General features: G+C 38.6%; 2 protein-coding genes across 2 annotated transcripts; one reads left to right on the top strand and one right to left on the bottom strand.

The window, feature by feature from the left end:
* Nucleotides 1-32,309: 32,309 nt before the first annotated feature.
* On the bottom strand, nt 32,310-36,681 carry CCDC185 (coiled-coil domain containing 185). Its single transcript, XM_026705412.2, has one exon. It carries the CDS (start codon nt 36,310-36,312, stop codon nt 34,234-34,236), a length of 2,079 nt encoding a protein of 692 aa, XP_026561197.2. The 5' UTR covers nt 36,313-36,681; the 3' UTR covers nt 32,310-34,233.
* Nucleotides 36,682-59,100: 22,419 nt separating this feature from the next.
* Nucleotides 59,101-114,791, top strand: CLVS2 (clavesin 2). Its single transcript, XM_026705409.2, has 5 exons — nt 59,101-61,409; nt 72,329-72,503; nt 104,606-104,716; nt 106,261-106,481; nt 108,672-114,791. Exons 1-5 carry the CDS (start codon nt 61,021-61,023, stop codon nt 108,757-108,759), a joined length of 984 nt encoding a protein of 327 aa, XP_026561194.1. The 5' UTR covers nt 59,101-61,020; the 3' UTR covers nt 108,760-114,791.
* Nucleotides 114,792-115,155: the final 364 nt, after the last annotated feature.

The following is a 115,155-nucleotide window of genomic DNA, read 5'->3' as shown; positions in this document are numbered from 1 at the left end:
CAATTCACTTAAACTGCTTCTGAAACAACATGATTCACCGTGGTCCCCAATGAGAATCGCATTTCAGAAAGTTCTATATTTCTGTCCCTGAGAACAACACCCTGTAAAACTGATGAAGTGGTTTAAGAACTACAAAAGTTTATGATATATTACATGTGTTGCTTATTAAGGTATGGCAAGGCTCTTTGTTTCATTATTTTAATGGATGAAACAATAGCTTGAGAGTGCTGCATTGCTAATTTTAATAAACTGATCAATTTTTAACGTTAGCCTATAACTATAGGAAGAGCACTGGGGTTGGCTGGCCAAAATAGCAGCTAGTTGGTGTCATTCTTCATACTGACTAACCTATGTTTGGATGGGAAGGACCAGAGGTGGTATTCAGCAGGTTCTGACCAGTTCTGGAGAACCAGTAGCAGAAATTTTGAGTAGTTTGGAGAACCAGCAAATACCACCTCTGACTGGAGATTTTACAGTATCCTTCCCCTGCCACACCCACCAAGCCATGCCCACAGAACCAGTAGTAAAAAAAAAATTGAACCCCACCACTGGAAGGGACCTTCCTCATGATTATTAGCAAAGGGTTATATACCGGATTCAGAACTGCAACTCTTATATCCACAACATGCTTTTATGTCTATGGCTCTTTTTGCAATGGTTGTTCTTTCAAAATTTATCACCCAGACTTGGTGTGTAGGTTAGGGACAGTGGACGGCAAGGGAACATATGCATTTTTTTGCTGCTATGACTGAATGAATACCTCTTCTGTATTGTTGAACTTGCAGAGTGATTTTAAACCCCAGGAACATTAATTTTCTTCTTGACATGACCAAACCTGTGAATAAAGTTAGCACCCACCCCTCTTAGAAGAATGAAATATTTAGGAAATATTTAAAAGGCAGGATATTTCACCTAAAAGAAATATAAATCTTAAGGGAGACAGAAACTCAGCCTCCTGCAGCTCCCTGCCTCCATCAGATATTTGGTACCCATTGAGGACTGGGCCAGCCTATCTACAAAATGAAAGATCTCCGCTCCAGGGTGATGGGATAAAGACATGACCCTCCAGGACATAAATAGGATTATCTATCAGCAGAGCTCACCCCATGGCACAACCAAGCCCCTTCATTACATCAGCCCAAGGTTCAACCAACCTTAATTCAGACAACCTCAGCTGTGACCCCTGCATAGCCCCCTGGGAATCTAACAGCCAATAGAATACATGCCCTTGCCACAGGAACAGGAAGCTCAAGTTCAAAGCCCAAGAGAGGGTATAAATCAGGGGTGAAATTCAATCATCTCGCACCACCTCAGGAAAGGTAGTAGGGATGATTTGAATCGGCTCAGAGAGGTGGTAGGGCCGATTTGAATTGGTTGGCCCGATCCACACCCACCCATTTTCTTCTTTTTAGAGACTGAGTCCCACCAAGCCACGCCCTCCAAGCCATGCCCACAGAGCCAGTAGAGAAAAATTTTGAACTTCACCCCTGGAAAATAACACTTACTCTCCATTCCATGTGTTCAGGTGCACCAGGACTTCAGGTGGTCCTGCTCATCAACAAACCATCTTTCCAATTGCCCTCCATATTTCCGCTGTCTTTCTTCCCACTTGGAACTGAACACAGATGGATATTTCTTCCAACATCTGCAAAAAGCGTGTGAAGTTTAAGCTCCATAGCCTATTCAGTGGGACAACAGAGTCCCTTGGTGCTGGGGTCTAGGCATAGATTCAACTATGGAAGGGTTTTTTCCTAGCTGTGCAGTGGGGCTAGTAAATTGGGAGTGTTGTGGCATCATTTTATATGTTGTGGGTTGCAAGTTGCTGGAGGCACACCAAGTATTATCCTAAACACCTTGGCTTCTCCCATTTGTCAATGGAAATAATATTGTCTGCCATAGTCTTGGATTAATAACTTTTAGGGTATAGTTTCACGGATGTCTAGTATGTTTTAATTTTATTTATTCAGTCTTCTTGGTTTGTGTTGTCCTCCCTTCTAGTTGAGCTGGCATATAACAGAATATATGACAATATTTCTGCTGATATAATACAATACATTTTCTGTTTAACATAGCTGTGTAGGATTGATCTGTTAATTAAGAAGATAATTAAATTAATTTAAACTTCCTGTTACACAAATAATCTGTACCATACATGGTTAATTGCATAGTGTATGAGTAATTAAGTGTAAATTATTACAGGCCAAAGGAAATGTCACCTCTGTATGATTCTCTTTGTTATCTTTGGAAAGCCATTTAGCTTTATACCTGGAGTACTAAAATAACACACTTGTTTTATGGAGATTTGCTATGAAAAATACTTGACCTTCAGAAGTGAAACATTGAAATGAAGCATTCATGCACTGAGAACAGAGTGAAGAACCTTTTGGAGGATCCATGATTTATTTCTGCAGAAATACCTACATAGATCTAGAATACAATGCAGATATTTTCAAATGGTTCAGCTTCCAAGCTTATGCTAGATCTGTTCCTAGGATACATTAGGTGCAATTTTACTGGTGTAAATGGGAAAGTATAATGAGACCAATGCTAGGATCCCCATGAACTAGCGTTTTTTAAAAACAAACAAACAAACAAACCCAGAACTAATACAGAAAGCTCTGCCAGCACTAGTTCTGAGAAATTGCTGCACTATTCCAAATGCAGAATCTTGATGTATGTGTGTGAATCTTTGCAAGATTCTGGCTCATTTGTGTAACCTTATTATACTCCTCCTCAGTGCTTGTAAGGTTTTGTGCCTATAGTAAAACACATTGTGCTTTTAATCCATTAATACAGCTCACATCAGAGCTGTCTGGGTTGAAGACTCAAAGCAGATGACTGTCTTTCCCAGGACTGCTATTCCCAGGGATGTGAGAAAAAGTTGCTGACTTCATCTCCATGGAAAAAGCCATCATTTGAGTGGTGTTAATTTCCATGGCAACTAATTTATGGAGCGTCCAAATAAAAGCAAAAGACAATCAGGATCAAGATGGGAAAGGAGAAAATAAATGCCCAATACTGACTGATTTAAATGATAACTCTGTGAGAATACATTCTGATATGGTATTCTTCATACATGTTAAACATATACTTGAAATGAAATATTATTTACCCCAATAATGCTAACTATGTTCTTCATTTTGCACACAGCAGCTGTCCAATAAAACTTTATTGATCTGCCAGTTCAAATATGTACAATAAAAATAATGGCAAAATAGTACGGATATTGCTAACCATTTATTAGGATGAATGATTTACGCTTAGACACTAAGTCTATGTAAAACATAGAAGAGACTATAACATGGACATTTATACAAATTATCAAGAAATCTTGAATCATAGCGATCAGAGCATATTTAGGGTATGAATGAACTGAAAATTCCATCAATTTTATCACAACTTTCTCCAACTTCCATTTATCAGCAGGTGTTCTCAAAGCGCATCACCTGGAAGAAATTTAGCAGGTGAAATCTTTTCAGAAACAGAAGTGCCTATGTGTGGAGGTGAAGTGATTGGTATAAAACTGAATTAGCAAGTATTTTTATTTTATTTTAAATGTAGATGTGCTGGCTGGAAAAATTGTAATCTTAGTAGTAATTGAGATAAATAATTCCTTTGAATCTTCAAGAAGTTTCTTTTTATTGACAAATGAAATTGATTCCATTTCTGTAAACCTATGACAAATTTGTAACTTTGAACTGCATGCATGTATGTATAGAGGAGAATAAAAATGTATCAATATTTCACCCTCAAGCTGCCACTATTGTTCTCTGGCCAGGCAGATTTGGTCCTAAATTGTCTTAAGAAAATCTTGTCCAGGCTGAGAAATGTTGGCAAAGCTTACAACATATTCGCTCTGAACAGCAAACTGTTATGACCTTCACCAGGTAATTCCTTTGCTGCTTTTCCTGTCCAACTTTTCATTCATTCCAAATTCCAGGAAATAATTTTAAATTGCTTTTCTTCTGTATTTAGATCTTATCAGATATACGTATATGGATATGGATATAGATATAGATATACACATATTGGAAATTACACAAATGCACACACACACACGGCTGGATAGGGTAGTAGTTAAGGCATTGGCTTTTGATGTAGAAGACCAAGGTAAAATGGCTCCTATTAGTAGAGATCCTTGGACAAAGACCTCCCAATGTTTCACCTGCCTACCTCCAATACAAGATTACACAAACTACAAAAGTCATGCCAGCAGCACAATCAGATGACAAGTTAGGCTACTGTAACAAACCATACATGGACAAGACAAGAGAACTTGGAATTGGTGGGATGCTGCTAAAACAAGCAGACCTAATGAGAGAGGATAAATGAAACATATTAGGAACCTATAGACGACCTATATTCACACGAACAGAAAAATAGCTATTTACCCAAAACTTCAACATAGTAAAAAGGATGCTGCTTTCACAACTTGAGACAGACTCAAGAAGATCCGATGAACAACTGGATGTGCAGCCAGCACTTGAAACTAGAACGTCACTGCCATCTCCTACATTACAAAACACAACAACTGATATGAGGCTTAAGAGCGAGCTACTGTACAGTCAACCCTTAGCATTGATTGCCAAGACTCAATAGACAAGTACCATCAGATAGAATGCTAGAAAATGCCAACTGATTGCTTCATGACAATCCCTACGGTCAGCATAAACTAATGAACCGGCATATGCTGCAGTCACTGTAATCCTGGAAATCATGTGATCCTAGTTACATAATGAAGAATGCACTTACCTGCATCCAAAACGGGCTGTGTGGGGATTCTTGGGAGGGATGGGGTGGATGGGGCAGGCCCAGCCAGGAGTGGGATTTGCAGGTTTTCTGAACTACACAGAATCTTAACTAGGGGCTCTCCTGAACCCCTGTGAACCCCCAGCAACCCACCCCCTTGTCTTAGCCATGAAAATATTGGTGTTTCCTACCCAGTAATTTTGTCTTCTGTGATTATATCTGTGGTGGGTTTAGGAGCAAACCATGAACTTCAGTGTTCTTCTCTCCATGGCACCCTTCTTCTTTTACCCAAGCCAGATACATCACAAGCTTCCCTCTTTTGTTGAATAATAAATTTGTGTGACTCTGATACTTGACTTGGGATTATCTTTATGAGTAGAAGCCCCCCCCCCCCAATACTGGTAAAATGCAAAGAACAGAGCGTTATTTGCCAACGAGTCTTTACACAAGCCATTTTACTCTCCACGTGAGTTCTCCTCATTTCTCCTAATAGCTGTGTATGTTCCTCCACAAGCCTGTGTAAACAAGGCATTACGAACTCTTGCTGATCAAATTATGGAGGCTGAAGCCAAACACCCAGGTTCCCTTCCCATCATTTTAGGATATTTCAATCAAGCAAATTTAAGGAAAGAGCTCCCAAAATATTTCTAGCATGTAAATTGTCCCACCAGAGGAAAAAATACTTTAGACCACTGCTACATAACAGTAAAAGATGCTTATAGGTCTTTACCATGAGCAGCTGTGGGACACTCTGACCACTGCATGATTCACCTTGTACCTGCCTACAGAGACTTAAAACCATTAAACCAACAATTAATTCAGTGAAGACTTGGTCGGATGAGGCAAAGCTGAAACTCCAGGCCTGCCTTGATTGCACTGATTGGAATGTTTTTGAAGATGCCTCTGCAGACCTAGATGAGCTCACAGATACTGTAACATCATATGTTAGCTTCTGTGAAGACTTATGTGTACCAACAAGGAACCTGTAAATATATAGTAACAATAAACCTTGGTTCACAACTAAACTTAAGCAGCTACGTCATTCCAAAGAGGAAGCCTACAGAAAAGGTGACAGAATGCTATACAACCAGGCCAGAAACATATTAACAAGAGAGATCAGAGCAGCAAAAAGAAGCTACTCTGAAAAGTTAAACAATCAATTCTCAACAAATGAACCAGCAAACATATGGAAAACTCTTAAAAACATCACTGGCTTCAGCAAACCTTCTTCCCAGGCAGAAGGAAATCAACAACTAGCAGATGACCTGAATGTGTTTTACTATAGGTTTGAAAAGCAACTACAGCCACCTATCTCCACAACCCACATTTGAAACACACCAACAACAGCCAAGCCTCCTACAACTGGCCCCAATCCATTGGGCTCACAACCTCTGGTGATCACAGAAAAAGAAGTGCAAGATCTATTACATAGACAGAATCCAGGAAAAGCCCCAGGGCCAGACAAGATAAGTCCTTCTTGCTTAAAAGTCTGTGCTGACCAATTGGCCCCCATCTTCACATGAATCTTCAATAGATCACTAGAGATGTGCCATGTTCCTTCCTGCTTCAAAGTTCTACCATCATCCCAGTGCCAAAGAAGCCCTCCATCAAGGAACTGAATGACTACAGACCAGTTGCTCAACATCTGTAGTTATGAAAATCTTTGAAAGGCTTGTGCTGTCCCGGATCCACTGTTAGATCCCATGCAGTTTGCATACCGAGCAAATAGATCAACAGATGATGCTGTTAACATGGCTCTGCATTACATCCTACAACACTGTGAATCTCCAAATACCTACGTAAGGGTCCTCTTTGTAGACTTCAGTTCAGCATTCAATACCATCATTCCAGACACTCATCTAAGTAAATTAAACTAACTAGCAGTACCTGAACACACTTGTAAGTGGATCATTCCTAACAGACAGGAAGCAGCAGGTGAAGCTAGCTGGAATCACATCCAATACCTGTACAATCAGCACAGCCCCCCCCCCCCAAGACTGTGTGCTTTCTCCATTTCTCTTCTCCCTATATACCAATGACTGCATCTCAAATGATCCATCTGTTAAAATACTGAAGTTTTCTGATGACACAACAGAGATTGGTCTCATTTGAGACAATGATGAATCTGCATAGAGATAGGAGGTTATACAAGTTGCCTCGTGGTGTAACCGGAACAATCTGGAACTGAACACACTCAAAACCATAGAAATGGTGGTAGACCTTAGAAGAAACCCTCCTATACTACCACCTCTTACAATACTAGACAACACAGTATCAACAGTAGAGACCTTCAAATTTCTAGGTTCTACTATATCACATGACCTAAAATGGACACCTAACATCAAAAACATCATCAAAAAAGCACAACAAAGAATGTTCTTTCTGTGCCAACTCAGATAGCTCAAACTGCCCAAGGAGCTGCTGATACAGTTCTACAGAGGAATTATTGAGTCTATCATCTGCACCTCTATAGCTGTCTAGACACAAGAACAGTTTTCCCCCGAAAGCCATCACTCTGCTAAACAAATAATTCTCTCAACACTGTTCAATTATTTACAAAGTGTACACTACTATTACTGTTAATCTTCTCACCACTCCTTATCACCCATCCCCTCCCACTTGACTGTTTCCTAGTATGATTTGATTGTTGATTGTAGCCTATGACTATCATTAAGTGTTATACGTTATGATTTTTGATTCTTAACGAATGTCCCTTTTCTTTATGTATACTGAGAGTATTTACCAAGACAAATTCCTTGTGTGTCCAATCACACTTGGCCAATAAAGTATTCTATTCTATTCTATTCTATTCTATTCTATTCTATTCTATTCTATTCTGCATCCTCCAGGGACAGATGTTTGCAGGGGTGGAAGTATAAGCAGCAAAAGATGAAACATATATTGCAATGTTAACCAAATGAGTTATGTATTTGCAGATGATGCTGTAATGTAAGAACAGAAGGCTGAAGTTTGCCTCAAGGTACCACAATGTAAGTGCAATTTTTTTCATCATTGATTTTCATATATTGGCAGTTGGTAATCCAAGATTCCAAGGTAAAAGGGTCTCCTTAGTTAGCAAATTGTTGTTTGAATGCTGGGTCACACTGTTTTTTGGCTAGCAAAGTATGAATCTAATACTACACCACTTGATCTCTGCACATCAAATGGGGAGATAAATGCCTTGTTATCCTTTGCCTGAAGCAGATAATTGGCTAAGGACTGATTTTATGTCATATTAACAGATTCACCTGTGATACAGTCTTGGCATCAGAAAGTTGTCTCAAACATTTCAGCTAAATACTTTGTAGTTCTGCTAGTAGTCTTTGCCTTCTAGTAGCTTTCATTATTTGGATTGTAGTAATTCACATGGTTCCCCCATATCAAGTAAATTATTAATCAAAGTTTAGAATAGGTAAAAACATATTTTATCAATTCCATATCCATGGTGATGTTTCAAGTCTTCAGAATTTAACATAAATTTTTATCCCCCCCCCCCTTATGTTTCCTTCTTTCACAGTTAAACAGTTTTACAATGTCTGGTTTTTCCTTCATTTCCTCATTAGAGTTCATAACTTATTTGTTAGTACATATTTCAGTAAGAATTTCCCCCCCAAATATTTATGAATACACACACACAGAGAGAAAGACATATTTTTAATTGCATGTAAAGTTATTTGTTCCCTGGCCTCTACTTGCTTTGTTGTTTGTCATTAATAACTAAAGTTCAATTTAAAAAAAATATTTTTCTGATCTCTAGCAATTTATAACTTGTGATGTTTATTACAGTAATAATAAATTATACTTTCTTCAGCATTTATCAATTGACATTAAATGATATTAAACTAATAGTTCGCTCACCACTTCATACCTTCTCCTGGTGTCACAACAAATTAATTTTAATGTACATGAAAAATACACAAAAGAATAATACTGGTAATTGCCATCTTCTCTTCACTGCAGTTTACTACACAGCAGCATTCTCATCATTTCCCCACAACTATTAAGGCTTATATGTCATTCCAATCAGTACAGGGAGTCCTCAACTTGCAACAGTTCATTTTGTGACCATTTGAAACAGTGGTGGAATTTAATTTTTTTACTACCGGTTCTGGGCGTGGCTTGGTGGGCGTGGCAGAGGAAGGATACTGTAAAATCTCGAGTCAGAGGTGGTATTTGCTAGTTCTCTGAACCACTCCAAATTTATGCTATCGGTTCTCCAGAACTGGTCAGAACCTGCTGAATACCACCTCTGGTTTCAAGTTACAACAGGACTGAAAAAAGTTATTTATGACTGTTTTTCACATTTATGACCATTGCAGCATCCTCATGGTCATGTGATCAAAATTCAGATGCTAGACAACTGGTTCATATTTATGGAGAGCCGTGGTGGGGCGGTGGTTAGGGTGCAGTACTGCAGGCTACTTGGCAGTTCGAATCTCACAAGGCTCAAGGTTGACTCAGCCTTCCATCCTTCCGAGGTGGGTAAAATGAGCACTGAGATTGTTGGGAGCAGTAGTCTGGCTCTGTAAACTGCTTAGAGAGTGCTGTAAAAGCATTGTAAAGTGGTATATAAGTCTATGTGCTATTGTGCTATTGTGCTATTGCTATTGCTATGATGTCCTGGGATCATGTGATCCCTTTGGCAATCTTCTGACAAGCAAACTCAATGGGGAAGCCAAATTCACTTAACAACCTTGTTACTAGCTTAATAACTGCAGCAATTCACTTAACAACTGTAGCAAGAAAAGTCGAAAATGGAGGGGAATTCACTTAACAAATGTCTCGCTGAACAGAACAACATAAATTTGGGGCTTAATTGTAGTTGTAAGTTGAGGATTACCTGTATAATTCTGAGCAGTGTATATTCTACAGTTTAGTATGTACCATGAATTACCAGGCAAATCCAGTGGTGGGATTCAAAACAGTTTACTAATGGTTCTGTGGGCGTGAGTTGGTTGGCGTGGCAGGGGAAGGTTACTGCAAAATCCCCATTCCCTCCCCACCTCATTAACCTGCTTTCCAGCTCCGTTCTCCTATGCAGGGCAGCAAAAGGAGACCCAGCCAATCAGCTGGGACTCGGGAGGCAGAGAATAGATGGGGGCAGGGCCAGTCAGAGGTTGTATTTGCCGGTTCTCCGAACTACTCAAAATTTCCATTAAGGGTTCTCTAGAATTAGTCAGAACTTGTTGAATACCACTTCTGGGTAAATCGTGATGAAATTTGAGCCATATTATCCTGCGTTCTAGGGTTTCTCAAAAGTTTTGGTGAAGTTTTTTTTTTATAGCAAGAATATTACTGATGCATTTTATTTTTCCAAAATTTTGCAAAAACAAAAACAAACATATCTGGCATCTAGAAACAAGAATTAAACCAGTTTGTTATGTTGCATAAATTTATAAAATTTAAGACCCCAGACAATAAACATATAACAAAATTTATTATAAAATTCTACTTGATGATCTCTAATTTCTTCAAAACCTTTCAACCAAAACGACTAATTAGCTTTTGCCACCACCAATAACTAATTTTAACAATTTGCTTAAAATCTATGGCACAATTCCAATGAAGCATATTGCCACCTACCAACTTCCTTCATGGTCAAATTTTTTAATTACTTGCTGAAATACATTGAAAAGGAATGGTATGTCATAGTTCCAACAAAAATGGAAAACAAACCCTGGTATCTATTTAAAAGTTGTTTCAGTGGACTTAGCTGCAGTTGACATGATAAAAGCCTCAATTAAAGTAATTAGTTGTGGAAAGATGCACAGTGTTGAATATTTTGGATGCCTTTAATGGCAGGCATGAATATTTAGTAGATGAATTTAAAGTTATGTTAAAGAAATTAATTTCAAGAATAGAGTGATCTAATCAGAGGTGGTATTCAGCAGGTTCTGACCACTTCTAGAGAACCTGTAACGGAAATTTTGAGTAATTCGGAGAACCAGCAAATACCACCTCTGACTGGCTCTGCCGCCATCTATTCTTTGCCTCCCGAGTCCCAGCTGATCGGCTGGGTCTTCTTTTGTTGCCTTGCACAGGAAAATGGAGCTGGAAAGCAGGTTAATGGGGTGGGGGGGGAATGGGTATTTTGCAGTAACCTTTCCCCAAGAGTGGGATGGGAATGGAGATTTTACAGTATCCTTCCCCTGCCATGTCCACCAAGCCATGCCCACAGAACCCGTAGTAAAAAAAATTGAATCCTACCACTGGATCTAATACATTTAATCTGCTGTATATTCAAAAATTATCATTCTATTGACAACTCTCTACTAGAATGTATTTAACAAGTGATCTGGCAATGCTTTATTTGCAGAAGCAGGAAGGGCTTTTTGTAAACTTTGCAATTATCACTAAAAAAACATACAAGGCTATCAGAATCTCCAGTCTTTTTTCCTACATTTTAGTGACAACAGTAAACTACACTGGTGGTTCTTATTGTCTAATGTGTCAAAGGGAATGTTCTCAAGCCAGCGAAACATATTCTATTTTTATCTTTGCTTTTTGCATCATTATGGGGCTTCTGTACTGAATCCCCCCCTGTTCAGTGTTAATTAAGGAGGACAAGGCTAGTGGAAGAGGGAAGAAACCTCTTAATGGCTATGTCTCATACCAAGTGGGGAATATTACAGCATACAGCTTTCAAGATGACATGTTGTTCTCCTCCGTTGTTCCACACAAAGGGCGAAGCTTGACAATACAATATCTAAAAAATGTCTACAGGCTTGTTTCTCCCAAGACTACCCAAATTAATCTGTCCTTTAAAAAGCCTATCCAAGTGTACAGTGGTGAAGCATGAGAAATTTAATAAGAAACTAATTGGCACAAAGGAAGAGAAGCTATTATTCTGCTTTTCCCCTTCTTTAGCTCCTTTCCCCGGCTTGCCACATAATTAAGAAAAAAAAAAGTATTTGAAATACATCTTTCCACACACCCGCACACATTTATAAAACTCTCACACAGAATGTTGGGTTTATATCTGGGGCAGTCAACTTTAATAGTCCATTTTATTTGAAGGTCATGGAGTGACTTCATATTCTGCCTCTACTAATATAGTAGATGTGGAGTGTTGAAGATAATACTTCCTTTCAAAAAGATAACTATAAACTAATTTTTTTTTAGAAATACTAAGTTTTTCTAGTAGCTTTTTTCTTAAGCCATTTCATATCAAGCCTTTAAACACAGACCAACTGTCTGAACATTTCATCAGATGGGAATCATGACTTGAAATGTAGCTAATTAAGGTAGAATCCATATTCTAAACACTAGGGATATTTTAAAAATGTCAACAGGCTATATCACAAATTATTTGAAAACTACCCAAGGTACAGCTCTCAGTGAAATAAATAATAAACCTAAGCTGTTTATACAATGATGTTCAAATATTTTCACTGATTAATTAGTAGTGCAAGTTTAATAAATATTCAGAGATTGAGGGAAACATTTGGGCAGTATATTTGTACTTACTAACCAACAATTCTAATCAGAGCTTATACATGAAATAAGTTTTTACTTGTATAATGAAATCAGTATGAGTGGGAAAAAGAGAGATAAATGTACTCTTTATTTAAAGATACATTTACTGTCTCTTTTCTTCCTATCTTTTCTTTTTTCCCCATATTAGAATAAGACCTGAATTGATTTGCAAGACCCTGTCTTGTTCAAGGACTTGCCCCCTTGTCTTCAGTTGTGACTAACAGGCACTAATGACTTCTTAATCAGTATATCATTCATGAAACTTAATGTTCAACCATTCCTCCTCCTCCTCCTCCTCCTCCTCCTCCTCCTCCTCCTCCTCCTCCTCCTCCTCCTTTAATTCTGAGATCTTCAGCAGTTAAATCCCCTTAAATTTCATAGGAGAAATGAAGGAATCCAGAAACTTCCGTGCATTATTGCCAATGCTTATGGGATTCAAGCCTTAATAGCAGGAGGAAGTTTATTTGAATGATACTGTAAATCAATTCAGTGTTCACAGTTTATTATTGCGACTTCTATTTGTGAGTTGGGATGATCCAAGTTTATTTTATGAAGACAATTATGTAATCAACCAGTACAACCCAATATTTCTTCTACAGAGATTGTATTGAGTATATAGCCTAATCATATAATGTGTATGCTGCCTGGCTCTTTAGAACTCAGCTAATATCAAACATTTTGGTATTTAAAAAGAAAACCAATATTATGACTATCAAATGCTCCTGTATTTTCTTCCCCTCTGTAGTACTATGATGATATTATTGCAATCTTCAAGATGATTCTGGTTTCATCTCCTGTTTGAAAAACCAAGATTAAGTTACAATATTCTAGTTAGGAAGGAGAGGAGTGGAACATGAAAGTGCAGCATTTATTGTTAATATAGCAACCTGGAATTTATTAAATTGAAATCATTAAATCTGACGTGACCCTAGATCTTGCATTTAAATAATAATCATAATACTGTAGTTACTCTGTGGCCTGGAAAATTGTAAAATGGATGCTGTTAAGGCAAAACAAATTCCCTAAAGCCATGTTGTGAAGTTAGTCATGCAGCATCCAGAAGAAGAAAAATGCTTTTCTAAAATGAAAACATGTAGTTTTTCTATTTCACTCACAGGCTTATGAATCCCTTCAAATACTGAGATATAACTGCAGTTCAGAGGTTCTGTATTAAACACATTGAAACCCAGATATCAATGTAGCCAGCACAATTCCACACCTGTAGAACTATCTAAGATACCAATTGTGGCCAAAAACTGTTGATATGAAAACACATCTGCATTTTCTGTCTAAACTTTAGACATTTGTAATTTTCCTCAAAAGCAGCCACATATGGTCACAAAATAATAATAATTTTTAACAAAGCATTGCAGAGTTCTTTTGTTTATTTTTAGCCACAGATTTCTATATTAAAAATGTCCTTTCATGCACCATCTGCTGTTTCACACCTTTTTTTTTTTGCAGGCTTACTTTAAAGACATTTATTTTTCCTTGTACCAATTTCATGAAAATCTGATTTGTAATCCTCAATTATTTTTCTCTTCCTCTAAGAAGGCATTTCCATCTCTTCCCATTGCAACCTCTTCTCTCATATCCCATACTTATCCAAAAAGGATTGAGCCACAGAGAGGTAGGGTCTGAAAAGTCAAAGTGATTTATGTCTTTTGTGTAAGATGAAAGATAGGATTTGGGGACTGTACCTCTTTTTATGAAATAGTTTTTGTTCCTGTACCCCAGAACGAATAATACTGTTTGAGCAATACTAGGAATGGTAGTAATTTAGCATAACTGGAGTACTAAATCAAATGGATGAAGGGAAGAGAAGTTTCTCCATTTATTTTTATGCAAATGTTCTTCATGTTTGATCTCTTGATTTTTCTTGAAGGTATGCACATTTTAAAGTGCAATGTTCTTTTTCTTGTTTTAATTTGTTCACAAAGAACAGAACTGTCTTGTCACTGTGTTCTAGATATGGGAGACTTCACAGCAGGCTCACTTATCTCTGTCATATTTATCTTCTGTATTGAGAGATCAAGGTCATTTTGTTCAGCTTCTCCTTGTTTTAATTCTCTACAAGATTGTGTTATATAGCACCTCTACTATTAAAAATTCTCTACAAGTGGACTGTTATATAGCCTCTCTGATCAAGTATGCTATTCTTACTCTGGAGGGATGGACAGAAACATCAAGCAACTGGCCATTGTGATGCACTTATACAACATTTTGCTAAATCATTCATATTTGCTAATCTTGCTCTGGAGTGATGGACAGAAACACCAAGCAACTGGCCATTGTGATGCACTTACGCAACATTTTGCTAAGTCAATCGTGTTTGCCTGAGCCTTAATTCTTCATGGGCACAGTCTGGTGTGACATGATCTGGGCTTCATTTCTCCTCATGGACTCCAATTAATGGACAGGATATTCTGTAGCATGGGCTCTGCTGACATGTTTCAAGAGATGTAGTGGTATGAGTAGCTGGATCAGCAAAATGGCCCACATCTCTTTCATAGGGAAAGTTGTTCTGGATGCCTTGAAAAAAATGGAAATATGGCCCCTCCCGGAGAGGCTTTCCCTGCACCTGGTTATAGTTCACAACTGTTGTCCTGTTTCCACCCTCCTCTTTTTAAAACTGGTTTGTTTGTTTTACAAGTCTTAAAGCCACCCCAATGGAAATCAACCCTGAACACCAGAGGTCTCCAAACTTGGCACTTTAAGACTTGTGGACTTCAACTCCCAGAATTCTCCAGCTAGCAGGCTGGAGAATTCTGGGAGTTGAAGTCCACAAGTCTTAAAGTTGCCAAGTTTGGGGACCCCTGCTGAACACCACACAATTCCCACCTTCATTAATTCAGGTTAAAAATAAAACAATTAGCGAAAGAACAATCTTCAAGAAGGTTATTGAGTACCTTCTTGTAGTAGGGTTTCATTTACAGTGTGTCCTAAGGTAATGGATTATCAGAGTTCCTTTCAATCAGGATTAGGTTTAGAATTATGTTGTGATGGATTGTTCCTGGTTCTGCTCTTCATTATCTTACTGATCCTACTTCACCTCATAGAGTCATTCAAAACTATTGACCATGATGCTTTTTTGGGGCTGCTGCAATTGTTGGAGTTATGGGTGCTATTCAGAATGCTTCTACAGCATTCTGCATAGGTGATACCAGTTGGTGTTGGGGTAAGTAGAATGAGAGGTCAGCCTAACAGTCTTCCCTGAGTAGTGTCAGTCTTTCTTGCTCCTAATATTTAACACGTATATAAAATTTCTGGGTGAAGTTATCTCTAAGTTTGGATAGAGTACCATCAATGTGCTGATGATAGTCAGCTATAGATTTCCACTATAGCTGTGAGTTGGGCAAGAGATGCTATAGAAATTTTGATCTACAACATTTCTGGTGGTTACAGTTGGGTAAAGTTAAACCCTAGCAAAGTCTTCCAAAAATCATCTGGTTCTCTTAACTGCTGTAGTAGTAACTCTGAATAGGACATGATTTCAATGGAAGAATAACAGAATAACAGAGTTGGAAGGGACCTTAGAGGTCTTCTAGTCCAATCCCTTGCTCAGGCAGGAAGCCTTATACCATTTCAGACAAATGCTTGTTCACTCTTTTCTTAAAACAGGTCTACAAATTAGAAGTCATCCTGAACTCTTAGCTACTGCTGGAATTGCAGGTGGAGGAATGGAGAGAGGGATCCTTACCCCAGCTTTAGTTGCTATAACAGTTGCAGCCCTGCCTGGAGCAGAAAGCTCTAATGATAGTGACATATAACTTCAACATCTTAACTAGACTTGACTACTGCAATCCGCTCTACATGAGGCTGCTTTTAAAAACTATTCTGCATCTAAAGCTGGTGCAAAATGCAGCAGCCATGTAGCAAGTGAGACGCATGGCACCAGGTGGCTGGTATTATATTAGTTCCCAGTAGAAACTTTCCGAGTAGAAACCACAGTGCTGGTTTTACACAGCTTGGCTCTTAGGTTCCTTAAGATCTGCTTCCTCTGTATCTCAATTAAAATGTTTTGTTTCCCATATATACATTCTATTTTGGGATGGAAACCAAGAGGTGATATTTTTCCGTGATGACCTAATACAAGTCTTCCCCACCCAAACATCTCAATGGCACTGTCCTTCGTATCATTTGTAAGGCAGCTACGAATGATTTTTCCCCCCCATAGGGCTTCTATAGAATAATGCTATAGTACTTACTGTTTTTAAATCTTATTTCATTTTAATACAGTCATTATGAGCCTGTTAACTGAGTTGTGTGGTGGCGGACCTCTCGCCTCACAATCAGGAGGCTGTGAGTTCGATCCTAGGTAGAGGAAGATATTTCTCTCTCTGGGCACACTGAGAATATATCGGCTGAATTTAGTTCCGCATTGGCGATAGGAAGGGCATCTGGCCAATAAACACTTAGCTCTATTCAGTTGCCCAGACTCCACCCCACAAGGGATTATGATGATTATGAGTCTGTTAACTATTATGCTATTTTTATGATTGTTTTATTGTTGAGGACTGTATAGTTTATTTGTTTTAATTATTATTAACCAATACAAATTCTTCTTTGATTAGATTGGTATACAGATGGTGTGTGTGTGTGTGTGTGTTATACAGGGCATATTACTGAAAGCCAATGCCATACATCAAACAGAAACAAACAGCAAACAATGGATAGTCCAACAGCATTGCTACCTTAATAATAATTAACACCAAGAAAGTGTGGATGCTACAATGCTAGAATAAATATACCCTTGGCATAGCTGTACTATGGGCACAGACTTAATTTACCACCAGGACTTTGTAAGATTTCTACTCTCGGTAAATCCTTCAAGTGGCCATGAAAGAATACTGTGACTTAAAGCATTCATTAAGCATCAGTATTCATTCTATACTATTAAGATTCAACACACTTCCACAGTAGAATGATCTCTTTCAAAAGAAATTAACATAGAATTCCTTTGTGGATACACTTTAAACTGGCAGTTTTGCTTAAAACATAAATAAAAATAATATAACTATCCAGTAATAAAAGGTGATTAAAGAACTCCTTTGGATAGCTATCTCTATTATATTACAACAGAGACCACAAAATATTGAAGAATAGTTAAAAATACACCTTAGTGATAAAATGAGCTACATTTAGTCATGGCTGATTTTCATTGTAGAGAATGTAGTTAGAGGCAGTTAACATATATAGCCACAGAAATTTGCAATAGATGAACATTTAAGAAACAAAGAAACCTCTCAGTGAAACAATCTACATTTCTGGAATCAAGTATTTGAAAACATCAAGGTAAATATAGAATTCTTAAACATGCCCAAAGTTCTAGAATTAGATGACACAATAGAATGAAATTTTAATTTCCTCATAATCTGTCCATTGATGGCTGCACATTGATCCTGGAGAAAAGTAGACAAAAAGACAGATAGTTGCCATGGTTATTTTTTTTTTTTTTTGCAGCTTCCAGGTATTTTTAAAATACCTATACAGAAACTTTCTATTTAGCAATAACAACAACAAAAAGAGAGGTCTATTGAATGTTCTCTATTATTCCAAGTTTTAGTAATGTTCTTGAGTTGTTTTCAGTGAAAAGAAACAAAAAAATATTCTATATCATCTATCTATCTATCTATCTCTCTATCTCTCTCTCTATCTCTCTATCTACATATCATCTACCCATCTATCTAAAAAATTAGTTATACATGTATCTGGGAAATAATTGGTGGTATATTACTTTTAATTCTGTTATGCCAAAACTGTTTTTAAAATATGCATTTCTTCTTCTAGCTTAACAGTGCTATCAGATTTTCATACTATCAAGATCATTTAAAAATTACACATAGCCATATAGATACACATAATTTTATTTGTGCTTTATGAAATGTTAGCTTAATTAATAATCTACATAGTTTTTGACTTTTTGATCTAGATAGCCTATGTAGAAAAAAACCCGTAGTTGATGACTTAAAATTGCTAAAAGGGCCAGAAAAATAAAAGGGCTAGCATACACTGAGGAAAGTTTGAAAATCTATAATATAGTGTTATATAAATAACATAAAAATAATGTAATGTTACTATTTTCAGAACACTATTCATATAAATTTTAAAAAATGTAACTTCAGTATTTCCACAAAGAGATCTGTAAAATACTCCTCAGAAAATAATTTGATCCTATAATGTAATGTTGAAATAATGTTCAATGTTAACTAGAAAGCAGTGGAAACATTTTTTTCAGTTACATATCTTCCTTTAGTCAAGGAACAACAAAAAACAGATCAGACACACATCTGTTTATACTAAACACCTATATGTGAGACAGGGACAAGGGAATGCTGGAGTCTGTGGAACAGGCTGTGCGTCCAGCAACTGCACACATTGGCAAAGTCTCTTGCCTGTATCCTTGAAATGTGGGACAGCTGTGCAATGCCACCCAGAAGTGCCTGACCCACAGTCATAATCTGTAATCATCCAGTTCCTCCCAGGGGTGGTGTAGAGAGTAAGGAAGATGACCTTGATGAAAATATGCAGACTTCATGTACAGTCAAAAGAGCTTAAATCATTTTTTGAGTCCAGAACAAACCAGGCAGACATCTTTCTGATTCACAGGAATATAAGGAGGGAGGGGAGGTACAGCCCAATCAGACTTACATGATTATGCTATTATAGTCAAACCATGGCAGCCAGTTTGGTCTAGTGTTTAGGGCAGGTTAAGTTCCAGTTTAACTATGAAAGCCAGCTCAATGATCTTGGGCCAGTCACTTTTCTCAGCCTAACTCATTTCACAAGGTGAAAAGTCGAAGGAGGAAGGTGTGTTGGATCTGTTCACCATCTTAGTTATTTGTAAAAAAATAATAAGGATGGGATAAAAATAAATAAAAGTCCAATCTGAATAAAAGCCTTCCCGTGGAGTTGATGTCATGGTCTGGTCTACTGGGGGAAAGGAGGGAGGGTGAAAGGTCAAGGGAAGCATTCTGGTTTCACATTCAGGCAAGCCTAAAAGCTCTGTCCATGGACAGTTCCCTCTACTGTAGAAGCACTTGAAGTCCTGCCCACTGGTAGTGGTGGTGGAAGCAGAGAAATGGTATCACAACACTTCTTAAATACGTGAGCAGTTCCCCCTAAGTGGAAGCACTTAGTCTTAACTAGCTTCCAAAAGTTGATGTCCGAAGAAGCCAACTGTGCTTCTAGAGATGAGGAGGCTGTTCTAAAAGAACTGAGGCCACAATGGGGCAACAATGTGTCTTGACCCTGTCTTCCTCATCCCCTGAAACAGGGACCACTATCAGCTTTGTCAGGAGGAACATCTTAGATAGGATGATTCTCCTTGGAGAAGGTGGTCCTGTAGATCTCCAAGAAATAAGCTGTTACAGTTTTTATAAGCAATCCCATGAGGGAAAGTGCAGTCTCCCTGGGGAAAGGAGTATCAAGTGGGTCCATCTGATGAAAGGAGTATTGCACCATTATGATGTAAGTCCGACATCTTTTCACACCATGGATCTTGCGGTGCTATGGCAAGAAATTGCTTTAATCCTTTGGAAAAATAGAGCAGGAGCCTGCAGACGCTGATAAGGGCCAGGGTTTGAGCACCTACTACCAGCGCCTCCTGAAGCACCAATCCAAATTGAGCAAAGGTGTTTCCAACCTTGATACAACTTGGTCTTCCCCTTGTCTGTAATGCATCCCTATTAGTTCCATCCCTTTCAAAATCATGCAGGACTCGGGCACTTTAGTCCAGACACTGCAATCTAATGGAGAAAAAGAAACATGAATTACACTGCTCCTTTCCTGAAAACAGGAAACTGAGAGAAAGCAAGGAGAAAAAAAAAAAAGAACTGGCTGAAATGTTGCAAAGCAATCTCTATTTGTCAATCCTTCTTTCTAAAGGAACTATTCAAGTATTTTTGTTTTAGTATAATTATATCGTTTGCCATAATTGCCATAATTTCTTGGTTCATATTCCTTTTTAAATATAATTTGGCACTTCATTTCCATGCTTTTTCCCACCCAACAGCAGCAAAAATTCCCCCAACAATGCAAGTCTTTGTTAAGCCGGAGTGGAGTAACAATTGGGTTGTATAAAATAGCTTTGAGGCTGCTTTTTATTGAAATCCTTCCATCCATTCTCACCATGTTTGGCACAGCTTTTAATGAGCCTGCCTGAACTCGAGTAACCTCTCCTGGCAATTTGTAAGGAAGAAAAATTAGATGGATCATTTTATTCTGTGGGTTGGTGATGAGGTAATTGGCTTTCATTACAGTATTTTCTTTTATAACTGACACATTTCAACTGGAAGATCTAGCACCCTCTGTGAGCTTATGAAGTCCTTCACAATTCCTGGTTGCCAAACTCAGGATCTTGTGACACTGTAGGGTTATTTTTTCCTCACAACTAAATTTCACTTTTAGATGTGCCCTTTTTATATAATTGTTCTTCTTTTCATTTCCTCTTCCAAATAGCCCAGAGTAGAATAATTGATTATCCTTATTAGAACACTTCCCCCAGCTAACTCAAAATACATAGTCATATCTAACAACTGTGATGGTGAGAATAGGAGAGTTTCGGGGTAACATTACAAACCAGTCAGTTTTCTTCAAAAGCAGAGTTCTAAACTTGTGGTTCTGATTTAACAATGCTTTGAATAATAATCTGGAGATACAAAATTTCCTCCCCTCCCCCTGCAGTTGAAATGCAGCGGCTTAAATGATGGAAAGTTATGACTGAGAAAACAATGATGGGAGAAGCATTTGAGAACTCCAGATAATTATTCTGATAAAGCTTTAGTTCCATCTCATTTTTGCTTCCTTATTGTAGTAATCAGCAGGAACACAAAAGCAGGAGAGTTCAATTTTTGCTTTTTATCAGAAATTGTATTACATCTGCTTCATAAACTCAATAAAAATAATATTGTTGTTTGCCTTTGATGCACATTTTCCATTTGCCACCTAAAACCTATTTCCCCAAACATTCTTGGTACAAAGGACGGTAACATCACTTAAAACATTTCAGCAAAACAGTAAATTTGTGGTCTTGATAGCAATTGTGAATATAAAAGGGAAGAATACCTCCTATTTTAACATTTCTTTTATAGCGGCTGGGTTATCCTCATAGCACTGTATATATGACCCTCAGAACCTTCTGAGGGAAGAATGGAATAAAAATGAAAGGAACAAATAAAAAATAGATTCCAGGAGCTCATTGTTGAGCTTCTATGTTTTGTATCTCCAGAGAATGGAAAATGATTTCTGTTCATAGCAAGGTTAAGTGGGTGAAAAAAAATATGCTTAGAATAAAATAAGAAACCCTGAAACTCAATTCACTCCTGATTTTTGCTGTGCAAGAACTTGCATCAGCTCAACTTGTCCATGAACAGCTCCCAAAACATGGCACTCAGCAAAAATTGTACAACTCTTGAGATCAACATCAGCTGCTTTCCTTTGTTTCATGTTTCTTTGGGTCCATCTCATACACTTCCATCTTCTGAATGAAAGTCTGACTGTGTTTCTGAAGCTTTCAGCAACCAGCATTAAGAACAACAGCCCATTGCTAGAGTGTTATTTGTTTACAGCAACGGAGTAGCCCTAAGGCCACATATAGCCATCAATTTTTCCACAACCTGTGGAAATCCATCAATCATTGTTGAAAATTGGTAGTAGATTCCCACTATTCTGAAGTAGGAAACATTAAGCCCTGAAAGATTTATCATTGTTAAAACACCAGGAAATTATATATCCACAAAAATGACTTATAAATGTTAATGTCTCCCATTCTCTCGTCACCTTTATGATCCACAGACATTTCTTGCCTTCTTCAATTAAGTTTCAACTCTGTCCTCCGAAGACTGGCTCATCTCCCAACTTACAAATTCTGTTGTTTGTCTCTGACCTAAAGGTCTGGCTACATCTGTGAAAGGGCCTCTCTCACAGCTTATAGAGCTGTATACTTACATAATACCTATCTTATCTGTAGCCACTAGCTCTTAGTAAAAGAATTGAAAACAGCCTGTCCTTGAATGCAAGGATTTCTTTGCTTTCATGCTTCATTGGTATTTTGTGTGCTGGTGAATAACTTTCCTTCAGCCTGTCTTTTGAAAGGACAAATTCAACTCCAGCATGAAGCATTGTAAACTGTCTGCTAAACCATGCATGGATAGAACATGACTGGCTGCCACCAATCATGGTGGACCTTATCCATTACATCATCATCAGACAAGAGCTAACCCTGACAACCCCACTCTTTCATGTCTGGGAAGTGTTTCTGTGATGAAAAATAAGAAAGTGACAGGAATAAAAATGATAACTCCTAGTTTGATTGGTTGGTTAAATTGGTTAGTTGGTTGATTCTGAGGATTAGAATTGTTAAATATACTGTCTGTGTGATAATAAGGAAAACTTAACTTGGAATGTTATGTCCTAGATTCCAACAAGTAGTTATAGATTGCATGTAGAAAAATGGACAGGAAAGCGACGAAAAGAAGTAAACATTTATTTTACAATTAGTGTAAGATACAGAGAAAAATAAGATAAATAAGTTATTTCACCATTTCTTTGTAGAAAAACTTATTAGCAATCAATGGATAATAGTATCTAAGCATCCCTTAAAAAGAAGACAACTCCAAGTACTATTAATTTCAATTTCTGCTGTAATTCTAAGTATTAAAAATATTTTCCTGAAACCATCATATGCACACATACATACTAAAGCTACAAATCATTCAAAGGAATACGATTGTCTTGGTAAAACCAGTTCTGGCAAAAGGTTCTTCAGTCAATGCAAGTACATGCTTGGAAAACTACAGAAGTGTATTGAAGGTGCTTCCTTACAGACATTAGTTTAGCTGAATAGTGAAACTTGTATGGGTTAGAACATAAAACATAGACTAATAGAATTGGAAGGGACCTTGGAGGTCTTCTAATCCAACTGCCTGCTCAGTCAGGAGAGCCTACACCACTTCAGAAGAATAGGAAAACAGAGTTGGGAAGGATTGTGTCCTGTTGGTTCTCCGTGAAGCTCCAGATGAGCTTATATTGATTTTTGTGCACATGGACACAATATTTCTCAGTGAGCTGAGCTTTGTGTATCCCATCAGCCTCCCCCATCAGTGAAGAAATCCAGCAAAGAATCATACCCAGAGAGAAATCATCCAGGTGCCCCAAGCTTTATGGTCTCCCCAAGATACACAAAGAAGGAACCCCACTCAGACCAATAGTCAGCTCCATAGGCTCACCTCTACAAAACCTGGCCAAATTTCTCGCCAAACAACTACAACCCTATGCAGAATCCATCAACTCACACGTAAGAAACTCATTCCAGTTCATCGAGATCATAAAGAAACAAAACTTACAACCCAGCGACCTACTAGTAAGCTTCGATGTCATCTCCCTCTTCACCCAAGTGCCAATAAAAGAAGCCTTGACAGCCATCCAAAACAAATACAACCCCCCCAAGCACATCCTAGATCTAACCAACCACTGCCTATCCAATACATACTTCACCTACAATGGACAAAAATACAAACAAATAGAAGGAGCACCCATGGGATCACCCCTCTCACCTGTCATCGCAAACCTCTACATGGAACACTTTGAAACACAAGCTCTAGAAAAATACGACCACAAACCCAAACTCTGGCTCAGATACGTAGATGACACCTTCATAATCTGGCCACACGGGAAAAAAAAACTGAACAACTTCCTCACACACCTCAACAGCCTACACCCCAAAATACAATTCACCATGGAAACAGAAGCCAACAATCAACTCCCCTTCCTAGATGTCTTGGTATACAAAAGATCCAATGGCTCCCTAGGACACACCATCTACCAGAAGAAAACACATACAAACCGCTATCTACATGCACTCTCACACCACCACCCAGCACAGATCAATTCCGTAGCCAAGACACTCATCTCCAGAACAAAATGCTTAGCTGATGAACAACACCAAAAAACCGAACTACACACTCTCACCAACGTACTTACAGCCAATGGATTCCAAAGAAAGAAGATTACCCACCTAATCCAAAAAGAAACCCCAACCAAAATCCAAGACAGAGAACAAGAAAACGGCAAAGCCCTCCTCCCATATATAAAAGGCACTACAGACAAAATCAGCAAGATCCTCCAAAAACACAACATCAAAACAGCATTCTGCACAAACAGAAAAATATCCACCATCCTAAAAAACCCCAAAGACAAAATCAAATTAGAAAACCAAGGAGTATACGAAATCCCCTGCACTGCCTGCCCTACCACATACATTGGACAAACTAACAGAAGAATAAGTGCACGCATTGAAGAACATAAGAACTCAATCAAAAAAGAAGAAATGACCTCTCCCTGGTCCAACACCTCAAAGCCACAGGACATGAAATTGATTTTAAAAATACCAGAACTATCGCCAAAACCGAACACTTCAACAGCAGAATAATCAGAGAAGCCATAGAGATAGAAAAACGCCCACACAGCATGAACAAACGAGATGACACCTCCCGCCTTCTAGCCATTTGGAAACCCGCCCTCATGAACAGACGAGTACCTAACATGAAGAATGACACCAGACCCACACCCATGAGAGCCACACAAGATGCCACCACCACACTTCCATGTAGAAAACAGACTCACACCCACTCAGAAGATGAAACACGACCATGGACCAGAAGCTGCACTGCAGCTGCATCACTACCCACTTCAAACCCCTCCGAGCCATACATGAAGCAAACCGACACCCACTATGAAGATGCAGCACGACCACGAACTCGAAGCCAAACAGCAAGATCACAGCTCACCAACTCAAATCCCCCAGCAACTAAGACTAACCTGAGCACAACCAAGCCCCCATCTGAACAGAACACGCCTCCAACCAATCAGAACACGGCCAACCCCCAACCAATCAGAACACAGCCAAACCCCCTACCAATGAGAACACACCCCACCCAATCAGAACACAGCCAAGCCCCCACCCAATCAAGTCCCACCCCACTAGCAGTTAAAAGGAAGAAGCAGCTGCAATCTCACATCACTCTGAGAAGCAAGAGCCGAAGACAGAAGCCTGAAGATGATGAATGAGACTTCATCGAAACGTTGCCTAGATACTTGAATCTTACGCGGAGAAAACCCAAACAACCAAAGATCCACATACAAATACCAAGAACCTCAGAAAATATATATATATATATATATATATATATATATATATATATATATATATATATATATATATATATATATATATATATATATATATATAAAAGTAGCACTTTTTTCTTCAGTTAGGTCTGCTGCTGCAGCATATTCCAAGCTGCTTCTGTTAATGGCCTATATCGGTAATAGAATCTAATCTTACATTTATATAATATAGGTTGCTTCAATCATTTCTCCAATTTCAATGGAATAATTGTGGATTTGCATAGATCCATAGGGTAAGAAGTTAACACTTCTATCTGTATTTTGGGGGGAGGAAGGGAGGCTGTTTAAAGGACAGATAAGGGATGCCTCTTGGAAGTCTAGCAGATGACATTGCTTCACTGATGAGACTCAGAACAAACCCATTCTTTCCAATCGGATAGGATAGATGGGAATCAATTGGGGAGAGGTGATCCTATAAGTAACCGTGGTGGGATTCAAAAAGTTTAATACCAGTTCTGTTGGCATGGCTTGGTGGGCATGGCAGGGCTTGGTGGGCATGGCTTGGTGGGCAGGGCAGGAGAAGGATACTGAAAAATCCACATTCCCTCCCCACTCCTGGGCAAAGATTACTGCAAAATCCCATTCCCACCCCACTAATCTGCTTTCCAGCTCCCTTCTCCTGTGCCAGCCAATCAGCTGGGACTCCAATCAGTTGGGACTCAGGAGGCAGAGAATAGATGAGGGCGGGGCCAGTCAGTGGTGGTATTTGCCGGTTTTCCAAACTACTCAAAATTTCCACTACAGGTTCTCCAGAACTGGTCAGAATCTGCTGAATACCACCTCTGGCAAGTAACCTAGCCCCATGCCATGTAGGACTCCAAAGGTGACTGCAAGCATTTTGAATTGGACCCAGGAGCCTGTTAGGAAACAGATAGCAGCAATGGAGCAAAGTGCATTGCAGAATACGGAATGTGGCATTGCATTTGGAATCAAATGAAGCTTCCATATGCTCTTTCAAGGACAGTTTAAAACAGGGGTGGGGAACTATGGCCTTTTTAAAACTTCAATTCCCAAAATTCTTTGAGCCAGCCATTTTTTAAGCCATGCTGTCTGAGGAATTCTGGGAGTTAAAGTTCACAGATCGGAAAAAGGCCATAGTCGTCCCCCCCCCGGACTGTGTTGCAATAGTTGATGAACTACATGTCCCTGTTTATGAATTTTTGCAGACAAAAGATTTGTAAGCAAATTTTCTCAGTATGATTTACTAAGAGGCAAGGGACGGAGTCCAAGAATTCTGACCGTGGAATTATTTCCCATCTAAGATTAATATATCCCAGTGTCCCTTATCGGGTTGATATTTTACTATCTGTCAAATTGTTTCCTGTGATTCGGTGAGATGGCCGGACCTTCAACTGATGATGGAGAAAGATTGTATCTGAATTTTTATGTAACGCCTTCTCGGTCTTTTATCAGTACAGACACCAAGTCTTGTACTAAGTAGTTCTAAAGATCTTAGGAACAGAATAGAACAGTTGTGGCAAAATGGCAATCTGCTAAGCAGAAGTTTGTTTGTCTCTCCCTTTGTGACCCATACAAACACGATTGTTTTGGATAAAAACACCGTAAACAGAAACCCTAATTACCACATCCTTGTTCCTCAAGGAATCAGGAAATTCTGTGATTTGCAAATGATGATTAATTACCACAAAGGACAGGCATTCAAAATGGGAACAGCATAACTATCCACATAAGAAATGTTTCATTTGGGTTGGGGGTTATTTCATAGACATGTTTTCAACGAAAGGGGGAAAGGGTCATATCTTCATGTTCTCTGTGTGAATGTGTTTAGAAAATAAAATAGCTCAAAGAATGTCCCATGGGAAAAATAGGAACTATTGTAACAATTATGATATTTCACAATTCACTCTATTTTTCATTTCAGGCCATATTTTATGCTTCCATAAGAAATAAAATAAAGCATTTAAGGAATATATGTGAAACCATGACCTGTAAAATATAAACTTATTGAATAGTATAAATTGAATGTTGTTCAGTTTTTGCTTTTCTAAATTTGTTGAAGGCCTACAAAACCTTGAGTAGCCCTTGTTAACTATTAAGAAATTTCATCTGTATTAATATAATGCAAAGCTGTAGCAGCAGTTGTATTGTATTTTTTAATCAATATTCAAAAATATTGTGTGATTCTGCCACAGCCCAGTAAGTATTATCTCTCAGGAAGACTTGTTTTTCTTTTAAAAAATAACAAAAATTGCATTAATTCAAAGGGTGAGATTTAGCATTCATCTGATTTTTTCCAGGGGTGTCAAAAGAATTTTCAAATGTTTCACATGTTTGAACCGAGTCATTTTTCATAGAAATACAGTCTTAGACACATCCATAAGGTAGTAATTCCCTATTAGACATATTCTCTTCTGAATAAATAGACAGTGTCATTCTGTATGTTATTTGTTTGATACGTGTACATTGTAGGACCAGAATAAATTGCACTACTTACAAATCTCTCACAAAGAGCCCTTCTGAAATTGGAAATAATTTTGTAACTCTTTAGTGCCCTCTTCTGTTTTATTAGAGGAATGCTATATTGATAATACAAACTTCCAATAAAAATACATCTCTATTCACACCAAATGACTTATCAGAAAGTGTTAGATCTACAACAAAATAGTGTTCCTCATTTTCAATAAGCCAAGCATCTACACAGAAAACTTTATGCTGTGTTATTTTCTGTGATGACTAAATAGTTGGAGAAAATTTGCAGCACAGGAGAACTTTAAGCATGTGATATAGGACCCATGTCGTTCAGGAATATAGGCTATATTTCTATGAAAAACATTTTTTTTATTATCCTTTCTAAAGAGAGTACAATTATGAAGCTTTGTAGATTAGCCTTCCCTTCAGACCACAGTATCCATGAAGTATAAACTGTATAGTTTTCTCAAGCAGAAGGGTTAACCTCACCCCAAGTACTAGAATCTATTTGGAATATATCAAAGCTGTTGCATTAGAAATGCACTAGAAATGTTTTGCTATCTATTTTTTTGTGAGACTGCTAACATTTGATCTTTCCCCTAGTTAAAATTCCCATCAGAATAAATTTTATGAGGCCACATCTATTCCAGTAGGAATTTTATCTATTTCAAATGCATTCTGACACTAACAATATGGGATCCAAGATATTTAAAAAAGTTTATAATACAAGCTTTGAATAAAATAAAGTTCACAAAACTCCCATTAACCAATTCTTTGTTAGTACAAATATATTTTCCGTGGTTTTCACCCCGTATCCAACCTCAATGCATTAATAGCTAGAGGTAAGAATAAACTGTCAAGTAGAATTAAATAAAATTTAGATTTCCCCTTTTCTTTAACTTTAAATCATACTGTCAATGCAGTATGCCAGGATGCTCTCACGGGAAAATAAGAGAGCCAATTTCCTTTTATCTATTTCATAAAAAAATATTAAGGACAGTTTGTAAGAAAAATATTTTTTTGCAAACTTGGTGTAATCCTATCACTATCTGAAAAAAGTAGAATCCTAAAGCAAGATATTTTGCGTCAGCAGTAAACACAGTTCCAAAATTGTATTATACACTTTAAAAAGGTATGTAATGAACAAACAATAGAAGTGTTTTTAAGAACTAAAAATCCTGAACTTCTCTCATTTCCACTACTTAATATTTTTATATGACAAAATTGCCCTAATCAAGTCTTGGAAACTAAATGTGTGATGCTATTTTGGCCTACCTAATGAAGGTAACCCAGTAAATTGCTTACGGTGTACAAGATCCTCCAGAACTCTACACAACTGTCACTTTGGGATACAATCAAAGGACAAAAAAAGCATTGTAATTAATCCAGTTGAAATAAACATATTTTATTTTAACCAAATGCATTGATAAATCAGATTGCATGGCTGACAGCTTAAAATGAACATTCCAGATTGTTTCTTTCTGCTTTTCAACTTCTATAAATCTTTTTTCAACATGGAGAAAGATGGGCCTAAGAATTCTATTTGTACAGATAACAGATTATTACTACATATTACTAACTTCTACTCTAATTTAAGTACCTCATAAAATTGAAATATAAATTCTATGGACAAAATCAAATTGTGCATGTCTACTAATCCATGTATCAGATTACAATCTAAGAAAGGCTTTGAATTGAAATCTATGCCAGATATACTTCTAAGGTATAAAGCTATTCTTGACACTGAAGACTCCCACAGCTTGGTTTGCTATTCTTCCACTGAAGGGATCAGATGACTGTTCCAGTTAGAAGCATAATGTATCCTTTAGCAGGAAATATATATAAAGCTAAATCAAAATCTATCTATCCATCCATCTACCGTATCTATCTATCATCACATTTATATATCCATTAATCTTACTATAAAGTATCTCTAGGCAGCTTATAATAAAAACAATCATAAAATTCAAAAGTTAAAAACTACAATTAAAAGACATTAACAATATTAAGAATAAGATTGTGGAGATAAATGATATTAATGCAGCCCTCTCATCAAGTCAACATTCCCTTGAGACCCCTGTTGTGGTCCGGCAGCGCCCAGCAGAGCTGGCGGCAGACTCAGACAGTGAGGAAGTTGGGGAGGAACATGGGCCAATCCTGGAGTCTGGGGAAGGCACTGATGAGTGCTTTGCGTCAGAGGCAGACATGGGGCCAGAGCTGTCTGATAGTTACCAGCTTCCTTCGGAGATGGAGATCAGTGGGGCAGAAGAACAGCTGGAGCCTGTTCCCAGTGTGTGCATGCACAGAGCTGCCAGGAGAAAGAAACAGTTAAGGAACAAGGGTCAACTCGGGAGTAAAGGCTCAGGTGGACAGTGAATGGCCCCTCCCATAGGGAAGAAAGAGGAGCGAAAGTGGTGTTTGTAGGAGATAATTAGTTCAATTCATTAGGGTGAAGATCTGTTCCTGACTTCTTGCCAAGTAATTGTTGCTACAGAGTGGTGTTTGGAAGATATCAACCTGGCAACTCTCCAAGCCTGATAAAGGTCTGTAGTTGTGAAATCTCATGAAAGACTATTTGCCAGGACTTTGCTGGAGAGGAATTCCCTTTAACCTAAATTAAAGGGGTTTTATTGGGACGAGGAGTCTGCTTCATGATCTTGGGAAGCCTAGATCAGAACAAACCCCACACCTGCTAACATAGCCATGTTTTAAGGAACTTCTGGAAAGTTGTCAAGGATGGGGCCGTCTCCATCTTGGGAGGGACAATGTAGGTGCCATGGTAGAAAAGGACCATCTTCTGGGTTGTGCCAAATGAAACTTTCCCAAACAGGACCCATGACATATAATACCTCTTCTGCCAGTTGTGATGGGAGGAACAAATGTTATCAAGCAGAAGTGGTCCCTCAGCAGAGATGTAATATATGCCATTCTAGGGGCACATATAATTGCCCACATCACTATATTCACCAACTGAAGTTTCCAAACACTCTTCAAGAGCAGTCTTTGTACATATTTTGAGAGGATGTATAGTTTCTAAAATTTCACAAGCATATTGCACGTTCAAATGCAAATCCAACTTTTAAGATTTCATTCATTTTAGCATGCCTCATTTTCCAGAACTTTTGCATTGTATAGCTTTGCACCAAATTGGTCTGGCCTACTCATTACATTTCAAACAACTTTTGAAGATGGATTGTCCATTTTAGCAATTGAAATTTGAGTGTCAAATTCAGTTTTGATAATTTTATTTTCTTTGGATTTAATGTTCAAAGTGAATTTAATGTTCCTTTTACAAGAAAAGTTTAATAGCCTGATATTACAAATGCATAACTGAATATCCCACTATTCATATCTGTACATATAAAAAGAAGCACAATAAAGCACAAATCCAAATGTAATTAATTAATGGCAAAATTGGTTGAGTAGCTATAGAAATTGAATGAATGATTGAATAAATAAATAACATAATTCATGCCAAGAAGACATCGTTGCTGTCCCGATTGGTAACTGGCATACTTTGCATAAATGTCACAGAAGCCTGTAATGTCAATGACGAGCACATCCAAAGGATAAATATACTCTGAATCATTACAACCCAGTGTAGAAATTTATCATTTCCTGTACTCAAGAATTACCTACTCAGGGTGTTCTCAGGTTCCACTCTTTTTCTAGCCTTCTCCTTGCATACCATATACGTCAGAAAATAGCTGCCAGATGCAGAATTACAGCAAATCATTGTACTATATCTAGGAACCATCTCTACAAGTAGGAGAAACACCACCATAAAAGTTCCATCTATTTTCAATCCATGAAGATACCCCAGGAAAAAAAATGGTATAGCTTAAATGTATCAGAAGTTGCTGTTTTAGCATGATCCGTAATTTTGCATCCAGTGGCTTTCTCCAAGATATGTATCGGCACAACCATGAAAGATTTTGTCCAAAAACTAGATTGGAGTTCATCTCTGTTCACCAGGAAAACCTGCAGGGATATAGCATGGGTATGAGAGTTCTTCATACAGACAGTATGTTGATAAAACAAGGGACAGATAGAAACAGTGTCTTTAACCAATGCATTCTGTAGGGAAAGAAAATTAAAAAAAAGATACAAAAGGGTTTGAATTCTATGGATAGGGCTTAGTCTTAATATACTGCTCTGCTGGGGTTCTTTCACTGTGTAAAATTTTTTTTTAAGTGTTTATCTGAAGTTGATTCTTCTGAGCTTATGGTTCCAGTTATGCCTGTGGAGTCAAGCCCAACAATAACCCCCTTAAGCACATTACCAAAAAAGGCTATTTTTGTGACGAGCAGTATTTGTAATAAATCTCTGGATTATTGGGATATAAAGAATCCAATGAAACAAGTTAAGTAAGTACTATGGTTCAAGCTGATTTGCTTCCACTGAGGTATACAGGAACTAATCTACTGTATTACACCTAATAATAATGCAGAGCCAATAGTGCAGCTTTATTTCTCCAGACTCTTGATATTCCACCAACAGCAGCTCAAGGAGCTATTTGAATACACAGGATTTCTTACAGGCATATGTTTTTTGCAGTTCTGCAGTTCATATGAACACAATTAAATAATAGGGTAGATAAGAGAAAGTCTTTCCCATTTAAACATTTAAGCCTCCTCTCCCAGCAATATGAGATATCAGCAGATAGGGAAACTTTTCTATCACTGATATAGGTCTTATGTATAATGTGTGTAATGTAGAGGAAGTAGCGTGTAAGCTAGAAACCCTGGTCACAATCATGCTGCCTTTGGCCTTGAACATTAGTGAGGTCTTAACCTACTATCTACCGCTAAGGATCTCAGAAGCAAAACATTGCCAATTCTTTTTAGTTCATCATGGTCATTTGTGTAATGTGTCTTCAATATTATTCTCTAATATTGCATAAATATTAACTGGTACATCTAGTTTAAGACACATTCTAAAAAAATGTATGTCAAAGCAAATTCAGTCAATCTATAATTCAACTTTACAGCTACACTCATGTATGATGAAAAAAATGAAATGAAAAAAAACCACAAAAATTGTAGGGTTTATTTATTGTGCTAACTCTTGGCAAATTCAATTTAAGTTCAACATGCTTTGAAAAACTTTCTACCAAGTTTTTATGAACACTTACAAGTGTTTCGTGCGCTCATGTGTTTATTTTTTCCAGTCAATTTACCAAATATAGCCAATGCTTATTGGCAAATTAAATCTCAGAATATAAACATCAAATAATACAATTTCATATTTTTTAGATATGAACAGATTCTGATCAGGCTTTATTTTAAAGTATCTTAAATGATAGATGGTTAGCGCTTATGTGGTTGCTATCAAAAGATTTATAAAATTATACAATTAGCATTATGAAAATTTACAAAATTAGCATTGACAACACAGTGTCAGTCTTTAAAGTACACAGCCATACACTAAATTTCTAATATCATAAAATAATACATTCAATATGTCTGTTAAATCTCATGAAAGGCTCATAAACCCCAAAAGAATAAATGGGAATTATGATTAACATATGGACTGCAAATTATTGCTTGGCTTATTTAGACATATAAAAATAGTGATCTGAAAAGTATTACTGGAATGTTTTTCATTAAAATACTAGTACAGGTCGTCCTCAGCTGACAACCGTTCATTTAATGACTGTTCAAAATTACAATGGGACTGAAAAAAGTGACTTATGACCAGTTCTCACACTTATGACCATGGCAGCATCTCTTCAATGATCAAAATTTGGGTCCTTTGCAACAGGTACATATTTATGAAGGTTGCAGCATCCTTGGGGTTCTGAGATTCTCACCACCTTTCTAGTGAACATCTGACAAGCAAAATCAATGGGGAAAACAGATTCGCTTAACAGCTGTAATGATTTGTTCAATAATCATGGCAAAAAAGGTCATAAAATGGGGAATGACAACTGTCTTATTAGCAACAGAAATTTGGGGCACAATTGTGGTCATAAGTAGAGAACAATCTGTATTAATACTTGATTGGCCAATGAATTCCTTGAACTGAAATGTTTTAAATGTCACATTTGGTAAAACATAATTTTTTTAACTGAAACTGTCCATTGTGAAATATAATTTGTAAAAAATCATTGTTACAGGAATACATGTATTGCATTAAGTTGCAGCTATACTCCATGTAGCATTTAAGTTGTTCATAGTAAAATGTGGATAATGGTCAGTATTTTCCGTTCATAATAACATTACAAATGCACATCAGAGCTTTTAGTGTATATTGTAAATTCCTTTAAACCACGTTACTTATCAGTCAAACAGTAATTAAGGCTGAGTGTACAGCAATGCCGAGTTCTACAAAATGAATGCATTGCAACCATCAACTCTGGCAGAAGACAGTTTGTTTCCTTAAACTTCATTACAGGCCTCTGGGGCAATTTGGATTACGGTGGGCATCTAAAGCCATTGGATCAAATGTATTGTGGTTTATCAGGTCTCTCATTTTGTCTCTAAGGCCATATGGGACTCTGGCTATTCTCCTAGAGTCTTCAATAGCTGCATCCTTGTACCTTAGAAGCTGATTGCTTTTCAGATCTTTTCTTCTTAAGGCTTCTTGCAATTCCCGTAGGTGGCATTTTTCATCATATTCAAGCTTCTGTTTACGGCAATGGTGGTTCCTTTCCTTGGCACTATTAATTTCTTTTATATGTTGTACTCTGTCTTGCATATTTTTGCTCATGATTTCCCTGGCCTGCTGTATCTTCATCTCAGCTATTTGCAACAACATCTCCTTGCGCCTTCTCTTTTCTTCCTCTGTCTCTTTAGCTCTCGCCTTGGCTACTATGCCATGTTCTTCTTCCTTGTATGACTTTTCTTTTAGTTCTCTATTCCTTTCTTCAAGCAGCTGCTCCAGGATTTCCTGAGACCTCTGAAGCTTTTGTTCAATGCAAAGTCTCTTGTACAACTCATCAGCTTTGAGCTTATCCTCAACTGGGTCTTTCATCTGCATGGGCTTGAGTTTCTTATAGTCATTCGGTTCTACTTTCCTCTTCTTCCTTTCCATTTCCTTTATAAGCCTCTTCTCCAGGGCCTGCAGCATCTTCTCTTTGTATGCATGAGAGTTCTGATCTTTGACATTTCGGTCCAACAACCGTTTATCCCAGACTTGCTTTTCCTGGCAACGTTTTCTATACTCAGCCTGAAGCCTAGCATTTTCAAATTTCTCTCTACGTCTACACTCCTGCTCTTTAGCTAGCTTTTTCCACTTCTTGTCACGCAACAAAATATCCCTCTCCCTAGCAGCCATTAGTTGCTCTTCCTCTAGCTTCGCCTTGGCTTTTCTTTGGTCCCGGTCCCTCTGCCATTGGTCCACATTGTCTGCCAACTGGTACTGCCTCTCCTTTTCCAACTTCGCTTTGTGCTTTTTCTCCTTCCGCCTCATCTTCTCCCAAGCCTCAGAGACCTGGAGCTGCCTATCCTTCATGTCTTCCTCCTCCTGATGCCTAGCTAACATCAAAGCAGCAAGCTTTTTGTCCCTTTCTGGAAGCATGTCTTCATATCTCTTCTCAGTCAGATCATGGAGGCTGACCTGAGCGTCTCCCTTCTTGCTCTTGTGGTGACTGTGGTGACGGTGATGATGTGAAGTGTTGTTAGGGGGCAAATAAGCCATTGGGTCTTCCTCCTCATACTGTCTCAAGGAATGCATCAGGTCTACCAGGCTAGGGCTGCTGTCGCAGGGCTCCTGCCAATCCCTTCTTTTGGGTTCCTTCTTCTCAAGCTTGGGAGAAGCTTTATGGTCGATCTGAGTGAAGGAAAAAGAAGACGGGCAAATTGACGGTGGCTTGCTGACGTCGGTGGGAAAGTCCGTTCCATATTCCAGAGCTCTAGTCACAGGACTGGCCCATTGGTCGTCCCGGAGCAGCTCTTCCACCCGGGTGCACCTGCCTGCCGGAGAGCGGCCGGGTAGCTCATGGTGGGGCTGGAAATCTCCGCCATAGAGAGTGGTACAAGAAGTGGTGCACGGAGTAGCGCAGCCCTCGCCGGCCGGAGCGAGGTAATGGTGCTGTTGGGGCAAAGTGGGGCGGCGCAGACGGCCCGAAGCGGCGGTGATGGCTGGAGCCTTAGTGTGCGGGAGCGAAGCGCCCCTGTACTTGCCTTTCCGCGGCAACAGCAAGCCGCCTTCGTCGCGGTACATTTGCGCCAGCTGGAGGCGCCCAAGGCAGCCCTCGCCTCCCGCCGCTTCGGGTTCGGAGCTGTAAGCCGCGTCCGGGAAGCATTGCGGCGGAGAGAAGCGCCCGGGGCTGATTCTCCGGCGCGTCATCTCTTGCTGCGTCTCGCTGCCCGACAGACTACAGCAGGACACGGCGGGCGGCTTCTTCCGGCCCTTGTTGGTGCTGGGCGCGCCTCTGTCGCTCGGGGAGACGCGCCACCTGCTCTCCGCCCCAAGACACTGCCCCGACCCGCGCCGCGGCCGACGCCGCTGCTGTTGCCGCTTCATGGCCGAAGTGGCCTGCCCGCTGCTCACGCAGCGACTTGCGCAGCATAGTGAAAATCAGCGCGCGTCACAATGGGGGAGACGGGGCCCATCCTCCTCCCGGAGCCCATTACGACGTTTGGCCGCAACGCGACCCTGCCCCACTCACCCCTACCTGGCCCTGGTTTCTCTTCTGCCGAAGGAAAAAAAGGCGGCGCGACGCGCGAGGGCTCCAGGCTCTAGAAGTGAGCTAGAACCAGACGTTTGGATGGCGCAGTGCCTCTCCAGATCCCAGCAGAACTGCAACTTCCCACAAGATCAGTGGAATGGGACGCTGCAGTAACACTTGGAATCCCATCTCTTGTTAGATCAAAAGCATTTTGATTCAATGCAAATTGCAATGCCACACGCTCACTTATATGGCTATTCTTCCAGAAAGAATAGGGCATTCCATGAGAGGAAAATGTCACCCGAGTTTTCGTCAAACAACTTATCGTAGACAACTTATCGTTGCCTGAGATTTTGCCCCTTCACAAAAATGGCTCCCAGGGTTGATGTTAACAAGATATAAAGCAAACAAATAGGATGTTTCTAAAAGTTACAGCTGAAGAATTTCGGTATAGAGGTTAGATATGAATCCCTCACAACACTTAATGCTATTTAGCTTTTAGAAGTGGGATGTGATGGAATTTTTCAAATATATCACATAGAAGTGTTTATTTTTTTCTATTTCTTAATGCAAGACATGTATATGTACTTGGTTCAGGTTACAGGAAGGCAGATTCCAAGTGGACATTAAAAAATTTTCCTGACAGAATAGTTCAACAATGAAAGCGTGTACACTTAGACATGAGGGCCAGCCTTCATGAGATATATAATGCAGCTGACTCAATATGCTCAGACAGGGACTACACATCTGGGATGTTTAATTTGGATTTTTACACTGCCCAGGCAGTTGGATTTGAAGGCCTCACTAGCTCATCTGTCTCTATGGTTCTAATTTACACTGTTTCAGCATCAGTTTACCTACTGAACAGATGTAAGGTTGTACTCTTGCATAATAATAAAATAGCTGAATTGAGTTTTCTGAGAAATCAATCCTGCTGTGTTCAGTAAGAATCCCTGGTTACAATTTAGTATTTTTTTTTTAGTATTTATTTGATTTGTCAATTGCTTAGAAGATACAGGCATAAGAATAAATATAGTTTTGAATACATGAGATAAATACTTATTAGAAAAATAACAATAGGACAGGGACCGTAGGCACGATTGGTGCGCTTATACACGCCTCCTACAGGCCTCTTAGGAAGGGGGTGAGGTCAATAGACAGTCTAAGGTTAAAGTTTTTGGGGTTTGGGGAAGAAACCACAGAGTCAGGTAGAGTATTCCAAACACTGACCACTCTGTTGCTGAAGTCGTATTTTCTGTAGTCAAGTTTGCTGCAGTTAACCTTGAGTTTGTATCTATTGTGTGCTCTTGTATTGTTATGATTGAAGCTGAAGTATTCATTTGCAGGTATGACATTGCAATGTATGATTTTATATACTATATTTAGATTGGACCAGAGGTGGCATAGTTCTAGGTTTTCTAGGTCTAGAGTTTCAAGTCTGGTGGCATAAGGTATTCTGCAATGAGTAGAGGAGTGGAGAACTCTTCTTGTGAAATATTTCTGGACTTTTTCAATTGTGTTAATATCAGATACATGATATGTGTTCCAGACTGATGAGCTGTATTCAAGTATAGGTCTAGCAAATGTTTTGCATGTTCTAGTTAGTACTATGATATTACCAGAGAAGAAACTACGTAGGATTAGATTAACAACTCTTAATGCTTTTTTGGCTATGTAATTACAGTGGGCTCTAGCACTTAGATCATTTGAGATGATCCTTGACAAAGTTTGGATCCTCAACAAGGTCTTGACTATTTAGCTTGTAAATTTTATTTTCTGATTTTTTTCTGCCAATATGTAAGACAGAGCATTTATTTGTTGAGATTTGAAGTTGCCATTTGATTGACCATTCTGATACACAGTCAAGGTCTTTTTGGAGGGTGTAGTATTGTCTGTGGTGTTGAATAGCTTTACATCATCAGCGAAGAGAACGCAGTTGCTCTTAATATGATCACAGAGGTCATTTATGTAGAGTATGAAGAGAGTTGATCCTAAAACACTGCCTTGGGGGACACCACTGTTGACAGGTACAGAATTTGATAGGAAGCTCCCAATTTTGACCATTTGTTGTCTGTTTGACAGGAATGCTTCTATCCAGTTATGTAGGTGTCCAGAGATACCATAAAATTTTAGTTTTAGTAGTAGTTTGTCGTGTACCACTGAATCAAAGGCTTTACAGAAGTCTATGTAGATTGCGTCTATTGCTTTGCCCTGATCGAGTTGTGTAGTCCATATGTTTTTGCAATGTAAGAGTTGCAGATTACAGGATAGTTTTTTTCTGAAACCAAATTGTTTATTAGAGAGTAGGTTGTTTGTCTCTAAGTGGAGGATAATGGATTGGTTAATAATTGATTCCATGACTTTACAGGTGACACAACATAAGGAGATTGGTCTGTAATTTTCAACTAGGCTGGGGTTTCCCTTTTTGAAGATGGGGATGACTGTGGCTTGTGACCATAGTTTTGGCAAGGAGCTGGTCCTGGAAGATTTTTCAAAGATTATGCTTAGAGGTCCGGCTATGGCAGTAGATAGCTTTTTTAAGAAGTAGGCACATATTCCATCTGGTCCAATAGATAGGGGTGGTTTTAGGTAGTGCAGTGCTTTTTCAACAATGTCTTCTGTAAAATCGATATGTATTAGATCATTGTAGTTGTCTGTAGTTTGACTAGGAAGTACTGGGCTTGATCCATTGCTGTTTACAAATACTGAGCCAAAGAATGTGTTAAAGAGGTTTGCTTTGATGGTGTTGTTGTTGCAGTCTTTGCCATTAGGTCCTTTCAGGGGTGGGATGGACCTTGAGTCTTTTAGTTTGTTGTTTACAAATTGTAGAAAGCACGGGTGGAATTTGTGCGTGGAAGGTTTTCCTCTTGTTTAATGTGATAATTAGTGCAGTCAGTTTTTATCTGGTGGCATAGATTTTTTTATCGGCTTTTGAAGTTGGCAACGTGACCAGATTTGTTTTTTTGCCAAAGTGATCTCTTTTTGGATTGAAGCTTCCTTATTGTTATGGGTAATCTGTTTTTCCTGGTTTTGGGAGTTGTTATTGGTACATATAGCTTAATGGTTCTTTTGATTTCTAATAAGAATATGTTGTAATGGTCTTCAACAGTATTGCATCGAGTGAATAGAAATTGCCAATCAAGGGAAGAGAGATTGTTGATTATAAGTTCATAGTTGCCTTTTTTGAAGTTATAATTGGAGATTTTGTCGTTGTGATGGTTTTTGCGTGGACATATGTTGAGACAAAAGTCAATCATGTCGTGGTTACTGTTGGAAAAGGGTTCTTTAATTTGTATTCCATAAATTGAATTCAAACTATTGCAGAAAATGAGATTGAGGCAGTTGTTAAGCCTAGTATTGTTGGTTACTAGTTGTTCCAGTCCCAGATTTGTTACAGCATTGTAGAACGTTGCATGTATGGGTTCAGTTGTACATTCATTTAGGGTCCAGTTAATATGAGGTAGATTGAAGTCACCAAGAAAGATAAAAGCATGTGGGCAGGATGCTGCCCATGTTAGTAGTGTATTTAGCTTGTTTACATGTTCAATGTCATAATCAGGTACTCTGTAACATAGTAAGAACTGAAATGTGATATTTAAGGTCAGTTCACAGATAATGGTCTCAGGAAGAGCAAGCTCTTGGGTAACTTGGATGTTTTTTAGATGGAGTTTAGGAGTTTTTATAGAAGATAGCAACACCACCTCCTCTACGGATTTCACGATCGGATCGGTAAACATGATAAGTCTCTTACTGAGGTAATGGAGTCAGGGAGAGATGCGTTGAGCCATGTTTCACAGACAAATATGATATCAAATTTATCCATATTTAGTAAGAGGAGAAACTCAGGTATTTTATTTACAAGGCTTCTTGCATTGAGTAGCTTGCATTTAAGGCCAGCTGTAGTTTGAATTGAGGTAGTTGGGGGCATGTGTGCCTAGTCTTGAGTGATGGTGGATTGGTTGAAAAAGATTTGGATGCTGAGTTGTGGGTTGTGTGACTTTCTTTTGATACAGTCTGCATGGTAATCAATGTACAGGTCCTTCTTTCCATTGTCTAGATGATTTTTGAGTTCTGTGCATAGTATATGGGAGCGGGCACGTTGCTGTAAGGTTAGGTCAGGATGAGATCAGAGGTTTTTATGGTTGGTGATGTTTTTGGCGAGTGAATTTATAGGATAAATGAATTTACGTTTGCTTAATTCATTTTTGCAAATGACTCTGCAGAAGCGTGGGGCCACAGAGCCATCTATGTTTTTGAACTCTCGGCCAATGTGAGAAATGTCAAGTATTTCATCAGGGGAGATGGTTGATGCTTGATGGTCACTGATGATGTTGCGGACAATTGTGATATCATCGTTATTGATATCCTCTAGACCAAATAAGATGGCATTAGGACACTTTCATTCGTGCTCGACAGCTTCTCTGACGAGGATTGGGATATCATTATTTATTGGATTTATGGTTTTTTGTGGATTAGGTTGCGGTTGTTGGTTTGTAGCTATTGGATGTTCAGGTTTTTGTGTTGTGTCTTCTTTTTTTTTTTTCAAGGTTAGTTAATCTTTCATTTAAATTGTCCAGGAATGCTCCTATGGTGTCAAGGGATGATATTCATGTTTCTATAGAATCAACTCTTTCAAACAGGTTTGTCCAGTTTGGGTTTGCATGGTGGGCAGAAAAATGGAAATGCATAATTGGATGTTTCTAGGAATTGAGTCATTTGCTTGGATCATGATGAGGCAGTCATGATGAGCGTATTTTTCACATAGAGAACATCTGATGGAATTTTCGTTAACCTTTAGAGTTACAGAGCATATAAAGCATGTGCAGGAGTCTTGTGGTTCATTGGTGGGGATTTTTTTTTTTTTAGGTTGTGGTTTGGTATTGGATTTTTTTACTGGCATGGTGGGTTTCTTTACCGGCACTGGCTATATTTTATTCACAATTTCTTGAATAAGCCACAATTTTGAGTGAGCCCAAACCATAATGATTAAGCTCATACAACATACTGAGACAAAATCAAACGAAATATTTATAGTTTAGCACTATGTGTAAACCTAGTCAGTTCTTCCATGTGAGATATTTATATGTGAATCTCAAAATGAAGAACAATCAAGACAGACAAAAGTGAATAGCAAATTATACAATAAGTCATTCATACAAATGACTGGTCTGAATAATAGGTAACATTTTGTGCATCACTGTATACTGTGCATATAAATGGGGTAGATCTAAAAAAGGGTATATATACACACTATTACAGAAATTTCAGGAAAGTTAAAGCTCAGAATGAACTGAGAGGTGCAAAGTACATGTGTATGTGTGATATGCATATTCATGATTTGGGGGGGTGGTGTTATACCTTCAAGTCAGTTTTTATACCTGGTGATTATTTCGATAGATTCCTGCCATTTTCTTGGCGGTATTTGCCTTTTTAGGCAGGGCAGAGGGAGCGACTGTTTCAATAGCAAGACTAGAACTTGCAGTCTCCTGACTTCTAGTCTAGTGCCTTTAATCACTATCCCAAACTGGCTGTCTAACAATGGATATGTGTTTTTTAAAAAATAAAATATTTCTATACAACTTCAATATATTATCTGCTCAAAGACGACAACAAAATGCTATCAAGTAACAAAGAGAAGGCAGAATTAAATTACTATTTTGGCTCTGTCTTTTCCAACCAGAGGGTAGACATTCCACCAAGTAATTGTGAAGAGTGAGACATATGATTGATGCTTGTATATCTCTTGGTTAAGGAAGATTTATGTTTCTGTCTTCAGGGCCAGATGTTTGATATCCTAGAAACCTGCTGCTGGTTTAACCGGATCTGTAGCCTTCCTTTCTTCTATTTTAACATTGATTATAACTTGATTGCCTCCACCAGAGGAAATGTTCAGTTCCCTCCTGTTCCCATTCCTTCCTTTCACTTTTTAACAGGCTCTTTGCTGGACACTTAATTGCTTTGAAACTGAGCAGTTGTGGATTGTTTATACAAATGGTATCTTTGCTCTGGGAACCTTTGCCTGTCAGCTTAACTCTATCAGAAAGGAAAAATGCTTATCACATTTGCAGAGAACATAAGATTGGTGAAATACCTACTGTCCAAGAAGATGGAAACTAATTCCAAGAATCCTAATATATATTTTAAACATTTATTTATTAAAATGATTTGTATGCTGTGGTGCAGAGTTTTATTAAAGCATCTACAAAATCCATTAATGTATCTTCCATTTTTTTAAAAAAATGCCATCTTTCATTAAAACTTTCTCACACAAATTAGGGATTTTTTTGAGTGAAAATGCACCTGAGAGTATTTCCTGTGTATGTATGATAATTAAAAACTTACAAATTGACAATATAATGCAAAAAAACCAATGACATCTCAGGATCATTTGGTAATTTAATATAAAAATATGTGATATATACCACATAATTTCATCCTGCTTAATGATGAGTAAATAATACTTTAAGTTGCGGGCGGGACAAGTCCTCATAAACAGAGTTTGCCAGCACTTGGAAGAATGTTTTCTTTATTTTTGTTCCAATAACCCTGGATTCTTTCATTAGCTAAACAAGTTACAAAAATTGGTTCCTTAAGTAATAATTTACAATAACTGGAAGTTCAACAAAATACAGGTGTGTTGTAAGAAAGAGAATGATGGTGACAAACAAGTAATACCTAACAAATAATTTGCACTTGAACAATTTTCATTCATTTAGTGAGATTGGCAGTAGAATTCTAAACTCCATGATTCTGGAAGACCATTCAATTAATTTATACACCTCACTAAACAAAAAACCTAACTCTTCCATCATACTGTCCAGACTTGTTTATCTTTTTACCAGATCTTAATGCTAATGCAGCTAACACAGCTATGGCGAATTAGTGTTGTAAAAAAACCTCCAGTATTAGGCAAAAGTTTCTTTAGGACTAGCCTCTTTAAAGAGAGGTCCTTTTTGTTTACTTTTGTGATTTTTTGAGAATTTTAGCCATTTTTATTTCATTAAACTAACGTTATTACCCTAGATATGGATGTCAGTTATTACTCCTACAACATTATTTTTCCATTATACTGGGAGTGTGGAATGTTCCTGTTGATTTAAATCCTTTTTCCCTCACAACTTTTCTTCTTTTTGTCTAACCCTCTGTATCTATTTGCTCAATTTCACTTCTGAAATCTAATTTTCTCCCACAGTTCTATGTACCATGTAGACTGGTTGTTCCGTTTTGCATTAAAATTGTAAATCAAAAGCAAGGAAAACGCTTTTTGGGGTGAATAAGAAGGAAATATTTTCTAAAAACTTCAGAAGAGAACCCTAAGGAGTCAATGAAAGATCATACACTGGAAATCTTAGTTAAATCACAGCATAGTTTTTGAGTATGTTATATTTACTCTTTCATGTTTTTTTTCTTCATTCTAAGAAAAATGAGGTTGTACTGTGCATTTTTTAAAAAACACAACTTCCAACAAAACCTCCAGTAATATCAAAAGTGACCCTTTGGTTACACCGTTTTTCTCATTCCACAGCTTCCTCATAAATTATTTGAACAAGAAAAAAGAAAGAAAGGACTGTGCCATCTGAAGACTTGCAACAGTTGTCTGTGGAACTACATATGTACCCCAGTATGTTTTCTCTCCTAAATTAAGGATTTTTTAATTCACCCATGGAAGCAAGAGCTCATGTAGCTCTGGCAGAGATTTTTCAAGCATGAACGTCTAAAGACAGTAGTATCAAAGCATTATGAAAGAAGAATGAGACCATTCAGGCAACGTCTACACAACTTAGAATTGGCATGGTTGAAACACTGATGTATAGTCTTTCCATCCTCTATAAACACTACTGTATCTTTTGTTGGTAAGTATTATTTGTATTCTAATATTAAAATATTTATTTAAAAACAACATCACATGGCTATCAGCCTGGACAATATAAACAGTGATCCCAAATTGATCTTGAATTATTTATTTGGAGGTAGTCCTCAGTTTATGACCAAATTGAGCCAACATTTCTGTAGTTAAGTGAGTTTTGTCCCATTTTACAACATTTCTTGCCACAATTATTAAGTGAATCACAACAATTGATAAGTTAGTAGCCTGCTTGTTAAATAAACCTGGCTTCCCCTTTGACTTTGCTTGTCGGAAGGTCGCAAAAGGGGATCACATGACCTTGGGGGACACAGCAACCATCATAAATATGAACCAGTCTCCAAGCACCTCAATTTTGATCACGCGATCATGGGGGGGTAACAAAGGACATAACTGTGAAAAATGTCATAAGTCACATTTTTAAACGCCATTGTAACTTTGAATGGTCACTAAATGAACTGTTGTAAATCAAGGACTTCCTTCCTTCCTTCCTTCCTTCTCCCTCCCTCCCTTCCTCCCTTCCTTTCTTTCCCACCTAACTCATTTCAAAGCAACTCTGGGGGGCTTTCAACATAAAAACATTAAAAATCACCAAATATAAATATACCCAAGAAAATCACAATATAAACAGAATTAAATCACTTACACAACACGGAAGAGGAGGCATCCGGATGTACAGGGTGGGCGGACATGGGGTTAACTCTTGCTTAAATCAAGCACTTCAAGCCCCAAGCCATCTGGCAGAGCCACATCTTAATATGGGCCTTGTGACCATCCTGCCTGCCTGGAACACGTCTGTTCCCCTGAATCATAGACTTAATAATCTGGGGTTGGATTCCTGATCAAAACCACGTCTCTACTTGAGAATTTGCTTTTGACTTTCTGATTGCCCCTTTTGACTTTCTGATTGCCAAAATGGGTCAGCCAGGGTACAGGGTTATATCAGCTGAATGGAACAGCATAGCTGACTGGGATGTTTATAAACTTTACCCTGAGGTCCTTGACAAGGGGTGTCAAACTCAAGGCCTGTGGGCCAGATCCGGACTGTGAGGTGCTTAGATCTGGCCTGCAGAGCCAGTTTGAAAATACCAAGGAACCAGCCTGCAATGTTTCTGCTAACCAACCCCCCACCCCCTGGTGTCCCATTTTGGCTTCCATGGTGGTTCAGCAGGACTTTGAGACCCAAAAGGAGAGTATCATGAGAGTGAGGGAGAGTCTGAGGAAAGTCATGCCTTAGCACTTGTCATGCCCACCATAGCCATGCCCACCCAAGCTGTCCAAGGTCAAATACAACTCTGATGCAGCCCTCAATGAAATCAAGTTTGACACCGCTGTTCTCAACATTTAATTCAGGACATTTGAGGGAATAGATTTTACATGTTTAGCAGGATCCTTATAGTTGTAGACATAGTAATGTTGTGACATGAAAGTAGAGGCTTAAAGGATGCTTCAGCAAGACCTGGCTTCTAGGGTGGAGGGCAAAAAAAATCAAATAAAAATAAAATAGCATAAAACAAATAAAACAAATATACTAAACTGGTTAATCTCATTACACTCAATGGGTCATGTTTCTTTAAATTATAGTTTGTTGGCATAAAGCTGTGACATAAACCATGGTTTACAAATCATATCAAAACTTGTCTGCTGAAACCTAAATGTGAAGTCATTAAATCTTGAGAGGACAAAGGCAGAGCAAGATCTAATTATCTTACTGCACTAAGAATAATTATACAGGATACATCACAAACAGACACATGGCACTCCCTTCTGTTCAGTGTAGCATTTCTTCTATATCTATCTTGGCAGCCAGTAAGTTTAATGATTGGTATATGATTGACAAGGCCATATGTTATCATGCGTTAGTACTAATTCTCTGGTCTGACACCTCCTTCTCCTCTTCTGAATGTTAATGACATGAAGTTGGTCCCAGCAGAATGAATGAAAAGGATATCAGCCTCCCAAGGCTTTATGCAGATGTTAGGATGTGACAGCTGCATTTGCCTAAGAGAGAACTCAACAGTTAAAAGACCATCTGGAAGTAGAGCATACACTTTAAATTATCCAGCTACATGTTTGAGAAATCTATAGTGAATATGGAGAAAGTATTGTCCGGGTACTGAATGTGGGCCACGCTTTGCTCTGCCTATAATTAAAAGAATGTGTAGGTTAGAAATGAGAACTGCATAAGTCAAAGTGTTTTCTTAATATGGTCAGAGAGGTATTGTCTCAAAAAAAACCAACAACCCCAACACCCAAAGTGAGCAGTAGCTTGTAAAAATGATGTTGTTTATGGCCAATGGCTTTCTCTCAACCCAATCCACCTCAAAAACTTGTTGTTGTGGGAAAAATAGGAGGAGGAAGATGTGGTGGATAAGTTCACTGCTTTGAGTTGTTTGTAAAAATAGTGAAGGCACGGATAAATAAGTACAAATAATTAAAATAAAAAATTAAATCATGGTCTGCGAGGATAATTAACCAGTGGAACTTACAAAATCGTGGGTGCTCCATCACTGAAGGTTTCTAAGAAGAGACTGGAGAGTCACTTAGCTGAACTGGTATAGGTTCTCCTGCTTGAGCAATTGTCAGGACTAAAAGACCTCCATGGTCCCTTCCAGATTCTATTCTACTCTACTCTACTCTACTCTACTCTACTCTACTCTACTCTACTCTACTCTACTCTACTCTTTCTCTCACAGTCTAGCATATATGCAATATTGACTTATACATTAGAGTTCTATGCCATCTCTACTCATAATGCTGACAATAGTAAATATTCACTTCTTGATATAGTTAGTATGAGCAGAGAGACCCAGAGGCTCTTCCAGAACTCCAGTCATTTCCCTTATGCCAATTGTAATGGAAAGTAGGAATGACTTTAAGGAAGAGGAGAAGGAAGTGCAATCAACACACAGTCAGATAAGAGAAATTTGAGTTCAAAGCAGAAATATAATTTGAGAAGATGTCTCTGACGTGACTGCCCGTAATTCTTGCAAAGTTAAAGGGAAGGAAAGGGGAAGCATAAACAGACTTGCAAGATCCTTTTTCTGTTACCTTACAATAAAAGGAGTATTATTATTCATAACTTTGACTTCCTAGTCTGCCTGAAACGTTGACAGGCAATGTCAAAGGTGCTGCTAGTCCTGGGGCATGAAGGCAAGGAGAGATAGTGAGATAAAAAGACCCCTTGTGAAATAGGCAGTTCTAATCCAGTCCCCTCCATGTATACTTTCTTAAGGTAGTAGCAATATGCCTCTCTTCTTCCACTGAGATTCTGATTTGAGGTGTCAAGCAGTGTAAAGAAGGAGAAGGCAGGATTGCTACCACATTCTATAAATAGCATTAGATCACTTTGGAAAGGCAGAAATCATCTCTTCGTGATGGCTTGTACCCACAAGTCATCCAGGCTGCTAGGAATGTGTTGCTGGCAGACAAGTCATATCTGTATGCTTTCCAAAAGAATCATGCCACGAATCACAGGAGAAGAAGTTAGGAGGGCTTTCACCAACTTCACCAACCATTTATGGTTTGCCTGGACCAGGAGGAATTATATCAGTAACTCGTGTGTTTATCACCAGTAGGGCTACTGCAATGTACTCTATACGAAGCTGCCTTTGAAGATAAAGTAGAAGCTGCAACAGATATAAAATGCAGCATCCAGATAGCTGGGTGATAGGACTAGGAATTTTAGCCTCATAGGGAGATGATGGAGGGGACAGGAGGTGGATAGGAAGTGTGGAGGGATGCACTTTTACTGTGTAGAAGACCTATCAACCTTTTTTTTCTGGCATCATTGGAAACAAAGCTCTTTAGCAGCAGCTAACACATTCCTACACCAGAGTGCTCATTGTAGGTGAGAGGAAATTCTCCTTAGTTGAGGGATCTGAAGGCAGCACACAAGGCACACCGAGAGAGGCTTACTTTAAGTTTTCTGAAGATGTGAAGAAGATTTCCATTGATCCCTCAATTGTATCATGATACTTGATGTGGCAAGGTCTGATCTGGGATGCCTAGGAATGCTGTAATGGCTAATAAATCAGCATTCGAAATATGGGGTGTTCAATATGGCAGGTGATCATCACGCACCCTTGGATACATAAGGGTACATAAAACATCAACCTCCAGCTGCTAGGAAGTCCAAACCAAGGGTGCAGCAGTTCTTCAAAAGAGATTAGAAAGTGAGGTTTGCAAACTTAGTGTCCTTTAAAAACTTCACAACAATTGTGAGCAACATGGCTAACCCAAACTCTTCCATTGCTCAAAACTCATGGAAAACTGCTGTCCCATAGTCTCCATGTGAGAAGCAGCCATCCAAAACACACATGAGCAATCTCCTGTCCTCTCCAAATTTGGAGAGGTTCCAAAGAAGCAGTCTATTTCTGAGTTCTTCATTCTTTGTCACAGTAGTCAGCGCCACTTTCACAAAGTTGTCTTTAGTTCACCTTACCTCCTTCAGAAGTTTTGGGTTCCAATTGCTCTCTATTATAGCCTCTGATCTAATTTTTTTATCAGAAAGAATCTTGAATATGTTCGAACTGCATCTTGCATTCCTTTCAATTTTGAATTTAAACCAAATTGTGTCACATTTGAAGTTTCAACCTGTGTTTTAGTTGATTAGCATGACTCAAGAAATGAGCAACTTTAATTCATTAGAGCTTCCTTTTCAGCTACAGGTGGCACCATGTCCAGAACCAACTATCAGTCAGGTATACTTATTTGATCTTACAAATCAAATTATTCTCTTCAGTATTTATTTACCCTAGGTTATTCTGTATTCATTTATCTTAGGTTATTCTGAGGGACCTGACATAATTAACAGTAAAAGGATTTCATTAGACTTTCCCCTTTATAGGGGAAGGAACAGAGGTGGTATTCAGCAGGTTTTGACCAGTTCTGGAGAACCAGTAGTGGAAATTTTGAGTAGCTTGGAGAACCGTCAAATACCCACCTCTGACTGAAGATTTTACAGTATTCTTCCCCTGCCACGCCCAGCAAGCCACGCCCACAGAACCAATAGTAAAAATTGAATCCCACCACTGGGAAGGAACATATTTTAGGTTGCAAATATATCAGCAGGGGTGATTTTTTTTTAAAAAAACAGACTAATTAAAGATAGAAATCAAACTGGGCCAGAAACTTGTTACCTTCCAAATGTCTGGACTGCAGTTCCAAAATGCCGATCCAAAATGTCTGAAGGCTGGAAGATGTCAAATGGAAGATGCCAAATTGGGAACAGTTGTCATAGATTGCATCTTCAGTTTGAAAATGCTCTGTTTGCTTCAAGAAAATGGAAGGGGGGGAGGGAAACTCCAGCCATTCCGAGGTGCTCATTTTTCTTTCAGTATGTATATTTATGTTCTATTGCCTTTTGTTTGATGAATGTAAGCATAGTTTTATTGATGTCTTTTTATCATTTTTGCTTTATACTCTTGGAAGTAGCACATCTTCTAAATCAGTTTGATATTGCAACTGTCATCAAACATGTAATGATTTTCCAACCCTTCCATCTTGAAGTTATATGAAGAGAAGATTTATTCATTTATCAGGGCATATTATTTGCCCAGTGGCAAAGAAAAGTTTTAAATAACTGGGATAGCAGCAAAATCAAAGAATCTAGAAGCTTCATTAATTGACATACAAAGCCATTAATTTTTATAATGTCCTGTACATTATTTTTGCTATTATTTTCCTTTTGGAATCCTAATGACCACTTTTGAAAAAAATTACTACTCTAGCACATTCAGAAAAGTGATAAATTTCTTCTACATTGCACTTTGTAATCATTACTGAAAATGACTTTAAAAAAAACCCACCAGACTACATGGACCGTTGCTTCAGTGCTGAATTAATATGGATCCTTCCCAGAGAGATGGATTATTTTCAGGTTTCATTTAAAAGGCTATGCACAGACAAGAGGCATATTTTACATTAAAATATTGGTTTCTGATTTTGTTTTTGTATCTTATAGAACTGTAATTATAGATTACGCATAGTTTTTGTTAGTGTCCAAAATAAATACACTATCATGAAATCGTGTTCATGATAGTAGGAAGGTCATGACTGAATGAACCTCTGCATATTTGAACTCACCCTGTCTTCTTTCCATTCTTTGTTTGTTCACTCAGTTCAATACTATGACACAGGTATGCAATGGTTGCATTGAATTTTTGGCACAACAAATATTCCTAGGTCAGCATATTCACCAATGATGGGATTCAAAAATATTTTACTACCATTTCTGTGGTGTGGCTTGGTGGGCATGGCAGGCGAAGGATACTGTAAAATCTCCATTCCCTCTCCACTCCTGGGGGAAGGTTACTACAAAATCCCATTGCCTCCACACCCCACTAACCTGCTTTCCAGGTCCGTTCTCCTGTGCAGGGCAATAAAAGAAGACCCAGCTGATCAACTAGGACTCAGGAGGCAGAGAATAGATGGGGACGGGACCAGTCAGAGGTGATATTTGCCAGTTCTCCGAACTACTCAAAATTTCCGCTACCGGTTCTCCAGAACTGGTCAGAACCTGCTGAATACCATCTCTGATACTCACCATAACATCATAATTCCTGTATTTCTTTTTTTTTTTAAATGAAGAATAAAGGATGTTATTCAGAGTGTAATCCTTCATGACAGGATTTAAGAGTTCAGAAAAAGCAAAGTCTACAAACTTTGTTCCAAGAGAAACACGTATTAGATCAATGTTTCTCCATTTTGGCAATCTGAAGGTGTGTGGAAGTCCACACATCTTCAAGTTGCCAAAGTTGAGAAACACTGGTTTAGATATTATTTACAAGATTTTCCCTTTTTAGCTATCTGCTCCTACTTCTCAAAAGATATGTTCTTATATAGGCAGATAGTCATAGAATATTATTTTTAAACTATACATACTGTTCATTTTCAGGTAGCTAATTCTATAGTTCAAGGCAAATATGAAATTCTCACACTCCAGTATTTTCTTATGATGAACACAAGTGGGCATTTGTAAAATGCATTTCTATATTTATTGGTTGAATTATTGATTATATGCTATCAAGTTGGTATTGACTATTAGGGACTTACACACATAGACCTTCTCCAGGATGAAGGCCCGTTTCAACTTGGCTGTTCAAGTTTCTCAAAGTTACTGTTGCTGTAATTGAGTCAATCCAGTTTTCACTGTTGGTTATCCTCTTCTCTTTCCTTCCACATTAATGCTAATTTCTTTTCCTGATAAATGGGAATGGAAGGAAGCATCAGGGGATTGTTTTTAAAGCAATGGTAATGGACTTTCTATCTATTCACTTAACAAGAAAGCAGACCCCTCTATATTCAGTAAATAGGGCTAAGGAATAGCATCTAATATTTCTCAGTAAAGACTTCTCCCTGTAACTCCAAATGTTTGTTAAAAATGTGCATTATCATCCCCTTAGTTTTTAATATTGGGAACAGTAGTCTTGAATGGTTCTTAGGACCTAATACAATGATATATGTTGCTGTTATTTTAATTACCTAGTAAAATATTTATTTATTTTTCATATTTCTAAAGCACCCATATTCCTCAGATTATTTTTATTTATTTAGACAGGAAGCTATGAATTCTAGTCTCACCTTAGGCATGAAACCAGCTGGGTGATTTTGGGCCAGTCACTGTCTCTCAGTCTTAGGAAGAAGACAGGGACAAACCATTTCTGAAATCTTAGTAAGAAAACTACAGGGACTAGTAGTCTCGGCACTTTTCAGGAATAAACAAAGACTTGAAGGAATAACAACAACAATAACAACAACAATAATAATGTGTTGCACAAAAAGTAGAGATTAAGACTTCCTCAAGTAATAACATCCTAAATCTACAAGTGAACACAACTTTCTTTTAATAGATAAAGATGTCCAGACCATATGAAAACATGTTGACAATGTTTAAATGTCCTGTCTTATGAAATATAGATCTTGCAGTTAAAGAATGCTATGTGCATTGTATTATTCTGTATACTTTCATAAATTGTTTTGAAACTGAGTGTTAAAAATAATATTAGAGACAACTGGATCATCCTGGCCCAGATGCAGATGGGAAATAAGTTAGGCTAAGGAATCACATTGTGCAATAGTTCATAAAAAATGTAAATAAAAGAAAATTTGGGACAACTGATTGTCAACAAATGCAGGTCTTGCTATTCTACCTTAGCATTAAAAATAATTGTAGGTTTTACTTGTCAGTTTGGACCAGTTAAGTAACCAGGATGGTAAATGAAGCAAGTTAATCAAAAGGAGATATAGATTACAAAGATCTCCAGATCTTATATTGTAATGTTGGTAAAAGGACAAATGGGAGGCTCTTTATAAAATAAGTGTAAGAAATGCATAATGGCATAAAAATTCTAAAACCATATGTGCATTGATTGAATCTGAACTGTAGGGACTACAAAGGAAAAATATTTTTGAGATAGTGATGCATAGCTTACTGAAAATGTCACATCATTTAGAAATGGAGATGGAAAACAGAATGGCTACGCTAGATATTCAGTTGTTCTGAGAACTGAAAATAAATACAAATATAAATTAGTAGTGTAGCTGCATTTGTATGTGTAGAAATTTGACTGACTAGATTCAGGAAGAGGCTCAAAATATTAAAATTATAATCCAAAATTATAAAAGAAGTGGAACACCTGTCCTCTAAATAAAGATCATAAAGCCTTTGAGACATTTTAGTTATTCGTTTGACAATATTAATCTGTAATGTTATAAAAACAAAAACTTTCCCCCAACTTAATCACTAAAGTTACAACAGGCAAGAATACCTAAATTATGCTGGCTGTTCTGAGAAAATTAAAGTAGTGAAAATGGTGATGTATGGGAAACCACTGAAAAATTTCACGGCTACAGACTAAACTGCAATTTAAAAAAATTCCAGAAAATCCTTCTACTGTATTTTTGTATGCATTTATTCATTCAGTTTCTATAGCCATCTATCTCAGTAAATGACTGGGTGGCTGACAATTTTTTAAAAAGATTATAATTAAGACACTAAAACAGGGGTGTCAAACTCGATTTCATTGAGAGGCACATCAGGATTGTGTTTGACCTTGGGGGGCTGGGGTAGGCATGGCCAGCTCAACATCACTCGTGTCAGGAGTGCCTGTGGATGCCTGAGCACTCTGCTAGTGAAAAGAGGCTCCCAAGCTCCGTTTTTGGCTGCAGTGGCCTCCTGCAACCTTGGCAGAAGCACTGTGGGCTGGTCCTTTCCAGATTCTGGTCCTTTTGAGATTCTTTAAGTTCTACTTCATAACTGTAGTTCTGCATGAAAAATACAGTTAAACAAAATGCATAATTCAGAGTTTGATAGGCAGCCAATTTATTATTAAAGTCCAACCTAAAGACACTGAAATGTTGAACATATTCAAGAATCAGCTATGGAATCCCTGTATTTTTAAAATTTATAGAAATCTTGTAAGTAAGAAATTCAAATGGCAAAATACATATACATTGTGGTGAAGTACAGGTATAGACAATATTTTACCTGTCATGTTCATGAAAAATATATTGGGAATCTGTTTTTCAGAGGACAAAATTGTAAATATTCCATCATGGAACTTTGGTTATGGAATTCATTTATATAATTAATCATTGGTTGGCCTGGTTTTAGCTTTGGACTTTAAACAATAAGGTAATATCACAAAAAGAATTTAACAACTTGGCCACTAGTTACAAAAATGACAGCAGGCTGCATCTCAATTACATTATAAATATGTGGTAGAAGTAAAGGTCAGCAAGAACTAGTGACATTTAGAAATATATACATTTATTACGGGATCTTTCCTTTGACATTAACGTATGTCCATATTTGAAAACATATTCATCATTTGATCCATCAAAGCAGGGTTTGGGGAGTGGGACAAATTTGTGAAACCAACAGTTACCTTCTTATGTAACAAACACTAGTTTTTCTAGTGCATCACAGAATAAAATTTCACAACCAATAATGGGTGTTGATTTTTAAAGTTTTTGAACTATTCAGAAATGGATGTATCATCAATAAACATTCCAGGAAAATATAGGAGTTCTTAAAGTCACTGTATAAATGTTGGATATAACAAGAAGTTTTGGTTTAGCAGTTTTTTTGAAAGAGCGTGGTTTTTTTTTTCTTTTTTAAGATGGGATTTAGTCTTTGAGCTGGCAGTCAGATTAGCAGATGCAAAGGAGGGGTGTAGGAGAAAGGAGAAGATGTACTGGTTATCTCTGCTTCACTTTACCCCATGCCCTTCCCCTGTTCCTAAAACCTGTTAGTTGGATTAATTGTTCCCTCTACCTCACTTGCTGTCTTTGGCTTGTTTTCTTTTTTTTGCTTGTAGCCTCTTGGCCCCTCAGTCATGTTCCATCTTGCTGATATACTGATATGCCGCTTGCTGATATGCCTTTCACTTGCCTCTTTCACATGCTCTCACACTCATTCATCTTGTTCTCTCTCTCTCTCTCTCATTTGTTTAAAAAACACAAATATAGTGTTCTTTCAAACAATTTAATGTAAGATCCGAAGAACACTTCAGAAAGTATGTGTTAGACATTACATGAGTAGATGCCTCTGGGGTAGCCAGGTGTTGGTCAGTTCTTGTGGAGAATAAGGAAGATGAGTTTGATGAAGACTGGCCAAATTCATTATCAAAGAGATGAAGGTAAAACATGACTGAAATCCAAAATAAGCAGAAGTTATTGGAAAGCAGCTCAGGAGGAGACCTCTCCAATTCACATAAGTATAGGAGTGGGGGAGTAAAGCATAATCGGGTTTGCAAAAAGGAACCTTGGAGGTCTCCAAGTCTAATCTTCTGCTCAAGCAGGAGACCCTAGACCATTTCAGACAAATGGTTCTCCAATCTCTTCTCAAAAACCTCCAGTGATGGAGACACACAACTGCTGAAAGCAAGCCATTCCATTGATTAACTTTTCTGTCAGGAAAGTTCGCCTTGTTTCTAGATAGGTTCTCTCCTTGATTAGTTTCATGGGTGGGCTGCTAGGAATTTGCAGGGGTTCACGGAGAGCCCCTAGCTAAAATTCTGTACAGTTCGGAGAACCCCCAAATCCCACTCCTGGCTGGCTCCACCCACCCCTCCCCTCCCCTCCTAGGAGTCCCCATGCAGCCCGTTTTGGATGCAGGTAGGTTCTGGGCACATGCAGAGGCTCAGGGAGGGCAAAAACAAATGGGCCTCCCGGAAGTTTGGGAAGGCCAGAAATGGGCCTGTTTCTGGCATGCAGAGTCTCCAGAGCCCGGAGAGGCAGTTTTTGCCCTCACGGAAGGCTCAAGGAAAGCCTCCGAAGCCTAGGGAGGGCAAAAGTGCCCCCCTGCTATGGTGTAGGAAGCCAACTAGGCCACACCCAGCATGGTCACACCCACCCAGCAACCCGGCACAGATCCCCTTGCTAAAATTTTTGAAGCCCACCCCTGATTAGTTTCCATCCATTGTTTCTTGTTCTGCCTTCCCTTACTATGGCCAATCTTAATACAAGTAATTCTAATCTTCCTATGGAGTTGATTTCTTAGTCTGATTTATGCAGTAAGGCAAACAGTTCTGCAGCCTAAGCCAAAATGGCCATGTACAATCAAGAAGGGGAGCTGGGAGGACTTAACACGGCTTAAAATGACCAATAAAAGCTGAGTACATCCTGTGTCAATGATAGATCCTAGATTGTGTTGATGGGGAAAATTCAGTAGAAAGAAGAGGAAAAACACTAGTTTTAAACTGGAACAGATGGAAAAGATCTATTCTTCTGCTATGGATTGGTATCAGGAAGAAGCCAACTTCATGAGGACATGTCATTTAAAATTATTACAACTGGAGCCTTTCACAATTAGGTCGGGATCTTAGCAAGGGTTATTCAAAGGTTTATGTGTTCAAGCTGTCCAAACCTGAAATTATACTTAATAATTAATAACAAATCAATACATGCTATTAAATGGTATTTAAAACTAATTATATACAAGGCAATCAATAAGCAGCTGACAATTTATAGTGAATTTAGGGCAAAGAATATTTGAGGGAAGCAATCAGGTAAGGAGCAGTAAATAATCTACAGAGAATTTAATACATTCACTTCAGTGAGAGAAAAACAAAGACCGAGTTCAAAAAAAGCTGGTTAACTTTATTGAAGCAAACACAGAGTTCAGCTATAGCTGCAGAAAGCAATAAATAAATAAATATGTAATGTTAAAACTCCTTGCTGCAGCAACTTAGGAGAAAAGGTTTCCAATTTCTTGTCATTCAAATAAGGTGAAAGATTTTAACATTCCTGCCCACATGCACATCTCCTTTGAGGAAGTTATGGAACACGGCTTAAAGATTGCCATCTTGGTAAATAAAGTAGGAAAGGATTTCTGGTTAAGAAGTAGGACACAGTACTTTTCTTTTGCTGCACTGGAATATATTTTCTGGCTTGTGATAAAGATATTTTCGCTTCTTTCAAATTAAAAAGGAAATAAAACTAAGAAAAAGAGTTGTTTAACTGAAAAAGAATTTCTCCTCTATCATGAATACTATATTTGAGAAACATTTTTACACTTTTCTTGGGCAATTTAGCAAATTAAAATAAACCAAAACCAACTTCTCATATAGGGTTTGAAAAAAATAAACATTAAATGTCAAGCCAAAAGGCGGCGGGGGGGATGTTGTTCCCCCTTCCCTTCTTTTACCTGGGCTGAAAGGAAGAGGGGAAAAGATGGAGATTTTTTAGAATAATGATTGGTGAGAGGCAGGATGATCCCAAACAAATGGAACTGTTTGATCAACAGCAGCTGGAGATGATCAATTGAACCACTGGATTATCAATCATCTAATGCAGGGGTGTCAAACTCAATTTCATTGAGGGCCACATCAAAGTTGTGTTTGACCTCAGGGAGGCGTGGCTAGGGGGCGTGACCAGCTCGACATCACTTGTGTTGGGGTGCCTGTGATGGCCTGAGTGCTCTGCTAGCAAAAACACTCCCAAGCTCCATTTTCATTTGTGACGGCTTCCTGCAACCCTCTGCCAGTGAAAATGGAGGTTGGGAGGGCTGCGGGCTGGGTGTTCACTGTTTCCAGGTCAGTCCCACGGTCCAGATCTAAACACCCTGCGGGCCAGAACCAGCCTGTGGGCCTTGAGTTTGACATCCCTGATCTAATGTCTGTTTTCTTTAATATTTGACATGAGAACCTTGTAGCTATCTAGATAGTTACAGATGTTACTTAGTAACTAAAGGTAGTTCTTTAGCTGCAATTAGTACTGTTGATAAGCAAGACAGTTATTAAGTGAGTCAGGCCCAATTTTACGACCTTTGGTACCACTTTGAGTGATTGCTAAACAAATGATTGTAAGTTGAGGATTTCCTGTAGTGCAGTTTTTGCCCTTTAAGCATATCTTGAAACAGATGAATGTCATTCAAAAGGTAGGGGGAAAAAACTTTCAGGAAAGCAGGTGGGGGCAGAGGCTGGGAATCCTTGCCAAAGCTTTGTATTTTTGCCAAGCAAGATGGAGCCTCTCTTTTAAATTGCTGTCTATCTTTATCCAAAGCTTCCTGTCACATTCCCTTTCTAAAAATTTCTCTCTACAACAGAGAGAGCTAATGCTGTACCCAAGAAGTAGTTTTCAGCAAGACCTCATTAGTTTGGCCATCATTGTCTCCATTCCTATTGCTTTCAAATTTTTTTCTTGCTGTAGGAAAAGAAGAGAAGGAAAAGTAATTAAGGGTAGATAGAAAGTAACATGCATCAGATTGGGAATATTAGAGGAATATTGGAAGGATTATAAAATATTAACTTTAGAACAAGATTAAAAATGAATCTAAAATTACAAAAACACAAGCAAAAGCATATGTTTAAAAGGCATATGATGGAAGATGCAGGGATATACATAATATATAATGGAGTCCAGTGGCATCAGCTTTGGTTAAAAACTTATTCTGGGAATGAACAAAGTTTAGGCAGAAAATGTGGGTATATGTTTAATACCTTATTTAATGCATGCAAATATCCTTCTGTGAACCTTCCATTGTCCTTTATTACTGTAATTCAACAATCAGCTATGCAAATAGGGAGATGAGCCAGTATTTAAACAGACTTGGTGAGAAAATTCAAATTTCCTCTCATTTTATTTCTGGCATGGCCATAGTCAAACCCACAGCTGAGCTAAAGAGAACAAATAATCTTTGTGCTGTAGTTAGATGAATGTGAGGATAAATGCAAAAAGAAGCCCACCTTGTCACTAAACCCAATGTTTAAATGTACAATATTTATTTCTTAGTAATATATCTTGTGTTTCATTCAGTAGTTTGAGGCAGCATATATAATGTTCCCTCATCTTGTTCTCAACAACAACCAGTGAGGTAGGATGGGCTAAGAAAGAGTGGATAGCCTGGAACTTCAGTGATGTATATAATGGAGGCAGAAGGGGACAAGGGCACAGTAGATTTGGCTCAATTGTGGTGGCAGTGTGTAGCTTTGCCCCAGATACCATTGCTGAAAGATTAAAAATAAGATGCTGTCAATGACAGTTTCCCTTGTAATATTTTCCCCTGGATTGCTGGTTGGAATGGGGCAAACAATATACCGCCCACTTCACAATATCGGATCGGGTAGGAGGAAGGGAGATTCGCTTTTTTCTTTTAGAAACGGCACGATAAGATTATTCGACCAGGCCTCGCTTCACCCAATGCCCCCAAACTACCTTAAGCAACTGGATCTCTCGCAGTTGGGGCATCGCAAACGAATGAGCGGCGGGTGGGGAGGGGGCGTGAGAGTCGATGGGGGCGAGGGCGGGGGTGGAAATCTGGGGTGACTCTGGAGGATGGGTTGATGGGAGATAGACAAGCGCTCCGCTGATCCAGTAAGAAGCGCCGGAGAAAGCAATGCGGTGGAAGGCCAAGCTGTGGTGGGACTCGGGGGCTATTATTGGAAAACTGCTCTTCTCCCTCCCGCGCTGTTCCACCGAGGCTTCCCCCTCCCCGCATTACAAACCCAGCCTCCGGAGCCAGAGAGGAAAGATAGGGCTGGGTAACAACAATGCGAGGGGCTCGGGCGGGGGATTTGATCTGAAGTAACTTGCTCCGGCGGCTGCCGCCCAGGGAGCCTTGATTGACGTAGACCTGCTGGAAGCGGCGCATCCATCACCCAGGCTGAGCCACAGCAGAAGTCACCGGCCGCTCCTGCAGGAACACAAAGGCGGGCGGGTAGCGGAGAGGTTCTCGGCTACCGCCGTCCGCCCAGCTTCACCTTTCCTCTGGCAAGTAGCTCTGCAATCCCCCCCCCCCCCCGCCCCAGAAGAGACCGGCGAGGAGGACGCGCAGCCTCCACGCCCTGCTGTCTGGACTACCATTGCAAGAAGGGGGACAGGGGAGCGGACGGGAGGGAAGAGGGGAGCCCTGAGCCCACAGGCCCGTCCTTGATCGATCGGCTGCTCCTTTCTAACCGCCGCTGCCTCTTCTGCCTCCCATCCGAAGGAGTTGGTGCCTCGGCTGATGGATGCCGGAAGGTGCCGCATTGCCTGGTGTATGTTTGTTGGCTGCTTGGCTGGTAGGCATTACTTGGCTGTTCCTTTTTGTCTCTGAATGCCTTTCTTCCGGCGGATGGCTGGGATCCCTGCCAGGCGACCAGACCTGCTCCGTCAGTGACTGAAAAAGGACCCAGATTTCACCCCCGGCTTCTTTCCCGCCCCTCTTTTCTAAAGGCGACGGAGAGGGACAGACGGCAGCTTTGCTGGTACTAGATGAGGTCACTGTGTAAGTGGACAAGGGGGTGGAAAGACGTGGTAGAGAGGAATCCATCCCTTGCTCCAGAGAAGAAAAAGCTGCGGGGGGGTGGGTGTTTATCTGAAGAAGCATCTAATTGATTAAAAACAATAATCCAACTTATCCAGCTGATCAGCACATGCCTCTTGAACCCTACCACCATTGATTTTTAAATGCTATACTGGAATGGCTCAGAGAGAGTGAGGGAGGCAGGGGAAAAAAACAACACCTTTATGGAAAGCTCGGAATTAGATCGCATTTATTGAAATTGCAGTTCTTTCGCTATTTCAGCAGCGCCAAGGTGAAGATCTCTAATTTGCAGGTAGAAGTGGGTGGAAAATATTAGAGTGTGCCTGTGGTGGAGGAATTAATTACCTCAACCTCTTTCTGTACTCCAGGCAAAGTCACTGTAGGGCTGTTTGGCCTTGTTCTGGCTGGCATCATAATGCTGATCTGTATCTGCTGATCAAGGGATTTTTTTTTAGTGGGGGTGTTGTTGTTTTTGCTCACCCGATTGTTTAAACCACTACTGAATGGGAAGGAGGACACTCCATTCTCTCTACTTGGGCCCTGTCAGAGCCATTATTTCTAGTCATCAACAGGCAATTGCTGCAGAAGGAGAGTAATTGGATTCAATTATATGTGAGTTACAGTTTTGCTGCAGCTTCAAGCTGTGGACAGGTGGGATATGGGCCTGAGAAAGGAGAGCACAGCAACAGTATAGTGTGTGTGTGTGTGTGGTTAATTGAGAGATGGAAAGGGTAGATTGGAATTGAGGTGCACGTATTAATTGAACCATATTAGGCATTAGTGTTGGAGAGATTGGTAGCAAAGAATTACCTAACTTGTTGGATACTAGAAATGGAAGGGAGGGTTTCATAAATCAAAACAAGAGACCGAATTTCAGGTGTTGTGGCAGTTCAGCAGTTCCACCCCTTCTTCTGTACTAGAAGAACCATTATCAGACCAAGTGGCACAATGACTCATTTGCAGGCAGGTCTGTCTCCAGAGACCCTGGAAAAGGCCCGATTGGAACTGAACGAGAACCCAGACACCCTGCACCAAGACATCCAAGAAGTTAGGGACATGGTGATCACCCGACCGGACATTGGCTTTCTTCGCACAGACGATGCCTTTATTCTTCGCTTCTTGCGGGCCAGAAAATTCCAGCATTTTGAAGCATTTCGCTTGTTGGCTCAATACTTTGAGTATCGTCAACAGAACCTCGATATGTTCAAGAGCTTCAAAGCCACTGATCCAGGCATCAAGCAAGCACTCAAGGATGGTTTCCCAGGAGGGTTGGCCAACCTTGATCATTATGGCAGGAAGATCCTGGTGCTCTTTGCTGCCAACTGGGACCAAAGCAGGTAAAGATTTTTCACTCATGGGGGGAAGGTGGGGTAGGCTAAGATGTACATCTGAATCCACCATAGTGCTGCAGTCTATATGTTTGACATCATCATTATGGGTTCAAATCCCCTTTGATCTCAGTGATATTTCATTCCAAACTTATGATAGGAACGGCATAAGAACCTTTATTTTATTCTAATGTGTGGCAGCCAAACTGCTATTTTTGTAACCTAATTCAGGGGAAGGAGCTAGATTAATTTAAAAAACTCCCCAAATTTGAAATTCTGTGATGGCAAAAAAAAAAAAAATGTGCACAGATCAGGTGTGCCTGTGGAGCTTCGACCATAAGATGATGGTGAAAACAATGAATGAAAACTGATTTTAATAGAATCTTTCATCTATAACTTTTTTGTGGGGGAAGACTGGTTTCTCATCAGTGACTAGTGAGAAGTTCATTCTCAATTACTCAGTTACACTTTCCTGGGACCTGAACAGCAGGTGCTAATGCAATTAGCAATTTGTCCCCTGACCCGATTTGCCAACCTATTCAAAATCTTTCTAACTTGCCCTAGATCCAACTGATTCCAGACTAACAGACAACAACAACAACAAGAACAAAATATTGAAACAAAAGCACAAGTATAAAAAATAATGGCAATGGAAAGTTAAAAGACAACCAAGGATAAAGTTGCCACGCAATCTAAGACAGCGGACAACAATCCTTGAAACTTAATTTTAATTTGAAATTGTAATGCTGGTGCCAGTTGGGTACTTCTGAGAAGTTCATTCTTGTATTATTCATTTCTTGATGTTATCATACTTAGAACTGCCCATCTCCTTCAAAGAGTGACATTAAAAAAAACTATATATAAATATTACAATAAAACTGTTAAAAATAAGAATGAAATAATTACAATTCAAAAGGGAAGGAAAGGACTTCAGAGTGTTAACCAGCCGCATGGCTGTATGCTCCTCTGTTATCCCCAAGCGAGTTGGCAGAACATTTTCAGAAGACCGAGAGAGTGAGGGTCCCACCTCATCTCTAGGGGGAAGAATGTTCCAACCGGCTGGGGCAATGGCAGAAAAGGCTTTATTCCTGCCAGTTGAAATTTTTTAACTGGTGGGATCTGTAACCTATCTTCCCTTCCTGGCTGAATGGAACAGTCCAATGTAATGGGCCAAGGATGACTTGTCAGGTGATCTGACCTGTAGGGCTTTAAAGATCATTACCAACATCTTTAATTGGATTTGGAAGCAAACTGGCACTCAATGCAGCTTGCACGGCAGAGGTGTTCCATGTACCATCCTTGGGACACCCAACATTGCTCATGTGGTCGTAATCTGTACCAACTAAAGTCTCCAGGTAATATTCAAGGGAAGACCCATGTAGACCTTGTCAGTATATTCATGAACTGGAATAGAGCTTGGTAACAACAAGGTTAGCCAATGAATAGGCATAGCAACTAAGTCAGCCAATGAGGATTGTTTTTGGAAACTGAAATTAGAAGTAGCCTAGGCTGGAAACTGAAACTAAAAGTAGCCTAGGCATGGTTCTATATTAAGCTCTGCAACTCTGCAGCTATGTTGGAGCTCTGAGTCTGTCTGTTGAAGATGAAACTAACTAGTTTGCTTGCTGACGACTGAAGCTGTGCTCTGAACTTGCAACATGTTTCCGTCTGAGTTTGCTCCATGTTGGAGAAATCTACAACTGGTTTGTAAAATCTTATTATGTTGATAAAGACGTTAAATGAAGCATCAGCCATCTGTGTTTATTTTTCTGGCGCTGAATTATCGCTGCAAAACTCTCAGTAGACCTCATTGCAGTATTCCAGATGGGAATTAATCAGGGTGTGAGTGACAGAGCAAAGGACCTGCTTATAGAGGAAGGGCCATAATGGATTCACAAGGTGCAGTTGTGTCCTTCAAGCCACAACGTGTCACCTGCCCTTCAAACAAGAGCTGTGAGTACAGGAGGACGCTGAGATTATGCACCAGGTCTGCCTGGGTAGTGTAATCCCATCTAAAACCAAAAATAATAACATCCCAGGTGTAGAGGGGCTCCTCGATCCACAGCCAGCCCATCTTATCAGGGTTCTGCAGAAGTCTTTGGTTCCCTCTTCAGGCTTCCACAGCTTCCAGGCATCCCAATTTAGGCCTGGGCCATTGGGGCAAGAACAATGTGAGAGAAATAATGTTTTGACAATGTTGTTACCCAGTCCTTTTCTACTTTTCTAAATGAACTAGGTTTCCCAATGTTTAGCAACACCTATAATATTTAAAGGAAAATTTATATTTCTTCTTTCTTGGCAATTCAGTATCAGCTTCTTTACCAGAAATAATAACATTATTATACAAGGATTTATCTATGAAGCAGATAAGTGACAAAATTTCTATTAATTTTAATGTCTCTCCAATTTATCCCAGCAACATGATGCATTTTGTGAATGTCACAAAGCCTAAAGTCTGTCCAACTTTGACTTAAAGAGTTCTGATTCATGAAGAAGACTTTTATGCTGTCCTATCCTCACTTCTCATTGATATATTTTACTTTACTTTCATTTATACTTCCTTGAAGGAGTTCAAGGCAGTATACATGGTTCTCTTCCTCGTTTATCTTTTACAATAGTCTCTTGAAGTAAGTAAGCACTTAAGGTTGGCTCAAGGTAGCTTGCTATTTGAAATGAAATGGTAAATGTCATGTTTTCCCTCTCCCCCACTGCCTCCCCTTCAAGGACCACAATATGCTAGAATGATTGAGTTAATTGGGCATTCGTGGGCCATAATGATTGTTTCTTTCTTCTGAGAGGTCAATGCTGTACAATCATAATGAATTAAATGCAGTAACTAAGAAACAATATGCTGTCTTTCCTATCAAAAAAGTCATTACCTGAAAGGATTGCCTGGAGTACCTACAGTAGATATATGTCTTGGAAGACTGAAATAAAATGAATGCCTCATTTAGCGGTTTCATTATTGGATAGAGAAGAAGGAAAGTTGCAATGATGTAAGCAGTGTATTGAGATAACCCACCCTTTTTGGACAGTATTGTGATGTCACATGCACAGACAGTAGGGTTGGAACTTATGCCACGATGTTGCTTTCATCATTCTGACACCTCTTGGCCTCATATCCAGGAAAGAAATTTTCATCATTCTAGTGAAAACATCAATCTCCAGTGGGTATGGGTGTGACTGGAATAGATTTGAAACCAGGGCATTCTAGACTGATCCTATAGTGTTTACATTGCTCAAATTAAAATTTCTACTGTATCTGCACACAATCCAGATGCTTCTTTATAGAACAGGTTTTTTTTTTCTTTTGACCATGTCTCACTTTATATTGTCATAGCATGGCTTCTGGGTGGCCTGAAGAGTATATGTTCAGAAATAGGATTCCTCTGAAGTCCACTGAAGTTGGAATCAGAATTAATTACCCAGAGTAATGCTCAACTTCAGATGCAGCAATTCCTACATGGGACCTTTGTAGCAGTATAAAAATAACTGTTGAATTGAACTTTTTCTTGATGTCATTGTTTTGCTCAGTGGAATATGATTAGGCTGCTATTATATGAATGACAAGAAACCACTGCTGACAGTTTGCACGCGTGTTGCAGTCACTTTTGTACTTTTGATCTAATTTCTTGAAAAAGAAGAACTGTGTCTCAGAGGCACAGGGTCTGCCAATGGAGTATCTTAAAAAAGATTATGTGCTATCAAATTGACGTAGACTCTTAGCTGAACACATGGATCACCCATTATGATCTGTCCCTGACCTGGTCTTTCATATCTTCCAATGATGTACACATTGCAACTGTAACTACCTTAAAATATATTGATGCATTCCCAATAAAACAGTCTGCTAAAACGTGACCAAGAGAAAGCTGAAGGATTAAAGCAGGGGCTGCCAACCTTTTGGACCTCAGGGACCACCAAACACATAATTTTAAATTCTGTGGACCAGAGACCCTGGGAAAATCCCCATAAAAGTCTGCAGGAAAATTCCCCACTCCATTTTCCTACCAATCGATCATTCTTTATTTGGGATCTCAGGATACTGTCTCCAGCTCCATTCTCAGAGGGCGAGGAGAGAGAGAGACTTTTGGCTTCATGCAAGGAAAGCAGCAGAAACAGTTGCTTTCCTTTCTCTCCCCCAAACTCCACCAGAAATGGGCCTTTGTGAAACTTGTCGCACCAGTGCAGCCTCTTCGAGCAGGAAGCCTTGCAGGGTCCCAAAGACTCATTCCTGGCAGAGTTTGGGAGAGAGAAAGAAAGACTTTTGCTGCTTTCCTTGTGTGCAGCCAAAAGCAGAAGAAGAAAGAAGTGGAAAGAAGCAGCCCGGTGGCCAGGCGAGGCGCATGGGGTGAGTGGGACAAGTTCTCCCCCTCCGCCCTTTCCCCCCTTTGTTCACTACCTCGTGTTGTTTGCAATGCAAGTGATGCAAGCCTTGTGTTCCTGCGCAGCCTGGATTAATTGCTTTGGGGAGTGCTTTGTGGGTGACATTTCTCTGCAGACTACTAAAATTTTCTTGTGGATCACCAGTGTCCCCAGCTCACTGGTTGGCGACCACTGCTTTAGAAGACAGAAGGAAAAAGAAAACAAAACAATCAAAATTCATAACAGGGAACTCAAATATCCACTCCATGCAATGTCATTAGACTTCTGTAGTCCTGACAAGATTAGTCTGATTTCTACAGCATTTAGATTTCTTCCTCATGTTGTTCCTATATCTGTCTTGGAATATTAGATGGGTGAAATTAGACAATGTATCACATTGGCTTATTCCTCTGGAATGTCTCCCTTGCTGTGGATGGATATGCCTTAGCAATGCATTTTCAAAGTAAAAGTCAGGCCTACATATGTTAGGGCTTTGCCTTCTTATCTTACCTGTCATATGTCCCTCCTTTTATTTCTGCATAAATTGAAATAGCTCAGATGTTTCTGTTCCATCAGTTAACTTTTTTCAGTCTTTTCATATCTAAGATAAAAGAAATGTGCTTCTCTGTAAATTTATTATGCATATATAATTGCCTGTTGGGTCATAATTATATTGAAGTGACAGTTGATTGTAAAAGGAATAAGAACCATGATATAGACAATCTACTGCTGCCACTATCAGCTTTTCATTTGAATAAGTCCAATTAGCAAATTCCTATTCCAATTAAGTTGGAAATAGATTTTTGTAGAACACTCCTGTCTCTCATACATCCATACATAAATTGCATAACATGTCCCTGTGCAAAGCATTTAAAATTCAGGTTGAGTGGCAGGAAAAAAAAATTGACATGGAAATCTATCAAAAAATGACACAAGAAATAGAATTCAGCAGATTCTGTCCCTCTCATCAATAATCTCTATGCTTATAAAGCACAACAGGGAGTCTTCTAGGGCTAAACAAAAACTTAGTGCTTCCTTGGTGCTTTCTGAGCTTCAGTTGTTTGCTTGCAGATGTTTTCATAACCCAGTGAGGTAACATTGTCAGCACCGATGATATTACATAGTCAGGTAATAAAATATCTGCAAACAAACAAGCTCATCAAGAACTCCACAGTTCAACAGTGAGCTACATATATTTTCTTCTAAAGAAATCTAAGCAGAAATCCTCACTTACCAAGGTTTATGTGTAGAATAGTCACACAGCAGTGCTGCGCAAAGCTTTGAAGTGATGCTTTGCTCTACTCGAGACACTTTATAAAGTTATCATTACAGTCTTCCTTGTAACTAGCAGGCTTGAGCAATCCCACTGCTTTGACTGCTAGAATGGTCCTGAGCTAGGCAGACAGTTCAGGCAGGACAGCCCTGTCTTGAGATTTCCCATGGAGTCAGGTGAGTGTTGTCTCTGCAGTGTAAAGTGCCTAAGATAGAACATACCTTCTTCACACAGCCCTATTGCAGAGGTGGTATTCAGCAGGTTCTGACCAGTTCTAGAGAACCGGTAGCGAAAAATTTGAGTAATTCAACTGGCAAATACCACCTCTGACTGGCCCTGCCCCCATCTATTCTCCGCCTTCCAAGTCCCAGCTGAGCGGCTGGGTCTTGTTGCCTTGCATAGGAGAACGGAGCTGGAAAGCAGGTTAGTAGGGTGGGGAGGGAATGGAGATTTTACGGTATCCTTCCCCTCCAAGCCACTCCCACCAAGCCACGCCCACCAAGCCACACTCATGGAACCAGTAGTAAAAAAAATTGAATCCCACCACTGCCCTATTGCAAAACCCTGAACAGAGTATCCTACAACGTGATGCATCTAGAGGCTTCTCTTAACCATTTGTCCCATGTGGTTAGATAAGTATGTTTGCTTGCACTATGTTTGCTTAGTTCTTAAAGCAAAAATATCGGTGCATGGTGCAAGAAGAAATTGTGTTTATCAATTGATTTTGTTGCAGAGAATGACACTGATTTAAGGGCCAAGGAGGAACAATTGGCCCAAAGTCACCCAGCTGACTTCAATGTTTAAGGGGGGACTAGAAATTGGTCTCCCTGGCTCCTACAGTATCACATTAACCATCATACCATGTTGACTGTCAGCTGTGTACATCTCTGTATAGTAGATAGAACACAGAAAGGGTAAAATAGGTTATTTGAGATGAATGGTTCTTCTGCTGATGGGTAGCTTTAAACCTGATGCTATTTCTGAAGATTAAAAAAAAATGGGTGCTGCTACTCAGGAGAATTTTTTTCATTCATTTTCTAGCCTCTTCAACTTCAGTTCAAAGTTGTTTGGACAAGTTGGCATAGGACTAGATCATATGGTTTAGTGGGAAGATTAGTGGGATCAGTATCTCACTCAAAAGCCTTATTCCTTCCATGTAAAGATTTCATTTGCTGATAAGATGAATAATAAATTCAATGAACAATAATACCAAGGAACACTGTCTTTAGCCCCATTTCCACATGCCAGGCATTCAGTGAGAAGTATGAAAGGGGGCTTCTGTGCATGAAAAGTTGTAGATGAGCTCATGGTCAGACTCATGGTGCAAATCCAAAAAGCTCTCCTTTCTTCTTGCTGCTGAAAGCAAGAATGCTCTTGCTTCCTATTTTTCCCATAATCCTGTGAGGTAGGTTAGGCTGCAGCTTGATAGAAATAAGTACTCATTATTCCATTCCCAAGAGTAAAGTTAAATAACACCAACACTACTAAAAGTGATTGATTTAAAGAAGTAGAATAATGACATTCTAAACCATCTAGATTCTATGTTTAATCCCAGTTTGGAGTTTTTTTTCTGCAATTGAACAGAACTATGAACTCTAACAAAGGCTATCTGTTAAATGTTCTCATTTTTCCATTTGTATTGACATAACCTCGTACTCCATCAGTATAAATAATTCACAGCATAGTTGCACAGTTCTCTACATGCCTTTTCTGGAGTAAATTCTGCTGTGAGAATGTACTTGTAAGAAATGTCTGTAAGATTGCCCCTTGATTGTATGAAATTTCATTTAAATCCACTTTGAATTTAGGAACCAAAAGAGGAACATTTTGCTTATTATTACATTTCCAGTTTGGTAATTGCATTCGCTTTCTTTAGGCATAATGGCTTTTGGAAATGGTGTAAACAGAGGTTTTCTAACAGCATGTATAAATCAGGGCATTAAACACTGTTAAATAAATCAGAAATCCTAGATTATTCTTTAGGTATTAGCAATACACCATCGGGTTTACAGTGTGACCTAAGAGACGCTGTGTGAAAGCTAAGTGTCACTAAAGTCAGCCGGATTTAATTTTGAGATTCATTTTGTTGATTGTTAATACTAATCTTCTACATATTACTGCAAAGTCATGGTTCCCACTATATATTTTCACCCCTGTATATCAGCTACCACTTCTCTGACCAGATTTGAAGGAGGCAAAAACAGAATATAGTTGTTTTACACTATGGACATTGTGTTTTATTTAGCACTCTATAGAGCTCACCTAGTGAGAACTTCTTTGGTAACATTTTTATATGATCTGATATGGAAAAATACTGAATGCTTCTTTTCAACACATCGAAGAAATACAGATGAAAGCTTCCCAAACCCAAAGAACCCCTACTGTAAAAAAAGCTGTTTTTAAGGATGCGATACTAGCTAGTTTTCCTAATAATTTCCTTGTCAATATTCTCTTTTGTTAGACATGGTACATGATATTACTAAATTATTAATCTGATTGTTGATTAAAATAAATACATTGATTGACATTTTTGTAGGTGGGTAAAACTGTCAACAATGCTCCATTTTTATTAAGCTAGGTTGAAGGACATGGATAAAAGCTCTGAACTGAGCTCTGGAGAAAAAAAATTTCAAGAACATTTTCCTAATTCTTTTTGCATGCAATATGCTAAATAAGTGGGGGTTTGGTTCCCCCCCAAAAAATTTTATGCTCTTTCTATACAACTAACTTACTGTAACTTACCTCACAAAAGTTAGTGGGACAGATTTAACTAAAACTTGGTGATGGGAACAGGGACAGTGAGACGATAAGGAATTCTGGAGGTATAAATTAAACTGGGAAGTTAAAAAATACCTTGGAAGAATGTAGTGACAAACCACTTCCATAATATTGCCCCAAAATGTAATTGTACAAAGTCAACATGAAGAACTCTTTAAGTTACTTTATTTAAAAACATTTCATTTGGTATATTGGTTTTAGCCATTTTGAAAACCTGTCCACAGGCTTTTCAAATTCAGACTTAGAAACACTGAAAACAAGATGAAGCATTTCTTACAATTGAAGCTCTGAAATTTTGTTAAACTTAAATATATGGATTTGTTATGAAAACTTCATAACAGGCATACATTTCAAGTCCTTAAGGTCTACTTCAAATAGGTACAGTATATGTTGCGGTTCCGTGTTCAGTTGGAAAAAAATAAATCTGTCAGAAGATTGTGAAGGAACTTCAATTTTATATCTGCCTCCCCCTCACCTCTGTTCCTGTGCTGTCACCATAAATTACCATAAGGATGATTGGTTTCACTTATCCAGGTCAATAAACGTTGCATAATACAGATCTACAATAAATATGAGATAAGCTTTTATGTAAATAGTTCATCACTGGACAAAGGTTTTAATGCAGTTACTTTCATCATAAATTATTTTATGCTGCTATTTTCATAATAAAATTGACCATTGCAGTACCAGTGATTACAACTCTCTTGAGAATTGTAATCATAGATACTACAATGGTCAATTTCATTATGAAAATAGCAGCATAGAATAAATTATGTTGAAACTAGCTGCATTAAAATCTTTGTCCAGTGATGAAAGATTGCACGTGCATGCACGCGCGCATGCGCACACACACACACACACACACACGGCAAGACGCAATGGATGAAAACTAATCGAGAGAAGCAATCTAGAACTAAGGAGAAACTTCCTAACAGTGAGAACCAGGGGTGGGATCCTACCAGTTCAGTCTGGTTCTATAGAACCGGTAGCTCCAAAGAGCAGCTGACACCAAACTGGTTCTTTGGGATGAGGTTTTGGTCTGCTGTTTACCCGCCCGCCTGAGCTCTAGGCTGTCCTTTAGTGGCTGTGTTTTCCTCATCAGTTGCTTTGTGTGGCACAGTTGAGTGCCACTCGTCAGCTGGAGAAGGTAAATGCTTGCCGGAGTTAGTGCGCACGCGCATGCAACATGTATTTGACATGCATGCACGCACTCCCCGAACCGGTTGTTATGCTGGTCAGATCCCACCCCTGGTGAGAACAATTAACCAGTAGAACAGCTTGCCCTCAGAAGATGTATGTGCTTCATCACTGGAGCCTTTTAAGAAGAGACTGGAAAGCCATTTTTCTAGAACAGTATAGCAGGGGTGTCAAACTGGCGGTCCACGGGCCAGATGTGTCACACGCAGGCCATACCCATCCTAGCTTTACAAAGGTAAAAAACGTTGTGATATATTACATGACGTGATCAAGTTTGTACACCTGTGGTATAGGGTCTCCTGCTTGAGAAGGGGTTTGGACTAGACGACCTCCAAGGCCCTGTCCATCTCTCTTATTCTATAAACAGAATGTATTTTTTTCTGTAGGATTAATGGCACCATAAAGTGCCTTGTAGATCAGATTGCATGCTGATTTCTATTTTAAAATTCTTTTACTAAGTTACATCAAACACTGGGTATGAACAAAATCAGCAGCAAAACCCCTTTTGTCCTGTTGAACTCACGATGAAATATTATGTAATTATATACAGTACAGTCATCCAAAGTTAATTTCATATTTCTAGAGTCCTACATGATACAGTTATTCTGAAATTATATTTGTGTTCAGTATGAAGGTGTCTACCATAATCACCAAAAGTTTTTCAAAAAGTAAAACTATTGGGAAAAACAACATTGTCATCCAATGCAATTGGTCCCAACATTTCTGATGTTACACTGGATCAATTGTTTAATGATAAATCCAGATGGGGATTACTTTTTTCAAATGCATAGAGAAATCTTGTTTATTTTTTTAAAGAATTCTTTCTCCATCTTCCTCCCAGCAATGATTGAACTGATTATTCAAAGGCTGATTCATACAACCATTGAAAATGTGGTTTGTCACATTTTGGAGAATCCACAGGTTTTTGTGTTAGCATGTTCAGTGATGCTGAAGGTAACATAAAGACATTCCGGATGAATATTGATTCTGTTTATTGAACAAAATGTAATGCAGTTTGAAAGAAAGAAGCATTGAGTTGTTCAAATGATATTGAGCTGGACCATCTGGAACAATTACTATTATGATATGGTCTCATCTGAATAGCTGCTGTTTAACTTTCCCAATCTTAACCCTTTCAAATCTAAAGAAACATATGCGTGTACTTACAATAGGTAAAGTCATCATATTTCATGAAATCTTTATCACTTTGAAATCTTGAAACATTGTCTACAAATAGCAAAACAATGGCTTATCTTCTATCATCTGAACATGATTGGTTAGCTTAAGGCCATCTTTGTTTTTTTTCTGTTGACAGGTACACACTGGTGGATATTTTACGTGCCATCCTTCTTTCATTAGAAGCTATGATCGAGGACCCAGAACTTCAAGTAAATGGATTTGTTTTGATTATAGACTGGAGTAATTTCACTTTCAAACAGGCTTCTAAGCTGACACCAAGTATGCTTCGATTAGCCATAGAAGGCCTTCAGGTAAAATGATTTTAAGCATTATTCATATTTCTTTTACTCTTCTCACTCCAGGCATCTTTTTTTAGTTTTTCCTGACTGTTTCATGTCTTTAGAAATCTAACGATCTGTTTTTTGCAGTCTTAAAAATTGAGATTTTAGTTGTTTATGTTTATTGTGGAATTTGAGAATGAATTCTAAAGAATGAGTTTGCTATCTAAGTAGTTCTTCAAACTTACAACACTCATGATTTAAAGATCTTATTTGATTTCTCAAATTTAGGAGCTCTAAATTGTTATTAAGAGTTGGAATATAATAAAACAGGCCAAGCAAGCAGATATATTACTGGGTTAGATATCTTACTTTATTATTCTGAAGTGAGGTTCTTTGTACAGTGAGAGCTACCATCAAGTGCTATACATTATGGAACAGTGAAGACATCTATGCATTGCTACTGTGTTTCTCATATAATAAGGCCGGGTCTTTTTTTTTTTTTTGAGCCCTGAAAAAACGGCTAGGCCATCTTTTGGGGGGTGACTTAATTTCCCCCCCTTGTATCCACAGGCAGGCGAGTGGCGACAGCTTGGATGTTGACCTTGGCAAGCTGAGCAGGCTGGGCAGAACCGGGAAAGCCACGGGTGCACGCCTGCCTGCCAAGCAAAAGAGCCAAGCCGACCCGAGCTTGGCTTCCCAAGACCCTCCAGCCCAACCCTGAAGGGGCCACTGGGAGAGGCCACCCGAGGCAGTTATAGTGCCCACCCATCCGTGGACAGGGAGGCAAGGTGACGGCCAACGCCGCATCCTCCTCTGAGCTGAGCCCTGCCAAGTGAGCGCTGATGCCCGATGCCCATCCTGCTGCAGCGTTTGGAGCTGCCGGTGCATTTGGAGATGCGTGGGGATGGGGATGGGCTGGGTGAGGGGTGGAAAGGACGGGCGGCTTTGGGCTCTCTCCACTGGACCCGCTGGCCAGGGAAGCAGTGCTGCTGTCGCCTCGCCTCCCTGTCCATGGGCGGGTGGGCGCTATCACTGCCTCGGGCAGCCTCTCCCAGTGGCCCCAATGGGGTCGGGTTGGAGGGACATGGGAAGCCAAGCTTGGATCAGCCTGGCTCTTTCGCTTGGCAGGCAGGCGCGCACCCATGGCTTGCTTTCCTGGCTCTGCCCAGCCCGTCTGGCTCCGGTGCTGTCCTGGTGGGATGAGCAGAGGGCCCGGCGGGGAGGCGCTCGCTGCCTTGGCCAGAGCTCCACCGCCGGGCAGGACAGCCCACCTGTCAGCTGAGCTGAGCACCCCAGGTGAAGCTCTTCATGCTCTGCCCGGCGCCAGGCAGGGATAGCGGCTGGGCGCTTCTCCCGGGGTGGGCCAATTCTGCACTGTGGCCCTGGGAGATTCGCCTCCCCACGTGGGGTTGGGCTGCCCTCTTGGGCAGGGGATGCTTTGTCGTACCGGTAGTAGGGCGTCGTTTTTAAAAGAATGGACTTTGCTTTCGAACGATGCCCAGGAAGGTGGCGACAGGAGCGCCTGAAGCTGAGTGTTTCCGCAGGGCTCCGGTTGCAGGGAGGAGCCCTGGCTGGCCATGCATGGCTGCGTCAAACGCCGCGGCATTGCTCTAAATGCCGCGGCAGCGTGGGGAGAAGGGAAAGCAATGGTGGCGGAAGGTCTCCCGATATGAAGCGCCCCACCAACACCGAGGTCAACGCAGGCAGCACCATATCCGGGTGTGCAACAAAAGTATTTCCTAACAGCAAGCCCCCCTGCCATTCCCCCCATTTCGCATGTTTTAATATAGGCCTTAATTTGGGGGGGAGGGGGTTAATTTCATTTCATGCCTATAAAACTTGCTGGGACTTCCTATTGTGGGAGGCCGTATTGTTGGAGAAACATGGTAGCAGTCCTATTCAGGCATCCTTTTTTTTTTTTTAAACAATTTTATTGGTTTTTTAACATACAAACAAAACAGACAAAACAGGCATCCTTATTGTACTATCCAAATATTTTTCTTTTACTGCAAACTGATTCTAAGGAAGAAAATGCTTCCTTCGTGCTTGAAATAATGAAATATTTTAGAACTTCTATGAAGCAAATTTAAAAACTATCTGAATGAGCATTTATGTATTCTAATACTGACCACTTGATGAGGATTTGCCAAAACGTTCCTTGTGACTTCTAACAGAGCTTGATGGAGAAAGCACTTTCACAAACATGTCTTATGGACAGTATCCAGCAGAAAGTTAGTGGATTCTGTCGATACTGTATTCTTTTGCAAAGGGATCAGTTTTGCCCTTTGCAATATAGAAATGCACAAATGTGTTTGATGCAATTTCTCTTTAAGTATACAAAGAACTGTTTTGCTGACAAGGGTGTATGCATGATTCATGATTATTCTTTTGTTCTATGTGCTATGGAGGTAAATGAAAGCTTCTGATTAGGAAGGATCTTTTTCTACATTCTAGGGTGGCACATCTTTTCTGGACAACAGTTCCTTCTGCCCCCCACTCCACATTCCTGGAATATTTAAATATTAGGGCAGAAGGAGATAGTCCATTTTCTGACTGTCTGCAAAGATAGGTGTAGGTATAGAAAACATAGAATTAGAAGAAGAGACATATTACATTTTTTTTTGTAAAAAGAAAATTAACCCTTTGGGCTGACTAAAGTTGTTTCAACATTTCCTGTCAAGTTGATCTCTTACTCCAGGGGAGATAATCAATGGAAAGGGTTTTGTCTTGTGTAAGGAATCACAAACAGAGCCATTCAACTTGAATACTTATATCTTTGAGGTAAATTGTTGCTTTAATTCAATGATTAGAGTTAAAGCTCACAGATCTGGGCTACAAAAATCTGTTTGGTCACTAGATGGATGGGCGGAAAGCTTCAGAATTTAATGCACCATCAGTGTTACAACATTAACAACAATTAAGATACTGGAGTCTTCTATTTCATTATCCATTAGTTATGTTTAAACTCCTGCCTCAAAAATACTTCCAAAGTTAATTATATGTCCTTTCATTTCCTATAATTTCAAAAATGAAATAATTCCCACTATCAAATATAAATGAATCCTTTCAAGGTTGTTTTTTGTATTGATACCTACTGATCAGGTGAATCCAACTGATTTCATTTATGATGTCTTGTCATTCACTAGTGTTTTGTGAAGCTATGCACTTCTATCTTAAAAACCACTTGCTGGATTTGAGCAAAACACTGATGACAGGCAGAAAACAGAGGAAACATTTTATGTTGTTTCTTTGACACAGTGTTGAACATGTACAACAGAGGCTTGTCTATCTCTATACCAGGGCATGTTAGATAAATATTGCTGCATAAAACATAATGTTATCTTGATAAACTCATATACTGTTTCATCAGTTAATATGAATTTGATTTGCAAAGCTCAAAAAGGTTGGCTGCATTCAAAATACAACCATTCCCAGAAATTAATTGCTTTTGTAGGAAAAGAAAAAAGAAACAGAAATTGATAACTGCCTCAGGATTATCAAAAGGAGGGAGAGATATCTCTCACCAGAGAAATTGCAGAGCCTGCAGAATAATTCAAACTGTTCAAGGATTGGTACCAAAATATCTTGAAGCTTCAGAGGAAAATTGCAATGTTTATATAAAATGTTGTGAGCTGCCAAGAATCAGTATTTAAGATAGGTGGCTATATAGATCCTGTAAGCAACTGTCAGACTCAAAAACCAAGACATGTGTTGATTCTTTCAAGCTCTTTATCGTTGCATACCTTCAGACAGAATCTTGCCAAAGTGGAGCAGTCTGCTATTTGCACCTACCATTTACTGTATATAAGAATCTGAACTACTAATGGTTAAAGCAAATTTGTAGGGGTAAACAGTGATGTCAATCGAATTAAAGGTGGCGGGATTTAGATCTCTTGTGGGTGCAAAGGGATTTGAGACTGATGATGCACTTCACTCTTCCCTGGTCAAGTGATCATCTCCTGATTGGGTTCCTTATTTTTTTCATTAATTTTTCAGAGCTTAGTGCATGAAACTGAAGAGAGGAGTTTTTCCCTGAGACAGGCAGAAGTCTTAAGCCCTCCCTTTTCTCAGTTACTTTTTCCAGGGATCAAAAAGCTGCTTCATAGATTTTACTGTTCCAGACGGAAAATATAGATGATCACACAACTTGAACCTCCCAGGTTCTTTGATGTCCTCTGTATTCAAGAAGGCAGAGATAGTGGGGGAAATGAGGGATGAAAAGGATGAATAGAACGAGTATGAAAGACAGATGCAAGATATGGAGTGGTGGATGGGCACAGGGGAGAGACAGATAAGGGACTATACCAAGCACCCTACTAAGATGTTCAGCATGTGACCACAAAACTCTTTTTCAGCATTCCTGCTGAAGATTTAGTCATTTTAAATCACAGCATAAAAGAGTGATTTCTGGTTATTAATTTTTATTAGTCGATAGCTCAAATAAACTTTGCTTTTGTTATTGGACTTCTTTCTAAGCTGAGTTGGTAGATGAATTAGGAAAACAAGTTCTCCAGAGCAGATGTTTTAACACTTTTCCTAACACCAGACTTCTGAGAACATGTTAAGAGAACAAATATTCAAGTGATTGGTGAAACTTCAAAAAGTTCCCCTTATTACATTTATTTTGAGCACCAGTTAAAATGGCTGGTATTATGATTTTGCTCTGTGGGTAGCCGGAAAGACTTTGTAGAGGTAAATAGTGAAGTCAAAAGTCTCTCGCTGACACTGTTTTAGTAATGAAAAGACAAAGACACAATGGAACATGATTGTTCTTCAAACTGCCATTGAGAACAAACACATCAGACAGAAGGGGGGAAAAGGAAAACAGCTGGGGACCAGCTTCTTTGTTTCTCTCTTCGAGAAGAAGAAAAGCAACATACCAGAAATCTCAGGTCAAATTCAGCTGCTTCAAGGCATTACAAGGTTCTCCTGTGTGAAACAGGATTTCTTCACCATTTAGACAACAAAAATCCAAACCTGAATGAATCCAAAGCTTTGGGAATGCTGCAATGTGTATCAAGAGCTGAGCAAGTAATAACTTAGAAAGTCCACTGCTTTAGGCTTGATTTGCCATATATTCAGGGCCAGATTGGGAGAGTAGCAGATGAAGAGAGAGGAACTATAGAGAACATTTTCTCTAGGCTTCCCAGGTCAGAGGCTTGACTCTTGAGAGAACTTTACTGTTCCCTCTGCTGTTTGCTGGATTGATTCATCAAGCAGAAATGTGCAGAAAAGAGCATGTAAGTGCTCAGTACTCTCTGGACATGGTGGTTTCTTGCAGACATTTCTTTATCAAACCATGTAACATCATCTGTGCAAGATCATCAGTGCAACATCATCAGAAACGATTATGTTACATAGAGGAATTCAATTCTTTCTCACTCAAATCCTTGTTTTAACCCTTCTTATAATTATAATATATGCCAGTCCTTCTAAATAATTTTTATCCATTTTCAAAATTCATTTGTCCTACTCTTGAAGCCTCCCCATCACAGGTATTAGTTTGTCTAGAGTTTAGTTGTGTAGGTAGAGGCAATTTGTCTCCCACTATTTCAGTCTGTTATTTTAAATCATATTTTATTGCTTATGCTGTCTTGAGTTGCCAGACAATTAGAACTTAATGTGCAATGAAGCATGGGTGTGTGTGTGTCACATTTTCTATATCAATTTATGGTAATTTCGTCTCCTCAAAGGAAGAGTAAATTAAAAAAATAGAATATAGGCAAAACACATCTTTACCTTGTCATCCTCCTTTGAACCCAATCCTAAGGGTTCAAAGCATGAGATAGACTTTTACATAGGTATACTCTTATATCTATTTTCATATTTATATTCCTATATCCTGAGTATATGCCGAGCAGAAGGCAGACTGCAAAAAAGAGCAAACCAAGAAAAAACAGAATAAATTTATGTTACTGAATTTGTTATTAATTAGAATTAATTGCTAATAAACAATGTTCTTTATCTGCCTGCTTCAGCCCATCCCTTTCAGCACAGATAGAGAAACTATTTTCTCTCAAACACACATGCACTCCATTCCTTTTTCCCTGCAAGAAAAATGATGAAAAGAAAATAGGGACTGAAATGAGAAGGAGATTAGAAGGAGTAGCTGCATTGGGGGGTGGGAGGGAAGGGGAAAGGAAGAGAAAGGAAGGAATCAAATAAGGATAAAGATGGGGTGAGAAGAAGGGAATTGGACCAAGAAAGAATAAAAGAAGAAGGCTAAATTCAGCATGCAAGCCACCTCTCTATTACCTCCAAAACCCTCTAGGCTTTCCATAAACTATTTGTGCAAATCATTTCCATGCCCTGCTGATTTCTTTGCTTACAACAGCTTCTATTTAGTGAAAGTAAGACAAATCTTTCCTTCCCGTCTATTCACACTTAATTTAGAGGGGGAGATGGGGACTTCATGCTATTTATTATCAGGTAAAGACAGTGGTTTTTTGATTCCCAGAAAGTTCTGTTCTTTTAAAATGGCCGTGTATACTCTTTCCCCAATGATGGTCAAAGCCGTCTCGAGATTTGAACCTGCTCAAGTGCTGCAGCATTTTGGAGGTTCAGCATAAAGAAGCAAAGATGGGTCAGTGGGTAGAACAGCCGGTGCAGCTCCCCAGACTTTGACTCCTTTTGATGAGCTCTTTCCTTGGGGCTAGACATATGTTGTCATGTCAGAGTTTGGAATAGAATCATCTATCAGCCTATAAGGCAGCATTGGTGACAGTAGCAGCGTGGAGAAAAAAACATGGCCACCTGTGGAATGAAAATTAAATAAAATTATTTGTAATTTACTTCCATTTCTGCCGATTGAAGCAGTAAACTTAACATTCCTACAAAGGAATAGGTGTCACTCAGGATAGCAGGATTCTTTTTGGTTCTTTAAAAAGAAATTAAAATTATTCTACCTCACCACCACTCCCACAGAAGAAAAAAAACACAGATTAATCTCATTACAGGTGGTCTCAACTTACAACAGTTCATTTAGTGACCATTTGAAGTTACAATACTGAAAAAAGTGACTTATGACCATTTTTCACACTTACAACCATGGTGGCATCCCCATGGTCATGTGATCAAAATTCAGATACTTGAAATTGACTCACATCTATCACAGTTGCAGTATCCTGGGGTCACATGATCATCTTTTTAGACTCTGACAAGCAAAGTCAACGAGGAACCCAGATTCACTTAATCTGTTACTAACTTAACAATTGCATTGATTCACTTAAAAAATCTGGAAGAAAGGTCATAAATTCACTGAACAAATATCTCACTAGCAACAAAAGTGTTGGGCTCAACTATGGTCATAAGTCAAAGATTACCTGTACTATAAAGCAAAATAACTTGGATAACCATTTGCATCCTGAATCCTCACTAAGAAAGTCAATGCAGTATAGAAAAGATCTTATCCTGATATGTGTACTCCAATCAGACAATCAGACCATATGTCACTGCTTTTAGCACCAGCATACATCCCTCTTAGGAGACGGGCTCTGTCTATAATAAAGACAGTGAAACCTTGGCCAGAAGATGCTTCCCAACAACTTCAGGATTGCTTTGAGAACACAAATTGGGACATCTTTTACCACCCTGAGCTAGAGGAGCACGCTGCAATTGTTCTGTGCTATATCAAACACTGCACAGATACTGTCACTGTGGATAAATGTATTAGGATCTATCCCAATCAGAAACCCCGGATGACCAAGGAAGTCCAGTGCCTCTTGCATGACAGGACCAAGGCTTTTAGGTCTGGTGATGGGGCAAGATGCAGTGTTGCCAGAGATAAGTGAAGAAAGGTATTTGGAAGGCCAAGACTGATTATAAGAGGAAGATTGAGGATAATTTTTATAGCAATAACATGAGGCAGGTATGGCAAGGGATTCAACAAATTACCAACCATCAACCAATCAATGTCATCCCTGCTGAAGGGGATGCTTCATTGGCAAAGGAACTGAATCATTTCTTTGCTCGCTTTGAAGTAGAGACAGATAAAATACAACCACCAGCCAATTGTAGCCCCCACCTCATTGTGGAGGAACAGGAGATGAGGAGCATTCTGAGAGCTGTGGACCCTAGAAAGGCTGCCGGTCCTGACAGTATCTCTGGCCGAGTGCTTAAAGACTGTGCTGATCAGTTGGTTGGAGTCTTTACCAGGATTTTCAATAGGTCTTTATCCCAGTCTATTATTCCATCTTGTTTGAAGGCTTCCACCATTGTTCCACTGCCAAAGAAGTTCCCTATCAATAACCTCAATGATTACAGACCAGGGGCACTCACTCCTATCATTAAGTGCTTTGAAAAATTGGTCTGCCAGCACATCATTTCTCATCTTCCGCATACATTTGATAAACACCAGTTTGCATAGAGAAGAAATAGATCTACAGAGGATGCTATAGCCATCATTCGTCACACTGATCTGACTCATCTAGAACAGCGGGGTGGGGGGATGTGAGGATGCTTTTTGTAGATTTTAGTTCTGCATTTAACACAATTCTTCCACATAGACTCGTGTCTAAACTTCTGGACCTTGGACTTTCTTATTTAATCTGCCTTTGGATTATGGATTTCCCGTCTGGCCACTCACAGAGGGTCAGATTAGGTAATCATACCTCTTCAGCCCTTATTCTTAACACTGGAACACCACAGGGTTGCGTGTTGAGTCCCTTACTCTATATTCTTTATGTGCATGACTGCATTCCCACTCATGCTAGTAATACTATTACTAAATTTGCAGAAGATACAACAGTGGCGAGACTCATCTCCAGGGGGGATGAGTCTGCATACCGAGATGAGGTGGACCGGGTGCTTTCGTGGTGTGGAGACAATAATTTGGTCCTCAACACCAATAAGACCAAGGAGTTTATAGTGGACTATAGAAGGAACAGATCAGACATCCAGCCCTTGCTTATCATGGAGACCGAGTGGAGCAAGTGGCCAGTTTTAAGTTTTGGGGTGTTACCCTAAAAGAGGACCTGACCTGGGGTGCTCACATTGCAGCACTGGTCAAAAGGCCCCAGCAGAGATTATACTACCTGAGACTTTTCAGAAAACAACAACTGAATGAAAAACTGCTGGTGACCTTCTACTGCTGCACCATAGAGAGTATCTTAACTTACTGCACCTCTGTATGGTATGCCAATTGCACAGTGGCAGATAGAAAAGCACTCCAGAGAGTTAACGTCAGTGCCCAGAAGATCATTGGTTGTCCTCTCCCCTCTTTGGAAGAACTTTATAGCTCCTGCTGCCTTAAGAAAGTTCAAAATATTCTCAAAGATCCATCTCTGGGCACCCTTTTTTTGAACTATTACCATCTGGCAGGTGGTATAGAATATTAAAAACACAGACATATAGGCTGAAAAACAGCTTCTATCCCAGGGCAGTAGCTCTTTTGAATTCTACTGTATAGCGCAGTGTTGGTGCACTGTTGCAGGTTTTCGGTTCAATGTGTGGAGTGTGAAGGATGTGTGTTTGTGTTTTTTTTCATGGTCATGATGTGCACTGAAGATGGTGTTTGATTTCGTTGTACAAGGTGCAATGACAATAAAGTAAACTAAACTAAATTCATGTATCTTGCAATTTGTGGTTATGAGTTTATGGTTGCTTTCATGCCAGAGTAATCTGATTTTATCCTGCACTCTACTCAAGACAGTGCAGTATTTTGTGGCTTTTTTGTTTGTATGTTTTTCAACTATTTCTCAGTTGTAAGGTGAGGAAAAGTCACCATGCTGTTTTACTTCCCTGGATGGCTACATTTTAAGTATATTTTCCTTCTCCTTCAGAAAATACTCATTTCTATTTGGCAGATTTCTGTTTTAAGTTTAAAATTTAAACTCCTCTGATTTAGTTATTTCTACAGATAATTGTCCATGTATGAAGAATTCTTCTTTTAAGGATCTACCCTTGCCATGGATTGATATTGCAGATGCCAAGAATGCTGTATAGGTCAGTGCCATCTTTTCATTTTGAAAGGAATTAAATTGGCTGAAGAAATTAAATGTACACTTCTGAGTCTCAGATGCTGTAATTAGGAATACAGTTTCCATGCACGCATAATTCTTACAAGTCGTTAATTCATCTATTATGTACTTAAAAAAACAAGTTGACCAAAGTAACCCAATTGCTACTAAACTATGTGGGGAACTTTATTCATTAATTTCTTCTAGGATTATTCAATTCATATTATATGATTTTATGGCTTCATTTGTGATCAGCTTTTGATCACTCTGTGTGTGTGTGTATGTGTTTGTGTGTTTGTATGATGCACAGTGTGATGACCCGAGGCGTGGCACAAAAGCAACAAAGTCACAAAAGTAGATAAAGTCCCTTTAATACCTTCAACTTGGCCCCCAATGTCCAGTTATCATTGGCTGGAGAAAAAACTCTCTCAAGAACAGTTTTTAAAGGGAAGAAATTCAGTCTGAACCTAAAGTACCTATAAATTATAAATAAAAACAAACACAAGCCATGCTGCAGCAATTAACGAGACAGGGCAGGATAAGGAATTGCAGACTTCTTAAAATAATGAAACACACACAGTTGGGTGGATGCCAGAACCCAGATAAGACTTGACAAACAAAGATAATTCATGCTTTGCTTCCAGCAAGGTGCTGTGCGCAAACACCCTTTTTAAATTCTGTTTTCCCAGCTGCAGATAATGAAGGGAATCAGGGCCCTTTTCTCCCATGTAACTCATGTAACTCACATTGCTCCTTTCTCCGTTCCTCCCTGCATGCCCTAGGATGAAGAGGAGGTGGCCCTGAGTCTTCCTCTGAAGGCCCAGCCAGACTGTGCCCTTCCCCAATTTCTTTCACAGCCACTGGAGCCACACTCCCACTCTCTGACAGCTGCTCAACCTCCCCCTCAGAATCAGATTCCAACAGTGGTATGACACACAGACACTAGGGGACAAGGTTTGGCCTTATAGCTATATCTGCTTACATGTTTGTATGTAGAGTATGGATGTATGAATCTGAGATGAACAAGAGTCTCCACTTCTTACATAATCTGTGGTCAGCCATTTTTTTGTAATATTCCCACAAATTATATCAATACCTTATATATCTCTTTCAGTTACTCTGACTTTTCAGGAGCTAAATATTAGCAGCCAAGGTTAGACAGAGAGCAAGGTAAAAAATGTTTCAGAATATTCCAGAAATATTTCACAAGTGTTCTCCACTCCTCTACTTGTAGCAGAATACCTTATGCCACCAGACTTAAAATTCTAGACCTAGAAAACCTAGAACTATGCTGCCTTCGGTTCAATCTAAGTATAGTACATAAAATTATATATTGCAATGTCCTACCTGTCAATGAATACTTCAACTTCAACCATAACAACATAAGAGCACACAATAGATACAAACTCAAAATAAACCGCACCAAACTTGATTGCAGGAAATACGACTTCAGCAATAGAGTGGTTAATGTCTGGAATACTCTACCTGACTCTGTGGTTTCTTCCCAAACCCCCAAAACTTTAACCTTAGACTGTCTACTGTTGACCTCACCCCTTTCCTAAGAGGTCTGTAGGGGGCGTGCATAAGTGCACCAACGTGCCTACCGTCCCTGTCCTATTGTTTCTTTTTCTTATTTTTCTTATATGTATCCATGTATTCATAACTATGTTTATACTTATACCTGTTACCTTATAATCGCTTGACAAAATAAACAAATAAATAAATAAATCCACCCATGCTGAAACTTCTGAAAAGTCTCTAACTTATTCTCTTCCTCCTGCACGCTCTTCTGTCTTGCATCCTTCCACTCATCCCACCTCCAAACTGTCAATGTTGTTTATTTATGACAGAAGAAGAATCTCTGCATATGGCCTTTGAACTTTCTGTGACTGCTCAATGGATGGAATGTTGAATGAAACATTTAATGGGATGGAGAGGCAGAATCTCTGCTTCTCCTTCCAAAGGAATCTTTGACAGTAGACCTTTAACTTGGCATATTCCCTTCACCAGGAATTTCAAAGAGTTTCCAGTCTTGAATAGTGCTTTGGGAGGTCTCCTGCTATTTATATGTCTTTTGCTGGCTTTGAGAAATGAGTACATATATTTTTTAAAAAAAAAAATTCATCCATGAAAAGCATAGCATACATCAAACTCAGCAACAAATCAGCTTATATATGAAGGGGCTACCTATTTTTAAATGCTGGTGCTGGAAAAATTATAGAAGACAATTTTTGTAACCTCTGGCAGAGAACGTCATGCTTGGGAGAAGCCATTCAAAAGGGTTACACCTTTGACCAAACTGAGTTTCAAAGAGCTCAAAATTCATCCAAAGCACGTTTAGAATATTATTGGTACTATCATGCAACTAGGAAGGTACACAATAAAAGTGGTTTTCAGATTTTTGGCTTAAGGGAAAAAAAATAGAGGCCCTCAATCTTACTTTGCATGCTAGTTTGGTAGACTTGAGTTCCAACAATACAAAGTTTCACTTAGCCTGTTGTCAACAATGCATTATAGCAAATTATTAACAACTTTTTTTTTGAAACAAATTTTATTAATTTTAAAAACAAACAAAACATCATTAAACATTAAAAACATAAAACCTCTTTCCATTATAAATCTTTACAAGGCAGGTAAAACATTATTTTATATCGCATACTTCTAATTTATCCCATTTCCATATAAACACATAAATTCCTTTTAATAAATTTCTCATTATTTCTCTTTACTCTTATTCAGTTACATTTCTTTTCTATATTTATCTACTATTAAGTCATCATATTTATATTTCCCTCTGACTTGTTTACAATTATTCTCATCTAACATTCCTCCGAGATTTTATTAACTCTCAATCGAACACAAAAACATAAAACTTCTTTTTAGAAAGTAGCTTGGCCCCAGATTACCTCTTTTTGTATGGACTTCAATTAAATTCATGCTCTTCTTGTATGCCATTACCTATCTTATTTGCCATTCTATATCTTCTATATAACTCCTCCCCACTTTTCACTCTTCTTAATTCTATTTTATATATTTCATCTTGCTTTACATCAATATATTTGTATCTTTTGTCCATTCTTTTTCCAATTAAACATTTGTCTCATTCTCAATAATAAAAAAAGAAAATTTCTCCTGAAATCGCTGATCAGAGTATGATGCCTTTCTATCATTCCCCTAGATTGACATTTAAAATAGCACCTGGATCCCCATCTGATTCTGCTTAGTACATTCTACTATTTCAAAAACAAATACTACAATAATAAATCTATAATAATATCAACACATTAGCCCATCAAACTCTATAATTAAACTAAATATTTTAAACATTTCCTTTAATATTTTATTAAAACTTAAAGGCAATCATTATTAAACATTTTAACATTATTAAACACGTTAATATTTTAATCTTTTATTAAATCTTATAAAATTCTAATTTTCTATTTTTAATACAAATACTATAATACTATCATATGTACTCTGCAGAATCCTTTTTTTAAAATTATACATTACCCTTTGTCCCTAAATTTTTTTTTCTTTTTCCCATCTTGTTTTATACCTTTGTGACTTTTTCCCCCCTTTTCCCTTTCTTTCTTAACCCACCTAGCCTTTTTACCCACTCCTCTCCTAACCTCCGCCTTTTTAGCCTCCCCTCTCTGTTGTATTCTTCTTTCCTTTTGCTTTCTGACATTATATTGATTTTGCATCTTATTTTTCTCTTTCATGGATATTTTTTTAAGTCTTAAATCCTTCCTTTTCCTTCCTCTCTTTCTCCTTTCTTTCTTGATCAAACTTTTTGGTTCATTAAAAATGGCTTCTTCTTCCTCCGCTTCCTCCAGCTGTCGTTGAATTTGCTGAAAAATAGCAAGCACCATTTCTAAAAAGCAAAGGGCTTCTCCCATAGCGTCCTTGCCTTCTTTCCTTGTTTTTCCGTATTGTTTTCTTAGTTCATCAAGAGATAAAGCCATTATAAACCTTTTCTTCTTCTTTTTCTTTATCCTTCTTCTTATTGAGCCAACCAAGATATTTCCAAACTTAAAACAATTCCCCAAAGTCCCAAAGTCATCAAACAGTCCAAGCAAAGCACAAAGTTCTTTCCTTTGCAATTTCTCTTCCTGGGGTAATATCAATTAGGAAAAAAACCCAATCTATATTTTAAAGCCTTATTGCAGTTAGCTTCTAGTCTCTTAATCTTCAAGGCATCTCCTCCAACAAAGTCTTAATATAAATTTTTTTCCAGACCTCTCCCTTCCCACTTATAACAAAGAGCTTTAAATTTTTACCTTCCGTAAAAAAGCAGGTTTTTCAGTGTCCATTTGTTAATTCCGTAAGGGAGGGAGAGTAACTTTCCCTTTCAGCACTTCCATTCACCGCTTTAAGAAACCTCCACTGGGAACAATGTAGCATCCAAAAGATAGTAACTTTCAGAGTATTAAATATATCCTTAGAGTCCCGGTTCAGCCAAAAGAAACTTTCACTTTGTAGCTTCCTCCTTCTTCCTCCTGCACATTCTTAAGCCAGTTGCCGGCTTCTTCGTGGCGGCCATTAAAGACCGCCGCTCCACCGCCTTGAGAAAAGGGGGTTTTGCCGGCTGGGGAGGGGGTCTGCGATACCCCCCAACCCCTGTCCGGATCCCCCTATCTTCAGCTGCCCCAACAGGGCAGCCTTATCCTCCAGATCCGTCAGGATCGGAGGCACCAAGACGGCTAGCACGACAGGGATTGTGCAGAGTCGCGAGTCCCTGCCGTCACCGAAGCCTGGCAAACCGGAAGTCCCCTCAAATTATTAACAACTTTTGAGAGCTTAATTCCTCAGAGAAAAACAGCTGCCTTTTCTAATAACTACATGTACAGTACAGTACTCCTTAATGTGCTGTCAGTTTTTGCTCCATGTAAACCCATTGAAGGATAGATAGATGAACCGTGCAGAACATCCTCTTATAAAAAATGATCTGTTCCTTCTGAGGGAACATAATTCTATTTATTTTGTTTGGTTGGATGAAACATGATTTGAATTTACACTGAGCTAGTGAAAGAAAAATCAACACATCTATCAAAGTAAAACATCAATGTTTTCAGCAAAGATAAATTTAATATCATATACCAAAAGACTAAACAGATGGAAGAAAATGATGTTCATCTATTACAGTTTTGATACTCATTATATTTGGGGTTTTTTTTGGGGGGGGGGTGTGCTTTCAAGTCAGTCATGATTCATGGTGATTGCCTGAATTAGTCCTTACAGTTTTCTCAGCAAGCTTTTTCAGAAATGGTTCATCTTGTTTGCTTCCTAGGATTGAGAGAAAGAGATTGGCCCAGGGTTCACCCAGCCGCTTTCCTGCCTAAGTCAGGACTAGAACTCCAGTCTCCCAGTTTCTAGTCTAGTCTGGTGCTGAACCAGTACAACAGACATGCTCTCTCTGTGTTGGGTTAATAATCTTTACTCTTGGCTGGGGGGGAAAGGAGTCACAGTCCTTTCACCTGGAGCATACCAAATAGGTGAGGTTAATATACTCTGACCACATAGCTTATTTTGGAGAAAACACTGATACTGTTGATATGACATATATAAATTGACAGGTGGGGGTAGAGATTTTCATGTTGAGGAACTGATACTGTTGATATGACATATGACATATATAAATTGACAAGTGGGGGTGGAGATTTTCATGTTGAGGAAAGTGCTGCCACTGCAACGCAACTCTCCCTGCTCATAGTCATTATACTGCTAGTGAGACTGAAAATATAGTAGCTTATTAGAAAATACAGCAAAGGCATTGTGTTGGAAAGAATAAATCAATGGGAAGATATATTTTGTACTTTACATTCCTGTTTGACTTTTACTTGTTAGATTTTTTTTTAAACTATCTCTAAAATACATAATTTTGAAAATCCCTGCTGCCTCTTCGCTTTTGTCCAAATGACAAGCTGTCATCAAACATATTTCTCCTCAGCTTTCACATGCATTGCATGTCTACCAGATGGAAAAGTAAATAATCATTGCTCTTGCCTGTGAAGAGTTCACTGCTGGTGCTTGTTCCTCACTCACAGCATGAGGGACCACGCTAAAGGCATTCACGTGCAAATTCAAGGCAGAACAGTTAATGATGCTACTTTTAGGTACTAGAAAGCAGGGATAAAAATTACATCAGAGACATCCCTGAAAAATGGTGAGTTATCAATGTAATTTTCTATGTACTTGAATGCAAACCAGTTCCCTAGTAATTTGACAATTACGCTGGTGAACCTGGTTCAGTTAATATGCAAGCATGCATTAAATTGTATAAAGACAGACAGATCTTAGATATTTATGTGAGGAACCCAAACAGGAGATTTGCAAGGAGATTTCTTCTAACCTATAATTATTTGGAAGAGCAGTAGGCATGAGTTTTTAAATGTAATAAAAAGCATGAAAATAAAAATGGAACTGCCTGCAAAGTCTGCTTGTCTCCTGCCATTGAGCGATTGGTTTAGCAGACTAGGCTTTCATTAAGTATAAAGAGAAGTAGAATTCTTCTTTTGGTCAGTGGCTTCCATATAACTATCCCTGCACTGATAAAAGAGAATATTTGTAACTCAGGGTTGAATGGTGGGGTCCTTGGTGCTCTCTGAACTTGGTGGTGTTCTTGCAGACATTTCATTTCCCAGCTCGATAACATCATCAGTGATCTCTCTTTCTTTGCGTTTTTCTGCTTGTCTGTCTGTCTGTCTGTCTGTCTCTCTCTCTCTCTCTCTCTCTCTCTCTCTCTCTCTCACACACACACACACACACACACACACACCTCACAATTTTATGAAATAGAGCAGAGGTCTTCAAACTTGACAGCTTTAAGTTTGAAGACCCTTGAAATAGAGTCTCTGCTCAACAATCTCTTTTAGCTAGGAACATTTCTGCCATAAGTCAGACTGCTATGACAAGATCACCTTGTTACTACTGGAAATTTTATCATTAGTATTTATCAGTAATTTTAATTGATACTTTCTGTTCATAGCCTTGTTGTGTGTCTCAAGTTTACCATTATGATATCCTGCATTATCCAGCACATATTTTGGGCACCTCACACTCTGCAGAACCTAGTTTTTCTGTATCAGAGATGGGCACAAAATTATGGGAATACTTGCTAGAGTCATGATAAATTACATCCCAAATAGATAGGGATACAGTACAGAACTGAAAATTGGCAAAATCAAATGACATATCTTGTGCATATGGAAATATACCATACAAAGCAACAATGCAGCTAACAATAAGGAAAAGGACTCTAATCACATTCCAAAGTAATTAAAATAAGTGTCCCAAAAGTATATATAAAATACGTTTTAAAAATTTGCCAATGAAACTAAACTCCAGAGAAAACCAAGACTAATCAATCAGTCCTACCAGTTATAGACTGTAAAAAAAATGTCATGCCACCGAGAAGGATGCTAGAACATTATTTCTCAAAAGAGATTTTTAAATTGAGATATAGCCGTGCAAAAACCCCTCACACAGTTATCAAATGCACCCTGAGGTTTATAAGATGCAAAAGAAAAAAAAATTCTCAAATGTTATTTAGGATGTCTTTAAAAAGGGAAAGCTTTCAAAAACACATGGACAGAAATTTTAGTTAAGCCTAGAAAGTGATTGGAAGTTCTCACACAGAAATCAGACTATTTATCAATGTTTGCTTAAGAACTGATAATAGTTAAAAGCCATAACATTCTGGAATATCTATAATTTCTGAACATTTTCAAAGGTTCGGTAGAGCATATTTACAACAATCTAGTCAAGATGTCTTTGTTAGGTTAGAACTGCACCCAGTCATTAGTAACGCATTTGAAACAAGTTTAAAAAGTCCCCAAAGGAAAAGGTGGCTAGTAAGGCATTGCCAACAAACCAAGTGTTTTTAAACATTGCTCCAACAATTGTTCTGACAGTGAGTACTTTTGAAATTTGACCCTCAGAAACTTAATCAAAAGTCAGTTCTATAAGATTATTACAGTGGGCTGGGGACTTCCAGTTTGAAGGGCTTCGGTGACAGACAGAAATCCGTGATTGTGCACGTTTTCTGTCTGGGCTCGCCACTGGAGTGCCCCAAGCTGGCTGGTTTCGGGGCTAAACCACCCCGTAGAGGTGGTGAAGAGGGGGGAGACCGCCAGCAGGATTGAGGAGAGCCGCATCTCTCCTCCTCAGCTGGCCATTACTTCCTTTCCCGAAGGCAGTTGCAGCGATGGTCAGAAATGGCCACCACAATGAAGAACTCGACTGGAAAAGAATGTGCAGAAGGAAGATAAGAAGTGAAAGTTTTGACTGACTGGGTTAAATTGCAAAAGCAACAACTAAGGTACCCTGGAATTTAAACTAAAAAAAAATATAACATCGTTCCCAAAGAAGAGTCTGAAGCAGTGAAGGAAAGTGAAAAGGGAAAGGTTTGGGTTTTTTTCTCTTGTCTCCCTTTCCCTATACTGACAACTAAGGGACTTAAATAAGAAATCGGAAAAAAAATCCGCTTTGACATCAACAGGCAATTAAGCTGAAAATAAAACAAAATGTCAAAGGGATAATAATCTGGACACTAAAAAAATTTTATAAGCAGGAAAGGAGAGAAAAAGAATAAAAGGGCAGGATCTGGAAAAAAGGGAGGAGAGTGCCTGGAATTAAAAGGAATCTATAGTAAAACTTCAACAGACTTTAATGAATATTAATATTAATGATAGAATTGAATTGGAATGGAATGTTGTTTTAATTATATACATTTATAATTTTTTCTTTTTTTAAGAATACAGTGTGTATTTTAAGAACGTACCAAGCAAAATCCGAATGGAAGTTATGTATTATATTGAATATTACAACTTTAGGGAAAAGATATAAAGGCATCATACTCCAATCAGTAACTACAGGAGAAATTTTGTTTAATGAGAAAAGATAATAGATAATTGAAACAGGACAGACAAAAAATATAAATACAATATTTGAATTGAGATGAGAAAATTAAAATAAAATTGAGAAAATTAAAAGAGGGGAGAAGCTATGCAGAAAATGTAAAATAGTAATAAGATATGGAATAGAATATAAAAATGAGCATGAACCTGAATTTGTGTCTGTACGAAGAAATGTAACCCGGTATTATGCTACTTTCAAAAAAGATGTTTTATTTGTATTTTTTTTATCCTTGTGAAAACTCAAAAAAAATTTACAAAAAAAAAAGATTATTACAGTGGGCCATGAATGGATTGTATTGGTAATCCAGTAGGAATTTCTTGGTATCTGATACTCCCAAGTATTGTCTCATCTGGAAAACCTGTCTTCCCACTCCACTTCAGAGTCTCTTGGGAGTAATTTTGTTTCATAATTTTATAATTCAGGAACCTTGTAATTTTTCTTTAAGAGGAGATGTCTGATGAGAAGGCACAACCCAAAGTATACTAAAACAGTTGGTCATCAGTGAATCATTTCCATTCCTTTGCTCTCAAAGCTTTTTCACACAGCAAAGCGTATGAGTTTTATTTTAAAATGCGGCTTCTGTCATGTGTATGTGTAAGAAATTATGTGCCTTGATTATAGGGAGCATGCAAAGGTAAAAAGCTTCATTGGTTGTACCTTTTCATAATATGTATCTAGATTTTTCAAGACCCATGTCATCAGAATGGAGTTCAGTCTGGTTATGAGAATATACTATATGTGTAATTCAGGGTGTAATATTAGCATAAAGTTTTTTTATGCCACTGGTATTTTGACTTCATCATACTTAACATAAGGGTGACAACAACTAATTAAAAAGCTTGGGTGTCTTTTTTATTGATTGACTGCTGGGATGTTTTCAGCATTACTATTTGTGCAGATATGTTCAATGTTACTGCTTGATAAATTTGCCTATATTACATTACAGTGCTATATTAATGTACTTGGATTTATTTATCATGGCTGTTTTATGTTTGACATTTCCAAAATTAAGCATTTTATATGACACTTACAGTGGCATATTATGCATATTTTGTACATGAATGGTGCCAGAGAGACAAATAGGATTATGAATGTTCACCATCTAGTTTAAATTCACATTTACACTCTCCATGGTAAGTAGTTTGCTCCAATTGTAAACATTACAATTTCACTGGTGAAGTTGACACAAAACACTGCTGCATAGATTTCCAAAGGGCAAAGATTTATTTTGTGTCTTGTCATGCAAATCTCAATACATATTTTATAGCAGATAACAAATCATCTTGAAAAATGTTATGTAATGTGTTTTTATTATTATTTATCAGAATTTTCATGGTAGATTAGAACAGCAATCAAACATTATAAAATTACAAATTTAAATAGCAGGCTAAAATAATTCCAAAGTGGCCATTAAAGGCTGTCTAATCAATATTGTGTAAGTTTTGAAATGTTTACTGAAATAAAGTTCATAAATCCAAACATTTATGATAGCAAGGATAAGCTTCACAGCATTTTATTCAAGACATGCAGCTGTATATAAATTAAAGCCTTCCAGCAACTGGGAGCAACCAAAGCCTTCCAGCAACCAAAGTTGTTAAAAAATTAGTTGAGGAATGGATTACCATCATTCACTGTCACCTAATATTTTTCCTGGAAGAAAGAGACCTGTAGTAGAATGCTTCAGATGAAAGTTTGGATCAGAAGCCACAATCACAGCTAGAGAAAAACAGAGTCAGTGAAGCAGGATTCATTAACTTAAAGTGTACTTTTGTATGCCCACCATATTTTATACCAAGGTTTTAGCTAAATCTTCCCCCACAACAGATCAAGATTGAGTAATGTATGCAAGGGCACTCCTTTTGCTGTGATTTCCCAAATATTCTGTGCAATCCTCTGTAAAACACAGTGCACCATTGTACATTAGAACAGCCTCTTTTGGTCATCAATTGGGTATTTGCAAAAGAATATATTCTGATCATGATAACACAGGGATAGAAGTGCACATTTCTTTTTAAGTAGGAACACAATATAAATATTTGCTTCTGGTCTGTCATCTCTAGCAGGCACTGGCTCTTCATAGTCTTGGGCAGAATCATTTCCCAGCCTTGATACCTGAAATCATTTAAATTGGATCCTCAATATCAAGAATTAAGTATAGGACTTTCTTTGTGCAAATTGCATGTTCTACAGATTTCCTGAATGAATGCATACATAATATAAAGATTAGACAACTCTTACTGTGTAGTTGAGCTTTGTGTTCCACAGCAGTTACAACCCAGATGAATCGTAGAAATCTGGCTTTTATTGAGTTAGATGTTTTTAGTCCTACCAACTCAGTATTAGGTATGCTGATCAGCATTCACTTTGTAGAGTTTCAGATGAGACTCATCTGAATATTCAGCAAACAGAGCATTTGCTCTTCTGTTGATATGTGACTCTCATTGATCATTCATGTCATTGCTTGAAATGCCACTGACTCTTGATGTAGGTTGCAATTCTAAGCAGATTTCCTATGCACAGGAATTAAACTTTGACTTCTCATAAAATACATCCCCAAAATGGAGTTTGGGTTTGGTTTCAGCTTGGATTTATTCAGTTAACTTGAAAGCAATTTTCTGAGCCCTATTTTGTCAACAGGGACAGATTTGATGCATGAACTACATGTTATTGTGTTTCAGCACCCAGAGGCCTCTGGACAGCAATAGCATAACTGAAGTTAAGCGGAATCTATTAGATTAGAATGTAACAAAACTATTCCCCACAGTTTTGTAAGTAAATAATTTTTCCAAAATATATTATACCAACGTTAAGTGCCATAGGTTTTCCTGAGACTTTAAGGAACACTTTAAGGTCTTCCCTTGATTTTTTTTTAGATGTTATTCTAATTTCTCTGCTGGTGATCAAGGGAGCTTACATACAGTCTCTCCTTTCATTTCATTTTTATTTTTTCACCATAACAACTTTGTGAGGAAGGATAGGCTGAGAAATAATGCCTGGTTCAATGGCATCCACTGAGCTTCCATGGCTGAACATTGCTATTGGCTCACTAACTTGCCAATGTTGAACAGGAGGTCCCAATCCTGTGCTTATCAGGATTAAGGGAGTGAGGAGACCCCCATTCCTGTTCATTCTCAGACATAAAAATTCTACTGTCAACCTTAAAGTAATCGCATTTCCTTAGCCCAACTTACCAATGTGGTTGTCATTGTGGGAAAATAGGAAGGAGCACTATATATGCCTCTGTCAGCCTGTCCAGGTAGATCAGACAGGAAACACAACTAGATGAATGAATTCTACTTTATTGTAAAGCTATATTAGTCATCCCTAGATGACTGTTGTATGCTGCCTAGAATCATTTCTCATGAGTTGGCTGCTATATAAATTTAATTAATTAATTAATCTATATATATATATATATGCGAAATACCACTCATGCATCATCACAAAATCTCCAGAACCATTAGGCCTACAAACTTGAAATTTGGCACATATGTTCCTCTTGGCTTCTGGGTGCTCTCTAAGAAAGGATTTTTTGAAATGACCATCAGAGAATTAGTATTTCCTATATTATTATTAACATGCTCTGATCAGTGGTGGGATTCAAATTTTTTTACTACCGGTTCTGTGAGTATGGCTTGGTGGACATGGCAGGGGAAGGATACTGTAAAATCTCCAGTCAGAGGTGGTATTTGCCGGTTCTCTGAATTACTCAAAATTTCCGCTACTGGTTCTCGAGAACTGGTCAGAACCTGCTGAATGCCACCTCTAGCTCTGATGCTAAGGAGTTCTACTCACTCTCCCCACCTGAAAAGAAATCTGTTGTAAATGCAAAACACAAGCAGAGGAGAGGAGTTTCAGTTTTAGTTTCATAGCAGCAACCAGCTTTAGTACAGAACAGTTGAGCTAAGCCATGCCCAGGCTCCTTACTGTCTCCTTGCTCACACAACAAATAGTGTTTCAATTTCCAAACAGCTCTCAACTCTCTCACACACTGACAGGATGCTAGCCAGATTAATACCGATGGATGCTGGTAGGCAGATTTCCCACCCTCACTTTCTTCCCCAAAAGCTAAGTCCGACCACATAGTTTCATAGTGAAGCACAGGTATCAAGCTATATTTAATAATCTTGAAAAGCTGAAAGTACAAATCTCCTACCATCTCCTTTATGCTGTGAGAACCTGGGGATGAGTGTCTTCTGAGCTTCTTCCTCTAACCTATTATGCGGTTTTGGGCTCTGGCCACTCTTAACTGACATTTCCTAGGGAGCATCTCCCACCTCCCATTTCCCAAATTCATTCTCATGTAGCATTACAGCCTACTCATGCTTTGAAATGAAAGGCAGGAAGTACATGTAATACATGAAGAATAAATAAGCAATAACTTTATTGTTAAAACACTCCAGATCTTTTTTTTCCCGCCAAATACATTAAAAACAGATCTTGAATAAAAATTATTCAGATGAAACTGCCAATGCTCAGGAAGCAGAGAGAGCAAACATGTCAGGCTGCAGAAATGATGCTTTCGTGGAAGAAGCATCAGATAAGAATGGAGAAAAAAACAAACAACTAAATGCATACAAAGGAACAGTATACCATCACTCCCCCTCCCCTCAGTTTTATTAAATGAGGCATATAAACAGATGGTAACTCTGAGAGAAGATACATATACATTGTTATGTATTTCTAAAGAGCAGTGACAGATGGATGACATAATACGCTTCTATTTGTATGCCAGAGGCCATCTTTTTGCACATTGATATCCCTTCCTAGATTTGAGCACAGGTCATAAGAAAGGGTTTATAGTAATCTGTCACAGTTGCTACAAAACAATAAGGTGAAAATAATTGAAAACAACAGTAAGATTCAACAGATGCAAATATAGTCACATTATAGACAAATTGCAATTGTCAAATTGCAAATTATTGTCAAATTGCAGTTCATGGATGTTCAATGTGATTTACTCAGAAGAAAATCCAGTGGTAGTTACTTCTCAGTAAGGTTGCACAGGATCTCAGCATTATTCCACAATGGGTGGACGGAAATTTTTCTATGTAGTAGATAGGATTTCCTTTACAGAGATCACCATTCAATCACCCACCTCTCCTTTCTTTATCGCTTTAAATTAAATGCCGATTGGCTTGGAGTCCAAATAGTTGATCTTCATGTGGTTTTGCAGGGTGTCAAGATGGCTCACTGTACCTTCCATGATACATCATGGATTCGAAAACAAGAGGGATTGTGGTGCTGTCCTGATTTCTACTCACAAAAGTCAGCTGTTCGGAATACATATCGACAATCACCAGATCTCTCTCTGCCCTGGAGAGAATTTTGGCAGTCTGGATCTCTCATCCAGCTGCCTTTTCAGCCATAGTGCTGTGACAATCCACAGATTGGAGAAAAATGCAGGCATTTGTTTGCCTTGCCTCATTGGAAGCCTTGCACGTTCGCTGTCTGTCAAGAAAAGAGTTGTTCAGTGTTGACTATCACAATGTAGACCCAAAGTCCTGGGAGACTCCTGCACAGATACCAACTTCAGGGTGTTCTGCTTTGGGGGGGATTCCTGGCCTGCTAAAGGTATGAAGATTGGTATATTTTTCTCTGTTAAACTCTCTGAACTTTTATTCAGTAAAATCCTCTTTGGCATTATATTCTGATCTAACCTTATTGCCTTTGAATCCTAAAAAAAAAAACAACCATTGATTTCTGAAGTCTATAAAGATTCTCTCAGTCATCCGGGTCAGAAACCAATGTCCCAAAGGTGCTTTTTCAGAAGCAACTGGACTTTCTTATTTTTTCTTTGAAGGCGTTTTCTCATCCTTGGGTGAGAAGCAAGACATCTTCAAAGAAAAAACAAGAAAGTGCAGTTGCCTCCTGAAAAAGCACCTTTGGGACATTGGTTTCTGAGTGCTCATTGGGTTGCCAACACACAGACTCTGTAACTGACAGTTTGCTTCCTACCTTGCATAACTGCTTCTGAAAGAAAGTCACTCTATGTGGTTCTCTACTTTTCCTATCTCCATGTTTATTCTCTTTGAAATCTTAATATTCTATTGCTGTAAACTTTCCATCAGATGCCATTTCTGCCTTCCTTTTCTTCACTATTTTCTCCTGTTTTCTTAGTGATAGACATTAACCCTTATCTGACTTCCCTTCCATACTGTAATAAAAACCCTCCAGCAAACTCTGAACTAAAACTTGCTGAAGAAGTGAAAAATGTCTCCCTCTTTTCACAAATCTCATAAAATTCCTTCAAATTTGCTGTCCCTTTCTCTCTTTAATATGTATATGTCACTTGTTAGCTCATGACTCTTCTCTTTTTGTCATTTAACCTGTCCTTCTGACCTCTCTGGTCTAATGCAATAGTAGTACATTACTACCAGTGCAATAGTAGTTCTCTTTCCTAGCAACCTGTACCGTGGGGAGAAATTTCTTACTTCTTCTATACTTCTATACTATACTTCTTCTATACAGGTAGTGCTCAACTTATGACCAAAACTGAGACCACAACAGATTGGTATGGATGGCAATTGTTAAGTGAGTCGCCTCTGATTTTATGACCTTTTCCCATGGTTGTTAAGCAAACCACTGCAGATATTAAATGAATTGTGCAAATTGTTAAGCGAATCCAGCTTCTGCCACTTGATTTCACTTATCAGAAGCTGGCTGGGAAGGTCACATGACCCCACTGTAAATGCCAGTTACCAAGAACCCAAATTTTGATCACGTGACCATAGGAATCCTGCAATGATTGTAGATCACATTTTCAGTTTCATTGTAACTTCATATGGTCGGTAAATGAATGCTTGTAAATTGAAGATTACCTGTAATAGTGTTTCATTTATGATAAGAAAAACTGCAAAGATCTTCCATCCTTGTCTTACTCTTCCTAAGGAAGAATGCTTCCTCCTCCTCCATTTTTCTTCTTCGTTTTTGCTACAGTAAATGTTAGTCTAGCCCCTTGCCAATCAATATTTATTTCTTTCATAAGTAACGGGTTGCAATGACTCTAGAAAATTACTAAGGAGGTTTTCTTCTTAGCTTCCTCTGAGGGGATTTTTCTCACTGGCCAGTCCTTAATGGGCTCCTTAACTGCAAGCATGCTTCTTGTACTGTCTGTTCTCTTTCATTCAAATTTTTCTCAGAAGGCCAAACTCCCCAAATGACAGAGGTTTAGGGAAATACGCAGGCATACCCATAGAAAAACCAGAGAATTAATTTATTTGGAAAGCTTGGTTTTCCAATAAACCAATTGGGTTAAAGGTTAAAATAAGATATGTTGTTCCTTCTAGTAATGGTCTTTTTGCAGTCAGGAGGACTGAAAAGATTATTATTTATGGATTTGTTTATAGTTAAGAGATGGGACATGGGATGAAAGGAAACATGTTTGTAACTAGAGAAGTGAAGAGTTACTAATTTTTTTATACCTGTGATAACTGCTGGAAGTCATTTTATACATTTCTTTTTATTATATTCTTATTTTCCTTTCTATTTTCTGTCTTTTCCTTCTCTTTTCCACCTTTCACTCTTTCTGTTCTTTTTGTTCTTTGTATTACATTTTACTACTGAAACACACCCACACACACCACAGTTTTAGAAAATGAATGAGAGTCTCAAAAATACCTATTTCTTACAGGCTTGTCACTGTCACAATCTCACGCAACTCATCTTTCCAAGCTTCTGTTTCATAGGTAATTAAATGTATTATACATTTCTTTTGTTACCAAAGCTAATAAAATGTACAACAACAGCTGTTTGCTGGAGGCAGCCTTGAACTGGTAACAGGCCTAATGACCTCAGATATGGGTGATATCCAATTAAGTTCTCCTGCAAAGGGAATCACTGTTCTCATTTAAATGGGAGGAGGGATGGGATACTGCCATCAGCTGCCAGGATTGAAGGGCTCTTTAGAACAGATGGTGGAACAGAAACAAGATTATATCTTCCTAGATTTCAGGATGTGGAACGTATTGATTTGGTTTGATGAGTATTATGTCAATCACTATAGATTAAATTTAAATTGTAAAATAATCGGCTGATAACACACAATTTTTTATAGCGTAAATAATGTTGCGTGTGAAAATAATGGCATTGCATAAGTTTTTGTGTAAACTAACTAAGTAAATGATGTAGTTCATCACATTTCCGAACTGATGTCATAATATGCTTGACATCATTGTGCTATCTATTGATACCTCCGTGAGGCTGATACTTCTAAAAGCTTCAAAATAATAATATTTCCCAGCTATCCTTGTTCTTGTTGTATCCATAATACCTTTAGTAGATTTCTAATACATGTATTTTATTATTGTTTCCTTCTGAGTGCTAGATTAGAGATATTAAAAAATTACCAAAGGCTACACTGTGTTCAGAGCAGGTACAAGAATACATTATGGCTCACCCCAACACAATAGCACATCAACTCAGAACGAATTGTTAAATAAGGAGATTCTCAATTTGTCTCAAATTTTCAACAAAGAACTTTGATAACATGCCCTGCCCACCTCTGTAAGGGTACATAAGTAGACACCAACAGAAACCTCATCTACAGGTAGTCTTCAGCCTACAACCACAATTGACCCCCAAATTTATGTTGTTAAGTGGCAAATTCGTTTAGTGAGTTTTGCCCCATTTTCCTTGCCCCATTTGTTAAGTGAATCACTGCAGTTCTTAAATTAGTAACATGGCTGTTAAGTGAATCTGGTTTCCCCACTGACTTTTGCTTGTCATAAGGTCGCAAAAGGGGCTCACATGACCCCAGGACACTGCAACTGTCATAAATGCGAGTTAGTTGACACACATCCCAATGTAAATCATGTGACCGTGAGGATGCTGCAATGGTCATAAGTGTGCAAAATGGGCATAATCGTCACTATTTTCAGTGCTGTTGTAACTTTGAATGGTCACTAAATGAACTGTTGGTAAGTCGAGGACTACCTGTATATCCAGGTTAAAGCCACCACTGTAAAACAGCAATACTCTGCCATCGAACTGCTTTGTTCTCCAGATGAACAGTCACCAAAGCCGCAAGGGGGAGATAAAAATCTCTCACCTCATTAATGCCAATGGGAAGCATTATAATTTGGTGAATAGAGAGCTTGTATAGAAACGTACATGATGCTCAGTGTTAGTGCCTAATCCTGCATTTATTACTTTACAGCACCATGAAAATAGATGTTTATCTTCTGAGGAATGAAACTAAATTTCTGTCAGCTTTCTGAATCTGGCATGTCAATTTTTCAGCACAGTTTGAGATAAAAGCTGAACATCAGTACTCTTAGAACTTACACTGGTAGTCTTCGACTTGTGACCAGAATTTCTATTGCTAAGCAAGGCGGTTGTTAAATGAATCTTTCCCAATTTTACAACCTTTTTTTTGGTCAGGGTTGTTAAAGGAATCACTGCAGTTGTTAAGGAAATCATATAGTCCTTAAGTGAATCTGACTTTCACCATTGACTTTGCTTGTCGGAATCAATCTGGGAAGGTTGGAAATGGCTGCTCTGACCTAGGCTTCCCAAGATCATGAAACAGACTCCTCGTCCCAATAAAACCCCTTTTATTTAGGTTAAAGGGAATTCCTCTCCAGCAAAGTCCTGGCAAAGAGTCTTTCATGAGATTTCACAACTACGGACCTTTATCAGCCTTGGAGAGTTGCCAGGCTGATCTCTTTCAAATGCCACGCTATAGCAGCAATTCCTTGGCAAGAAGTCAGGAACAGATCTTCACTCTAATGAATTGAACTAATTGTCTCAAACAATTAGTTAGTGCAGACGTCACTCCCCTTTTGTTCTTCTTTATTCCCCATGGGAGGGGCCATTCACCATCCACCTGAGACTTTACTCCCGAGTCAATCCTTTTTCCTTAAATGTTCCCTTTTCCTGGCATCTCTGTGCATGAGCACAGTGGGAACAGGCTCCAGCTGTTCTTCTGCCCCACTGATCTCCAACTCTGAAGGCAGCTGATAACTGTCAGATAGCCCTGGCCTGAACTCTGCCCCTGATGCAGAGCACTTCCTCAGACTCCAGGACTGACCCATGTTCCTTCCCAACCTCCTCACTGTCCAAGTCTGCTGCCAGCTTGGTTGGCTGCTGGCAGGCCACAACAATGGCGATCAAGTAACCTGGGACACTGCAACTATTATTAATACATGCTGTTTACCAGTCACCCACATTTTGATCATGTGATTGAGGATGCTACAGTGGTCATTAAGTGTGAGGAACCAGCCCCAAGTCACGTTTTTTTCAGTTCCATTGTAACTTTGAAAGATTATTAAGCAAATGGTTGTAAGCTGAGGACTACCTATAGTCCTCAGCTTACATATAGTCCCCTCATTAGTTTCAAATGGTAGCATGGAGTGGAAGAAGATGAGTTAGCCATTAGCCTGGTATATAAAAAAAAGGCCTATGGCATGGGTGTCAAACTCATGGCCCCCAGGCCAGTTACATCATGTGCTGGCCATGGGCACCCCTGGTTTAGTGGAGGGGGGAAAAGTCACAATAAGTCACATGATGACAACATGATGCCACGAGTTTGACACCCCTGGTCTATGGGCTCCAGATTTAATCTAGCATTAGGAAGAAAAAGATAGAGATGAAAATAAATAGATGTGGCCAGATTACTTTCTTGCTAAACTTGTTCTTTTATATCCTTATTGGTTGGCTTTTTCTGTTTTTGCTGAGCATACATCCTACAGCTATTCCATAGCTTTAAAAAAAAAAGTAAATTCAGAAACACCAAAAAGGTCATTCTTGATATATCCTAGCTTCTGCTAAAATGAAAAGGGTAGACATTCCCTGGAATGTTGCAAAATGTCACATATAACCATTTCATGGAATGTAAGAATTGGAAGAAACTTACATCACCTTCTACCTTATAATTGTATCATACGTACATACATACATACATACATACATACATGATCCATCATTCAGGAAGACTATCAAGGGCTGTATTTTAGCTTAACAATATTAACGGAATGGAAAATACCAATGGAATTGAGAGAATTAGAAAAGATTTTTTTCAATAAGTCCATTCAACAATTTTAGATTGAAAGTGTAAAGACAACCAAGGATCTCCAGGGCAAAAGAATTGATTGTAAAATTTAATGAATGTTAAGTCTAGTTTCTTTATACTTCAGAATAGGTCAGCATATTTAAGAGTTGGAAAGAAATGAACAACTTACCAACATATCTGAATCAAGAATACTGATGGAACTTACTGAATGGGAGAGAATTTCCTGTGATGCAAACTGCTAATCTAATATTAAACATGATTATATATTAGAAAAGAGAGTGGGTCGCAGAGTTCAGTGCTCTCTCTTCTTTTCAACATCTACATGAGACTGGCTTGTTTAGAATAGAACAGATCAGAAGAGTTGGAAGAGACCTTGGAGGTCTTCTAGTCCAATCCCCTGCTTAGGCAGGAAACTCTACACCACTTCAGACAAAAGGTTGTCCAACATCTTTTTAAAAACTTCCAGTGTTGGAGCATTCACAACTTATGGAGGCAAGTTGTTCCACTGATTAATTGCTCTAACTGTCGGGAAATTTTTCCTTAATTCTAAGTTGCTTCCCTCCTTGATTAGTTTCCACCCATTGCTTCTCCTCCTGCCCTCAGGTGCTTTGGAGAATAGCTTGATTCCCTCTACTTTGTGGCAGCCCCTGAGATATTGGAACATGCTGATGATATTCAACTCTCTTTCTCAGCCTCTAGTGAATTAAACAATACCATGAACATCTTATTTGTTGTATGGGGACTGTAAGAATCTAGATGCAAAACAACAGGTTTCAACTGAATCTTGGAAAGACTGAATGACTATGGATCTTGGGGCCTATTGATTCTAGGACTGTGCCATCTTTACTGATTCATCTGTATTTGGAGTACAGTGTCCAGTTCTTGGTAGGATATTTGTTTAAAAGAGAGATGAAGAAGTGGAAGTAGAATGGAAGAGGTATGTCAAGATAAGGGGCCCAACTATTGTTGAGGGTTTTGAAAAGCTTTCATTTTTAACTTACAAAACAGAAGACTGGGATAAGATGTGGTCACAATTTTCAACAATCTAAAAAGTTCTACTTACAACAAAGGACAGCTCTTTTCTTAAATTTGGAGCAGAAGAAGATTAGACTATTGAAAAGAAAAGGAGGATTGAAATGAAAATGAAGGAAGTTCAGGCCAAATATTTAGATTAATTTCTTGACACTAGGAGCCACACTTTTAGAACACACTATGAAAAGCCTCACTGGAGGTGTTCAGCTAAGAACTAGAGAGATAATGACAAATAAGCATGCAGTGTTCACACTTCAGTTATTCAACTGAAACCCAGCAGTTATATGCATAAATAATTTAACATGGAATAATCAATCTGCTGTTTTAATTTATTAAAGCATTTAAATCCTCTTCGTCCCTCCTCCAATTTTTAATCAATGATTCCTAAGATGCTTAAGAACATACTGTATGTAAAAACATAGTCATTGCTTTCAAATAAAAATAAATGCATGTATATTTGTGTATATAAAATGGAAAGTTTATATGGTGGCAAATAATACAAACTGAAAATATGTGCATTGTTGTTTAGTAGAAAACCTCCTCTCTCTTTATTAGAATTTTTTCCCAAATTATTAGCTGGACACCGAATTCCTGTCCTGGAGTGGAAGACTTTTGTTTAATGAGCTTGCAAGAGAAAATCACTAGTCTGAAGACATAATATTAAACAAAGATCTTATTTGTAATGGTTTGTATCCTAATCATTATAGTGGAACTTGGCTACAAGTTTATTGTGAGGATGAATTTATGTGATCCTATACAGGTAGTCCTCAACTTACAACGGTTCATTTACTGACCAAAGTTACAACAGCAATGAAAATGTGACATGACCATTTTTCACACAAACATTACAGCATCCCCAGGGCCATGGGATCAAAATTCAGATGCTTGGCAACTGTCTCATATTTATGTCGGTTGCAGTGTCCTGGGCTGGTCATGTGATCCCCTTTTCTGATCTTTTGACAATGGAAAAGCCAGATCACTTTGCAGCCGTGTTGCTAACACAACTGCAACGATTCACTTACCAACTGTGACAAGAAAGGTCATAAAACAGGGCAAAGTTCACTTAACAACTGTGTTGCTTAGCAGCAGAAATTTTGGGCTCAATCATGGTCGTAAGTCGAGCACTACCTGTTTTCACAGCAAGTGCTAAGGATATAGAGAAAATGACAAATAAGATAAAAGTATCTACTGTTTGTTTTATGTTCTTCTTCCAGGACAGTTTCCCAGCTCGATTTGGAGGAATTCATTTTGTCAATCAGCCATGGTACATCCATGCCCTTTACACAGTTATACGTCCATTTTTAAAGGAGAAGACAAGGAAGAGGGTAATTTTATTCATCATTGTTTCCATCGTATTTCATAACTTGATAGCCTTGAAAACTGAAGAACAAATACATGTTCCAGTGTCTTATTTTGTGGTTTTAATTATATACCTGTGCCAGATAAAACATTAATAGAATTAGGATATTCTTTATTGGCAAAGTGTGATTGGGCACCCAAGGAATTTGTCTCTGATACATAAGCTCTCCTTGTACATACAAATACTGACGCAGCAAAGGATAAAACAGATTTACGACTTATTCTTTCTTGAACGACACAAATCAGTCCCATTTATTAAAAGCTCAATAGTTATTTGCACAGCTGCCTAAGCAGACTTGGTTCATCTTAAAAACAGTGTTCTGAAATGGGAGAATTAAGCTATGTAATCTTGGTAAAAAGTACTATATCTATATATTCACAGAGTCCATGACAGATGTTTTCTTTGGTGGTTGAACTCTAGGGATTCACTTAGTTTCTGCATTTGTTGTCTGATGCTTATCAAAGCAACATGTAAAAATAGTAAAAAAAACACATTATTTTACTTTGAATTTGATCCTAAGCACAAGGTGAAAACACCAGTAAACTCACACACAGAGAGACATGCATACATTCATCAAAAGCATGCCTCTCAGCCTCTCACTAAAATCCCAAGATCTCATTTTTTTAGTTGCGGCTAAGTTTCAAAAGCAACTTGAAATGGAGAATTTAATAAGCTTGCTCTTTAGAAATTCTATAGAATTCTATAGAAGATGAAGGCAGTTGGTTTTCCAGTTGCTTCTCTTTGTGACTTAATGGATACCATTCTACTAACAGGAATGTGTATCAGTAACCTCTTTGAATTCTCGTAAGCTGTTACTTCTGTCATCAGTGATATTATCCAATCACCTTGTCTTCCACTGATCTCTTTTTTAAATTGTTGCTTAATCTTCCATTCCAATTGTTACTTCCTGATCATCATACACATTCTTCAACAGGCAGAGGGAAAGGCTTGGGTATACTCCTTTTAAAGGTTAACCACAATTTGTTGTGGTTTATTTAGTCAAAACTTTTGGATAATTAATAAATAGTCGTCTTTTTGGACTTTTCGCTATTCAGTGGATCATGGGCATCTGTAAGCTTCAGCTCAAAATGGGCAGAGATGGATTGCACCATTGGGTCTCAAGCTCTGCCCCTGTTGGATATGCATGTAATTTCATGGTGCAGTACCAGTGGTGGGGAGCTTGTATTTTGCCAATATAATATATTTTCATCATTCTGCCCTTCTTTTCATTGTATTGTGAACTTGGATGATCCTAACTCTTCTAAATCATTGGGTGCATAGGCCTCTTTATAAATATAAGTTAGTAATCCCTGAAGGAGCCTGAAAGCCTTAAAAATCCATCTCTCAACAGCATCTTTAGGTAACCAATTGCATTTAAAAAAAAATCTTCTGAAACATTTGGGAAATCGTCTGTGATAAAAACCACATTTTTGAGCTGCCCAACTTTTCAGATAGCTATATTATAGATTCTGATTATTTTACAATGTATTATATTCCTCTTTTTCCTAGATATTTCTCCATGGAAACAACCTCAACAGTCTGCACCAGTTGATTCATCCTGAAATTCTCCCTTCTGAATTTGGAGGAATGCTTCCACCTTACGACATGGGCACATGGGCAAGAACGCTGCTAGATCACGAGTATGATGATGACAGTGAATATAGTGTGGATTCCTATAACACATCTGCAAAAGAAGTTGAAAAGGAGCTCTCACCCAAATCTATGAAGAGGTAAGTTAATGATGCCTTCTGAAGCAGGAAATGCTTAGGTGATCTCTCAGGTCAAATACCTGTTCTTAAGTACTGATGCCTTTCTCTTAAATTATGGGACCATTCCAAAAAATTAGGGATGGGAAACTTAAGTAAATCTTTGGATCAGATTGCTCACATGGCAGTCTGGAACTCATCTCCTCCTTGAACACCATCCTCTGGTATTCTTTCCTTTGCTGGGAAGGCAACTCAACTTTCATTCCAGTCCTTCTCTATACGGAAGACTATATAATTATGTCCAATCTTGCTCAGTTCAGAATAGTTGTTTTCAGCTACCATTTGTAAGCAGAAAACCTCCTTTCTCTATTTAGGAGGAGAAATAGGGCATAGAGGAAGAAATAAAACAGTATTATGGTTGAAGATGTTCCCTCTCTGGATTTAGGGATATGCTACCCTAGAGATACATTTACAAGGAATCTATGCATCATTATACTTGTGGATAATCAGAGAGAAGACTGACTTTTCATTCTTCAGGCAGTTCCACCCAAAAAAAGAGAGAGGGGGAAAAACTACTTTTACGAAGTTATCAGACCTGGGAAATTTGCTGTACCTACACAAACCACACTGACTGTTTTCCCTAGAAACTAAAGAATGCCTTTCCTGGAAAATTTAGTGAAGCATATGCTCTCCAGGGCTTTGGACTGAGCCCTCTCAACTGTCTTTGTTGCTTATCCTTTCCCTTTCCCCACCCCCTCACTGTGAATTCATATTCCCTCTGTATTTGCTATCATTCATTTCTCACTTCATGATCTCTAGCCTCTGAACATGGAGGCCGGAACATCGACCAACGGGTTTCCATTGTTAGAAAGCCATTATCACTTATTTAGAAAATGAAAATAAAACTGATAAAGGGGACCATTCACGGATGAGGTGAAGTAGGAAATCAGTTGATGTTCAAGGTCAGCTTTGAAGCTAAGTGCTAGCTTGGAACCCACATAAACAGGCAAGTTTTCTCATGCATACACAGATTTTTCTCGCTTTACAAAAGGTGAATTTAATTTAGGGCGGAACATTACATGACCCTAGCACAAAGCAAGGAACACCTGTATTTAGTATGCACAGGGGTACAGTTAACCTGCATTCATCATACCAACTTGCATGTCCCACACCATTTATCCAGATGCTGTACAATTCTTTCAATACCAAGTTAGACAGTATTACTGGGGAAGGAATTGCATACAGATCTGCACTTCCATGGTGGGGTATGCATATAGAAGAGACTTATGGTTCCACAATGGTTGCAGTTTGTTGCTGAGCTGCTAAGCTGTGAAATATTCCAAGTTTGCTGAGCTGAACTTTACTGAAGGAGAGCATCCGTGCCTAATTCTACTGCCCATTTCCCTTCAGGCAAGTGCTGCAATGCCCTCTTTTAGACCTTATTTCGAAACAGAGCCTTTGCCACCCTTTTCACATACAGCATTCATGTGCAATTTCATGCACAATAAGCTAGGGTCTGTCCCTCATAGGAACATCATTCTGTGCAAGCTGTCAATTGCCCACCAACTTTTATGGAAACCCCCCCCCAACCCCGCTTTCAGATGGATGGTATGTGTAAAAGGCTGCTCCCTAACCATCCTTTGCCCATTCCTCTGAAGACTTTCAGCTGTAAATGTTCAGGTGCACTTTTTTTTCTAGTTCATCAGCTTGTCTTCCCAACTATAATGAAGACTTTTGAGCAAAGGGCTCCTGGGAATGGGAGCCAGACAAAATAAGAGGCAGAAAAGTGCTTCCTAGCAACATGGAATCAAACTTTATTCAGCCTTTGCCTCCTTTAATGGCAAAGGCAAAGTGTGAGGGAGGTAACTGGGAAGAAAATCACTCCCACCCATCTGGAACTGGCAGCTTCAAAATGATCCAGTTTTTTTTTTAAAAAGAAGGTTGGCATTTAGGTGGGGAATGCATGTCAGCAAAAGCCACAATAGACTGAAAGGAGAGGCCTGCTGGCCAAATCTGATCTTTCAATCACTTTTTTTTTCATCCCCGCTTTAGGAAACATGGCTGGGTTTCTTTTCAGAAGGTCTTGCATCAGCCATCATATTCCCCAAGCATATTTTCTAGTTGCAGTCTGGCTTTCTTAATAATGCAAAGAAGCTTGCCTTTTTGTTGTCGCTAAAATGAGTCACAATAGGTCTTTGCTTAATGTTTTTCTAGGTCTCAATCTGTTGTGGACCCCGGAGTGCTCAAGCGCATGGATAAAAACGAAGAAGAAAACATGCAGCCATTGCTTTCGCTTGACTAGCAATCTGAGCATCAAATATGAATTAGGGTGGAAGGTATTGCTTTTCAGAACCATCCATTGAGAAAGAATGTACAAGTCAGGATCCTATTTTTCATGTTAACGTAGCATATTCTAATGAGGTAGCAGGTTTTGCAAGGCATCCTAGCTACCCCTGAGCTGGAAAACAGGGTGGGGGAAAAATAAACAGGAGAAAATATCAATAATATATTCTCTTAAGTGCCAACCTGTTTGTAAATAGTCTTTTCCTTCTCTGTGCATTTGTAAGTAATGATAGGAATTATATAGTACAGGAAAAAAATAAAGTGGCCATTAACGTGCCAGATGGAGGCACTGTAAAAGAACGGAATGAACTCAGACAAAATCAGAAAATCAGACGGTGTCATCCTTTTTATACAAAGCCATATTTCAGCTGCCACACTGCTTCATTCATTTCCCGTCATTTCCATTTAGCAAGATAAGATCTGTAGGCTTTGTAACTCAGATTTGCTGGTTTAAAAGATTGCCACAAACCTTGCCAGAGCTCATCACGGGGATTATAAAATAATTCACTGTGGGGAAGAAGAAGAAGAAAAGAAAAGAAATAGTTATAGAGACAAGAAGATAAATACCATTCCTTGGTATATTTTTGGGGACATCTGATATTCGCAGTCTGGATTTTGAGAGCTGTTTGGTTCCTGAACATGAATGAAGCCTCATCTAGGTTCCGTGTCTGAGAACTTTATCCTCATGGAACGTATTTCATAATCCTCTGCTCCTTCTACTTCGCAGATGGATGAATGATTTCTAAACTGTACGAAACAAAAGTCTGGATACATATCTATATATTTTTACCAGTCTCTATACATATAAAGTGTCATTGGTAGATAAGTATATTTAATCAAGGATTTATAAAAAAAAATCATACCTATTTGGTGTGTTTAGAGTTTATTATATATTGTATATTAAGGCAATGTCATTGTTAACTTAGTAAAATATTAAGTACATCATCCTACTTGGAGCAAAACCTAATTATTAGAAGAAAGGTGTGCTACAATGCCATGCTAAGGCCATCTTTTGTTTGTGATGTAATTGTGTAGATGAGATATGTGCCATATTAGACTGAAATAACATTTTTACCTCAGAAGATCAAACAGTACCTGAAGTGGACTATAGTTTAGGAGTGTGTCTTCATCTTTGATTGTGCTGATATGCATGTGTATTTCTGCTGTACATCAAAACAAGAATTGCACCCTACAACTATCTTTCCTTCAGAAAGATTTAATATTACAGTACAGTTGAACAGGAATGACAAGATCTCTTGCTTGCAAAAAAAGTGTTATGAATAAGCTTCAAGGACTTATTAATCAGTTAAAATACTTGAAATCCTTGACCATGGTGAGATTCAGTGTAGTTTTAAAGATCTTTGATTAAAAGAAAGAAAAAAGTATGAGTATTTTGTGAGCACTGTGTTCCATTCAGAGATTAGGTAATAGTTCATAGATGGACTATTACATCTTAAGTTGGCTCTACTATTGTTGTGTGATTCAGATGCTTAGTCTTTTCAACAGAAGGATGTTTCCTGGTCATTTCCATTACAAATTATTAATATAATGTGAGGCTGTAGTACACGCTTAGACCATTTTTTGTGCAGTTGAATGCTAAGATAAGAAAGGCACATTTACCTTAATTTCTCTTTACTATGTGTGCATTTTGACACTCGTGTTCTTCATATTCATTAACTTGATTGTGTTATTAAATCATCCTCATTTTGGGTGGTATAGATACAAAGTTACAGCATAAACTTCCATCTCTCTTGTGTCCTCAGGAGGATCCTTGTAGGGGTGAGCATAAGGCTACAGTGGGAAAGTTCCACTAGGAATATATACTTTCTATACCCAAAATGTCCTATGTACAGTATTAAGCAGAAAATTCTCAGTGGAAGAATGTTGAAATTAGTGCATCAGAACTGATCACTCTTGGTAGAAATGATTTAGCAAGACTGATGCTGATCACGTCAGAGTTCAAGGCATGGTTCTGAAGCAACACTTGCCTCTCTTAGAATATGTGTCATGCCCCTGGTGGAGACTGATTCTGAGCAGTCAGAGGAGGACCCAGGCCCATCCCTTATCCATCCTAGGGCACTCAGGGAGGAAAGGAGTGGAGTAAAATGTGGTCTACTTGGGAGGAGAGGGCCATGATCCTCTTCATGGGCTGCAGGCGTGAGACCTGCATAAGAGTTTGGACCTGCGTGCTAACAGACACTGGAGACAATTTAGTGTTTTATTCATAAAGAAGGTATATCTTGGTTGGCGTTCTTCCAATAGACTGTACCTGGTTATCTTCCTGAAGTTGGCAATTATCTATCCTGGTCTCTTGTGGAACTTTAATCAGTGTAGTTTGTTTTGGGTTTTTGCTTCATTATCAGCTCTTTGATTTTGAACTGTGTTTCTTTCCTTTGAAATGTTATTTTGAAAATAGTTTACTCCTCCACTGTGAACAATTAAACAGTGAAGCGAAGTTGAAGGCATTAAAGGACTTTTATTTAAGTTTTGGGTTTTGTTACATTTCTGACATACTCTGGGTCATCACAATATGCTTCAGCTTCCTTGGAAGGATTACAAAAAGTAAGCAAAAAGTTATGTTTCCTTCACATTGAGCTTGACTCGTGGTGATTAGCAATGACTTTTTCCTGAAAAATCACTGCTGCTGCCTTCTTTTCCATTTCTTTTTCATTTTTGTTTCCTAGTCTAGTTTATAGTTGGAGATTTCCTGAAGGTCTGTCATCCAAATATTAACCAGATCCAATCTTATTCATTTCCATGGTCAGCCATGTATTGCTATGTGTGGTCGCTTGCTGAAGCCTTAGAGTACATGTCAATGCATTCAGAATTACTGCTAAGAAGAGATTGAACTGGCAATATCAACCAGTCTACTTTCTTTAGTCAGGTACTTATATAAATCATAATGTTCATCATAATGTTTTGAAGCGTATTTCTCACATTCATACTTTACTGTTTTAGGTGCATAGAAAAAAAGAAAATGGGCAGTTTCTTGGCATCTAGTTTTGGCTTTTAACCCATCTTCTTGTATCTTCATTATCAGAAAGAAGAACTTCACATGTCTCTACCTTCCCAGTGTAATTTCATGCTAGTAGGTTAGAAGTGAGTCCATTTATATTTGTTCTTTGAAGGTTCTTGAACTTAAAAGTCTTCTGAACAGCAACAATACATTCTTACAAAATTTTACAGGAGTAAAAATGGATGGTTAGATCTTGGTACAGGTAGTCCTCTACTTACAACCACAATTGAGGCCAAAATTTCTGTTGCTAAGTAAGACATTTATTGAGTTTTACCCCATTTAATGATTTTTCTTGGCACAGTTATTAAATGAATCACTGCAGTTGCTAAGTTAGTAACACAGTTGTTAAATGAATCTGGCTTCCCCATTGACTTTGCTTGTCAGAAAGTGATCACATGACCCTGGGACACTGCAACCGTCATAAATATGAGTCAGTTACCGAGCATCTGGATTTTTATCACATGAAATGGGGATGTTGAAATGGTTATAAGTGTAAAAAAATTGTCATAAATCATTTTTTTCAGTGCTGTTGTAACTTTAAACAGTTACTAAGCAAACTGTTATAAAACAAGGGCTACCTATCCTATAACCTGGTAGAATTAGGATGATTGAAAAATTAACTTTGTGGATATAATGCTCAGCAAGACAAGTGATAATTATAACAGATACATTTTCCTCCTGTAATATAAGAACAGAGCAAAGCCCCTCAGCTTGTCAATGCACTACCTGTGACTTTGCAAGATTTTGAGGGCAGCTATCAAAATACCTTCACAAATTGTATCATAACGTTCATGTAACAGAAGGCAGAAAATGTTTAATATGTAGAGAGTTATACAGTATTTGATGTAGTTCATTAACTCTATTTAGTTTTAATTATATGTTAATTTATCCATTCATCTAGATTAATTAAATAAAATTTAGTATTCTGGCTCTGCCCAATATTTGGAATAATGCCATTCAAAAATCAGTTGTGAAGATTAATCGAGAAAGGATGGAAATGAATGATCCTTCTGTGGATCATTGGGCTGGAGTGAAAATGTGATTAAATTGCCTTTTAGTTCCAAAGATGGTTTGGGATAAAGGACTTCAATATAGCACCCAAGTTTCTCTCAAATGATTTGAAAAGGAACAGCCTATAATCTTCACTTGAGCTATAATTTTCAAATACCAAGAACAAGTCAGTCCCTGCTATCACCCCTAACTGATCATTAAAAGGTAAAGCTAAAGGTTTGCTCTGTCCAGTTGTATCTGACTCTAGGGAGCGATGCTGAGCTCCATTTCTTAGTCAAGGGAGCTAGCATTATTTCATGGTCATGTGGCCAACATGACTATACACCGAGAATGCCGTTGCTTCCCCACTGAAGTGGTACTTATTTATCTACTCACATTTGCAGGCTTTTGAACGGCTAGATTGGCAGGAGCTAGGGAAAGTAACAAGAGCTTCCTTCTGTTGCACAACACTCGGGTCTCAAACCTGGGCTTTTCGCATGTGCCCCCCCCCATACACACACACACACACACACACACACACACACACATACATATATCAAGCAATCAATCTTATTGAACCTCATACCAACCTTGAAGCAACAGAAAGCCTCTTCACCTTCATTGCAAACCTGAAACAAAAGGAAATCCCTTCCTCCTTTTTTTTTTTAATAGAATATGTTGTCCAGTTGTTTTGAAAAAGAAAGAAAATTCTACCAGGCCATCACAATGGGGGTAACTGGAAACCTCACAAAGAGTTGTGAGGTGGCATGATAGAATGTCATCCATTTTGCAACCCATTTCTCCCAGTGCCTGTAGTGGCTATTGGTGGCAGGTGGAAAACATGGCAATGTGTTGTAAGTAAAAGCAATTTTTTTTAAGGCTGTAAGAAGTAAAATTCATGGTATAGTCCCTAGTCTGTACAAAGGAAACAAAACAAAGACTATTAACAAAAGCAAGCAGCTCCGAGCTAGGCACATGATAATTTGATTCATAAAAAGGGGGAGGAAAAAATATTTTAATTTTACCACTGCTGAGTCAATTCAACATTTTTTAAAGAGCTTGATCAAGATCAGGAACTAGGGAGAGAGAGAGAGAGCAAGAGAGCAAGCAAAGTTTCCTTCATTGCAGGAATGGACTGCCTCATGTTCGGCAGAAAAGAAATAAATCGTTACAAGAGAGGCTATAATTGGGGTTGCACATCAGCTGAGCCATTCATAAATCAAATAAACTGCCAAGCTCAGCTAAGCCAGAGGGATCCCAGAGACCTTTTTGAACTCACACTTGAGTTCTCATAGAGAAGCGCTCACAGATATATTTGCATAAGCAGAGATCTTGAGGAACCCTCTTCATTTCTGTGTAGTGCTACAATAATTCCGTAGAGTGGTGTGGTGGCCTAGAACTGAAGCTGTCACCTCACATTCAGGAGGCTGTGAGTTCGATCCTAGGTAGAGGCAGCTATTTCTCTCTCTGGGCACGATAAGACTATATCTGATGAATAGAACTCAGCATTGGCAACAGGAAGGACATCCAGCCCATAATCACTCAGCTCCATTCAGTTGCCCAGTTGCCATCTCACAAGGGATTATGGGGTCATTAAAAGATGATAATGATGATTACAATAATTCAGTAGAGTTTCTCTCTGCTTGCCCTCCTTGATTATAAGCAGTGAGGGAAGACCTCCAAGAAGCATTGTAGAAAGATATGCTCTCTCTATAGGGCTGCATTAATTCATCTTCTTTTTTCTCTTAACACGAATTGAACCTCTGCTTGCTAGAAACAAGATTTTCATTGGAAAAAAAATAGGCAGTATTCTAATTACTTGTATATATTTTGTATTTCAAGGTTTTTTTTTCATGATTCTTTCTCCCAGATGTACAGGTAGCCCTTAGTATACAACCATCATTGGGATTGGAATTTTTGTCATAAGTCAGTGCACTTATAAAGTGAATCATTAATATCAGATCAGATTTTATGACCATTTTTACTGTGACGAATCACACATTGTTACATGAATCGCATGGTCATTAAATAAACCTGGCTTCCCCAAATGACTTGGCTTGTTGGAAGCCAGCTGGGAAGGTCACAAATTCCAATCATGTGACTGCAAGACACTGCATCTATCACAACTATGTGTTGGTTGCTAAGTGCCCGAATTGTGATCATGTGACCAAGGGGGTGGTACAATGATTATAACTTCGAGGATGGGTCGTAATTTTTTCTGAGGCTGTCGTAACTTTGATCTGTCAGTAAACAAATGGCCGAAAGTCAAGGACTAATTGCATGCAGTTTTGGGGAAACAGGGTGTTTTGTGCCATAGTTCTCATTCACAGCAATAAGAGATTCAGGTTT

This window comes from Pseudonaja textilis, chromosome 1 (assembly GCF_049901715.1).
Source record: "Pseudonaja textilis isolate UNSWEBS1 chromosome 1, rPseTex1.2, whole genome shotgun sequence".
NCBI lineage: Eukaryota > Metazoa > Chordata > Lepidosauria > Squamata > Elapidae > Pseudonaja > Pseudonaja textilis.
This window is presented reverse-complemented; position numbering and strand designations above follow the sequence as displayed.

Bases quoted from the DNA above. Each gene is read 5' to 3' on its own strand.
- CCDC185 (XM_026705412.2), bottom strand. From the start codon at position 36,312: ATGAAGCGGCAACAGCAGCGGCGTCGGCCGCGGCGCGGGTCGGGGCAG.
- CLVS2 (XM_026705409.2), top strand. From the start codon at position 61,021: ATGACTCATTTGCAGGCAGGTCTGTCTCCAGAGACCCTGGAAAAGGCC. The intron at 104,717-106,260 runs GTAATTTTATTC...TCTTTTTCCTAG, and splicing joins AGGAGAAGACAAGGAAGAGG to ATATTTCTCCATGGAAACAA. The intron at 106,482-108,671 runs GTAAGTTAATGA...ATGTTTTTCTAG, and splicing joins TCACCCAAATCTATGAAGAG to GTCTCAATCTGTTGTGGACC.